The sequence below is a fragment of the Dendrobates tinctorius genome, unplaced genomic scaffold (assembly GCF_039654945.1).
Source record: "Dendrobates tinctorius isolate UK_male_01 unplaced genomic scaffold, ASM3965494v1 ptg000069l, whole genome shotgun sequence".
NCBI classification, from domain to species: Eukaryota; Metazoa; Chordata; class Amphibia; order Anura; family Dendrobatidae; genus Dendrobates; species Dendrobates tinctorius.
In genome coordinates, this window is record NW_027361737.1 from 20,336,182 (window position 1) to 20,480,360 (window position 144,179).

Genomic DNA, 144,179 nt, shown 5'->3' on the forward strand with positions numbered 1-144,179 from the left:
GACCTGGCAACATACAGTTGCACAACCATAATATAGTAATTGCTCAGGCACCTCCCACTGTAGCAGTTGCTCAGGGACCTCCCAACTGGGGAGGGTGCCTTTTATACAAGATGCCTCCCAGATATTTGCTGGGAGACACCTTGCAGTTGTTGACATTAACCAAATGCTTCAGCTGGGGACATTTTACCAAGTGTGCGCTCTGTCCCTTTAAGAACAGGGGAGCGCGTACAACGCACACTGGGCATGCCGCTGAGACATTGTGCACCATGCACACCAGGAAGTGACAGGAAGCAGGAGCAGTCCAGGGACAATGCCGAGAACCAGAGAAGTGAGTAAGCCGGCGTCCCTGCTAGGAGGGAGAAAGGGACACCATGCATGGCCACCGGCAATAGCACTACAACTTGTAGGGTTAACACCAAAATTGTAGATGAAATTTGGAATATTGCCTGAAACAATACACGTTCAACTTGTAGTACAGCGCCCACTGTTGTCTGCTAATGGTTATTCTATTCATGACAATCACGTGCCTTCCATATTGCTGGCAGATAAAGAAACACCATGGTAACACTAAACCTGCATAAACCTTCCAAGGTCACTCTTTTGACGAGCATTGATACTGTCACAGTCACACATACATTGGACTCAATCAATTCTAGAATTCTATTTCTGCTGGTAACATACAAGCCACTGCTTCTATGCTCCGACACTGTAGTAAACCAATGTTCATGCAAAAGAAAGTAAGAGAATCTCATTAACTATAGGAACAAGAACTAAAAAAAATAATATCCAGCGACATATAAAGGCATTTACACCATCTCACTGCTAAAGTTATATGTAGTACATCATGAATTTAAATGGCAGTTACAGTGTAAAGGCTAGAGTCTATTTCTTAGTATCATAGTAAACTTAAAGTCTTAGCTTTCAAATGATAAATTTATTCTAATTGTAATATTACAGCTGCAAAATGTATGGCTGAGGTTCAAAGTCTGGAAGAAGTATGAAAAGTTTTACTTCCTGCTCTGCTTTATGTGGACGAGAACAGGAATATTTCAACGTTATTCCCTTACCAGTGGCAAATAATGATCAACACCGGTCTTGGGTCTTGATGAGAGGATGTGTTGGAGTCAGATGCTCCCATTTCATTAAGAGGCGCATCTGACAAGTAGCATGAGTATCACAGCGGTACAACACTGATTAATTTGAACTAATTGCAGTGAAAAGGAACCGGTCATACCAACTAAAAATATCTTGGTCAGCGTCTGCTATGCATTCCCTAAATACTTATGCAACCTCCTGACTCCCCCTGTATAACCCTGAAAAACCTTTTTTATCTCTCCCATGCTGTATTCTAATGGGGTCTGTAAGGTCTGATGGGTGTGACTTTGGGCCACTCCACCCCTTCCCCCCAGTTGCTGCTTGCAGTCCTGAACATGGATGACTCCTCCTCCTGCGTCATCTTCATCACCGTGAGAAATTTTGCACCTGCGCAGACAAACCATGCCTTGCGCTTGCGTAGTATGCATTGCCCTACTGCGGGCAAAGCCAAAAAGCAAAAGTGCGCATGCGCTGGCAAATGTGTTTCCAGCTGGACTGTTGCTCAGTGGTCCAAGGTGTTATCAGATGAAAGTAAATTTTGCATTTCATTTGGAAGATGGAAGAGTGGAGAGGCACACAGTCCAAACTGCTTGAAGTCTAGTGTGACGTTTCCACAGTCAGTGATGGTTTGGGGAGCCATGTCATCTGCTGGTGTAGGTACACTGTGTTTTATCAAGACCAAAGTCAGCGCAGCCGTCTGCCAGGAAATTTTAGAGCACTTCATGCTTCCCTCTGCTGACAAGCATTTTAGAGATGGAAATTTTATTCTCCAGCAGGACTTGACACCTGTCCACACTGCCAAAAGTACCAATACCTGGTTTAAAAATAACAGTATCATTGTGCTTGATTGGCCAGCAAACTCGCCTGACCTTAACCCCATAGAGAATCTATTGGATATTGTAAAGAGGAAGATGCAGACCCAACAATGCAGACAATCTTAAGGCTGCTATCAAAGCAACCTGGGTTTCCATAACACCTCAGCAGTGCCACAGGCTGATCGCCTCCATGCCACACCATATTGATGCAGTAATTGATGCAAAAGGAGCACCGACCAAGTATTGAGTGCATTTACTGAATATACGTTTCAGTAGGCCAAAACTTCAGATTTTAACATCATTTTTCAAGCTGATGTTATAAAGTATTCTAATTTACTGAGATAATGACTTTTGGGTTTTCATTGGCTGTAAGCTATAATCAGCAACAATGACTGAAATAAACACTTGAAATAGATCACTCTGTTTGTAATGACTATATAATATATGAATCCATGCAAAGAGAAAAGGTCGCACTCATCGAGATGGAAGTTTCACTGATTTATTGACAAATCATGAACATGTCAAGTCGGGGGAGTGACATAAGGAGTGCAAGAAAGGCTGACAACGGCCGTTTCGCGCTGCTCGAGCGCTTCAACGGGTCTGGAAACCAGTGAAACTTCCATCTCGATGAGTGCGACCTTTTCTCTTTGCATGGATTCCCAGGATTGACTGTTTCCAGGTCTGGCACCCGAGATTCCCAGCTGCTGGGCTTCTGTATGCCGCACATCATTTGAAGTTACACGGTAACAGCGGTGCCGTCCGCTTTTTATCTTGAGTTTTGTGATTATATAATATATGAGTTTCACTTTTTGCATTGAAGAACTGAAATAAAATAACTTTTTGATGATATTCTTATTTTGTATGAAGCACCAGTACCTCTGATCATTGTGGCCAAAGAGTTCTATTTTAACCTCACCGGTCTACAGGACTTGTTTCCAAAATGTATCAGACTTGTTTAGATGTTCTTTTGCATACTTTTGACGCTGAATTCTATGGCGAGGATGCAGGAGAGGTTTTCTTCTGATGACTCTTTCATGAAGGCCATATTAGTGCAGATGTCTGACCAGTAGAACAATGTACCACAACTCCAGATTCTGCTAAATCTTTCTGAAAGTCTTTTGCCATAAAGTAGGGGTGCTGATTTGCCTTTCTAGCAATTCAACAAGCAGCTCTCACTGAATTTTTCTTGGTTTTCCAGACCTTATCTTGACCTCCACTGTTCCTGTTAAGAAATGGCAGCTAATTACATTTCAAACTAAGGAAAGGGCAGCTTGAAAACGCTTTGCTATCTTCTTATAGCCTCTTCCTGCTTTGTGGACCTCCACCATTTTCAGAGTGCTAGGCAGCTGCTTAGAAGAACCGTTGGCTTCTGTTTTTTGACAAGATTAGAGGAGGCTGGGTTTTTATAAATCTGGGAAATTTGCATCACTAGGCCTTTCCTAACGATAATAGTGAACAAGATATAACCCTAGCAAGCTAATTAAGGTCTGAAACCTTGGTCAGTTATCTGAGCACACAAATCTCTGAGTGTGCCCGAACTTTTGCCTCCGCCCATTTTCCTTTTTGTCATTTTTTTACATTTTAAAAATTACAATGTATTTTTTTGCCTTAAATTTAAGATGTGTCATCTTTAATTTTAGCCCTTTTAGAGATCATTTCATCTTCAACTGTTCACAATAGCAGTAATTTTGACCAGGAGTGCCCAAACTTTTACATGCTACTGTATGTAAAAAATTGTTCGACAATTCCTTTTAACCATTTCACCACTCAAAGCCATAACATCTACAGCTGCATGGTGAATGCACATAGCTAGGATACACTATCGCTCTATCATTAGTGTGTGTCTGACCATGGAAAAAATAATGAGTTACGAGAGGTGGCGAGTTCTCCTCCAGTGGAAGTCTTCAGACAGATTATGGACATTTATGTCATTTATGTCCTAAATGGTTTAGTGAATCCTGCATTGAGCAGGGTTTGGACACCATGACCTTGGAGGTCCCTTTCATCTCTATTACTCTAGGATTCTATGAGTTAAAACAGCTTTTGGATAACATATTCTTAGTATATCAATAAACTGTCCAAATTCACAAGCTTTGTACTTTGCCATCCTCTCATTTTCACTTGGCGGTTCCTTATTGTCTGCATTATAGGCGCTGGAACTTCCTTTTCCTTACATCCCAGCATGCATTCTTATTTTATTTGTTAAACACCTTGTCTGCCCTGACTAAGACTCTGCCTCTCCGGTTTTACCTGTATGCAGCTTGAAAGACAGGAGAGAAGGAGCAGCAAGAAAGAATCGCCCTCACTTCCTGTAATCCATCTCTGATTTTCTGCTGCTGGAAATGAATTACATTGACAGCGAGTAAGCAAGACAACTAGTAACCTCTATTTGGAGTGATTATTTAGGGGTGAGACAAATAATTTTTAAATAAAAAGACAAATCTGCAGATCATTTTACCAAATGAAATACTGTGACAATCCGTGCAGGGAATTTAAAGAAGCCATCCTATTAAAGTTTTTATCCTCTTAATATATTGCAGTCATCATGAATATACAGCACTGTGTACTTACAATTGCTTATTTTTCCTTTTTACCCAGCTAATTCTTCTCTTTTCTCTGTGCTATGTATGAATGGGAAGTCTCTTGTCCCAGCAAAAATAATTTCCTCTTCAACTCCTGATCCAGGTGCTCTCTCTTCCTCCACTGCCAGTGACTTTTGCAGTGAGTGATGAGTCATACAGGGAAAATTGACCTCCTGTTTCTACATAGAGCTTAGAAGGATTCAGCTGGTTAGTTTTTAATCATATGATGTCATAAACCTAATGGAAAAACAGAGGAATTATCTGGGTAGAAAGGCAAAATGATCAATTGTAAGTACACAGTGCACAATAAGTACACAAGTACACAATAGCTGTCTACAAATATCTCAAGGGCTGTCACATTGTAGAAGGATCATCTTTATTCTCATTTGCACAAGGAAAGACTAGAAGGAATGGGATGAAACTGAATGGGAGGAGACACAGATTAGATATTAGAAAAAACTTTTTGACAGAGTGATCAATGAGTGGAACAGGCTGCCACGAGAAGTGGTGAGTTCTCCTTCAATGGAAGTCTTCAAACAGAGGCTGGACAGACATCTGACTGGGATGATTTAGCGAATCCTGCTTTGAGCAGGGGGTTGGACCAGATGGCCAAGGAGGTCCCTTCCAACTCTATGATTCTATGATTCTGTATAATATGATGACTGCAATATATTAAGAGGATAAAATTGTTGATGGGAGGAGGAGGGTTTTTTTAAAAGAATTGATTCTGCAAATCCTTGCACAGCAACGTGGTGTGAACATTAGGTTCCCACTCTCTATGTCACATTCACAGGTGTCTAGTAGAATATTAGATACAGGAAAGATTTATAGCTTTGTACCGTGTTAGCCAGTAGATAGAAGAATATTTAGAATTGAGAGTCCTCAGTGGTTGATGCCTTTTAATGGCTAACTGAAAAGATGGTAACACATTGCAAGCTTTCGAGACTACGCAGGTCTCTTCATCAGGCTAGACTAATACAACATCTGAAGGATCACATATTTATACAATATCTCAATAGATAAGACAAGTGATGTGAAGCGGAATAGTCATTATGGGATAAGCATAAATATTGGAGCAGTTCATAGATAAGCAGTGTGAAGGCTTTATTGCCCTCTGATAGCCGGTCTGGTTCTGTGTTGTGATGACCCCAGAAGGTCTGAGGAGCAAATTCCTTAATTGATGTAAAAAGACATAAATCCATGCGACACATTAATACCTGCACTGAATGTGTCGAAAGTTTTCATAAATTTGTACTCCGAGATTCTTCTCTCTGAGACTTGAAGTTACCTTTTAATACAAGTAATTTAATGACCATCATGCTATGACCAGGATACAAAAATGTTTTGCCACAGGTAGATCCATCTTTTTTCTCTTATAGTGTGACGATGAGAATTCATCCTTGTTCTCAGTTTTTGCCCGGTCTCCCCCACATACAGACCAATTCAAAACATTTCCTGCCTCAAATTGTAAATGTTGCCAAGAAATATGTTGTCCCTTCTATTATACAATAACTATATTCCATTGTATCCCATCCCACTAGAATTGCAGCAATGATTCATAAATGTATTTACATGGATAATCTCCAATGCGCATTAACTTGTAATATTTCCTATTACGTAAAAGCAAAAAGTCCGTTCCTTACTGCTCCACACTAATGAGTTAAGGCCTTGATAATATTGCTAAGCAACAGGTATCCAAGCACCGAGTCTTCCATGCGTTCCATGATGATCCTTTTCAGTATCCGCAGCAGCCCGTCTGCTCATACATATCGTTATTTGCCGTCTTAAGTGTCTGTGCAGGGAATGATTAGTGAGGATTGGATTCTGCACATTGGACTGACTTCCATATGTTTCTAACTCAAATAAGTGAATTAACTTTCCACTAATTCGGCGCTTACATCAGTAGCGTGACGCGTGCCAGACTAATGATATTATGCAAATCGCTCCAAATGGTGCATATGCCTGGGGTTGTCAACACCTGCGGTGATTATGCTTGAGGCATGAGTGGTATTCACTGACATCTTAGCACTGTCAGTGAATGTGTGATACACATTAAAAAAATAAAGTAAATTTTTATTTAATGTTAACTCTAGAGTTGGAATTACACATGGAGATTTTACTGGAGGTTTTTGATCCAAACACAGCATGGATAAAAAAGTGAGATGCATCAGTCTTGTCAGTATAATTTTCAATATAAATTTCTTATATTTACTCTTACCTTTGTCTTCAAAAATATAATTTAAAAAAATGCAAATGTTTCCAGTCTCACACATTTTTAAAGTGAACCCGTTCATGGATTTTTGTAAATTAAACCGAGTACCTCCTCCAGCTGGTGCTGCTTCACTCATTCTGTAACAGTTTTTCTTTTTCTTCTGTGCCTCTCCGTTCCATAGTTATGTCTCCCAGTGATAAAGATACAAATTTTCCCTTCAACCAAACAGGTCGTATACCACACAACTTTTCTGTGGGCGTTTCCTTTTCCTCTTCCGATGATAGCCAATCAAAAGCTCGGCCACTCCCACAGAGAAGTTCTGTGGTAAACGTCCAGTTGGTTCAAGGGAGATGTTGCACCATTGTTACCGTTGGGCATAACTTTGGAATGTAGGGGCACAGAAGAAAAAGAAAATTTGTTCCAGAATCAGTACAGCAGCTCTCAGCTTAAATTGAAAAATCCAGTGAAAGATCCTCTTTAAGCATGACTATACCTAAAAGTAATGGCAGGGTTTTTTGTTTTATTTACTTTTTTCACAAGTTTTCTTACTTTTAAGCATTTTGTACATGTGTTTGGTTTGACATTTTTCAAGCCCTACAGAGAAACCTATGGAAAATATGCCAGATAAACCAATGAAATAAATGCCACAAACCACATAACTGAAAACACTTTGGTAATTTCATAACGTCTACGTGGAGCATTAAGGCCAAATCCACGATTCCAACATTGACAGTCCAAGTAGGGTCAGCAATGTCCAGACTGGCCATGGATCTCCTGAACCAAACTCAACAGTCTGCATGTCTAGGCGCCTGGTCCAAACAAGTCCTGGCAATGTGCCATGTGAATGAAAACCATATGATTTTACAAACATTATCTGAATTTGTGCAAGTAGTTTTTGTCCAGCATATAATTACAATATAAATAAAAACTTGCATAGAAAATTTGTAGCAAAAGTGAACGCTAATTTGCAATACAGTTTTGTTTTTGTCTATGTGGTACATTACAGTTGTATATATTTGGTCAAAAAGAATTTAAAAAAAAAAAAGACATCTAAGGTAGTCAGTTGGACACAAAAAGATAGATTAAATGAGAAAAATTAATTATTTAACTGGTGGATAGATCATAGCAGACCTTCAAGAAAATCAAGGTATTAGAAGTTCACAGAAAACAGATCAAGGTCCATACAATGAGAGCAACTGTTACCACCCACCTTTCGTGTCTCCCTCTTTCCTCATAGACTGTAAGCTTGCGAGCAGGGCCCTCACTCCTCTTGTTATTTGTTATAATCTACTGTATATGATTATTGTTATGCTGTAATGTCTATTGTCTGTACAAATCCCCTCTGAAATGTAAAGTGCTGCGGAATATGTCGGCGCTATAAAAATAAAATTTATTATATTATAAGATAAGTATTCTTTTCATAAAACATCAACAATACTGAATTATGTGTTGGCATTGACCTTGAAAAATTCATAAAAAACAAACACAGGGAGTGTCCTCTGTACTGCACCATTAGGTCCCATTGTATTTAGGCCCATTATTGTGTCATCGCTTGGGCCAAAAAGGATCCTCAGGAAGTCTGGTGGTTGGTCTGATGCTAATATTGGTCTGTAGTATGGTCTTTGTTCTATCAATTTGGGTCAAGTATTAATCATGGGCTAGTATTACTTAAATGGAACCTGTCACCAGAAAAAAACGCTATTAACCTGCAGATATGAGGTTTAGCTGTTGGTAATAGCGTTAAACTGTCCAGCGCCCGCACTTAGCAAACACTGTGGATGAAAATTAACTTTATTCCCCCTGAAAGCATTTAGCATTATCTACGCCAGGGCTCAAAACACTGATTGAACTGGCGCCACTCCCGTGGCTGAAACCTGAATGCTGCAGGGGGAATAAAGTTCATTTTCTCCCCCACAGCATTTGGCTAAGTGCAGGCACCAATCAGATTAATAACACTATTAACAACATATCTGCAGGTTAATAGCATTTTTTTGTAGTGACAGGTTCCCTTTAAATGGAATCTATCACCAGGTTTTTGCTACCTCATCTGAGATCAGCGTAATGTAGAGAAAGAGACCCTGATTCCAGATATTTATCATTTAGTCTACTGGTTGGAACAGTTGAGACATAGAGTTTTTAGAAGTAGCAGAGCTCAGAAAACTAACCATGGCCCCCACACTACAGCTTTCTGTGTACATTGCCTATTGAATGCAAGCATCTTATCAGTGGTGGGTGTGTGGTCAGACCAAAGCTCAAGTGAGCTGTAGTCCAGGCAGTGATAATATCCTGGTGATAAAACAAACAGAAACCTTGTATGCCTTCAGAGTCCTCCTGGATGGAGAAAGAAAAATGTTGTGAAGAAGTAACGGAGAGTGGTGGTCATGGGGGATTCCCTGTTGAGAGGAACAGAGGCCGCTATCTGCAGACCGGATATAACTTCAAGAGAAATGTGCTGTCTTCCAGGGGCAAAAATTAAAGATGTGTCTGACAGGATATCAGGACTCTTCTGACCTACAGATGACTACTCATTCCTGCTACTACATGTGGGGACAAATGACACCACAAGAAACGACCTGGAAACCATCTGCAGAGACTTTGAAGACTTAGGCAAGAAAGTGAAAGAACTGGGAGCGCAGGTGATCTTCTCTTCCATCCTCCCAGTGGATGGCCATGGAACAAGGAGGTGGAATAAGATTCTGCAGGTGAACAACTGGCTACGTCGATGGTGCCGTCAGCAACGATTTGGATTTATGGATCACGGAGTGAATTACCTTTACGATGGACTACTTTCTAGAGATGGGGTGCACCTTACGAAGACTGGAAAACATGAATTTGGAAGTCGCCTTGTTACACTTGTAAGGAGAGCTTTAAACTAAAACAACATGGGAAGGGAAGCAAAAGACCAGAAAAAGTCATACACCTGACAAATGCTATTGAGAACTCTGCTATTAGAAGTGGAAAGGAAGAACAAAGACAAAAGAATCTAATTAATAAAAATATTGGAGAAAGAGAAGCCAATCACAAACTAAAATGTTTCTATACTAATGCACAAAGTATGGGTAACAAACAAGGAAAATTGGAACTACTAACACAGGAAAAGAAATATGATGTCATTGGAATCACTGAAACTTGGTGGGACGATACACATGATTGGAATACAAGACTAGAAGGATACAACTTATTTGCAAGAAACAGACTTGATAAACGAGGAGGAGGTGTCGCATTGTATGTTAGAAACGAGTATATCTGCACAGAGATTGAAGCTTCAGAGACTGGAAGTTCTGTGGAAACTGTTTGGGTAAGAATACAAGGACAGAACAATGGAAAGAACACCATTGTAGGCATTTACTACAGGCCGCCTGTGCAAGCTGAAGATAGGCATGAACTATTTATGCATCAAATGGCCAAGTTCTCCAAAAAATATGACATAGTTGTCATGGGAGATTTCAACTATCCAGACATTTGTTGGGAATCTCTCTCAGGCAAAACTAACAGGTCAAGGAAATTCTTATCCTCTCTTGCTGACAACTTTATCTTCCAAAAGGTAGGGGAGAAAACAAGGGGAACTGCTACCTTGGATCTAATCCTTATAAACAGGGAGGAAATGGTTGAGGAGGTAAAAGTGGCTGGGACCCTAGGAGGTAGCGACCATGCTATTTTAGAATTTTGGATAACTAGAGGAGGAAGACCCGTGAAGACTCAGACGTCAAGGTTAGATTTCAGAAAGGATTTCAGATTTTAAAGGGATTCGGAAAGAGAATTGGATGGATCCAATGGCTGGATATCCTTAACCCCTTCACCCCCAAGGGTGGTTTGCACGTTCATGACCGGGCCAATTTTTACAATTCTGACCACTGTACCTTTAGGAGGTCATAACTCTGGAACGCTTCCATGGATCCCGGTGATTCTGACAATGTTTTCTCGCGACATATTGTACTTCATGTTAGTGGTAAAATTTCATTCAAATAACTTGCGTTTATTTGTGAAAAAAAAAACGGAAATTTGGCAAAAATTTTGAAAATTTTGCAATTTTCCAACTTTGAATTTTTATGCCCTTAAATCACAGAGATACGGCACACAAAAAACTTGATAACTAACATTTCCCACATGTTTACTTTACATCAGCACAATTTTGGAACCAAAATTTTTTTTTGTTAGGAAGTTATAAGGGTTAAAATTTGACCAGCGATTTCTCATTTTTACAACACCATTTTATTTTTAGGACCACATCACATTTGAAGCCACTTTGAGGGGGTCTATATGATAGAAAATACCCAAAAGTGACACCATTCTAAAAACTGCACCCCTCAAGGTGCTCAAAACCAGATTAAAGAAGTTTATTAACTTTTAAAAAAAATGAACATCTAACTTTTTTTTCACAAAAAAAGTACTTCAGGTTCAATTTTTTTTATTTTACCAAGGGTAACAGGAGAAATTGGACTGCAAAAGTTATTGTGCAATTTGTCCTGAGTAGGCTGATACCTGATTTGTGGGGGGGAACGACTGTTTCGGCGCATGGCAGAGCTCAGAATGGAAGGAGCGCCGTTTGACTTTTTCAATGCAAAATTGGCTGGAATTCAGATCGGACGCCATGTCACATTTGGAGAGTCCCTGATGTACCTAAACAGTGGAAACCCCCTACAAGTGACCCCATTTTGGAAACTAGACCCCCCAAGGAACTTATCTAGATATGTGGTGAGAACTTTGAACCCACAAGGGCTTTACAGAAGTTTATAATGTACAGCGGTACAATTAAAAAATCATATTTTTTCCACAAAAATTATCTTTTCACCCTCAATTCTTATTTTTCCAAGGGTAACAGCACCCTAAAAGTTATTGTGCAATTTGTCCTGAGTACGCTGATACCCCACATGTGGGGGTAAACCACTATTTGGGCGCATGGCAGAGCTCGGAAGGGAAGCAGCGCCATTTGACGTTTTTGGCTGGAATTGAGATCGGGCACCATGTCGCGATTGGAAAACACCCTGATGTACCTAAACAGTGGAAACCCCCCACAAATGACACCATTTTGGAAACTAGACCCCCTAAGGAACTTATCTAGATATGTGGTGAGAACTTTGAACCCCCAAGGGCTTCACAGAAGTTTATAACGCCCGGGCGTGAAAATAAAAAATTCATATTTTTTCCACAAACATGACCTTTTAGTCAACATTTTTTTTATTTTCCCAAGGGTAACAGGAGAAATTGGACCCCAAAAGTTGTTGTCCAATTTGTCCTGAGTATGCTGATACCCCATATGTGGGAGAAAACTACTGTATGGACACACGTCAGGGCTCGGAAGGGAAGTAGTGACATTTTGGAATGCAGACTTTGATGGAATGGTCTGCGGGTGTCATGTTGCCTTTGGAGAGCCCCTAATGTACCTAAACAGTGGAAACACCCCACAAATGACCCCATTTTGAAAACTAGACCCCCTAAGGAACTTATCTAGATGTGAGGTGAGCACTTTGAACCCCCAAGGGCTTCACAGAAGTTTATAATGCCAGGGCATGAAAATAAAAAAATCGTATTTTTTCCACAAACATGATCAATTAGTCCCCAATTTTTTTATTTTCCCAAGGGTAACAGGAGAAATTGGACCCCAAAAGTTGTTGTCCAATTTGTCATGAGTACGCTGACACCCCATATGTGGGAGAAAACTACTGTATGGACACACGTCGGGGCTCGGAAAGGGAAGCAGTGACATTTTGGAATGCAGACTTTGATGGAATGGTCTGTGGGTGTCATGTGCGTTTGGAGAGCCCCTGATGTACCTAAACTATTGAAACTCCCCACAAGTGACCCCATTTTGGACACTAGACTCTCCACGGAACTTATCTAGATGTGTGGTGAGCACTTTGACTTCACAGAAGTTTATAACGCTCGGACGTGAAAATAAAAAAATCATTTTTTTCCACAAAAATGATATTTTTGCCCCCAATTTTTTATTTTCCTAAGGGTAACAGGAGAAATTGGACCCCAAAAATTGTTTTGCAATTTGTCCTGAGTAGGCTGATACCCTACATGTGGGGGTAAATCACTGTTTGGGCGCATGGCAGAGCTTGGAAGGGAAGGAGCACCATATGACTTTTTCAACTCAGAATTGGCTGGAATTGAGATCAGACGCAATGTTGCATTTGGAGAGCCCCTGATGTGCCCAAGCAGTGGAAACCCCCAATTCTAACTCCAACCCGAACCCCAACACACCCCTAACCCTAATCTCAGCCCTAACCCTAACCTTAGCCCTAACCCAAGCCCTAACCCTAATGGAAATAAATACATTTTTTTTATTTTATTATTTTTCCCTAACTAAGGGGGTGATAACGGGGGGTTTGATTTACTATTTATGGCGGTTTTTATGTTTGGCAGCTGTCGCACGCTAAAAGACGCTTTTTATTGTAAAAATAGTTTTTGCATCACCACATATTGAGAGCTATAATTTTTCCGTATTTTGACCCACCGAGTCATGTGAGGTCTTATTTTTTGTGGGACGAGTTGACGTTTTTATCGGTACCATTTTCGGGCACGTGACATTTTTTGATCGCTTTTTATTCCGATTTTTGGGACGCAGAATGAACAAAAACCAGCGTTTCATGAATTTCTTTTGGGGGAGTGCGTTTACACTGTTCCGCGTGCGGTAAAATTGATAAAGCAGTTTTATTCTTCGGGTCAGTACGGTTACAGTGATACCTCATTTAGGTCGTTTTTTTATGTTTTGTCGGTTTTATGCAATGAAAACTATTTTAGATAAAAAATAATTATTTTTGCATCGCTTTATTCTGTGAGCTATAACTTTTTTATTTTTTCGCTGATGATGCTGTGTGGCGGCTCGTTTTTTGTGGGACAAGATGACGTTTTCAGCGGTACCATGGATATTTATATGCATCTTTTTGATCGCGCGTTATTACACTTTTTGTTTGGCGGTATGATAATAAATCATTTTTTGCTTCGTTTTTTATTTTCATTTTTTAAGGGGTTAACTAACGGGACAGTTTTATAGGGCGGGTCGTTACGGACGCGGCAATACCTAATATGTGTACTTTTGTTTTTTTTTTATTATTTTCAAAAAATGAATTTATTGGGGAATGGTTTTTTTTTTTTTTACTAATTTATTTGCCGATTTTTTTAAAATTATTTTTACACTTTTTTTTATTTTTTTTTTACTTTATTACATAGTCCCAGGTGGGACATCACTGTCCTGTGACAGATCGCTGATCTGTCACATCACAGATCACTGTGACAGATCAGCAATCTGTCACAGGCAGTACAGAAGGCATCCTCGTGCCTGTGCTTTGCAGGCACTGAGAAAGCCAGCTTCCTGCAGGCCCCCGAAGGCCCCCGTCGCCATCTTGGATTCGGGCGCCTGGAGGAAAGGAGCCCCCCGCAGCAGCGCTGCACATTGCGCTGCCGTGGGGGGCTCAGGGAAGCACGGAGGGAGCCCCCTCCCTGCCGATGCTTCCCTTTAACCCCCGGTACACCGCGATCATGTTTGATCGCAGTGTGCAAGGGATTAACGTGTCGGGGCGGTCCGTGACAGCCCCTGACACATTGTGCCGGGTGTCAGCTGTGATAATCAGCTGACACCCGGCCGCGATCAGCGGCGCTCACCACGTGGGCGCCGCTGATCGCTGAGACGTACTATCCCGTCCATGGGCATAGGGGCCCAGGTCCCATGGACGGGATAATACGTCGGATGGCAGGAAGGGGTTAAAGACAAAAAAAGTCCAGGAAGGATGGGAAATCTTGAAAAATGAAATTCTCAAAGCACAGTTGTTAACAATTCCGAAAAGAGGGAAGAATAGGAAGCATTTAAGGAAGCCAGGATGGATGAACACAGAACTTAAGCACATGCTAAAAAGGAAGAAAAAAAGTTTATAAAATGGAAAGAGGGAGGCATATCTAAAGAAGAATATAATGCTGTCTGCAGAACCTGCAGGGCACAAATCAGATTAGCTAAAGCTGACAATGAAGTGAGGCTTGCAAGAGATGTCAAAAGCAATAATAAAGGATTTTGGGGATATGTCAAAAGTAAAAGAAAAGTCAAAGATGCTATAGGATTTTTACAGGATGAAAATGATGAAATGGTAAGACAGGATGTTGAGAAGGCCGAACTTTTAAATTCCTATTTTGCATCTGTTTTCTCTCAGAAAGGAAATGTAACATCAACTGTTCTTCACTGTCCTATTAAGGGAATAGAAGAATCCAGGATATCTATAAACAGAAAGATAGTGAGGAAACACTTAGCTAACCTAAATGAATTCAAGTCTCTAGGTCCAGATGAATTACACCCCAGAGTACTGAAGGAGATAGCAGAAGAAATTTTTGAGCCCCGCTCCATAATCTTTGAAAATTCTTGGAGAACAGGAGAAGTCCCAGAAGACTGGAGAAGAGCAAATGTTGTTCCTATCTTCAAAAAGGGGAAGAAGGTGGACCCAGGCAACTATAGGCTGGTGAGTCTGACTTCTATACCAGGAAAGATCTTTGAACAAATTATTAAACAACATGTATGTCAGTACCTGGATAAGAATGAAGTGATTAAACAGAGTCAGCATGGGTTTGTAACTAATAAGTCATGTCAGACTAACTTAATTTCCTTCTATGACGGAATCACTGATTGGGTGGATCAAGGAAATGCTGTAGATATAGTATATCTTGACTTCAGCAAAGCATTTGACAAAGTATCTCATACAATCCTTATTGAAAAAATGACTAAGTATGGAATGGACAAGGCAACTGTTAGGTGGATTCATAACTGGCTTAGTGATCGGACCCAAAGAGTGGTCGTAAATGGCTGCACATCCAGTTGGAAGAATGTCTCAAGTGGGGTACCACAGGGCTCTGTCCTGGGCCCTGTATTGTTCAACATCTTTATCAATGATTTAGATGAAGGAATTGAGGGTAAACTGATTAAATTTGCTGATGACACAAAGCTAGGAGGGATAGCTAATACTAGAGAAGAGAGAGAGAGGATTCAAAAAGATATAAATAAACTGGAGAAGTGGGCAGCAACTAACAGAATAGTTTTTAACAGGGAAAAATGCAAAGTACTACATCTGGGCAATAAAAATGAAAAAAAGCATATACAGAATGGGAGGAATAGGACTAAGCAACAGCACATGTGAAAAAGACTTGGGTATACTAATAGATCACAGACTGAATATGAGTCAACAGTGTGATGCAGCAGCAAAAAAGGCAAATGCAATTCTAGGATGTATTAACAGAAGCATACAGTCTAGATCATGTTTAGTCATTATTTCCCTCTACTCCTCTTTGGTCAGACCTCATCTGGAATATTGTGTCCAGTTTTGGGCACCGCATTTTAAAAAAGACATCAACAAACTGGAGCAAGTTCAGAAAAGAGCGACCAGAATGGTGACCGGTCTGCAAACCCTGTCTTATGAGGAAAGGTTGCAGGATTTGGGAATGTTTAGTTTGCAAAAGAGAAGACTGAGAGGAGACTTAATAGCTGTCTACAAATATCTAAAGGGCTGTCACATTGTAGAAGGATCAACTTTATTCTCATTTGCACAAGAAAAGACTAGAAGCAATGGGATGAAACTGAATGGGAGGAGACACAGATTAGATATTAGAAAAAACTTTTTGACAGAGTGATCAATGAGTGGAACAAGCTGCCACGAGAAGTGGTGAGTTCTCCTTCAATGGAAGTCTTCAAACAGAGGCTGGACAGACATCTGACTGGGATGATTTAGCGAATCCTGCTTTGAGCAGGGGGTTGGACCAGATGGCCCAGGAGGTCCCTTCCAACTCTACAATTCTATGATTCTATGATTCATTCATTGTAATGAAACAAAAGCAAACAGCCTAAAAAGTGACACATCAATGAAATCTGTGTCTCAGCATTTACAATATGTCCTCAGATTACATAGCAAAAACTGAGCTGAGCTTTGATAAAGATCGCAGCAGTGTTTGAAATGCGTAGCTCGACCTCACGTGTGCCTTGATGTTGTCTAAGAATCATGTTTTTATCGTGACAAAATAAAGGAATTTTTTATGGAAGAGCTGGAACAATTAGTCTTCAAATTTCACATGAATGCGTCCCATCAGGACGGAGTTTGTGCACTTTCTGAAGATCAGTGAGCTGGCTTTTTTCCAGTTGTAAACCCCTAGTTAATATAATGAGAAAACAGTTTTTCATTACAGACATTTTTAATCAAAGAGAGAAGCATTGTCTGTGAAAACATAAGAATTATATATATAAACATTTTCTTATTTATGCTGCTAAGATAACTTGTCACTTTAACTGTGATATAGTTAAAGGGTTTAAGTTAAAAGGGTTGTCCACTACTATGACAACCCATTCTCATTCTGAAAATTTGCTCCAGCTAAAATAAAAACAGCTACACTCACCTCCTGTGCTGGCGCCATTTCAGCGGTGTCAGCACTTGCATTCCGGGGGCTCTTATGAGGTTGTTTTGTCATCCGTGAGCCCTGCACCCAATCAGTGCCAGCTCCACTAGCCCCTTCTTTGGCTTTGGACATACAAGTGCTCAAGAAGTAATGATAGCTGCGGCTGGCCACTCACTTTCTCTTGATTACTTACATGTCTGAAGGCAGGGACAGTGGCGCCAGCATCGAATAGGCGCAGGGCTTGCGTGACACAACAACCTCATGTGAGCCCCGAGAGAGCGAGTGCTGGCACTCTTAAAGCAGTGCCGCCCCGAGAGGTAAATTGGAGCGAACATTCAGAGTGATAAATAAGGGGTTGTCCTAGTAGTGGAGAACTTCTTTAATTTATTCCTTTAATATTAGATTATTCAGTTTGATAGATGGTGAGGGTTACATTTCTATATGTGCTGTTATTTGAACATGCTCCCATCTCCAATCTACACTCCTCACAAAAGAGGTTGCTCCTGTAAAATACCACTCTTGTATTCCAAACATATCCCTAACAGGTCACAAGCTTTACTGATACCAGAGATGAGCAACTCAATTTGCAGAATCCTGCTCCAGTGGACATGTCAGTATACCACCTCTCACCTGCCAGCATCCCCAACTCCTGTGTTGATTAGCCAGCCTGGCGCCATGTCATCTGCACATCACGCCACAATGATGCTGTCCAGCTCTTCTTTTGATTGGCCAGCCTGGTGCCATGTCACCTGCACATCACGCAACAATGATGATCTTCAGCTCTTCTGTTGATTAGCCAGCCTGGCGCCATGTCACCTGCGAATCACACCACAATGATGATCTCCAGCTCTTCTGTTGATTAGCCAGCCTGGCGCCATGTCAACTGCGCATCACACCACAATGATGATCTCCAGCTCTGCTTGATTAGCCAGCCTGGTGCCATGTCACCTGCGCATCACACCACAATGATGATGTTGCACCAAGCCGGCTAACCAAAAAAGAGAATCTGTGAATGTTGGCAGGTAATAGGCAGTATATTGAGATGGCCGCTGTCCTGTGAACCAATTCGATCATTTCCACTATCTACATATCTAGGTTATCATGGATATCAGCCCTTCGGCAATCCAATCTGATATCTAGCATGTAGTTAAACAATAATATATCATACTTGCTGGGACAATCTTCTGAGTTAAAAATGGGAGGTTTTTATTGAAAGTGGGCGTTCCCAAGTGGGTTTTGTGTAGTAACAGGGGTAGGGTTAAAATGTACTGACTTTGCTGATCTAAATTTTGACAAATGGATGCTAATTCCACTGGCAAGTGACAGACAGACGGTATTTAACATTATTTTGTGCTCATAAGAACCCAATAAAAATATATATATATATATATTAAATCTAATGTTGCAAAACGCCTTGATTAAATAACCTTTTCCATTTATTTAGGATATTTGCGTAAATTTCAGGATCTACATTAATATTCGTTATTAATATTCATTAGATCATTCTACACCAAGAAAAAAGAGCTGAGAATCATTTATTGAAACTAGATAGTAGAGTTATTGTCCTTGTTCTTCATGGCAACCAATCAAAGCTCAGCTTTCAATATTTAACCTGCTGTGAAAAAAAGAAAGCTGTACTGTGATTGGTTGTTATGGGCCGCACGGCCAGCTTTACCGCTAGATAGCTTTAATAAATGAGGCCCGATTAGCCCGTTTACACCAAACTTATGAAGAAATATTAACATATAAAAATCATTAACTTAAGTCCTTGCTTTGGTTGGCATTTTCCGGCAGTCATTCTGGTATGAGTCAAAATATACATAAAAAAATATTTTTTTTTCTCCTTTAAAAAGCAAGGTTCCTTTTGCAAACATGTATTCACTTCGTATACGTCTAGGTCCATACAGCTGCAAAGGGTTGAATAAGGTAGTCTTGGTAATCATGTCCCACTTGATTTCATGCTGCCCTGTGGTAGGATGGCAGAAGGACCGCCCCGCGGTGCCCTCTGATCCTTAGTGCAGTTGCCATGTCTTCTGTCCAATACAATACAGAGTCTACTTCTGGACCGGTGGACGGATCTTGGAGTCGCTCTCTTAAAATGTTGGTTTGTTCATGTATTCTTCCATTGTCTAAAAAAAAAAAAAAAAAATGCAAACGCAATCTGAAAATATTGCCACATTATTGCATCATTCACATCACAACTTCTTTTTTTTCTCATATCTTATAGTTCTGTAGATCAGTACTATGTTAGAATAAGTGCGCATTTGGGGTTCAATAGTTTAAAAGGGGTTGCCTGCTTTGGACACTTTCCTTTTGTCCCCAAACTATAACTTGATAATAAGGCTTCTCCTTAGCAAGTGTTCAATTCCCTGCAGCGCATCTGCAGGAGAAATGAATGTAATCAAATGAATGGGCTGTTCAGGTCCTCCAGAACTGCTCCCGCTACTACAGGAGGGTCCTGTACAGGAAACACCTACTCACTCAGAACTGAACATTAGTAAACACAGCAAATCCTATAAAAAAATAAAGACAAGCATGAATGTCAGGATTGCACAGTCCTATGCCTTTTGCTCCTTAAAGGGGTTTTCCTGGGACTAATATAAGGAGGACCGAAACCTGGCACCATTCTGAAAATGAGAAATAATCTGCAGTACTCGGCCCCTGCTGCTAAACAATATACAGTTGTGGCCAAAAGTATTGACACCCCTGCAATTTTGTCAGATAATACTCAGTTTCTTCCTGAAAATGATTGCAAACACAAATTCTTTGGTATTATTATCTTCATTTAATTTGTCTTAAATGAAAAAACTCAAAAAGAATTGTCCTAAAGCCAAATTGGATATAATTCCACACCAAACATAAAAAAGAGGGTGGACAAAAGTATTGGCACTGTTCGAAAAATCATGTGATGCTTCTCTAATTTGTGTAATTAACAGCACCTGTAACTTACCTGTGGCACCTAACAGGTGTTGGCAATAACTAAATCACACTTGCAGCCAGTTGACATGGATTAAAGTTGACTCAACCTCTGTCCTCTGTCCTTGTGTGCACCACATTGAGCATGGAGAAAAGAAAGAAGACCAAAGAACTGTCTGAGGACTTGAGAAACCAAATTGTGAGGAAGCATGAGCAATCTCAAGGCTACAAGTCCATCTCCAAAGACTTGAATGTTCCTGTGTCTACCGTGCGCAGTGTCATCAAGAAGTTTAAAGCCCATGGCACTGTGGCTAACCTCCCTAGATGTGGACAGAAAAGAAAAATTGACAAGAGATTTCAACGCAAGATTGTGCGGATGTTGGATAAAGAACCTCGACTAACATCCAAACAAGTTCAAGCTGCCCTGCAGTCCAAGGGTACAACAGTGTCAACCCGTACTATCCGTCGGTATCTGAATGAAAAGGGACTGTATGGTAGGAGACCCAGGAAGAGCCCACTTCTTACCCCGAGACATAAAAAAGCCAGGCTGGAGTTTGCCAAAACTTACCTGAAAAAGCCTAAAACGTTTTGGAAGAATGTTCTCTGGTCAGATGAGACAAAAGTAGAGCTTTTTGGGCAAAGGCATCAACATAGAGTTTACAGGAGGAAAAAAGAGGCATTCAAAGAAAAGAACATGGTCCCTACAGTCAAACATGGCGGAGGTTCCCTGATGTTTTGGGGTTGCTTTGCTGCCTCTGGCACTGGACTGCTTGACCGTGTGCATGGCATTATGAAGTCAGGAGACTACCAACAAATTTTGCAGCATAATGTAGGGCCCAGTGTGAGAAAGCTGGGTCTCCCTCAGAGGTCATGGGTCTTCCAGCAGGACAATGACCCAAAACACACTTCAAAAAGATCTAGAAAATGGTTTGAGAGAAAGCACTGGAGACTTCTAAGGTGGCCAGCAATGAGTCCAGACCTGAATCCCATAGAACACCTGTGGAGAGAGCTAAAAATGGTTGTGCAACCAAGTATTAGGCTGAGGGTGCCAATACTTTTGTCTGGCCCATTTTTTGAGTTTTGTGTGAAATGATCAATGTTTTGCTTTTTGCTTCATTCTCTTTTGTGTTTTTTCATTTAAGACAAATTAAATGAAGATAATAATACCAAAGAATTTGTGATTGCAATCATTTTCAGGAAGAAACTGAGTATTATCTGACAAAATTGCAAGGGTGTCAATACTTTTGGCCACAACTGTACAGAGCTGCAGTGTTCCACTTGGTTCATCTCTTACAGCTGGCTTTCGTTGTGTGTCTGACACCCACCTATCTCATCTTGAGGACCTACACTACGAATAGGTCATCAAAATAGAAGGGGGTTGTTCCCTTTTAGAAAATTAGTGTCCCAGACTGTTGATTATTATAAAGAAACAAAGAGCTGTACTCTTCCACGGGTCCACCGACCAGTCTCTGCCAATGCTCCAAGTGTCTGGTATTAGCTGTAACTCTAAAAGGTGGGGGGGGGGGGTCGTACGGTCTAAACTGGATGAAGCTTTGAGCTTACTGACTGGCCGCCATATGGTCAACATGACATCAGTGCCACAGCCGAGGCCACACACCGGGAGCATTGGCGAAGACTTGCCGGTGAACTGGAGTGGGAGCCGAGGTGGGACGGGTCATGGCAAAGCCTGCCCAACTAAATCAATGAAAAGTTATGGAGTACTTTATTCTAGTTGTCAGATTTGCCTAATCATTAAAGGGGTATTCCCATCTCCAAGATCCTATCCCCAAATGTAGTAGGAATAATAATAATAATAATAATAATAATAATAATAGCAAATACCTCAAATTAAAAATGTATTACCTTTTTTCTGATTCACTATGTTTCTTTCCACATGTGCAGGATCTTAGGTATCCATGGTTATGACTACTAGCAACTAGCTAACTGTCACTATATTAGTGGTCGTAACCATGGATACCTAAAGTCCTGCACATTAGGAAAGGAGGAGACATAGTGAGTCAGAAAAACTATACTGCATTTCTAATTAAAAGGTATTTGCTAATATGATTATTATTACACCTACTACATATAGTATCTTGGAGATGGGAATAGCCCTTTAAGTGGCAAGTGCCTCTTAATGAATTATGCGCATTTTACACGCCCAGCACAAAGACCGGCGACCTCAATGCCAATCAAGAATCGGCCCCCAAATCTTTTATTTGGTTACCATACTCTCAGAAGACTCACGACATTCTTATTTTTCTGTAGACAGAGCTTTGTGAGTGCTCTTCTATTTATACGCTGAACTTCAGTTTTTACTAGTTCCTTTTTCAGGATCATATGATTTAATGATCACCTTTTATTTTGTTCTTAGTGAGGGTTGAACAAAAAAACAACAATTCTGGCATTGATCTATGCCCCTTGTAATGACAGTCTTATAGTACTTCTAACCTACTGAAGCCCATGTTCCTTAGGAAGTTTCATATAACTTTATTCCTCTATATAATGAGAGCAGCAACTTTTCCACCTTTATGGTCTTTTTCAAGCCTACAAATGCCCTTATATAGTCTTATAGTCGATATGTTCAGAGTGATACATAACTGTTTTCAGAGGGAGCAGTTTCCCTCAAACTCCATTGAATACACGAGAATTTTAAATGTTGGGCATAACCCCTTAATAATGGCAACAGAAGCAAAAAAAATTGTCGGCAAATAAAATACATGATCTATCTCGTCTGCCCTTATACTATTTTTTCTTTTATTTCTACTTATTCATTATTTTCTGACATTGCTTCTCATCCTCCACTGAACGGATTTCATCTTGTGCCTCCTTGTTCTTTAAGTCTCTTACGGAAACACTTTGAACCTTATTTAAACCTGTAAGATATTGAAGGTTTTCCATCATGTCCTCCCTTTCCCTTCTTTACTAAAGGCTATAGAAATTAACGAGGGTGAAACCAGATTAACCCGAGTGCGTGATGTCCAAGCCCAAAATATCCACCAAGATAGGATTACATAGGAAAGATTACAGTCCTTACCACAGGAGTACAGATGGTTGGCGTGTTTTTTAGGGAACATTTTTTTTCTCCATAGCTTTCTTAACATGAGTGTGCAGGTAGTACTTCAAGTAAGCGCAAAAGGAAATTACCTCTTGTAACATATCCGAATCCTCAATGGCCCTCACTACAGACTCTTTGGAGGTCTCCTGAATTTCACCCCCCATGAGAAACTCATCCAGTATGAAGTATGCTTTCTCGAAGTTAAAAATTATGTCCAGCTCACAGACCTAGGAAAGCAGAAGAAAACATACAGCAGTTACACAAATTTTACTTACAGAACTAATTTATTAATGTGGGTTTGCATTTTTACTGTTCACTTGCATCCAAATGTTCCAGCTGCGACTGTTATATCGTTAATTTTGCAATCTGGCTGTAATTTAAAGGGATTATACCTAGATTGCGACTTATCTCCTATCCCAACTAATTGTTAAAGGTAACCTGTCAGCAGGATGGTGCTGAGTAGACAGTGTCAGGTCGGCGCCATTATACTGATCAATGATACCTTGGTTGATTAAATCCATCTTGTGGTTGTTGTGTAATCTTTATTTTCAGTTTTGAGTTAATGATCCCTCACTGACCTGCCCCCTATTTTACATAATTGATTATTCTATACACATTGAAAGAAAAAAATCCCTTTCTGCAGGCAGGAGCTGGCAGTTGCGCCTGCGCGCAGCATGATCGCATCTATAATGTGTATTTAATAATTTTTTTTTATGGTATCCATAAATTTAAAAAAAAAAAAAAAAAAAAAAAAAAAATCAGTCTGAAAATGGTGTCGACCGCGCCTGCGCAGTAGTATCCACTGGAGATCCAATAGCTGCTACTGCGCAGGTGGAGCTGGCGCCATTTTCAGACTGATTTTATTTTTTTTTAATTTATGGTGTCGACTGCGCCTGCGCCGTAGTATCCATTGGAGATCCAATAGCTGCTACTGCGCAGGCGCGGCTGGCGCCATTTTCAGACTGATTTTATTATTTTTTTTATTTATGTATACCATAAATAAAAAAATTTTAAAAAAATAATTAAACACAATGATGTGATCATGTTGCTGCGCAGGTGCCACCACGGGTGCCTGTCTGCAGAAGGTGATTTTCTTTTTTAAATATATATAATATTCTTTATGTAAACTAGGGGGCAGGTCAGTGAGGGATCAGTGACCGGTTAGAAGCCATACAGATGAATACTTAATCAGAGCACCACATGAAGACCCCCCACAGTCCGTCCCCCCACTGAAAATACTGATTAAAACAACAAAAACCATAGGATGGATTTCATCAATCAATCATCAATAATGGCACCAACCTGACACTGTGTGTAGGTCACTCAGCACATCCTTGCTGACAGGTTCCCTTAAGGGTCCCACTACTGATAACAAGAGCACATGGCTCAGCTAGAAATGTCAGTCAAATAGCCTTTAACTAAAGCTGTAATGCACATGTTTGGCTGCCACTTCCTTTACCCCATGACGCAGTATCAAATACATGTACGTCAAAGCTTGGGTGATTGCATGGAGAGAGGGTTCAGCAGCCGAGCCCTGTCCACATGTGGCAGATCCCGGCTATATTACATAGCCACCATCTGTGTTTCATAGCAGAGGTCAAAGCGGAGCTCCAATTGATGCTGTTACTCACTTAAAGAGGTTATACAAGATTTTTTATATTTTTGTATATGGGGCCATAAGAGATGATCTGCAGAGATATAGAGATAAATTGCAGCGAATAATATAACTGACAACCAGCACAGATTCTTGAAAGATAGGTTGTGTCTAACCAACATGTTGGGTTTCTATGAGGAGGCAAGTGCAAATCTGGATGTTGGTATTAAAGCTGATGTGATTTATCTGGACTTTGCAAAGGCATTTGAAACTGTTCCACATAACAGCCTTATACTGAAGCTACAAAGGCAAGGACTGTGGGAAACTATATGCAGATTGGCAAGTAATTGGCTAAATGACAGGAAACAGAGTCATCATAAATGGAGAACAGGAGAAGGACAGGGAATTCTGGTCACAAGTAAAGCTGAGCAGCAGTACTCAATGTCAGACAGCAGTCGCAAAAGCAAACAAGATTTTAGGATGTATAAAAAGAGAAAAAATCCCGTGATCCCAATGTATTATTACCTCTTTATAAATCATTTGTAAGCCCACATCTAGAATATGGGATCCAGTTTTGGCTTCACATTTTAAAAAGGATATTCAGAAGTTAGTCAGTTCAAAGGCGGCAACTATATTATTACAAGGGATGGAACTGGAATACTGTGTCCAGTTCTGGGCACTACATTTTAAAAAAGACATTGAAAAATTGGAGCAAGTTCAGAGAACAGCTACCAGGATGGTGAGCGGACTGCAAAATATGTCCTACGAGGAGCAATTAAAGGATCTGTGTTTGTTTAGCTTGCAAAAAAAGAAGGCTAAGGCTACTTTCACACTTGCGTTTTTTGCGCTGCGTTTTTGCGCATACATGCGCATGCGGTTTTTTTCCTATACTTAACATGAGTGCGCATTGTCATGCGTTTGTATGCGCATGCGTTTTTTTGTAGTGTGCGCCCGGGCTCACAAAATGCATCCTGTTGCATTTTGTGTGCGTCCGACCGGTCTCAAAAAAAGCATGCGCACGAAATTCACCCAAAACCCATTAGAGTCTATGGGAGCGCTGACGTGCGCATGGTCATGCGCACGTCAGCGCAAAAAAAAAAAGCATGCGTTTTTAGCAAAAACATGCGCAAAAAACAAGAAAACGCATTAAAACCGCATGATGCGTTTTTATGCGCGTTTGCATTGCGCACGCAGCGCAAAAAAACGCAAGTGTGAAAGTAGCCTAAGAGGAGACTTAATACACACGTGGTCAAAATTGTTAGTACCCCTCGTTTAATGACAGAAAAATCCACAATGGTGACAGAAATACCTTGAATCTGACAAAAGTAATAAATCAAAAATGTATGAAAATGAACAAATGAAAGTCAGACATTGCTTTTCAAATACGTTTCCACAGAATTTTTGAAAAAATAAAACTCATGAAATAGGCCTGGACAGAAATGATGGTATCCCTAACTTAATATTTTGTTGCACAACCTTTTGAGGCAATTACTGAAAACAAACAATTCCTGTAACTGTCAATGAGACTTCTGAACCTCTCGGCAGGTATTTTAGCCCACTCCTCAAGAACAAACTGCTCCAATTTGTCTCGTGTTTGAAGGTTGCCTTTTCCAGATGGCATTTTTCAACTCTTTCTAAAGATGCTCAATAGGAGTTAGGTCAGGGCTCATAGAAGGCCACTCCAGAATAGTCCAATGTTTTTCTGTTAGCCATTCTTGGGTGTTTTTAGCTGTGTGTTTTGGGTCACTAACCTGTTGCAAGACCTATGACCTGCGACTGAGACCAAGCTTTCTGACATTGGGCAGCACATTTCTCTCTAAAATCCCTTGATGATCTTGAGATTTCATTGTACCCTGCACAGATTCTAGACACCCTGTGCCTGATGCAGCAAAGCAGCCCCAGAACATAAAGCCTCCTCCATGTTTCACAGTAGGGACAGTGTTCTTTTCTTGATATGCTTCATTTTTCCGTTTATGAACATAGAGCTGATGTGCCTGGCCAAAAAGTTCCATTTTTGTCTTATCTGTCCATAGGACATTCTCCGAGAAGCTTTGTGGCTTGTCAACATGTAGTTTGGTAAATTCCATTCTGGCTTTTTTATGATTTTTTTTCCCAACAATGGTGTCCTCCTTGGACGTCTCCCATGAAGTCCACTTTGGCTCATATAACGTCAGTTGGTGCGATCTGACACTGATATTCCTTGAGCTTGAAGTTCACCTTTAATCTGTTTAGAAGTTTTTCTGGGCTCTTTTGTTACCATTCGTATTATCCGTCTCTTTGATTTGTCATCAATTTTCCTCCTGTGGCCACGTCCAGTGAGGATGGCTACAGTCCCATGGAGCTTAAATTTCTGAATAATATGTGCAACAGGAACATCAAGCTACTTGGAGATGGTCTTATAACTTTTACCTTTAACATATTTGTCTATAGTTTTCTTTCCAATCTCCTGAGACAATTCTTTCCTTTGCTTCCTCTGGTCCATGTTGAGTGTGATACACACCATGTCACCAAACAGCACAGTGAGTATCTGTAGCCCTCTATACAGGCCCACTCACTGACTCCCAAGATTGTAGACACCTGTGATGCTAATTAGTGGACACACCTTGATTTAACATGTCCCTTTTGTCATATTATTTTCAGGGGTACCATCATTTCTATCCAGGCCTATTTCATGAGTTTTATTTTTTTTTTTTTATTCTGTGGAAGCATGGTTGAAAAGCAATGTCTGACTTTTATTTGTTCATTTTCATAGATTTTTTATTTATTTGAGTTTCTTACTTTTGTCAGATTCAAGTTATTTCTGTCATCATTGTGGGTTTTTCTTTCATTAAACAAGGGGTACCAACAATTTTGACCACGTGTTTAGCGGTCTACAAATATCTGAAGGGATGTCACAGTGTAGAGAGATCATCCTTATTCTCATTTGCACATGGAAACACGAGAAGCAATGGAATTAAACTGAAAGGGAAAAGATACAGATTAGATATTGGAAAACTTTTTGACAGTGAGGGCAATTAATGAGTGGAACAGACTGCCACGAGAGGTGGTGAGGTCTCCTTCAATGGAAGTCTTCAAACAGAGGCTGGATAGACATCTGTCTGAGATGGTTTAGTGAATCCTGCATTGAGCAGGGGGTTGGACACGATGACCCAGGTCTCTTCCAACTCTAACATTCTATGATTCTATGATGGCCTCTCATATGATGAGAGGTTGGAAAAGTTGAGTTTGTTTAGTTTAGAAAAAAGATGCCTCAGAGGAGATCTCACATGTAGAAATATATGTATGTATGGTCAGTACAAAGGACTGGCTCATATCTTATTCCTTTCAAGGACCATAGTTAAGACAAGGGGGCACTCATTACGGGAAGAAAGGCGCTTCCATGAGCTAAATATGAAAGGGTTCTTTACAGTTAGAGCAATCAGAATATGGTATGTCCGACCACAAGAGTTAGTAATGGCAGACACTAACAGCTTTTAAAAAAGGGCTGGACGATTTTCTCGATACACATTACATTGCGGGCTATAGTTAAATTAGTGGAAAAATGTATAATTGGTGGAGAAAGGTTAACTTGATGGACCTAGGTCTATTTTGAACATATGTAACCAACAAGCAGGTAGTTGCTAACTACGTGCCTGTCTTACTTTGTGCGAATCTCTGCCGGCTCAGAGCGGTCAAGGACCACTGCTACAGGTGATTTTGTGATTTCTGCTAATATTTCATCGGCAGAGTAGCTCCTTCTCCGCCATTCTACTCTGTTGATAGGAACGTCTCTGCCAATGTCATGCTTACTGACAACCGGCTCACTACTGCCCAACTGCAAGGAGCCGGTTGTCAATCAGCATTACATTGGCAGTGACATTCCGTCAACAGAGCAGAATAGAAGAGAAGGTGCTGCTTTTGTTGACGAGAGATGAAATGAAGCAGGGATGTCACCGGTAGAGACCGTCTCAATGCAGATCAGGTAGTTAGTAACTACCTGTCTGTTCATTCTTAGCCCTATCCACAAAAAGTCTTGGATAACCCATTTAAAAACCCAGCTGTTAGGATTGCTACTTCCAATAGGTGGCGCTAGAGATCAAGTTGTCTTCCTCCCTGAAGACACAATTTGCATATTTGATTTCCCAGAGGAGCATTGCATGGCTTATAAGTCTCCTTACACTGGCATGTCACTCTCCACAAAAAGAGACTCTACCCCTTATACTTTACACTGCAATTTGTTTCTGAACGTATTCATGTGGGGCCAAGACGTAAGGGAGCATTATAAGCTGGTACAGCACCAAAACAAACCAAAGGGGACAAAGCCTGCAAATAAGAATAGTCTATATCACAACGAAAGTGGTAAGACACATCGATCCATTTCATGATGCAACAAGTTGGTTGTATGCATGCTCCGATATATAAGCCAAGACAGTGACTACAAGAACCATTCCTACAATACATGGAAGAGCCTACACAAGATGTTGTGTCTTCTATGTTTTTAGTAGTCAAACCCACATGTAGCCATTTTATTGTTTCAGATGAAAAGATGGTGAAATAAGATGAAAAAACTTACATTTCCAAAGTATTTATCGAGTAGCTCCACAAGCCTATGAACGATCTCCAACGTCAGCAGCTCATTATCTTGATCTTCTATGGCACAGCAGAAGTACAGGCTGGCATACCTGAAAAGTCAGAAGATAAAAGGCCAAGATTAATAGGGATAATTGCCGCTTCTTCAGCAATCAGGAAGACATCGTGGATTAAAGAACAGCCATGACTCTTATACCACGTGTCTCTGACAACTGGGCATACTACCTGTGAATGCACAATTGCTGCGATTGTTTAAAAAAATGTCATTAAAAGGGATTCTCCACTTTTACAAACAATTTTCTTTTCTTACTCAAATGCATGTATTTTGGAATACAATTTGTTTTTACAATTGGGTTTCATTAAAGGGAACCTGACAGTGTATACATGCCGCCGGACAGCATATATTAGACATTGGCTGTATGATCTCAGCCATTTCTGTGACACAGAAATACTGCAATTTTCAGAAAGAAAAAAAAAAAAACAACTTTAAAAGCCTCCGGGGCCTGAGCCATACATGAGACTTCTCCCAACACCCTGCCCTGGATTGACAGATCTCTGCATACGTTTGTGTGTAAGGGTGAACTGTGATTACACCAGGAGTGCACTAGGACCCTGTGGTGTTTGCCTGCTGCACCTAAGAGCAGGTGCTGCGAGTGCCCAGGATTCTGTGTGTGCTGGGGGGTGGGGCCTAGTGTCAGCTGTCTAGAGCTGTAAGGGAAGCTTCCAGAAGGAGAAGAGAGACTGCCCTGAAAAACACTGTGTGGAGCAGCTTGTGAGAAGCAAAGAGATTGAACGCTGTAAGAGACTGTGCACTGCAACCCTTCATCTTGAGAGCCTGAGACCTTGCTGTGGAATAAAGACTGAGCATTCCTGAGAGTTGTGTGACTGTGGAGCTCTATGGAGTCCCTGTTGTGATGAGCTGAGAAGCAATATTGGACAGACATTTTATATAGAAACAGTTGTATTGCTTCTCGGAGAATTCATGATTACTACAGAAGGAGAGACGGCTTCTTGAGGCTACAGAACTATAAGTCCCCGGCGTTTTGGCTCGGCACCGGCCAACAAGATGAGGAACCTAGTGTTGCTGCAACTGAATGGTGTGGAAGATTTGGGACTGGATGCAGCCTATGTATTCTATATGCCTGAGAGGAGACTCATCTCAGGTTAAAGATACCATAGTCATAGATACCCGGGTATCATTAGTTGAAGCGCTAAAGAACCTTTGTATTCTATTTAGGTGTATTGTTATTGCAGGTTTGTATAGGTTATACTCAGTGTGCCATTCCAGGGGGTCCCTTGATATCACTACATTCGATTTACACCTGTTCTCTGAGTACCTGAATTGACCTTTTTGATAGGTAAATTTATTTCAAATCCATGTGTAATACACTCTTCAGGAAACTTGGATTGGCATAGTGATTTCAGCCCTTGCTGAGTGAGTGAACTGCATAAGGGTATTTCAATCTGTTTCTTTCATACATGGATGTATGTCATCCCCTGAGGAAGAAGTGGTGTACACTTCGAAACGCGTTGGGAAAAGAGAATAAAACATAGTTCATTTAATGCAATAGCAATCGTGTTTTATGTCAAGCAGCGCACGTAACCAAAAAATCTCCGGTTTAGCAGATAACTGCAGAATGAGTTAACTGAGAATCAGTCAGTGACTTTCTCATTCTGATGGTCTGACAAGAGACTTTGTAATTCATATTTCTGCTCTCTTCTTTCTCTCAGTTAAATTTGATCCGTGGTTACAAATGGAGTATGTAGGGAAACAAAGCGCCTGGAAAAGCAAAGCGCGCAAAACTTTTAATTAAACCTAATTGCAAACATGATTTTTAGCCTGAAATACATATACAGTGAAGGAAAGAATTATTTGATCCCTTGCTGATTTTGTAGTTTACCCACGGACAAAGACATGAATAGTCTATAATTTTACGGGTAGGTTAATTTTAACATTGAGAGATAGAATATAAAAACTAAAATCCAGAAAATCAAATTGTATAAATTATATAACGTTATTTGCATTTTGCAGTGAGAAATAAGTATCTGATCCCTCTGGCAAACAAGACTTAAAGGGGTTATCCGGGCTTTTCAAATAATCTTAGTGCATATCTGGGCTGCAGAATGCTGACAATAAGTAATTTACTTTCTGTCACTAGTTTGCAGAGTTTGCGAGATATCATCTCCTGCTTGTAAGAAAAACGTCCAGGGGGGGTGTTCTGGCATTGGAATGAGAACTGGTTGTTTCCTCCTACTCTACTAAAAACCTGCCCTCTATAGTAACAACCCCACCCTCCATAGCAACAGGCCCTCCCCGTCCACATGAACAAGCCCTCCTCACACAGTAACAAATCCTCCCCCACTAGCAGCCTCAGTGCAGAGAGCAGAGAGCTGCTCCTCCCCCAGACACACACTGAGCAGTGATCTATGGAAAGTGAAACTGTTGAGGAGGAAACGACCAGTTCTCATTTCAATGCCAGAACACACACCCCCTGGACGTTTTTCTTACAAGCAAGAGATGATATCTAGCAAACCCTGCAAACTGGTGATAGAAGGTAAATTACTTATTTTCAACATTCTGCAGCACAGATAAGCACTGAGATTATGTGAAAAGCCCGGACAACCCCTTTAATACTTGTTGGCAAAACCCTTGTTGGCAAGAACAGCAGTCAGATGTTTTTTGTAGTTGATCAGGTTTGTGCACATGTCAGGAGAAATTTTGGTCCACTCCTCTTTGCAGATCATCTCTAAATCATTAAGATTTTGAGGCTGTCGCTTGGCAACTCCCTCCATAAGTTTTCTGTGGGATTAAGATCTAGAGACTGGCTAGGCCACTCCATGACCTTAATGTGCTTCTTTTTGAGCCTCTCCTTTGTTACCTTGGCTGTATGTTTTGAGTCATTGTCTTGCTGGAAGAACCAGCCATGACCCATTTTTAATGTACTGGTGGAGGGAAGGAGGTTGTCAGTCAGGATTTTACGGTATATGGCTCCATCCATTCTCTCATTGATGTGGTGAAGTAGTCCTGTGCCCTTAGCAGAGAAACACCCCCAAAACAATGTTTCCACCTCTATGCTTGACAGTGAGGACGGTGTTCTTTGGGCCATAGGCAGCATTTCTCTTCCTCTAAACACGGCGAGTTGAGTTAATGCCAAAAACCTCAATTTTTGTCTCATCTGACCACAGCACCTTCTCCCAATCACTCTCAGAATCTTCCAGGTGTTCATTGGCAAACTTCAGCTGGGTCTGCACATGTGCCTTCTTGAGCAGGGGGACCTTGCGGGCACTGCAGGATTTTAAACCTTTACGGTGTAATGATCATGATCAAGGACACACCACAAGGTGAGATTTTGCATTGTGCCCCAGATCGATGCTGATTGACAGCCATTTTGTACTTTTTCCATTTTCTTACTATTGTACCAACAGTTGTCTCCTCACCCAGCGTCGTACTTATGGTTTTGTTGCCCATTCCAACTTTGTGCAGGTCTGTGATCTTGTCCCTGACATCCTTAGGGTGGTTTCACATTAGCGCTTTTTAAGCGCACGCACGGCCGGGGGTAGCTCCGCCCCCGAGCCGGCTCTCTGCCCGGCGTGCCCGCCCCTTGCTTGTAGCGCCGCCTCCTAGCGCACAGCGGCGCCTGCGATCGGCGCACCCTATCTTTAGCATAGGGTGCGCAGATCGTGCGCAGGCCGTGCGCTAGTTGCGCTTTGACCTGCACTGCGCACTTTTGACGGTGCGCCGTGCGCGCCAAAATCCGAAAAGTTTGATTTTGGCGCGCAAGGGGCGGGCACGCCGGGCAGAGAGCCGGCTCGGGGGCGGAGCTACCCCCGGCCGTGCGTGCGCTTAAAAAGCGCTAATGTGAAACCACCCTTAGAAAGCTCTTTGGTCTTGCCTATATAGGAGGGTGGACTGACCTATATACCTGTCTAATGCAGAAGGAAAATGTGTACAATGCTTTATTCTGACTTAAATGTTTATGTGTGGGACAACAGCTAGAATTAGGAAACTACAGTGTAGTACCGGGTTTTGTCCACAAGATGGAGACAGAGAGTAGTGAGAAAAGGACTCAACAGCAGCTTTAATTAAACAAAAGCGCTATTGACTTGCGGCGGATACCGCGTCCATTTACTATTTACAAGCAACGAGAAACGGCCTTTTGTGCCTCCTCATTTATTGGATTTCTAGATTTATGCCCAGTTATTTTTGAGCTCACAGTACAGTCTCACGTACACTGATGAAGGTCATAGACCGAAACGTCTATTTGTATGTACTGTACTTTATTAAAATCAATCACTTTTCTGCATCAGAATCCACAAGTGTGTGCCAAGTTTTTGTATATCAACAGCAGCTTTAGGCTGGAAAACCGCAGAGTCATAGTGGGCGGAGTCCCAGGACTGGGAAGGGGATTTCCAGGATGAGGAGATAAAAAGGAGAGTCCCAGGGGCAGGACAGACACCCAGGAGGAGATAGAACAGAGAAGAGCTCAGGAGAGGATGGAGGAAGGAAGAGCTCAGGAGAGACAGAGGAGAGAGATGGATACTCAGAGGGGGGTGGCCTGGAGAGGACAGCTGCAGGTCAGAAGGACGCTGACTAAAGGAGGCCCGGGGTACCGGATGGCTGGACACTGAAGGAGCAGTAAGAGTCGCAGTGGGCAGACTCAGCCAGGGGGAAGCGCTGTGGCTGTGGGCCTAACAGCAGCCATGGCGAAGAACCTGGAGGGTTACCGCCGACAGGAGTAGGAGGAGGTGACTGGTACCCGGGCCTAGGAGCAAAAGCTGTCGTGCCTACGGTGGATGTCAAGAGGACACCCAATAAAGTTGGACATGGTTGAACGAGCTTCTGTGTCTGTCGTCAGTCCATTCCGCAGCCAAAAGGGACCATCCCCAGTCGGCACACGTACTACACCCATATTTTAGAGTTTAGAGTGACTGATAGATTCCTGTCCACAGACTCATTCATAAAGAGGACTATGCAAGACAGCTGTCTTTAATGCAGGTAACGAGTTGATTAGGAGCGTGTAACTGGTCTGTAGGAGCCAGAACTCTTAATGGTTGGTAGGGGATCAAATATTTCTCACTGCAAAATGCAAATACATTTATATAATTTATACAATGTGATTTTTTGGATTTTATTTTTGATATTCTATCGCTCAATATTCAAGAAGTATCATGTCTCCTTGCAGAGATTGACATGCTAAGCATGCCGAGATGAGGAGAATTAAAGCCGCAATGCTCCTCTGGGAAATATGCAAATTGTCTCTTCCGAGAGGAAGAGGATTAGAACTCTAGTGCCATCTATTGGAAGTAGCAATCCTGAAAGTCAATGTCTCGACCTTTTAATGAGCCTTGTCACATGGCAAACAATTTGCATATTTCCCAGAGGAGCATTGCGGCTTTAACTCTTCTCAATCTCTGCAAGTAGAAACGAAACTTCTTGGATATCGGTCGGACGCCTCTCACACAGTTAAACCAGATCTAACACTTTGCACTGACAAGGGCTAGTACCTCAAAACACAGTGTCTGCAAATTGAGATTCTAATTTGGCTTTTATCCTGAGTCATGTGACAAGGCTCGCTAAAGGGCCGACATTGACTTTTAGGATTGCTACTTCCAATAGGTGGCTCTAGAGTTCTAGTCTTCTTCTCTGAAGAGACAATTTGCATAAAGTCAGCAAGGGATCAAATTATTATTTCTTTCATTGTATTTACATAGGAAAAAAATACCATAATTAATAGGTGAACAAGTGGTTAAAACAATATCATGATGGCAAATAGCAATGGTCTATCAGCGACATGCAAAATCCATGAAGCTCAAAGACAACTCTAGGAAATTTAAAGAGCACGCAGTATCACAGATCTGGGACTGACCTTTTTATTTAATAAAAGAGTGAGCAACCCAAGATTTGGGAGGTGTCTCAATATAATCCAGTAACAAATCACCTCAAAAGAGTCATTAATGACCAATAAAAAGGCACACCTTTCTAGTAAAGTCGAGTCCGAACTTTAAGGTTGTGAGATCCCAGTATGCAGAGCGAGATCCCACAGCCCTCTGCCGCCTCTTTTGTAGTAAAAGAGCGAAATATCACTTTTTTTTAGCCAACCCAGCAATCCTGCATACTATTTTTTAAAAGGAATCTGTCATCAAGTTTTTGTTTTGTTATCTGAGAGCAGTAGGATGTAGGGGCAGAGACCTAGATTCCAGTGTTGTGTCACTTATTGGGCTGCTTGCTGACATTTTGATAAAATCCCTATTTTATCAGCTGCAAATCTGCCAGTGCTCATCAGAATGATGAGCTCTGTATGACTCCTCCCACACCACTGATTGGCTGCCTTCTGTGTACACTGTGCATAGGCAGAAAGCTGCCAATTAGTGGGGCAGGGTTACACAAAGCAGGAATACTACATGACACAAGACGACTAGTCAGGCAATGATAATCTCCTTCTGATAAGTGGAGATAAGCCAAGTAAGTGACACATCACTGAAAATCAGAGGGTCTGCCCCTCACTTGGGATCCCATGATCTGACAGTCACAATACAATGCTACAACAGGACCCAAGGGTATAACTGGCCGGGGAGCGGTAGCAATGTTCCTCTGTGAGGAGCTAACCAGCTTTTTGCTGCAGCTGCACCCACCGCCATGCCAACAATGCCTAGTGTTGATGCTGCATCAGAGATGCTGGTGTAATGGGGGCAGGCACGCTGAAGAAGGAGAGTATATTGACAATATACCTCTTGTATACGAGCTTTAAATCCTTCCAGTCCACAAAGCTGCTGGTCTTAGGACTCCGGGTAAGAATTATGTGCATCAACTCCCGTGTTATCTTGCGCTTCTCTTTTTCGGTCAGGGTTATATACCATTTCTGCAGTCTCAACTTCCCTTGCCGACTGAACAGAAGGAGGAATCGAATCTGAAAGACAGGCCAGAGCAATGAGAAAAGAAACATACCCAACCTTAAAGGAGTTTTCAGGTATAACATATCAAATGACAATGTGCTCTCTCCCTTTGAAAATAATGAACTCAGCTGTTACTCACCCTCCCCAGCTCCAGTGTAGCTCCTCTGCTGCGGTTCTCACCTTTGTTGACAGGCTGAATTTGTGTCATCACTAGTACTTTGGCATCATCCTCAAGCCTAGTGATTGGCTGCCGTGGTAACATGTGCTGTAGTTGTTGTAGCACCGCTGCAGGCTGTGACTAAAGATAGTAGTAGCAGCAGAGACGCAGTGCTGGAGCCGGTGCTCCCCTCTTAGTTCACAGGTTGCAGCAGTGATAAGCTTATTATTTATTTTCACCGAGAGCAGGGCTGTGAAACATTTAGCCCATGAACCATTTGTGGCCCGCGATGTCCTATTTTCTAGCCCCTGGGCTGATTCTCGGGGACCGCAGTGCTTGGGCTAGTGGCCGCGCATTGCCAGCCACAGGACCTTTGATTGTACTGCGAGTATGTGCACATGGCGCTCACTACTGGATGCTGCGACACCTGCAATGAAGGATTACGTCCTAACACAGGCCAGTGCCAGTGTCTGAATGTATTTTGTGGACGAAGTTAGCGAGTGATGCCCTCCGATCTCACATGCTCCCGCCCCAGTGTCTGCTATGTAGGGGTGCACATGCTCCCGCCCCAGTGTCTGAAATGTGGGTGCACATGCTCCCGCCCCAGTGTCTGATATGTGGGTGCACATGCTCCCACCACAGTGTCTGCTATGTAGGGGTGCACATGCTCCCGCCCAAGTGTCTGATGTTATGATTGAGTCACCGTAGGAGGCAAAAACAGAAATGCTAGCTAAGTCCAGAAAACCAGAGAAGTTGGCAGCTATCGGATTGCAGACCCTTGAACCTATCAACACAACTAGCAGTAGCCGTGGGGGGTTCCTACGATGCCCTAGATCCCTCGATCACAGCCGGAGAATTAAAATAGGCCTAAAGAAAGAAGGAATCTAAACTGCCCCAGAGCAGACCCCAAAGCAATAGGCAGCCCCCAACATATAATGACAGTGAAGCAAGATGAAAATACTAACACAGACAGAAAGATAGACTGAGCAAAGACGGGGCCCAAGCTAACTAGATAGAAAAGGACAGGAAGGCTGCTGTCTGCAATCCGTGAAAAACCCTATGAAAATAAGAGCCAACAGACTGACAGTGAAAAAGGCCCTGAAGACGCTAGGCTTCAAAAAAGCTATGTCAGTACTCAGGAATATTCTGAAGATAGAGCTACAGGCAAAAGGAGATTCAGCTCACCCCAGCAGGGAATGGCAGAATACAGAAAAGCAAGGGAAACAAAAAAACAAAACAAAAATGCTAACAGGCAAAACAGAAAACTTAGCTTTAGAGGAGCAGGAATCAGACTGGTGTCCTAGAAGTCCACAGAGAAATCACCCGCAGGGCAGAAGGGCGTCGGCAGCCTTATATCCAGTCCGTGACTCCACTCAGCCAGTCATCCTCAATAGGCTCAGGTGCCTGATAATCAGGCTCATTACCTTCCGTTACCAGAATAGGGAGTTCACCAGACCTCAGTGACGAAGGGGAAAATGAACTCACAACAGTCTGATATGTGGGTGCACATGCTCCCGCCCCAGCGTCTGCTATGTGGGTGCACATGCTCCCGCCCCAGTGTCTGCTATGTGGGTGCACATGTTCCCACCCCAGTGTCTGCTATGCGGTGCACATGCTCCAGCCCAAGTGTCTACTGTGATGTACATGCTCCAGCCCAAGTGTCTGCTGTGATGTTTATGCTCCATCTCTAATGTTTCCTATGATATATATATATATATATATATATATATATATATATATATATATATATATATATACACACACACACACACTCCAGCCCCAGCGTCTCCTATGTGATGTATACATTAGTCTCAGTGTCTCCTATGTGATGTACATGCTGCAGCCCCAGTGTCTCCTATGTAATGACCGTGTGGATGAGACTGAGAGTGTAATGGTCTTTGCTGATGACACCAAAACTATATAGGATATTAATAACTGACCTTGATAGTACAATATTACAAAAACGATCTGCATTAGATATCTGAATGGGAAACCGCAGTACACATTACATTGTGGGTTATAGATAATTTATTGACAAAATGTAAAACTGGTGAAGAAAGATTGAACTTGATTGACCTAGGACTTTTTTCAACCTATGCAGATATGTTTACAGCAGTCTCAGTGTCTCCTATGTGATGTATACAGCAGACCTCCCGCTGCTTTAGTACTATAAATGTTGTGTGAGCAGAGAAGAATTTCCCAATTTGAGGGGACACGCAGTGTAAAACTTATCACCACATCGAGACCTCTGTGATCCAAACCAACGTATTGCGAGTAGCAACATGATAAATATCACCCAACATCGCACGCCATCACATTAGGGGTGAGAGAATGGTTTGACCAAATGTGGCACATTAATTTTCAAGATGATAATCTTGTACGGTCCCTGAATGATGGTAGAAATATCCAAATGACCCTTGGCAGAAAAAAAAAAAATTGGAGGATCCCCACCCCACACCTGGGGGAAACCTGTAGCCATTAAGTGGAACCTGTCACCTTGAAAATGCAGATTACTCCACATGAACCTTGTTATAGAGCAGGAGGAGCCAAGTGGATTGATCTATAGTTTTGCGAGAAAAAGTCAGTATAACCTGTGTTCTATTAAGATAAACCTCTGCTCTCTCTCGGATTTTTGGTATATTGGGTGGAGAAAGCTGGCAGTCACCGACAGGACCTCCCACTGGGCCGAAAATCCCAGAAAGAGCAGAAGTTTCAATTAATGAAACTCAGGATATACCGAATCTTTACTCACAAAACTACATAGTCATTGTGCTCAGCTTCCCCTGCTCTATAACATAGTACCCGTAGAGTGGTCGGCACTTTCATGGTGACAGGTTCCCTTTAAATATTTATACTAATCAGGCAGTCCAGTAAAACATGGGCAAACAGGGATCCCGGTCTGTACCATGATGGGAAGGAATTTTGGAAGGGGCAGGGGACAGTGAAGAGACAGGGTTGCTTTTCTTGGCCTCCAAGTATGCAGCGGGGAGTCATGGATGTTTTTGCCCAAATCAACAATCCTTGGGGGTGTGGCCTGAGCTGGCGATCGTGTAACACGCATGGCTCAGGATCTCTGAGGAGGCATCTCCTAAAGCGACAAAGCAAAAGAAAATCGCTCTCTTCGATAACCCACGGCAAAACTGTTTTCTCGTTACTCAGAGGTACATTCTGGTACCCCTTGTCTGAGCTTTGGACATTAAAAAAGACATTTTTGAAATCTAAGGCCTTTTCCCGCCATTTTACTGCAAGGTGACACCATTTTGAACCGTGAGTGAAAAAATCCTTTCCCTGCTCCTTCCATTACCCACTGGCTGTCCTTGTCCTCAGAAAAATTATCTCCACGCTTGTCTACCACATTTTAAAGATTTTTATTGTCTTTTGGAGATTTTTTTTACAAAAATCCTGTCATATACCAGCTGATTAGTGGAAGGATACAAAATAGTCCCCACCCTGTGCCTAATCTGACAGAATTTCTCTCGTTGCATAATTAAAAGACATTGACTTTTTTTTGGAATCTCCTCTTGTCTGTTTTAGACCCTTTGGAAGTCCCAGGGTGTCCTAATTTAGCTATATTCCCCTGCTTTGTGCGAGGCTGCGGGAGCTATAACGGCTGCGGAGGGATCTCTTTCATTTCAACGTCCTATCTCAAGTACGCCATTTTCCTGTCATAACAGATCTTTGAGGTGGAAGGATGCAAAATAGTCCGTGATTTGTGCCTATTTCTATGTTACCTCCGCTCCCCACCGCTCCTGTGCGGCTCCACTGGGGTGATCTGCCTTTCTTCAGCGGTGCCGTGTATCAGCTGCCGGCTCCCCTGTTGCATATTTTATGAGCGGGGACTGACGTCACTGAGCCCTGTGTGAAGACTAGCCGCCTGTCACGGCTGTATGTAAAGTCACAGGGAGCGCGTCTATATCGGCACGCAGTTAATAAAGGATTTTACTGTATGCATCTGATTCTGTGGTGTATCTCATTCCTCACGGTCTCTTTTATAAAAAGGCATAGGAAGACACAAGAATTTTCTATATTTTTAACGTTTATTCAGTATAGACATCACCAATAATATCAATTCTCTCTAATATAATCCCTGCAAGGCAGGATTAAAAAAAGGGCACAAGATGAGTCACAAGGCTATTCCAGTGTCCAATTCAACGAAAGTGTCTAATACGACTCCTCAAAAAGCACAAAAATTTCAGGATTCTACAATCCTCACTTTAAAGATCAAGTGGATATCGTTAACCCATTTAAGGCCAGATCTCCTCATAAAGAGGTCATGGATACATCTCTCTCATCAAAAAGGAAAAATCCTGGTAAAACTTCTGAAAAATTGACATCGCCAGCCGACGCTTCAAGTCCAAACTTTTTGCCGGAAAGGTCAAAATTTAAGATAGATAACACCAATCCTTCTCCTTCCCAAAATCTGAATGCTATATCCATATACTCTTACATGGATACTCTCGCCCAGAAAATCACGTCCAGTATGTCACAATCATTTGAAAACCAAAATAAAATTTTACAGTCCACCTTGGATAAATTTAGCAGCAGGTTAGACAACCATGAAAAACGGCTAACTGTAGTGGAAGAACACACTGATGATTTATCAAAAGACACCCATGACCTCAAATCTGAATTTCACAGACTTAAAATTAAAGTTGTGGATATAGAAGACAGGAACAGACGAAACAACTTAAAAATAAGAGGAATACAAGACTCTATCTCACCGGATAAAGTAGAAGACTTCGTGAAGACAATTTTCAAAAAATTACTACCGACACTTACAGACCAAGATCTCATCATAGATAGGATCCACAGACTTCCCAAACCACGGAATATCGATAAAGATCTACCTAGAGATACCATCTTAAGGGTACACTTCTTCAAGATTAAGGAAAAAAATTCAACAATCGGTTAAAGATCTAGGAGGTTTTCCAGAACCCTATGCTCACCTTCAGCTATTTACGGATCTTTCAAAGGAAACGATTGAAGGAAGAAAGTCTTTTAAGCCAGTCACTTCCACCTTGAGGGAAAATAATATCCCCTATAAACGGGGCTTCCCACTTCAACTTTTGATAATCTACAAAGGAAAGACGACCGTCCTATTCTCACCTAAAGAAGGAAGAGATTTCCTGTCCTACTACAGGATACCCGACCGCCATAGAATCTCCAACTCTCAAGACCCTGGGCCCTCGTCAGAGAAGGGATGATCCAACGGAGAGACCTGGCCAATATATTTACTCACCTTGTTATAGGGCTTCTCTACACTTCTTGATTATTTGGTCAATGTATTGTACTGTACTGCTTATTATTCTTCTTTCCACAGGTTTTCTCACTTCTCTACTACTTTATGGACTCGTATATCACATGAGATTATTTTCCTTCTGGGAATATTGTTGTTATGCCAAGGGATGCCTCCAATGGGATCCATACACAAACTTTCCCCACTAAGGAATTAAAGCCTTCTGGATCGGCTCTTCCTGAAGGACAATTTTGTTCTTATTGTTTTTGGTTTCAAATAGGTATATAGTTTGAGGTTTTTGGACAACTAAGTTCTACAAAGGTAGGTGCACTTTGGTTTCTGCATTTCCTCTACCCCACTTCAAACGAACCCAGCCATTCTTGTAACATGAAAATAAAATTCGTATCATACAATGTCAGGGGGCTAAATAGCCCTTGGAAGAGATTTTCCATTGGTAGGGAGATTAACAGGATGCATCCTGAGGTTGTATGCCTTCAAGAAACTAAGTTAAAAAAAGACAACCACCCTTCTATAAATCTCAAAAATGTCCCATTTGTATTTGAATCTTGCGGTCCACAAAAGAAAGCTGGGGTTTTAACCCCGATTAGTAACTCAATTTCCTTTGAATTGCTTTCTGAAGTAAAAGACGAAAAAGGACATTATCATATTCTCCTGTGCAAACTGAACTGCCAAACCTTCACAATAGTTAATACTTATGTTCCCACCATCAGCCAAATTAGCTTCCTGAATAAGCTAATGAAAAAATTAGACACCTTACGATCAGGAACCCTACTTTTGTTAGGGGACTTTAATATGGTGCCAGATGGTGTACTAAACTCCACCTCTCCCAGCAGACAAAAAATGCAATCCTTGAACAGCTGGATTTATAATCACGAGCTATTCGACTCATTCCGCTGTTTGAATACCACATCTAGAGAATTTACTCATTTTTCTGATGGCCATCAGTCGGCATCTAGAATAGATCTGATACTCACAGATGTCTTCTCCTTGCCAAGGTTCTCCTCCAGCTCCATACTTAATAAATCTATTTCAGATCATTCCCCAGTAACTGTAGAACTGATAATAGGGTCCCCAATTCATGTGGAAATTCAACTCCTCTCTGCTTCATAACCCCACCATCAAATCTGAAATCAGCTCAGCCTTACAAAATTATGTTAGTGAAAACGAATCAAACCTCCTCAATCCGTTTACCTATTGGAATGCTCACAAGGCGGTGTTGAGGGGAGTCTTGAACTAGGTGCCTGAATTTCACACTATGCTCGTCAGCACAGGACCTGTGTGAAGTCAGAGACACATGATGCACTGGGCTGCAGCCTAGAGATTGGAGGAAGGAGACAGGAGTCTCTGAAACATGTAGGATAGCTTTTTGGTCCTCACTGCAATCTCTAGGCTGCAGTCCAGTGCATCACGTGTCTCTGACTTCACACAGGTCCTGTGCTGACGAGGTTAGTGTGAAGTTCAGGCACCTAGTTCAGTGTGTTTTCCCACCCAGCCTGCCATTAGAGCGACTGCTGCCACCGGCCGGGGTAGCATCGCTAACAGGATTACTGCAGTTCTTAAGCAAGAAGCATTTAATCAGCAACCCACAGGAGGAGTGTTATTACTTACAGAAGGACTTTTGGGATCTCCAAACACAGAATCAGCCTTCACTTGTGTGACTGACCCCGCCCTCCCCCTCTGTGGCTGTTAACCCCTACTGCTTTACAAGGTAATCTTGGTTTCTTGCTCTACAATTGGCATTAAGCATCCAAAGGGATATACACTCACTGGCCACTTTATTAGGTACACCATGCTAGTAACGGGTTGGACCCCCTTTTGCCTTCAGAACTGCCTCAATTCTTCGTGGCAGAGATTCAACAAGGTGCTGGAAGCATTCCTCAGAGATTTTGGACCATATTGACATGATGGCATCACACAGTTGGCGCAGATTTGTCGGCTGCACATCCCTGATGCGAATCTCCCGTTCCACCACATCCCAAAGATGCTCTATTGGATTGAGATCTTGTGACTGAGGAGGCCATTTGAGTACAGTGAACTCATTGTCATGTTCAAGAAACCAATCTGAGATGATTCGAGCTTTATGACATGGCGCATTATCCTGCTGAAAGTAGCCATCAGATGTTGGGTACATTGTGGTCATAAAGGGATGGACATGGTCAGCAACAATACTCAGGTAGGCTGTGGCATTGCAACGATGCTCAATTGGTACCAAGGGGCCCAAAGAGTGCCAAGAAAAAATTCCCCACACCATGACACCACCACCACCAGCCTGAACCGTTGATACAAGGCTGGATGGATCCATGCTTTCATGTTGTTTACGCCAAATTCTGACCCTACCATCCGAATGTCGCAGCAGAAATCGAGGCTCATCAGACCAGGCAACGTTTTTCCAATCTTCTACTGTCCAATTTCGATGAGCTTGTGCAAATTGTAGCCTCAGTTTCCTGTTCTTAGCTGAGAGGAGTGGTACCCAGTGTGGTCTTCTGCTGCTGTAGCCCATCTGCCTCAAAGTTCGACGCACTGTGCGTTCAGAGATGCTCTTCTGCCTACCTTGGTTGTAACGGGTGGCAATTTGAGTCACTGTTGCCTTTCTATCAGCTCGAACCAGTATGCCCATTCTCCTCTGACCTCTGGCATCAACAAGGCATTTCCGGCCACAGAACTGCCGCTCACTGGATTTTTTTTCTTTTTCGGACCATTCTCTGTAAACCCTAGAGATGGTTGTGCGTGAAAATCCCAGTAGATCAGCAGTTTCTGAAATACTCAGACCAGCCCTTCTGGCACCAACAATCATGCCACGTTCAAAGGCACTCAAATCACCTTTCTTCCCCATACTGATGCTCGGTTTGAACTGCAGGAGATTGTCTTGACCATGTCTACATGCCTAAATGCACTGAGTTGCCGCCATGTGATTGGCTGATTAGAAATTAAGTCTTAACACACAGTTGGACAGGTGTACCTAATAAAGTGGCCAGTGAGTGTATATGACTTTTTTAGTGTTACTTATTGCTGTTCTCTGTCCAAACCTGTTTCTTTTATTGTGCTCTGGACTTTGATTTTTTTTTTTTTTCTCTTCAAATCCATTTAAGTAAGACAATAGATACCAGTGACTCTAAGCGCAGTAGTAATTCATTTATCAATACAGACTTTCCCATCTATGGTGACTGGTGTCTTTCTGCTTTTGCTGCTGGGGGCCCTATGTATACTTGAGCGCCACTGAGGTTTTTATATTATCATTGCTAATACTTGTTTACTTAATCTATTGTTACTCGAAGTCTGTAGCTTTACAATGAACCCTACTCACAGTAATAAAGCTATTATTACACAAGCATGGGGTGAGGTAGAAACCCATTATCATATAATATATCATTACTGCACACAAGAAACCTCCCACCCAAACAAGACATTATGAGCCACAGCAAGATCACCCAGCTCCCCTGTAATCAAGAGACTTTCTTCCTTAGATTACCTGTACAGTCATCATACTGGGCGTTCATGAGCTTCTCAGCGCATTTTAAAGCTACATTTCTTCTCTTAACTCATTAATGAGAAGTCAAAATTCTGCACATGGATAACATTTCCCTTCCGGTGCAATGAAACCAACCCTTGTCAAATTCTCCGGCTGAATAGTTTTATTCCAACAAATGCCATTTTTATTTACCATTTCCCCTTATTTATTAAGGGGAGTAGTATACGGCTCTGTGTGTAATGATCATTTGGGCTATGGTCGCACCAGGGATTGAACTTCCAGTAGAAGTCTGTCAATTTAATTGAAAATAAAAGAGCAGCAGAAATAAGTTATTTTTTTCTTCTGATAATATGACTATGTAAGGCAGCCAGGGTGGTAGTCGTGGCAACTGGCTTTAAGGTTCCCACACCCCGACACCCTACATATGAAATACCATGTCCTTTTTGCTGTGTGATGGGTCTGACTAAGTACTCACTTCCGTTGCTGGAATCCCTTCAATCTCTGTCACTCCAGCTTATGGCTTCCAAGTTCCATGGAACACTGCATAGTCATAGTCCTTTTCCAACAGCTGAACTTTTCTAAACAGTAAGGCATCCAGCACATCAGCAGCACAGTTCACACAGGGCAACGTTTCCCGTATTTTCCCTGCCTTCCAGGCAGACTCTATTCTCTGTATAATCTCTTTCTTTGCTCCTGGCAATCTCTGCCGTCTCTTTGGACAATCCGTGTCCAGCCCATGTTTCTCTTGTACCTGCCATCTGGGCAGCCTCTTTAGACAATCCGTGTACCATCTGTACTTTCCACGTCACCAGCTCCCTGTTAGCCCCTCGTTCGGTTCCATTAAGGAAAGGTGCCGGAATGCCATCTCAGCTGCTCCTGCCCAGGTCTTAGACCCCAAATCCTTCCTGGAGATGATTTCATTGAGCTGGTGCCTGTTTACACTGGTCTCCAGCTTGTGGCCCCTTACTACCATCCGCAGCTTTATCCCCATGGCCTGTAACTGTCTTACTATATGCATCCTGCCCTTGGGCAGACTGCCTGGAGTCTGAATCTAAACAGGAAGTGCCTTTCCTATATCACCCTGCCGTGTGCTGCTCTGTTCTGTGCCCTCCCATATAGTTAACCCCGGTTTGTATCAGACATATCCATAAGGTGGAATCCTTAAATGTGTGATTCTAACCGTAACATGTATCCCAGAAAATCTCCCCAAAGACACGAAAGAAAAAAAAAAAAAAAAGGTATCATTGGCCAAAGACAAAAAAAGTGCCATTTGTAAGAAGTCTGTATAAGGTATGGCATACAAGCAAATGACGAAAGCTAAAGTTTGCAAGTATCGCTAATGTGAATTACACATACAGCTTGTCTAGTTTACGGTTATTGAAAAACAAAATTATACACAATTACTTTATATCTGACAAAAATAAAAAGACTTTGAGTGAGAAATAAAGGAATTTAGTGACCAGCAAAGTGTGTGTTTTAAAAGGGAACCTGTCACCATAAAAAAAAAAAAAAAAACCACACACACACACACCATTAAGTTGCAGGTTAATAGCATTACTAACCTGCCAGGTGCCCGCACTTAACCAAATGCTGCAGGGAGAAAATTATCTTTATTCCTCCTGACAGCAATCCGGTATCAGTCACGGGGGAGGCACCAGCGCTGATTCAGTCATCGCTCTGTGTATAGTGAGGGGCGGTTGTAACCGTGCCCCCAGCACTGACAGCAGCTCGGCATTGGGGCTGGATGACAGTCAGGCGTGGGGGCACGGTTACAGCCATTCCTCACTATACACAGAGCGATGACTAAATCAGCGCTGGCGCCTCCCCCGTGACTGAAACTGGAACACTGTCAGGAGGAATAAAGTTACCATAATTTCCTCCCTCCAGCATTCGCCGGGCAGGTTAGTAATGCTATTAACCTGTAGATTAACAGCGTTTTTTTCTGATGACAGGTTCCCTTTAAAGTGGTTTTCCTCTATAGGATACTGATGGCCTATCATTAGGTTTCCCACTCCTTGAACAAGTGCTGATCTGCAGTACTCGCCACTAAACAATATGTCGGAGCTCAGCAGTTTGTATCCGTACATTGTATACCCCCGGCCGCTGCTGGAGATAACAGCTGATGGTGTGGGAACAAGGTGTCCGTACCTTCATGATGGGATATTGATGACCCATCCTAATCAAAGTTTTATTCAGACATCAGTGTTTGCCAACATTACTGGTTAAGAGGTTAAAAGGGTTTTCCCACGAACAAAGTACATTTTATTCAACAGCTCTAGTAATAAAAATAAGTTCCACAATTGGATGTAATTAAAGAAAAAAAAAAGTTCCTGTGCTGAGATAATCCTCTTGGCCAGGGGAGGAATCAAAAGGGCATACATCTAGGGAAGCATATTATTCTTTTTGTGAGGTAAAACATTTCCTGGCCTGTTTTTAAACAATGTTTTTGTGGCACCCCAGGAGTTTGGTTGACACAGTGGCCCTGCCTCCCTCCGGGGGGGGGGGGGGGAGTGATATCATGCCTGGAAGCAAGGAAGGGAGCCACTTAACAAGTAGTTTCAGCATACAACACAGTTCCTGCTCCAGGCCAGCAGAAGGAGCTCTAAACCCGACTTCAGGGGAGCTGCTCTCTGTCAGAAACAAGAAGTTAGTAGTTAGTTAGTGCCTGAACAGGGTCGAGACAGGACGTGCGGAGAGAAGCTAGGGACAGGAGCTATAGCTGAGCTCACCCCCAGGTTTGAGCGCCAGAGACCGGACCCCGGAGTCCGAGGCTGTGTGGGTACTAAAGCCGCAGCAGCAGAATCCGGAGGACAGAAGACCGCAGATCCTCTGTCCCCAACTGTTATTCGACGACACAGCAGCACGTGTGAGCTTGAGATGCCAAATAGGAGCGATCCCTGAAGCAGGATACAGCTGCCTGCCATGCGTGTGGCATTCTACCTAGGTAGCAGAAAGAGAGAGGAACTTGAATAGAGTTAACAGCAGCAAGTACCTCAGAGAATAGCGATAGAGAGGAGACCTCACAACCCACCTGAATAAGGAGATTCCCAAATTGCTTTCAGGCTGACCTGCTCCAGAACTATCTGTAACCTGAGCCCTGGACTGTACCTACACAGCTAAGTAAAAGGTAAAGGAAACTTCACTCTGTTGTATCCTCTAATTATTCCTGCGTCACCTATCCAACTCTGCTACATCTATCATCATCAAACACAACATCTTTACTACCACAACTGCCCTGGGACAAAGCTCTGCCCGTGGAGAGTTATACCAACTCTGCTGCATCACCATCAGTCCAGAGGACCTGCCCTGCAGCGCTGGTCACCCCACTGACCAGAAACCATGGGTGGTGTCACAAACACTTCACAAACTCTTAATTTTTTTCCCCTGCAAATATTCCCTTTTATTGGACACCCAGGGCCACGGACCGGGTCACTGCCCCTTTAAGAAGTGGCCCGTTACCAAGTATCCCGACTGCCTTGGCGGGCGATCCATTTTACCTCACAGAAAGAATCAGCTGCGATCCCATGCTGTAAAGTCTGTATATTCTTTTCCTTCCTCTCCTGCCCAGGAGCTGTGGTATGATCAGACCATGTTCCTGTACGGTAAGACACGGCCATTACACATTACACAGCAGGGGCACATTTATAAGATTATCTCAGCACAGAAACAGGTTTTTTTAAACACACCCAATTGTCGAAATTATTATTCAAAGATTTATTGATTGAAAGGAACTTTGTGGGACAACCCCCTTTAACCCGTTTCTGTCATGTGACGTACTATCCCGTCCATGTGCCCTGGGACTTAATTCCCAGGGACGGGATAGTACGTCACAGCAATCAGTGGCGCCCACGTGGTGAGCGCCGCTGATCGCGGCCGGGTGTCAGCTAATTATCACAGCTGACACCTGGCACAATGTATCAGGGGCGGTCACGGACACATTAACCCCTTGCACACCGCGATCAAACACGATCGCGGTGTACCGGGGGTTAAAGGGAAGCATCGACAGGGAGGGGGCTCCCTCCGTACTTCCCTGAGCCCCCCACGGCAGCGCAATGTGCAGCGCTGCTGCAGGGGGCTCCATCCCTGCAGGTCCCCGAATCCAAGATGGCGACGGGGACCTTCGGGGGCCTGCAGGGAGCCGGCTTCCTCATGCCTGCAAAGCGCAGGCAAGGAGGAAGCCTTGTGCAGTGCCTGTAACAGATCGCTGATCTGTCACAGTGATCTGTGACGTGACAGATCAGCGATCTGTCACAGTGATCTGTGACGTGACAGATCAGCGATCTGTCACATGACAGGTGTGTCCCCCCTGGGACAATGTAATAAAGTTTAAAAAAAAAAAGTGTAAAAATAATCGCTAAATAAAAAAAAAAAAAACATATAATAAATTCATTTTTTGGAAATAAAAAAAAAAAAACAATAAAAGTACACATATTTGATATCGCCGCGTCCGTAACGACCTGCCCTATAAAACTGTCCCATTAGTTAACCCCTTTAGCGAACCCCTTAAAAAATAAAAAACGAAGCAAAAAATGATTAATTATCATACCGCTGAACAAAAAGTGCAATAACGAGCGATCAAAAAGACGCATATAAATATCCATGGTACCACTGAAAACATCATCTTGTCCTTCAAAAAACGAGCTGCCATACAGCATCATCAGCGAAAAAATAAAAAAGTTATAGCTTGCAGAATAAAGCAATGCAAAAATAATTATTTTTTTTCTAAAATTGTTTTCATTGCATAAAAGCGCCAAAACATTAAAAAATGACCTAAATGAGGCATCGCTGTAACCGTACTGACCCGAAGAATAAAAGCGCTTTATCAATTTTACTGCAGGCGGAAGGGTGTAAACGCACCCCCCAAAAGAAATTCATGAAACGCTGGTTTTTGTTCATTCTGCGTCCCAAAAATCAGAATAAAAAGCGATCAAAAGATGTCACGTGCCTGAAAATGACACCAATAAAAACGCCAACTCGTCCCGCAAAAAATAAGACCTCACATGACTCTGTGCGTCAAAATATGGAAAAATTATAGCTCTCAATATGTGGTGATGCAAAAACTATTTTTACAATAAAAAGCGTCTTTTAGCGTGCGACAGCTGCCAAAAATAAAAACCTGCCATAAATAGTAAATCAAACCCCCGGTTATCACCCCCTTAGGCTAGTTTCACACTTGCTTTTTTTTGCAGCGCGTTTTTCCCGCAAAAAAACGCATTGAAAAAACGCATACAAAAGCATACAACTGCTGCGTTTTTTTCAAGCATTTTTATGAGCATGCATGAAAAAAACGCAGCGTTTTTATGCGTTTGTATGCGTTTTTAGTGTGTTTTTACCGCGTTTGCGTTTTTTTCCAACATTAGGTGGCCCCTCACACTAACCCAAACCATGACTTTACTAACCCTAACCCTGACCCTAACCCTAACCCTAACCCTGACCCTGACCCTTAACCAAACCATACTTAACCCTAACCCAAACCCTAAACCCTAACTAACCCTAACCCTGACCTTAACCCTGACCCTAACCCTTAACCAAACCATACTTAACCCTAACCCTGACCCTAACCCTAACCCTAACCCTTAACCAAACCATACTTAACCCTAACCCAAACCCTAAACCCTAACTAACCCTAACCCTGACCTTAACCCAGACCCTAACCCTTAACCAAACCATACTTAACCCTAACCCTAACCCTAACCCTTAACCAAACCATACTTAACCCTAACCCAAACCCTAAACCCTAACTAACCCTAACCTTAACCCTGACCCTAACCCTTAACCAAACCATACTTAACCCTAACCCTGACCCTAACCCTAACCCTTAACCAAACCATACTTAACCCTAACCCAAACCCTAAACCCTAACTAACCCTAACCCTGACCTTAACCCTGACCCTAACCCTTAACCAAACCATACTTAACCCTAACCCTGACCCTAACCCCAACCCTAACCCTGACCCTAACCCTGACCCTAAACCCCCTTAACTAACCCTAACTCTAACCCAAACCCCTAAATTCCATGGTTAACAAAAAAAAACGCATGTGCAAAAAAAGCATACATGAGCATGCCAGTGCGCACGTATGCGCATCCATAGGCTATAATGGCCATTTTTAGCGCAAAACGTGCCCATACATGCGCATGCGCTTTTTTGCAGGGCCAAAAAATGCAACATGCTGCGTCTGGAAAATACAAACGCACACCCCAAAAAAACGCAGCACATGAAAATCGCATACATGCGCTTACCAGCGCGCAGGTATGCGCACCCATGTTAAATATAGGGGGAAAAAACGCATGCGCACGTATGCGTTTTTTTACAGTGCAAAAAAACGCAAATGTGAAACCAGCCTAAGTTAGGGAAAAATAATAAAAATAAAAGAAAATGTATTTATTTCTATTTTCCCATTAGGGCTAGGGCTAGGGTTAGGGCTGAGATTAGTGTTAGGGGTGTGTTGGGGTTAGGGTTGGAGTTATAATTGGGGGGTTTCCACTGTTTGGGCACATCAGGTGCTCTCCAAATGCAACATGGCGTCTGATCTCAATTCCAGCCAATTCTGCTTTGAAAAAGTCAAATGGTGCTCCTTCCCTTCAAAGCTCTGCCATGCGCCCAGTGTTTTACCCCCATATATAGGGTATCAGCTTACTCAGGACAAATTGCAAAACAACTTTTGGGATCTAATTTCTCCTGTTACCCTTAGGAAAATAAAAAATTGGGGGCAAAAATATCATTTTTGTGGGAAAAAAATGATTTTTTTTATTTTCATGCCCGGGCGTTATAAACTTGTGTGAAGCACTTAGGGGTTCAAAGTGCTCACCACACATCTAGATAAACTCCGTGGAGGGTCTAGTTTCCAAAATGGGGTCACTTGTGGGGAGTTTCAATAGTTTAGGTACATCAGGGGCTTTCCAAACGCACATGACACCCGCAGACCATTCCATCAAAGTCTGCATTCCAAAACGTCACTACTTCCCTTCCGAGCCCCGACGTGTGCCCATACAGTAGTTTTCTCCCACATATGAGGTATCAGCGTACTCAGGACAAACTGGACAACAACTTTTGGGGTCCAATTTCTCCTGTTACCCTTGGGAAAATAAAAAAATTGGGGACTAAATGATCATGTTTGTGGAAAAAATACGATTTTTTTATTTTCATGCCCGGGTATTATAAACTTCTGTGAAGCCCTTGGGGGTTCAAAGTGCTCACTACACATCTAGATAAGTTCCTTGGGGGGTCTAGTTTCCAAAATGGTGTCATTTGTGGGGGGTTTTCACTGTTTTGTTACATCAGGGGCTTTCCAAACGCAACATGGTGTCCGATCTCAATTCCAGCCAAAAAAGTCAAATGGCGCTGCTTCCCTTCTGAAATCTGCCATGCGCCCAAATAGTCGTTTACCCCCACATATGGGGTATCAGCGTACTCAGGACAAATTGCACAATAACTTTTAGGGTCCTGTTACCCTTGGGAAAATAAAAATTGGGGGTGAAAAGATCATTTTTGTGGAAAAAAATATGATTTTTTAATTGTACCGCTGTACGTTATAAACTTCTGTGAAGCCCTTGTGGGTTCAAAGTTCTCACCACATATCTAGATAAGTTCCTTGGGGGGGTCTAGTTTCCAAAATGGGGTCACTTGTGGGAGGTTCCCACTGTTTAGGTACATCAGGGGCTCACCAAACGTGACATGGTGTCCGATCTGAATTCCAGCCAATTTTGCATTGAAAAAGTCAAACGGCGCTCCTTCCCTTCTGAGCTCTGCCATGCGCCGAAACAGTGGTTCCCCCCACATATCAGGTATCAGCGTACTCAGGACAAACTGCACAATAACTTTTGCAGTCCAATTTCTCCTGTTACCCTTGGTAAAATAAAAAAAATTGAACCTGAAGTATTTTTTTTGTGAAAAAAGTTAAATGTTCATTTTTTTTAAATATTCAAAAAATTCCTGTGAAGCACCTGAAGGGTTAATAAACTTCTTGAATGTGGATTTGAGCACCTTAAGGGGTGCAGTTTTTAGAATGGTGTCACTTTTGGGTATTTTCTATCATATAGACCCCTCAAAGTGGCTTCAAATGTGCTGTAGTCCGTAAAAATAAAATGGTGTTGCAAAAATGAGAAATCGCTGGTCAACTTTTAACCCTTATAACTTCCTAACAAAAAAAAAAATTTTGGTTCCAAAATTGTGCTGATGTAAAGTAAACATGTGGTAAATGCTACTTATTAAGTTTTTTGTGTGCTGTATCTCTGTGATTTAAGGGCATAAAAATTCAAAGTTGAAAAAATTGCAACATTTTCGCCAAATTTCCGTTTTTTTCACAAATAAACGCAAGTTATTTGAATGAAATTTTACCACTAACATGAAGTACAATATGTCACGAGAAAACATTGTCAGAATCACCGGGATCCATGGAAGCGTTCCAGAGTTATTAGCTCATAAGGGACAGTGGCCAGAATTGTAAAAATTGACCCGGTCTTGAACGTGCAAACCACCCTTGGGGGTTAAGGGGTTAAGGAATTGAACGCCATAAAATTTCTTAATATTCTAACCAACGTTCCTGAAAATAGGTCAGTAATAGCAAGCACACAAGGCTCAGGAACACGAGTAGCTCAGAGCGACCTTGTCGCAAGTTCATTCCGGTGGAAATTCTCTCCCTAAACAAACACAAATAGAACAATTTTACAAGTGGACGATCGTCTCGTAAGTGTTTAAGGAAAAGGTGAAGTTGGAAGCTTCCAATAACATGTTTCATGTACTAACACGATAATATCGCCTGTATTTAAACACAAACACACCTAAACACGAATCTGCCTTTGGTTAGGTGTGTTGCAAAGGCAGCCTAAAAGAGAAGTGCTCAAGAGTAGCATGTGAAATTCTAATAATAATGTACAAAGGCTCAATAAGTGCTCTCCTATACATTTACCAGTCTCCAAAATCTGTATGAGATGCATAAACACAATCCAAGGTCGTTGTAGGTCCCACCACCTTCCTGACATGTCCAATTTGTTTGGTTTTCTTTGTTTTTTTTTCCCAAGAGCCATAACTTTTATTTTTCTGTCCCCATAGCCATTTGAGGGCTTGTTTTTTTTTTTTGCGGGACAAGTTGAACTTTTGAATGACACCATTCATTTTACCACACAGTGTACTGGAAATGAAGAAAAATGTTCAAAGTGCGGTGAAATAGTGAAAAAAAAATTATAATACAACTCTGACATTGTTTTTTTGGGGGAATTGTTTTTATGGCGTACATTGTGTGGTAAAAAAAAAAATGATCCTGCAATATAAGGCTACGTTCACACGGTCAGTAACCGGCAGCGCTTTAAAGGTAATCTGTCACCCCTTTTTTGAGAGATCATATAATGATATCATTCAATTGTGTGTCACATAAGGATTCTCTTAGTACTTTTGCTTCCCCCTGACCCCGCACCTTTCATGCATAAATACCTTTTTTATATTGGTTCAGATGTATGTAAACTGCCGCTGTCCGGTCCACTGGGCGGGGCTTATTCAACTGTTCCCCCTCCCTGTCTTGCTCTACGCATTTCTTCTTGTGTAGAGCAAGACGGGGGGGGGCAGTTGAATAAGCCCCGCCCATCGGATCGGACAGTGGCAGTTTACATACATCTGAACCGATATAAAAAAGGTATTTATGCATGAAAGGTGCGGAGTCAGGGGGAAGCAAAAGTACTAAGAGAATCCTTATGTGACACACAATTGAATGATATCATTATATGATATCTCAAAAAAGGGGTGACAGATTCCCTTTAAACACAGTACATGTCCGCTGCGTCCAATGCGCTGCCGGCTTTTGTACGTGCGGCGATTCCGCATGTGTTCACTGAACCGTGCGGAATCACCGCGTCCAATATTTATCTTGCGGAGACTCCACAGGGAAGCCGCAGGCGCCAGTAAACACATAGTGGGCATGGGATTTCTTAAAATCCCATCCACTGTGCTGTAACAGCTGGCCACTGCGGGTTGTACACTGCTGATGCACACAGTGTCCAACCCACAGCGTTTACTGGCCGTGGGAACATACTCTCATTCTCCTCATCAGTACAATTCCAGTGATACAAAACTTGTCCGTTTATTATTTTAGTGGTGTGGGGAAAAAAATAAATCAGAAATTTAAAAAAAAAAAAAAATTGATTTGGGGGGGATTGTGTTGCCATTTTCTAAGACCCACCACATTTTCATGAGCTGTGTGAGGGTTTATTTTTTTGTGAGAGGAGACATTTTTATTGATACCATTTTGGGATAGATCAGATATTTTGATCGCTTCTTACAGCATTTTTTTTCTCAATATTGCAGAGACAAAAAAAAAAGCAAAATTTGGTGATTTTAATTTTTTGCTGCTTATGACATTTGCTGATCTGGTTAATTATTTTTAGATAGATCAGACTATTCTTGATGCGGCGATACCACATATGTGCATTTTTTTTTCCTTTATTTTTAATGGAGGTGAAGGGGGGCGATTTGAACTTTTATGGGCTTTTTCATATTTTTTAAACTTTTCACTGTACTTGTTCACATGTTGCGTTTCTGCTATTTTTTAATGCAAATTTTAAGCCGCGTTGGTGCCGTAAGGGAGAGCACCAGAGCTGATTAGCTGATGAACTCCAGTAAACTCTCTCACGGCAGCTCCGTGATCCACGGACAGGAAGTAATCACTCCCGCAGTGCATCGCTGGGGGCAGGGTAGAGCAGTCACATCTCCTGATGTGACTGTTCTACACGTGAGATTGCCATGGGACACTATGGATTACATGGACTACAGCAGACATGTGAGTATTTGGTGGTTTATTATTTTACATTATTTCTAGGAGACGAGGGCATCGGGGATTTTGTGTTAGGTGAGTATAATGGGTTTTTTATTTTTATTTGATTATGTATATCAGTACTTTACTTTTTTCCTTTTAAACTGTGAGCACAGGCATTGGCTGATGAGACTACGTCTCCCATCAGCGGCACCTACTGTCATGGTCATCAGTGACAGCAGATGTAGCTCAATGGGAGCAGTAGTCTCATCAGCCCACACCTGCTGACCCACGGTAAGCTTTTTACCGCAGGTCATCGCTGTGGGTCACAGCTGCAGAGTCACGCTGATGTCTGACAGCATGACCCCGCAACGCTCTGACTGACGGTAACATCTACCGGTTGTAGCATTACCGGGAGTCGCAGTCACAGCTGCGGGGTCATGCTGACATTTGACAGCGTTACCTCGCAGTGCTCTGACCGACAGTCTTACCTGCGGTAGAGTTACCGACGATCAGAATCACTGCGCTGATGTTTCCCACGCTGTCACACAGATGACAGGGTGGGAAACACCATAGGAAGCCGGTAAAAAAATGCAAACAAAAACTCAGCAAATCCGCTAACATTTTTATACCTGCGTTATTGTTGTGGATTTGACTGACTCAATTGAAGTCAATGGGTGAATAACACTGCAGAAACACACAAAGAATTGACATGCTGCAAAAAAAAAAAAATGAATGCAAATACTCAAAGAAAATTTACTTATGTGCAAAACACTCCAGGATTGTCATTAAATAAGCTTGGATATGGATTCCATAGCGTTTTTGGGACATTTCCGCATGGGAAAAAAACTCATCAAAAGCTCACTGTGTGCACACAGCATAAGTTGAATAATTTTGTTTTTGTTGTACTTAACTTTATGAACGTGTACAAGAGACAATAAAAACGCAGCAAAACATGTTTTTTGTAAGCAGTTTCTTTACTGCCAAGAAAGTAGGTTTCGCCTGCAGAAAAACAAACAGAAATGCAACGAGTATAGCCTTAGGGATCTTAAAGCTACGATCGTCTGATCACTTTTGCTATAAACTGCAATACCACAGAATTGTTGCCTATAGTAAAAATCACAGTCTCCTTTGAAACCCAGCTACAGCTATACCTGCCGTGTATGGGGCGAGCTCATTCTGTGAGCCCACTCGAAACCACCGCTACTGACTTGCACCATATCTGCATGACGGATATCGATAAGAGGTTAACAAGGATAGTTTCCACAGTGCTACAACACAGAGGATCTTCCACTGCATTTTTGCTTGTAGAACATAGCTGCCTTTTATATCGCCATTCGCCAGAATAGGGGAAGAAATTTAAAAAAATATATCACGCACATGCTGCCAAAAATATCGGCAGCATAAATTCACAAGAAATGTGGGTTTACGCATGTGCGCTCAGACTTCATGAAATATACCTCTCCCAAATGAAAGCAAATTATGTGTATTAATGGCATATGCTTTTCCAGAGCAAGCAGAAAATGACGACATCATTAGCAAAAAAAATCCCATTTAGCACTTTGTTATTCTTCCTTGGGCTTTCATAACAACCTGCCATGCACTCCACATTAACCTGGTTCTAACTCCTCCAAGTGCAGAGCTCAGCTTTGTATGTTGAAGCTTTGTCATGGACCATTTGATCCTCATGTCGTCAAGTGTTCTGAAAGCTTTTTTTTTTTTTTTTTTTTTTTTAAATTCACTATCATTCTGAAAAGATTACTTAAAGGGAATATGTCAGCAGGTTTTTGCTATGTAATCAGAAGCAGGATGTAGGGGCAAAGACCCCGATTTCAGCGATCTGCAGACGATCATTAGGCGGACTAGTAAACCTGCTGCCAGGTAGTCCTCCATATTAATGAGCTCTGCTTAACTCCACCCCCACCACTGATTGGCAGCTTTCCATGTTTACTGCACAAGGGCAGAAAGCTGCCAATCAGTGGTGTGGGTGGGGTTATGTAGAGCATAAGAGAACTGGGAGATCTGCAGAGAAAACAGAAGAGATTTTATAAAAAACAGCAACTAGCAAAGAAAGTGACACATTGCTGGAATCAGTGTCTCTGCTGTGGTGTAGTGACCACTGTGTCCGCTAGGGGGCGCTGTGTTTATGTCCTAAGAGAGAGGATGAATGGCAGAGTACTGAATGACCATTGTGTATCTCAAGGTAGGTGGCCTTGAGATGGAGACTTATGTGTGTGTTGATCAGCAGTGATACTGCTGAGGTGCTGTTTCAATGTGTCCGGGAGAAGTCTCCAGGTAGCTGGGGAGATGGGCAGAACTAGTTACCTGCAAATCCACCCAGGGGTGTGGTTAAGAACGATAGTGTAAAAGATTGTGAGAATGGTTCAAGGACCTGTGATGAGGTCATAGCCATGTGACCCGGTGGGCATGGCTACGTACCATATAAGGTGGCCAGGGTAGGTCAAATGGGTGAATGCAGGGACCCGGTTGGTCCGTTTGGAAGGTCTTGCTGGGAGATGTGTCTGCCTCCCTGAAGTGCCTGTGTGTAATGGCTGCACGTGTCTGAGAATTCCCAGAGGAGGGAATGGATATCTGCAGCATGAAGAAGCAGCCATGAGGTAAAACCCTGACAGGGTGAGAACTGTGAGGCTAGAAAGCCCACGCAATGGACATTGGTTATCCTGTACTCACACAGGTTATGCAGAGTGGAGCTCTGTCATGGACGCTATGCCGTTTGATATGAACTTTATGTTGCTGGTCATGGTTTATGATGCGTAAATAAACCGCTTGGACAGTGATTGTTTTATGGAAATCCTGTGCCGGATGTGATTTATTGGCTGCCAAGCGAGTATCCCCTACCTGAATGACAGCGCTACCTCACAATTGGTGGAGATTGCAAAGGGCAATGTTGTAGCCTTGTTGCTAAGGGCAACGGAAGAGGACTGCAAAGCTCAGTTGCTCGGTTCCAAAGCACATGGTGCAGTGCTGGCAACGCTGAGCCAGGAGGGCGGACGGTCGGGAAAGCCGTGTAATATGCTGTCCGGCCACGTGTGTGAGCAGAGCCTGTGACGTCCTGCATTTGGGGAAGCCACTGCCCGGCTGTGGTTCTGGAACCATGAGGCAGCCTAGTGAGCAAGGCACTGTCCGGATCGGTGAGCCCAGTGCGGCCGCTTCCCCAGGAGAAAAAGACTGGTGATTGCTAGGGTGCCTCTGCAGAGAAGAGGTACCCGAGGACCTGTGTGGCTGACACAGGTAACGGACAGGTGTTCGTGTGGTACTGACCTGGGTCAGTGAGTAAGGCTGTGTACCTGGAGGGTTAAGTGAGGAAAGGTCCTGGAGGGTCAGTTTTGGGAGATTCTAGGAGAAAGAATCAGATCCCGGGAGCACGTGGTATGACCTTGGACCTGGTGAGGCGCGAGTGTTGGGCAGTCTCAGGCGGAGACGGATGTCCTGAAGAGCACCCGCCGAGCCCCTGGACCTGGTGAGGCCGGTGTGTGGGGAGACCCTGGGAGGAGGGTCGCTCCCTGAATCACACCCGGTGCGCCCTGTGTGTTGGACGGTCTCAGGCGGAGACGGAACGTCCTGAATAGCACGCAGACAGGGCACGTGAGTTTTGTGTGGTGTGTTTTTTTTCTCTTGTCTCAACTCAGCTTGCGGTGGCTCAGTGGGAGTCAAGAAGGTGACAAGCGGCTTCCTGTAACTCGGCGGGGTTACGAAGGGGACAAGCGGCTTCCTGTAACTCGGCGGGGTTACGAAGGGGACAAGCGGCTTCCTGTAACTCGGCGGGGTTACGAAGGGGACAAGCGGCTTCCTGTAACTCAGCGGGGTTACGAAGGTGACGTCAGCAGCTGTGTGTGAACGGCAGCCGGTGGTGTCGAAGATCGGTGACAGCAGGAGCTGTGGTGGTGCCAACAAGGACTTGTGTGGTTTCGTAAGAGACATAAACTGTGTTGTGTGAACTGTGGTCTGAGAAGACCGGTGTAACGGACATGGGGAAATCCCGAAAGGGGGCGGTGGCCCAAATCAGGGAGGTAGCCCAAAAGGGGGTGGAGTCACAGAGGGGGGCGGTGACCCAAATTGGGGTGGAGGTCCAGAAAGGGGCCGGTGTGGCAAAAGAGTAACCGCAGTGTTCGTGTATGTTGTTTCCAGAATGTGGGATATTCTTTCCGGATGATGACTGGCCGCAAGTGTGTACCGTGATGCTGCACCAGGAAGGAATCTCGGGACGGTTGGACTCAAAGAGTCAGGTGACTGACAGGAACTCCTCTCACTTTCTGTCTGACCGAGTGGTCCAGGTTCGCTGTAAACATGGGGTCACGGTGAACTATGCGGTAGACAGAGTAATGTTTGAGGGTAGGGATGGGCGAATCCTGAAATACTCGGAATCGCTAGACTCTAACGAGTCCGACTCGGAAACTCGCTATTCGTTGCAAGTCTAGCGAGTCCAATGTTAATGAATGGGGATGCGAGTATTGCAGCGATTCCTGTGCTGCCATTTTTTTTACTCTTTACTCTTGCAAGTGGCCCCTAGCTTAGCGATTTAGAATTCATCCCTAAAGCACAGAAAATCGTTTCTACATCACGCTAGAAGCTAAACAGGAAGTCGCCTGTGCCAACCGATTTACTGCACAGGCAGATCTGATCTGCACACACAGGGCGATCAGATCTGCACACACAGGGCGATCAGATCTGCACACACAGGCCCACCAAAGATGTGTAGCAGACGTGATACAGAGAGGCTGATCGGCCTGGTTGAAGAGTGGCCCCAGCTGTGGCAGCCCACCCACCCTGGCTATGGTGATGAAAGACAGCGAAATATGGCTTGGAGGTCCATCGCCAGAAGTATGTTCCCGTCATTTGATCACGCTGGAGAAGATGGGCAGGCAAACATGGGTAAGAGTTATGTGATGTCATTTCTTCTATTTTCTTTTACTGTACCCTTTTTTGGATTAGGAGAGAGTGAGATTTCTTGTGTCACCATTGGCGTCTGTGACGCACTGAAACCGTGGTACCCAGCACCGGGCCGGGGTCTGCTTCACTGGGGGATGTGATGTGACCCGTGCTGTAGTCTCAGGGGATGCACAGTGCAAAGGGGATAACTACAGGGGACTGTAATAGGAGGACAATCAAGGCTAGTGATGCGTATTGGCACAGCAGGAAGGTAACGTGCGTGCTATTAGCTGGTAGCAGAGAAGCCCTGCACTCTCCCTGAAAAAATTGTTTAGTGCGCAAAGGCAGTCACCTAGGTGGACTGTGGTGCTGTCTGCGTCACCGCTCTGGGGTGAAGTGCGTGCTGTAACTTAGCAGAGAAGCAACGCACTCTCCCTGAAAAAATTGTTTAGTGCACACAAGCAGGCAGCGTGCGTGCTATTAGCTGGTGGGATAGATAGCAGCAACGCACTGGTCTGCCACAGAAACAATAACGCTGCAGGGGTAAATATGACCCCAATAATATCTGGTGGAAAAAAAAAAGAAAATTTGCTCAGCTATGCTTCTGATTTCAGCTCTGATGGAAGCTGAGTGAGTAAGCTAAGCTCTGAGGATGGTGCTGTATGCACTGTAAGGCTGCTCCTGCCTTTCTCCCTGCCTACAGTCCTCTACAGTACTCCTCCGTCCTGGTAGTTCTGAAAAGAACTTTTGTGTTATATGTGAGGAATCTTGAGGTCCTACACTGACTAACAGTCCCTAGATCTGCTCTATGTCTCCAACTCGCCCTGCACTAGCTCAGATCGTCACAGGAATGTGCCCAAAATGGCGGGGCAGGGTTTATATACAGCCTTGCCTGTGATACATGACATAGGCATCACGATGGACAGCAGCCAATCATAGTAGTGCTCTTCACAGTTTTCTCACCTAACAAACTAGACTGTCTCTGAAAATTAACATATTCTGTATTCTGCGAGTCCCGAATACAGTATATAGGAGTCCTAGACTCGCTAAGACTCGCTGCTGACAGCGGGACACAAAATTGCTAAGAAACTAGGATTGCTTGTATTAAACTCTGAAAAAACTAGGATTGCCATTGATTTGCATTGGACTCGTTACTGTGCGAGTAATCGCTTGGAAACTCGCAGAGTACCGACTCCTGCGAGTCCCCTACTACTCGCAGAGTAACGAGTCCTAACGAGTAGATTCGCCCATCCCTATTTGAGGGGTTCGGAGGCAGTGAGTGCCAAGGTGGCAGTATACCACCAGACTTAGTGTATGCTGTGGAGTGGGGCCGGGACTTTGTCAGGTTTGATGACATATGCCAGGAGGGTGGAGACGGTCCTTCTGTTGGGCTAACCGATAGTAAGACGATGAAGGCTCCTGACGTGGAGAGATCAGAGGTAGAAGTGACCGGGAAAAGGGGTACGTCTGCCCAACGGACGGACCTGGCATCTCGTGACAGGACTGACGTTAACCTGGTTGATAAGACGGCTGAAATATTCACACGGTTAATGGGTAACTGGAGGGATTGCTCGGCAGGTCGGGGTGACTCAGAGCCACAGTCACCCACTCCCAGAGTCTGAGAGGGAAAGTGAGCACAGACTAGAGGAGCTAGAGAAAGAAGTCTCTGAGCTCAAAGGCACATGTAACGTGGCCAGGACTGAATAAGGCCCTCAGAGAAGAGGTGGAAGAACATGTCAAACGAGAAGGAGTCCTGAGACAAACGGCCGAGCACAGGGTCGAGGAGCTCGAGAAAGAAGTCTTGGAGCTCAGAGGTCACCTGTGAACAAGACCCTTAGGGAAGAGATAGAGGAACTCAAAGAAACTGTAAGAGAACTTCAGCGGGAAAGGAAACTGGACGAAGACTTACAGCGGTAGGGCCCAAGTGACAACAAGACAGAACAGCCAGTACCAATCGTGGCAAAGGGTCATGAAGACATAAAATCTTGTGAAGTTGGTGAGAAAAGAGCTGAAGAAGACAGTCATCCGGTCAGCTCATCTGTAGTGAGGGAAGTGTCCGTGGTAAAGCCAGAGCCTTTGGTCCGGGAAGTGAGCAAGACCACGACCTTCAAGTCTGTGATTGATGTACCAGAAGACATGCAAGAAGCCTGCACTGAGGAAGGTGTGCATGAGGCTTTTAAGAAGGCGGTCAAGGCGTGTAAGGTGCACTGGGCACCTGAGACTCGGCAGTTGGTGATAATATCGGCCAGGGAAGATACAGCAAACTGGGTAGCTGTCCTGAAAGAGACGCATTTGCAATGTCTCCACGCCAAACAGTTGGTCAGGCGGAGTAATATGAAAGCTGCTCGACTCCTAGAGTTAGCAAGGGAGGCTATCGATCGGCTGGGTTTGCGGAAAGATGTAGTTCCGGTTCCCAAAGGTCTGATTGGGAGAATCATTGGAAGATCCGGGAACGTAATGCAAGACCTTGTGAATATCTCCGGTGTGGTGAGGGTGAGGATCCCTCCTGATTATGAAGACCAGAGATCCAGTGAAGAGGGTAGGATTCCCATCATGGTGGTTGGCTCCGTGGAAAGCCTGAGAAACTTTTGGATGCTATTGGAGTATCGAGTGGGGTACCTGCAAGAGATTGAGCAGTTGAGGCTTGACCGTTGGCAAATCAATAGAGGTACGGAACACCAGGTGGCGGCCGCCTTCAACCCAAGATGTAAGGACCCGAACGGTTCCTCCAAGAAGTGACATGGCCGAAGAATGTCAGCAAGTGGTAGTTCGACTGGCAGGATGACGTTGAGAGACTGTAGTTCCTGTGAGACTGAATGAGTCAGACTTAGGCCAGACAGTAGGCTTAACTAAGACTTATGACCGTACTGACCGGGGGAGCAGGTCAGGGAACGGAACAAACAGGAAGAGGAATGTGGTGACCAAACAGTGTCTGATGACGCAGACAGGCTGTGACTGGAGGGCCAAAGATCAGGGCCGATATTCTGACCGCTGGGGGCGGGGGAGGCCTAACGTAGGAATGAGGCCGTATGACAGATGGAGACGGTTCTCTCGACCTGGGGGCAAGGTGTAGTGAGTGCCCGGTCTCGAGATCCTGGTGTAATGTTGTGTGTTCAACCCCTTAACTTTGAACAGAGGGGGTAGGTATGTGGTGTAGTGACCACTGTGTCCGCTAGGGGGCGCTGTGTGGATGTCCTAAGAGAGAGGATGAATGGCAGAGTACTGAATGACCGTTGTGTATCTCAAGGTAGGTGGCCTTGAGATGGAGACTTATGTGTGTGTTGATCAGTAGTGATACTGCTGAGGTGCTGTTTCAATGTGTCCGGGAGAAGTTTCCAGGTAGCTGGGGAGACGGGCAGCACTAGTTACCTACAAATCCACCCAGGGGTGTGGTTAAGAACGATAGTGTAAAGAGTGTGAGAATGGTTCAAGGACCTGTGATGAGGTCATAGCCATGTGACCCAGTGGGCGTGGCTACGGACCATATAAGGTGGCCAGGGTAGGTCACATGAGTGAATGCAGGGACCCGGTTGGTCCGTTTGGAAGGTCTTGCTGGGAGATGTGTCTTCCTCCCTGAAGTGCCTGTGTGTAATGGCTGCACGTGTCTGAGAATTCCCAGAGGAGGGAAGGGACGTCTGCAGCATGGAGAAGCAGCCATGAGGTAAAACCCTTACGGGGTGATAACTGTGAGGCTAGAAAGCCTGCGCAATGTACATTGCATAACCTGTGTGAGTACAGGATAATCAGAGTGAAGCTCTGTCATGGCCGCTATGCCGTTTGATATGAACTTTATATTGCTGGTCATGGTTTATGATGCGTAAATAAACCGCTTGGACCATGATTGTTTAATGGAAAACCTGTGCCGGATGTGATTTATTGGCTGCCAAGCGAGTATCCCCTACCCGAATGACAGCACTACCGCACACTGCCCATACATTTAGCTGCACTCAGATAGGGTAGCAAATACCTGGTAACAGATCCCCTTTAATCATCACTAAATCTATATCTAGGAATGAGAAAAGTGTCCAAAATCTCTACGAAAACTTGTGCACAGACTTTATGTACTAAGTGTCACCTTGTATTGTCCTCTAGCTTATTATGTTTCCACACTTTTTTTCCATTTGTTTTGTACTGTACTTTCTATTTTCAAGGCATATTGCGTTGTAATATTTATCCTGACATTTTTACAACTTCATTCCATCTACCCCCAGGGATGTATTTACATAGTTAGTGCTGCCCTAGGTGCTGCCCTAGGCACCAAGATCTCCTCATTTACTGGGACTCCCGTGTGTATTTTGGGAGAATTGGCAAGTATAGTATTAATTTAAAGGGGTTGTCCACCACTGAGACAACCTCTTCTCAATTAATATGCCCCCCCCCCTCAAAAAAAAAAAATAGCTAACGGAAAGTCGATGGCTGGGGGCTGATGTTAATATTCTGGGAGTGTGCCAATGGCTCTAAAGGTACCCAGGGTATTAATATCAGCTCATAGCTGTTCGTTTAGCCTGTACTGGTTATTACAGAAGAGACCCTCCCCTCACCATCCCCCCCCCAAAAAAAAAGTGTAGCCCCCCTATAATCAATAACCAAAGGCTAAACAGACAGCTGAGGGCTTATATTAATAGCCTAGGAAGGGGCCCTGGTTATTGGACTGGAAAAAAAAACAAAAAAATCAGCTCTCAGCAGCCCCAGAAATTGCGCATCCATTAGATGTGCCAATTCTGGCTTTTAGCCTCCCTCTTCCCACTTGCCCAGGTGCGGTGGCAACTGGGAAATATTTGTGGGGTTGAGGTCATCTTTATAATGTCAGCTGACAACAAGCCCACAGGTTAGCAATGGAGAGGCATCTGTAAGTTGTGGCCATTACTAACAACATAGTTTTATTGTAATAACGACACAACCAGAAAAAAGTCCTCGTCGGACAGGTGAGGAATATGATGTTTTTTTATTTCAAATAGTAAATTTTATTCTGGCTGTGTCTTTATTACAATAAGACTGTGGTGTTACTAATGGGGCAACTTGCAGATGCCTCTCCATTACTAACCTGTGGCTTGATGTCAGCTGACATCAACCCCATAACTATTATTACCCCATTTGCCACTGCACTAGGGCAAGTGGAAGGAGCCGGGCAAAGCACCAGAATTGGTACCTCTAATAGAGGCGCCTTTTCTGGGGCGGCTGTGGGCAACTATTTTTAGACTGGGGAGGACCAATATCCATTGCCCCTTCCCAGTTTGAGAATACTAGCCACCAGCTGTCCGCTTTAGCTTGGCTGGTTGTCAAAATGAGGGCAACCCAACGCTTTTCTTTTTTTTAAAACATTTTTTAAATATGTAAATAATATGGCGTGGGGACCTCTCTATTTTTGAAAACCAGCCGATATAGAGCTCACAGCTGGGGGTTCCTGTCCGCAGCTGACAGCTTTACTTGCACTGGTTTTCAAAAATAGAGGGAAATAAAGAGGCTGTCTGGGCGGAAATTAAAAATTCGGCAGTCAGTCAATGTATAGGACTTCAGAATGACTTACTTTATGATCTTTTAAATATTCGTAATAAAATGTTGAGGACCTGACTTGTATATAGTTACCAACATGGCTCAGGAAAGAACAATGGACGATGACGCATGGACTAGTCGTCACCGGGACTATTTTTGAGTTTTGGTAATTTTTCATTTTTGAAATCTTGTAATAGTTATGATTGCTCCCTTGTTAACATGTTATGTTATGTTTCCTCAGTCCGGGAGTACTGAATTTCACAAGGGGGGAATGTGGAACCCCATGAGTCTGGTTGCCACTGTGGCATTGCCTCCCTCAAAGGGGGTGATGTCATGCCTGGAAGCAGGGAGGAGTTCCCTGGTCAGGTAACATCAGCATGCAACACTTTTCCTGGCTCCAGACCAGAATGGGAAGCTCAAAACCCGGTTTTAGGGGAGCTTCCCTATTAGTTCTGGCCTGGAGGTGGGGACTGTAAGAATGAGAAGCTCCTCCCCAGACTAGAGATGCAGAGAGTCAGAGAAGAGTTATAGAGGAAGAGAGAAGTCTAGGAAAAGCTGGGGAGTGGAGTTTAGACCTAGCTCACCCCAGAACAGAGCGCTAAAACCGGACGCTGGAGTCCGTGGTTGCACAGGTACAACAGTCCCAGCAGCTAAATCCGGAGGGCAGGGAACTGCAGGTCCCCTGGCCCATCAAACATTCAGGGCACAGCAGCATATCAGAGCCCAAAGCCGCCACAAAGCAGCGACACCTGCAATAGGGTCAAGCTGCCTGCCATACGGGCAAGTACTAGGACAATAAGGAACAGAGGCTTGAGCATAGCTTTAAGCAGCAAGGACCTCAGAGGACAGTGCAGAAAGGAGGCCTCCAACTCTATCTGGCTTAGGGGACCCTAAATTGCTTCCAGGCTGTCCAGAACTCCATTTCCATCTGTTAGCAGTGCTCCGGTCTGCATTCCAAACCATCAAGTAAAGGTAAAGAAAACTACAGTTCATGTGTCTGCAGTTATTCATTACTCTCTCAGTCCTGCTCCCCAACGTCACTATCCTTTATAAGAACTATAACTGCCCTGGGGCCTAGCTCTACCTGTGGAGAGCTGTAACAACTCTGCTGCATCACCAACGGCCCCAGTGATCTCCTTAGGCCGCGTCGGCCATCCCTTTATTGCCGAATACCATGGGTGGCGTCACAAATTAATGCCCTATAAACTTTGTCACATAGTGACTGGCCCTGTGTGACACGACCCAGCAAGCGGTCGGTCACCAAACAGCAAACAAACAAGGGAACACCGGGGACACACTTACAACGGTGGGCCCTGCAATAGGGAACGGGGAAATAGACACCTCCTGCACTCTCCTGAGGCTGTGCCCTGGTCTATTCTGATGTCCCTATACGGCTTCTTTCAAACTGTCGCCGAGCAGGATACCTTAGCCCTCACTTGCCCTGCACCTATCCCTCAATAGGGAATTGGTAAGTGCGGACACTGGTCCCACTGCTGCACTAATAAACACCAAAGGGAAGATATACAAACGAAGTAAGACAAACACTTAGCTTTGTCTGCTGCAATGCACTGCACAGCAGAGTTAGGCACCAGATCACAGCATTCAGCTGAAGCACTACTGCACTCAGCCAGCTCCTGACTCCAGCTTGGTTGGTCTCCAAAGAGGAAGTGTATCACCAACAGTTAGCTGAAGCATCACGTGAGCTTTTAAAGGAATGTGGGAGTGGTCACTACCTGCATCAGCAAATTGACCAGCCATGTAATTACACCAGCTGTCACCGGGGGGGAAAACACTGATGTTAACCCACAATGGCCTGAAAGGAAAAAAGTTTATATATGAGAATCCTAGATCTGACACAGATCCAAAAATGGATCGTGACAGTACCCCTCCTTCAATGAGGGGCCTCTGGACCTTCAACACTGCACCTCACCAGAAAACAACCTACAATGAGGACGCCTCGATCCACCAGAGTTCACCTCGGCAGTCACCTGACTCTCAGGTTTATGGCAAATGTGGATTGATGGCGGTGACAACGTATGCTCCGGAGGCGCCACAAATCTCCAGAGCGCCAACCTGGGGAATAAGTTGTGTATGGGCATTACTGGGGTAACTCCAGCTGGCAAGTCCCCGGGTTGAGGCTGAGAATGGCCGACACCCGATACGGCCCGATCACCAGAGAACTTCAGACCCCAGCAGCACACTTCCACCGGATGTTTTTGGTGGACACCCTTACGTACTCATTCACACACAGGTCTGGACCTGAATGTTTATTGCTACAAGATGGTGAACTCTTCCCAGAACCGATAACAGAGGCGTCCCCCTGTGTCGTCACCCTCACAATGCTCAGAAAGAACCACCACTCTCCTCTGACCCTCCTCCTAAGAGAACTCTGACACTCAGGGTTAGCTTGTGGTGAGGTTTGATACTTGCCCCTACAGTGAGGGCAGCAGAGGTGCTGCCAGGGAGGAGAAGGGGATGATTGTAGAATGACAGCAGAGACAGTAGCCCCTCGGCAGCAGCCATCACACAACTGACCCCAGCTGACTACTTCCCTAGACAGCCAATCTATGACCGGGTTGTGTCTTTTCAACCAAGGGAGGCCTGAAACCATAGATGGGATTCCCCCCCCCCCCCCCCAAGACGTAGCATGACAGGGACTCCTCAAGATGAGTCCCTATACGCAGATGTATATTTTCCACAACTTGGATTAACCTCCCCTGGCTCAGTGGGACAGAGGCAATGGCCTGGACGCTTAGGGGCTTTGCTAGCATCCTACACCTCAGGCCATGTGTCTGGACAAAGTGAGCATCCACCAGATTGACTCCTGCTCCACTGTCCACAAGCACTGGTATACCCTCAGTTACGCCGCCTACCACCACTTCTGCTGACAAGGTACACTGAGGGGAAATGGAGGAAATATACACTCCCTGGTCGCCTCCCTCCACACGACCAGGGGGACGCGGCTTCTTAGCTGGTACAGATGATTTGGCGCGCGCTGGGTAGACTCTGATGAAATGACCAGTCTGCCCACAGTAAGAACATGCCCCCACACTACGGCAAACCCCTGGCAACCCCGTTTGGGAACCAACTACTCCAACCTGCATGGGTTTGTCCATCTACTCAGGCGTGTCCTCCTCCCTAGCAAGTACTACAGGGGGCATATTTGGTGTATGCCTCTCCCTGAGGCGTCTATCCACCCAGATGGCAAGGGACATGGCGGCCTCCAATGACCTGGGGGCGGCGTACTGCACCAGAGTATCCTGCAACCTTGGGGACAGACCCTGCACGAAATGACTCCTAAGGGAAAGGTCATTCCACTGTGTGTCAGTGGCCCACCTCCTGACTCCAGCTTGGTTGGTCTCCAAAGAGGAAGTGTATCACCAACAGTTAGCTGAAGCATCAGCTGACCTTTTAAAGGAATGTGGGAGTGGTCACCAAAAGCATCAGCAAATTGACCAACCATGTAATTACACCAGCGGCCACCGGGGGGGAAAACTGATGTTAACCCCCGATGGGTTGTCCTGGGTTGCACAGAGACACCTGTTCGGCAGTCTGCAAACTCCAAACTGACCCACCCAACCCTTTGTTGCCGGATTTTAAAATGGGATCTGTGGCCATGGGCCACTTGTAAGACCCGGCTGGAGATTGTGAACCGCCCCACTACGATCCTGTAGTTCACTCCAGAAAATAAAAGCCCCTAAAGGGTTATCCTAAAAATCTGAGTCACTACTTGGACCCAATCCACAGTTTCTTTCATTTTGCTTTGTGATTCATGGGCGTCATGCTGTGAACACAAGGCAGTCCATCGGTTTTAATAAGACTCCGTTCGCATCCTGGGGGACACATATCGACCCTCGCATATGATCCCCCTCACTGCATCACAGTGGACAGAAGCATGCTACTTATCTAATGCTTTTTTTTTTTTTTATTTGCGCATACCTGTAGGCACAGCCAAGAGCTTGTGATAATTTACAATAAAAACCCTTTCAGGTACAGATAGTGCTCTAACCTTGGAGGAACAAAAACCATGACATCAATATTAAAGAATAGCATAAACAGTAACTCTGCTATATTATAATTGTGGGAAGAGAAGGGACAATTTCACATGTCCTGCTCTACTGTCAGATCTCAGCCAATTCCATTAATAAGCATTAAGAAAGTGCTATTCTAAAGCCAGGCTCGCTGTGCGCCCCCCCACCCCCACGCCTACAATGTGCCAGTGATGAAGGAACAAGCAGGCACAGAGCACACTGTGGGTGTAAATGCATCGCCAATGTTTTCTAAAAATTAGATTTTACACTGACAAAAAAAAAACATTTATGATTTATTCATAGCCAATTCTAGTTCTGTGAGAAAATGACTGATCTGTGTATACTGGCTGATTCACAAGGCAAGAGCAATGACCTGGAAATCCCCAGGTAGCTCCAAATCCTATTATTGGATCGGTTCCACATCAGGTTCTCTTCACACGTCTGTCCGTTTTAGAAGACAGACAGAATAAATGTATCTCCCCTACTCTGGAACTCTCCACCCCAACATATCAGTCTCTCACCTACTATGGAAACCTTCAAAAAGAACCTGAAGACCTACCTCTTCTGCCAAGCCTACAACCTGCAGTAACCACCAAACCGCTGCACGACCAGATCCCTTGTAGATTGTGAGCCCCGTGGACGCCATTTTCTCAGTTTTTACAGCGCATAGAGGCAGCTCCTGCTTCAATTTAACTTGTCATATAGTTAGATAGGATCCTGTCCTGAATGAAATCCAGCATCTAACAAGTTTGTACTAATACTGTTGTGCAGGCAGGAGTTCACATTTCCTACTCAAAATCACGGGCTAAGGCTGGTTTCACATTTGCGTTTTTTTGCGCTGGAAAAAAACGCATACGTGCGCATGCGTTTTTTCCCCTATATTTAACATGGGTGCGCATACCTGCGCGCTGGTAAGCGCATGTATGCGATTTTCATGCGCTGCGTTTTTTTGGGGTGTGCGTTTGTATTTTCCAGACGCAGCATGTTGCATTTTTTGGCCCTGCAAAAAAGCGCATGCGCACATATGCGCACGTTTTGCGCTAAAAATGGCCATTATAGCCTATGGATGCGCATACATGCGCACTGGCATGCTCATGTATGCGTTTTTTTGCACATGCGTTTTTTTTTGTTAACCATGGAATTTAGGGGTTTGGGTTAGAGTTAGGGTTAGTTAAGGGGGTTTAGGGTTAGGGTTAGGGTCAGGGTCAGGGTTAGGGTTGGGGTTAGGGTCAGGGTTAGGGTTAAGTATGGTTTGGTTAAGGGTCAGGGTTAGGGTTGGGGTTAGGGTCAGGGTTAGGGTTAAGTATGGTTTGGTTAAGGGTTAGGGTCAGGGTTAGGGTTAGGGTCAGGGTTAGGGTTAAGTATGGTTTGGTTAAGGGTTAGGGTCAGGGTTAGGGTTAGGGTCAGGGTTAGGGTTAAGTATGGTTTGGTTAAGGGTTAGGGTCAGGGTTAGGGTTAGGGTCAGGGTTAGGGTTAAGTATGGTTTGGTTAAGGGTTAGGGTCAGGGTTAGGGTTAAGTATGGTTTGGTTAAGGGTTAGGGTCAGGGTTAGGGTTAGGGTCAGGGTTAGGGTTAAGTATGGTTTGGTTAAGGGTTAGGGTCAGGGTTAGGGTTAAGTATGGTTTGGTTAAGGGTTAGGGTCAGGGTTAGGGTTAGGGTCAGGGTTAGGGTTAAGCATGGTTTGGTTAAGGGTTAGGGTCAGGGTTAGGGTTAAGTATGGTTTGGTTAAGGGTTAGGGTCAGGGTTAGGGTCAGGGTTAGGGTTAAGTATGGTTTGGTTAAGGGTTAGGGTCAGGGTTAGGGTTAGGGTTAGGGTTAAGTATGGTTTGGTTAAGGGTTAGGGTCAAGGTTAGTTAGGGTTTGGGTTAGGGTTAAGTATGGTTTGGTTAAGGGTTAGGGTCAGGGTTAGGGTTAGGGTTAGGGTCAGGGTTAGGGTTAAGTATGGTTTGGTTAAGGGTTAGGGTCAGGGTTAAGGTTAGTTAGGGTTAAGTATGGTTTGGTTAAGGGTTAGGGTCAGGGTTAGGGTTAGGGTTAGGGTCAGGGTTAGTTAGGGTTTAGGGTTTGGGTTAGGGTTAAGTATGGTTTGGTTAAGGGTTAGGGTCAGGGTTAGTAAAGTCATGGTTTGGGTTAGTGTGAGGGGCCACCTAATGTTGGAAAAAAACGCAAACGCGGTAAAAACGCACTAAAAACGCATAAAAACTCTGCGTTTTTTTCATGCATGCTCATAAAAATGCTTGAAAAAAACGCAGCAGTTGTATGCTTTTGTATGCGTTTTTTCAATGCGTTTTTTTGCGGGAAAAACGCGCTGCAAAAAAAAGCAAGTGTGAAACTAGCCTTATACCGTGTTGTAGTCAGGACTCAGGAGGTCCCATTAACTAATCAAAATAGTTAGGGCTAATATTGGGGTGCAGCCAGGAGGTACAATTTGCAAATCAAAATCGTTACGGCTAATATTGTTGTTCAGGCACACCATCTCAGAAAATAAAGACTGATTGTTCATTTAGTGACAGGTGACTGACAGGTCTGGGTAATAGGGTCGTGAAACAGCTGGTTAAAAGAAGGGAAGGGTACATACAACATAAGTAGAAGAAAGCGAGGTCCTCGTGGAAGGGGGAATAGGCTTGGAGTGCAACATGTACATGGGTTAGGTGGTAATGTTACTGAAAGCTCTACTGTCAGACGCCGGTACAGTTCAAAGCAATGATGGAGGAGAGAGTGTCAGCTGACACTCCCTCTCCCATCATTCCCTGCTCTGCCTCTGACACTGCGGGTGCGCGATGACGTCATTGCGCACTCACTGTGTGCCGGCAGTGCAGCCACTGAGACAGGAGCCGGGAGCAACGCGGGCACGAGGAATGGTGAGGAGTGTGGTTTTTTGTTTTTTTTTTATGTCACAGTGAGTACTGGACTGTGGGGCCATTCTCGGGGAGGGGGTGTTAGATGATATGTGGGGCTGTGCTATATACCATGGGGGGTACATTATACATAATATTCTATGGGGGAGGCTGTGTTATATAATATGGGGGGCTGTATTATATTTATATTCTATGGGGGCTAGATTATAATGTATGGCGGCTTCATTATACTTTATGAGGGGCTACATTATACTATATGAAGAGGGCTACATTGTATTCTATGGATGGGCTACATTATATTCTATGGGGGGTTGCATTATACTCTACGAGGGGGCTGCCATATATTCTATGGAGGGGCTGCATTATACTATATGAGGGGGGCTGCATTATATTCTATGGGGGGGTTATATTATATTCTGTGGGGTGGATGCATTATATTGTATGGCGGGGCTGAATTATACTCTGGGGTGACTGCATTATACTGTATCAAGGACTATGGGGAATACATTATACTATATGAAGTGAGTTGTACTACATGGATGACTGGCGGTGTATTATGCTATATGGAGTACTATGAGGAGTGTATTATACTATATGGAGGACTATGAGGAATGTATTATATGGAGGACTATGGGACACATTATATTATATGGAGGACTACGGAGTGTATTGTACTATATGGAGAACTATTGGGAGTGTATTATACTATATGGAGGACTGAGGAGTGTATTATACTATATGGAGGACTATGGGGCACATTCTATTATATGGAGGACTATGGGGTGTGAACTGTAGATGTGCTGCTGATATCATGATACTGTATGGTGATCTGTTAGTGATCCATTAGCAATTGTTCTGTTCCCATCATTCTTTCTCAGTTGGTGTAAAGAGGCCGGGAAACAAGTGTTGAACGACGAATACTGTCGATCATACTCATTTAGCGGCCTGAACTCAGCGCATGTAAATACAATTGTAATGCTTCAGTGTGATCTGCAATATGTTAGCATTTGGGGCCCCATTTTAAACTTTGTCTAGGGCCCCACTTTGCCTAAAACCGGCCCTTACTGGACATATACCATCTCGTCCTATCCCAAGACAACATCTGTTACTAAAACGGGCTACTCGACACCTTTTCTTTGGCAGCCGCACAGCGGTACGCCTTGTAGATGGTGGTCAGAAAGAGCATTTGCTCCAGTGGATGGCAAGCGCTGCATCAAGTTGCGTCTCCTCCTCTTCCTCCATGTCACAACTCGGTTGTCGGGTGACCTGGAGCCAGAGGTTCCTTCCCTGTTCCTAACGCTAGGTGGCGCCCTAGCTCGCTCTCTTCCCCAGGTTACTTCTGAAGGTGAAAATGCCAGGGCAACTTGCCTTGCCTTATCTCCTGTATACGCCCTCCGTCTGTACCCTTACCCCACCCAGGGAAGAGGGGAGCAGCTGTGCACCGCAGTACACCAACCAAACGAACAGGGGCAACTGAAAATACCAGGCATATAAATATTCAGTTACATATAACAGAGGAATGCACCGTGAAGTGGAGGAATGGGGAAAAACCAAATTAGGAGAAGGAAAGGGAATTATCACACTTACAAACCCAAGCAACAGTCACGGATATAAATCCACCAAACGCCTTCTTATATAACCACTAATTCCTATCCTCCCGGCCATATAGCTTAAGCTATCTCTGACAGTGTGTCAGTGAGGAGCCAGATTATATAGGGGATAGGAGTGGCTAACTGTGCTCAGCCGAGACACCAGACAGCCCAGAGCTACCAACATGGATTATTAATCCGTGTACTGCCAAAAATAATTTACACCATTTAAAAAGAAGGTGAAGTGCTAATTTTCAGCGCAGGAGTAGAAGCAATCAGACGCTGCGTTTTTCTGGCTCCTCACTGTCGCGGTTACTCCATGTCACTCCATCTTCACATCACACACAGTGTAATCCTCAGAAGTGGCACCCTAATTAACCTAATTTACCCCCGAGTCACAAATTTTCAACTGCCTAGCTGATTGTGGGGAACCACAGATAGGCGAGTCTGCAGAGCTGTTCACACATTCTATTCCATGGGCATCAGAGGTCTGCTCCAAAGATTGGCAGAATACAGAGGAGGAAACCATCTGTACCGATGTCCAAAATTTTTTCCTGTTGGATCTGGGGCCAGTCGAAGTAGGGTCCGTGGAGAATCCAGACCCTCGTCACCAGATGTTAACCCCCGGGGTGGAGGTGATCCTGATGAGACTCAGATACCTGAGGTGCATGCGGAGTGTACTGTGCTGTAAGGGCAGGAAGAGGAGGAGGGCGACTCTCAGGGTTAGGAGTGGGAGAACAGAGAGGATGACGAGGAGGTTCTAGATCCCACTTGGTGTGAATCCAGAGGCACGCAGTAGATCAGCAGAGGAGGAAGTTATGTTGCAGCTTGCCGCACAGACACGGAATGATGCAACCAAGACAGGCACTGCATCTTCAGCCACAACTGTGGCCAGCACAGGTCACAATTTTTCAGTTGGCAGGGGTGGCAAGGGTTGCTTAGCTTGGGCCTTTTTTGAGACCACAAAGGCTGACCAAACTCACTTTATCTGCCAACTTTTGAAAAAATTATTCTGAGGCAAAAATTGCAATAATTTGACTAGTACAAGAATGAACCGGCACATGCGTGATCAATATGCCCTAGTCTGGGAAATCACACTGTGCTAAAATGCGGACTAGCGGGCCTCATCAGCCATCCCATCAACCACATCTGCTGTCACTTCTTCCTCTGTCACCATGGCAAGTGTTCTCACACAGGTCTGTGGCCACAGAACCTCCATTTGTTTACCCCCTACATTCGCGGTGAGTGAGGACCATCAGCTGTCACAGAAATTTAGATGCCTGCTGTTTTTGCTTCACCGGGCACACCACATCTTTCTCAATCCACTTGCACCTCACTCACAATCCAGCAGTTTATCCTGTTCACCCTACCCCACCTTCTCTCAGCATAGCAGCCAGCCCTTGGTCTCGCAGTTGTAGTTACATAAAAGAATGTTTTCTCCTACACATGCCAAAGCTAAGAGCTTGAACTCCACCATATTCAATCTGTAGGCCACAGAAATGCTGCTTTTCCGCCTGAGGATACAGATGGTTTCCGAACGTTGATGGCAGTCGCAGTCCACCAGTACCAGTTGCCATTACTTCTCTAAGAACACTGTGCCTGCGCTATAAAAAGCATGTTGCAGAAAACATCATCTGTACCCTGAAAAAATCTGTCTGCCAGGGTGCATGTCACCCCTGACATCTGAACGAGCAAACACGGGCAGGGGCATTACATCTTGCCGAGTGGGCAACATTTTGCCAGATGCCTTCCCCTCTGGAAAGGGATGCGTGCATGCTGGTGTATCGACTCATGCTTGTAGACAATCTTAAGAATGGTTTTCACCAAGACAGCAGGGAGGCACACAGTGTGCATCACTCGAGTCGTCAATGCAAAAAACATTAGCAGCAGCAGTGCAAGTGGCAATAGCAATTTCTGGGAGTTGTTTAACACATTTTTTAGACCAGCCTGTGCACCAGCAGAACAGAGTTCAAGTCTGACACGTTGAGAACGACTAGAGAGGATGGTGCAGGAGTATCTCGAGCTCAATAACAATGCAATCAGGTATAATTTGGATCATTTTGCATTTTGGTCTTCAAAAATGGAAGAGTGGCCTGAGCTCGCCTGTCACGCCTTGGAGGTTTTGTCATCCCCATCAGCCAGTGCTCTCTCAGAACTTGTCTTCAGCACTACTGGTGGTGTCCTGACAGATAAGCGCATTCGGCTGTCCACTGAAAGTGTAGACCGCCTAACTTTCATCAAGATGAACAAGTCATAGATCCCCAATGACATTTGCACCCCAGTCCCATTATACTATTTCTACTCAGGGGAAATTGATGCCACTTTAGTGGTGTAGCGCAATAATTTTTTGAAATGTTTGCAATCCAAGTTGGGTCTCCTTCATGTGTGTTGCCTGTAGTAGTAGGGCTCCCACACCGGCAGGCCTGCCCTGCACTTACTTTGTCAACTACCTGTGTTACTATCTTTACATTTTTATAACGTGGTCTAAAAGCTGATATTTGTGCCACTGAGTGTGGCTGAGCAAAAAAGCAGTTTGAGCTGTTGCATGAGGTATCAGGGCTCCCAGCACAGTAGGCTTACAGCGATCACTCACCCACCTCGTCTTAATTTATACTTAAATTCCAACCTCTAAATTTTGGCCCAGACCCAGTTACCTCATGCATGGCCCATGGCTGACTGCTGATGTGCCATTATCAAATTTGTACTGTGGGTCAACTGATGCCACTTTTCCTGGTGTCTGCTCCTAATGTTTGGACTGCAAGTTGGGTCTCCATGTATGTTGCCTGAATTTGTTAGATCTCTCAGAACACCAGGTCTACACCGGTCACTGATCATTGTTTCAGCTACAAATGCTGGTCCAAGCCCTGTCCCACGCATCCATACGCATCCATCCATTTATTCTATTTGCACTCTGGGTCAATTGATGCCACTTTTTCTGGTGTCTGCCCCTGATTTGAGCTGTTTGGGAAGCTTTTCGGCGCCCCTTAAGGTGTAGTCTATGCACTTGGTTTTGCCTCCAATTGAATTCAATGGGGTTAGAGTTCGGTCGACGAACATCGGGACTTTCTCCGGACTGAACCGAACCTTGAAAGATTCGCTCATTTCTAGTCTTGGCACAATCATAATCACATTTATTTGAAAAAGACAGTGGGCAAGGAAGATTACTTACAAAGTCCACTCAATTATTTCATGTAGATTGTAAAGGTGCTTACCCTTCTCAACCTCTCTGCAGCTTTCAACACTGTTGACTACTATCTCCTACTCTCTATGCTCCAATCAATAGGCATAAAGGACATTGCTCTCTCCTGGTTCTCTTCCTATCTTTCTGACCTCTCCTTCAGTGTATCCTTCGCTGGCACTTCTCCTCTTCCTCTCACTATTGGGGTCATTCAGGGTTCAGTCATTGGCCCTCTTCTCTCTCTACATGACCCCAATCAGACCATCAGCAGATAGGGCTTTCAGTACCATCTTTATGCTGATAACACACAACATGTCATCCCCGACCTTACACCTGCTGTACTACTGTCTGTCCGCAGTCTCCAACATCATGTCCGCTCTCTATCTGAAACTCAACCTTTCCAAAGCTGAACTAATTCTGCTCCCGATATCTACTGACCTCCCTAAACCTGAAATCACCCTCTCTGTGTGTGGCACCAAATTAATGCCTAGGCAGCAGGTCCACTGTCTGGGTATTATGTTTGACACCAACCTTTCCTTCATCTCCTACATACAATCTCTTGCCCGCTCTTGTCACTTGTGCCTACAGAACATCTCTAGAATCTGCCCCTTTCTAACCATGGAAACAAAAACCCTCACTATTGCCCTTATCCACTCCCACCTTGACTACTGTAATTCTCTATTAATTGGCATCCCCCTCACTCGACTTTCCCCTCTCCAGTCCATCCTTAATGCAGCTGTCAGGGTCATCTATTTGGCTAATCGTTAGTCGGACACATTTGCTCTGTGCTAGTCATTGTACTGGCTGCCCATACATCATAGGATCCAATTTAAACTGCTTGTTCTCACCCACAAATTTCCCCACAGTGTGGTCCCCCCTATATCTCCTCCCTCATTTCTGTTTACTGCCTACCCGCTCATTACGCTGCACAAGCGACTTTCGACTAACATCCGCACTTATCCCAACCTCCCAATCCCGGCTCCAAGACTTCTCCTGAGTTGCACGAATCCTCTGGAATGCTCTACCAAGAAATTAGGACTAACACAACTTACACAGTTTTAGGCGCTCCCTAAAAACACATCTGCTTAGAGCGGCCTATCCCGTTCCCTAATCAAAGTCCTTTTACATATAGATCATCCAATACGTCTCTGAACATAACTCTCCATCAAAATCAACTGAACCCAAAAGCACCACACATACTGGCTGGCAACTAGCTCATGCAGTCTTTATCTATCCCACATTCCCTCAAGATGGCTGGACCATCATTGTAAATAAGCCCCTATACTTTGTCACCGTCACCTCATTGCAGATTATAAGCTCTTATGGGCAGGGTTGGCATCAATTTTAGCTTTATTTACTGTATTATCTTTAACGTATTACTTATGACTTGTATATGAACTGGTGAATTGTAGAGCGCTGCAGAATATGTTGGCGCCATATAAATAAAGGTTATTATTATGAATGACATAGTCTGATCGCTGAGTCTCACCACTTTTGACACGATTGCCAAGATGGGGGTCCTGAGCACCTAACACTTTTAGCTGCAGTCAGGATAGTATGGAGCGCTATAATCACACATGCCCCTTGCTGATCTGTTCTTGGTGTAGGAGACTGACGGAGTCAGACAGCAGAGTGCATCGCTGGGCTATCTTCCCTCTGTCCCATTGCCCCAATAAATAGAGAGCAATGCACAGGTACAACCATTTATTAATTGTATGGTGACATGACCTGCTGCGGTACAAGTCATCTTTAGTGATCCTACTACACCGGGATGAGAGTGGCTGATCTTCCCACATGCCCTCCCCTGGTCAACAAGACAAAATGAAGGATTATAAATAAAAACGTAGACCCAACAGCAGCCATAAAGCAAAAGGTGAAAAGAAACTAGAAGAAGTGATACATTCAAAGTCAATGGGGCTGACAGAGGACGCAGCACTTGGCCGTTTGGCAGTCCTATAGTCTAAGAACAGAGTCTGACTGCACACTTGACCTGCGGTTCATTTAGTCTCCTGAATGGGGCGAGTATAATGTGGTGGGTCTGGGACATCAATCTATTGGGGGTCCTAGCATCGGGTTCCCCAGTTGATGATTTGGCTATTTTTTTCCATTGAAACCAAAGCTCGAAAACGGTTGTATAATTATTTTTGTTGCCGGATTTGTCTGAGAATTGCTGTCACACAACACATGGTGCTGCATAGCCCTGGGCTTATACTAAGCTGCTGCTCTCTATCACTCATTTCACTAACTGGTCTACAAAGCCTACCACAATGATGGCACTGTAAGGGGGAGAGATTTGAGGTCTTTCTTGCTCCCCTTCCCTCTGATTGTCTCCTGGTTGTTAAGGTTTACAAATTTGTCTATGATAAATGCCTGCGGTACTGCTGCATATAAACTACGTATTATCGCTCATCTTTAATGGTATTGCCACATGTATGTTTTACCATTTTGTAGAAAACTGTAATATATTGTCTTGTATTCTTGTATCATATTATTGCTTAATATAATGTGTCACTGTGTGTCATAGCAGTGGGCCAGTACAGAAACGGAAGAATGTGGCAACCTGTCGCCTGGGCCGATGCTTTTAGGGCAGGAGTCAGGGCTGGACAGCTGAAGTGAAGGGAGCTGGAGCTTCGATAAGTTCGGTACAGATGGGCCGGATGCTTTACCAGAGGCAACCAAACATGGTGGCTGATGATTTTGAGTCTGGGGCGAAACAGGCATAAGGAATTGTCATCATGGCGAGGATAGGCTAGGAAGGAATAGGGGAGCAGTCTAGGACGGTCCGGTCCAGGCGTGTACTGCACAGAAGTGACAGCCAGAAAGGGAACGAGGAGGATACAAGTAAATGTCACCATGTACCAACTGTGGATGTAACATGTGAAGTACTCAGTAAAGTGTTAAAGTTAATCTGGACTGTGTCTCCATTGATGGGAGTCGCCTGAGAGAGGGACCGTTATTGCCTGGGAAGTGCCCAGAGGAAGATGATTCTAGAGATACAGGTATGCAGAAGAGGAGAGTACATTTTCCTGTAGTGGCAAGGACTGGACATGGATATGGCAATTGTTCAGGTCATGACTACAGTCCTGTCCCTCCCTTACAGCACCATCATACATCTCTGCTCTCTTTTTCTTCGCTCACTCCTGTAGCTTTCATCGTCTCGTCTGCAGTCCTTCTCCCATGCTGCACTGATTCCCTAGACCTTACTCTCCTGGAAAATAAGGCTTGCTCCTGACATTCAAAATTATAAGCTTGCCTTAAAAAAAAAATATATTTCTGGAAGGGAACGGTCAATTACCCATTCACAACCTTAACTGGTCTGAGACACCTCCACTCCATTCTGCCTTCAGCCTGCTACACCCCTCTTGTATCAGTGTCGACTCAGTCTCCCTTCAGACATTCTTTTGTCTTTTCTGTTTTAGGAATAGACTGGTGTGAGCAATAAGTGATCTATTACATAAAGCAAATGGAAGAACGGGCGCCATTGATTAATATAGGGTCCAAGTACGATTTTTTGAGCAGAGGACCTTTAAGTTCCAGAAAACGGACCCTACAATAATCCATGGTGCACCTCTGCTTTTATTTACATAATTGATGTAATTGATTGCTTATTCCACTTGTCTGTTCCTGAAATGGAAGATATAAACGGAGAGTGTGAACAGAGTCTTAGATGATGGGATGTCGAGGGCCACAAGCTTTTCATATATGACAGAACAAAGGAATGATCCTTAAAAAAAAAAAAAAAAAAGCACCATGTACCTATTATGTCACTGCTCTCATTTAGATTGGCAACACTATTAGAGATAAACCCCAGCAAACTACAGAAAATCAGTAAATAACCATAATAATTACAGTCATACTAGTTGTAAAGCTGTTCTACGCAAACATATGAAAAAAATCAAAAACAAGAAAAAGCGTATAATAAACGTGCAAAAATCGCAATTTTATTCATAATTAAAAATACATAAAAACACATATTAGTTACAAAACAAGGTGCCAATAGTGCAAAGTCATGAGCCCAAATGAACTACGAAAGCGACACCCACACTGGGCAGGTAGGAAATATTTACAGTATATCATTGTATGTAATTTAATGATAGTAGCAGCCTCCATAAACAATAGTCCTATACATAAAAGTCATCATGATTATGCTGCTAAAGACAACGACTTATATCCAAAACACCCATAATGACCTACCAGACTTCCAGTGATGGTGCCGCCTCCCCAACGCGCGTTTCGGCAGCGTGCCTTCGTCAGGGGGACTGGTAGGTCATTATGGGTGTTTTGGATATAATTCGTTGCCTTTAGCAGCATAATCTTGATGACTTTTATGTATAGGACTATTGTTTATGGAGGCTGCTACTATCATTAAATTACATACAATGATATTAATATTTCCTACCTGCCCAGTGTGGGCGTTGCTTTTGTAGTTCATTTGGGCGCATGACTTTGCACTATTGGCATCTTGCTTTGTAACTAATATATGTGTTTTTATGTATTTTTAATTATGAATAAAATTGAGATTTTTTTGCACGTTTATTACACGCTTTTTCTTGTTTTTGATTTTCTCATTTAGATTGTCAGCTCTTATAATCAGGGAACTGACTTTTTCATCTCATTGTAAAGCGCAGTGGAAAATGCTGGCAATACGTGAATGAGGATTATTAACGTCATCTCCGAATGCAAATGCACCCAGCAGTAACGACTAGGTGATCCCATGGGAGGCAATGATCCAAACCCCGCCTAACAGACAAGACACTACCTCTGAATTTGCTTACATGACGCCTGCCGATCTGGTATAATAGATCACCCAGCACGATGCTATTCCTGACAGTTTTCCTCTCTACCACGAGAAGCTTAGAAGAGGTACAGAACAAAGGCTGCATCTTAAGGGTTTATCTCGATGCCACTCGTCTCAGCTGCAGCTGTAATATTCAGCAAGCTCTCATACAAGAAAAAGAAGAGAACAGAGAGATAAAGAATAATCTGATAAATGCAATCTGTAATCAAATACTGTCACGAGGAAGCACCGAGCTCCTGAAAATAACCGACACGTGCCGATAAGATCCTATATTAAAAGCATAGCAGAAATTTGTATTATAGATGTGTAGGCAATGTGTGCGGCTATACAGTGCCCATATGTGGCTCCATATTCTGCACAAGCAACAATGCCAGTGTGGCTAATGCCTGGATAATACATCATCTGATAAAGTCAGCGGCACAAAGAGGCAGAGTGTGAGCCCATAACAGGCCCTGAATTATGGATCAGTAATAAGTGCGAGTATGAGCCCAGGGCGGGTTCAGATGAGCATATTTACAGTCAGCGTGTGGTCAAGTCCACTCGCTGACCCATGGTATTCAGTGTACAGGCGCACATAAGCAGTTTTCCATGTAAAACATGCAGTATTCTTATCCATAAAAAAAAATGCATGTAATGACAGGCAGCTCCTACACCCGGCCGTGATGCAGATGTGAGGAAATAGACATACTATCCACGTTGTCCCTTGAAGAACAAGCGTATTGTTGTATTGTGTAATGTGAAAAGTGATGTGCGTTAATAATATTGGTATTGTGTCCTGCCCGACAGTAGGGAGAGTTAGGCTGGAGTCACACTTAACGTATAAAAATACAGACCGTATTTTACGGCCGTAATACAGAGAAATGTTCCCTAAATAGTGATCCGTATGTCATCCGTTTTCAAGGTGTGGCTCTGTTTTTTGCGCATGTAAGCATCCGTATGTAATCCGTATGTCGAGAATTTCTCGCCGGCTTGCAAAATGGACATATAATGGAGCCCAATGACAGGTTTTCAAACACAAACGAAAGAATAGATATAGACACAAAGAATGTATAAATATATATACTCACACACGTCATAGAGACACACACACACAACATATATTATATTATATATAACGGGCTAATCGTCACTCTGACTGAAGCCTTTATAGACTGCGCAAGCGCGACGCGCCTGCGCAGTCTGGCTCCAGACAGAATGAGGCATCCAGCGGTGAGGAGTGTGTATGGCACCCGGAGATGGCGGTATGCGTACATACCGCGATCTCGGGCGCCATACTTACCTGACTGGGAGGAGCGTTGCCGCGGCGCTTCTCTTCGGTCGGGGCAGGAGTGCGGCCGGAATCGCGCATACGCATAGCGCGATCTGGCGCCATTTTACTGAAGACACATTTGCAGTGTGTCTTCAGCAATATGGCGCCGGACAGCGCTATGGGCATGCGCGTACTCCGGTGCCAGACTCCTCCCCTGGCCTCCAGCAGAATATTACAGCGCTTGAACACAGGGAAGAAAGGTGAGTATAAATGTTTTTTCTTTTTGTATGTGTGTAGTATAAAAGGGGTGAGGGGACCACGCCTACCACGAAAGGGGGGGGTGAGGGGACCACGCCTACCACAAAAGGGGGGGTGAGGGGACCACGCATACCACAAAAGGGGGGGTGAGGGGACCACGCATACCAGGATTGGAGGAGATTATGGGTAGCAAGCCTACCAGGATTGGGGGGGGGTGAGAAGATCATGCATACCAGGATAGGGGCGGTGAGAGGACCATGCATACCAGGATTGGGGGGTGCGAGGACCATGCATACAAGGATAGGGGGATGCGAGGACCATGCATACAAGGATAGGGATAAGGGGTTACCATGCATACAAGGATTGGGGGGTGAGGGGACCATGCATACCAGGATAGGGATGAGGGGTGCCATGCACACCAGGATAGGAGGGGGAGGAAGCACATACCATGATGGGAGACCATATACCAATAAAAATGCTCGCCACCCGGACGTAGAATGGGTTCATATCATATATATATTTCCACTTAGCAGAATAGCCGCTGAAACATTTGCTGGCTTCATTAAAATCATTCCAAAACCCGACATGAAATGAATGACACATGGTTTACATACAGTAAACCATTTCATTTCATGTTTTTTTTATGTCTTTCACTAGTAATTAGATGAGGGTTTGTGTGTAAAATTTGGGAGGTGTAGGTGTTAATTTAAGGGGTTAATTTTTTGTAAAAAAATTGCGTGGGCTCCCGCGGTAATTTGTCAACCAGAGAGGTAAAGCAGGTGAGGGCAGATTTTAATAGCCTTGAGAGGGACCATTGTTTTTGGCCCTCCCCTGCCTACAAAAATCTGCCCCCAGACACCCCAGAAAAGGCGCATCTATAAGAGGCTGCGCTGAGCTGAACTAAGTCATTCTGAAATAGTTTACAGTGGGGCTGGTTGCATTAGCACCGGTCCTCATTGTAAACTATTTAACCCCTTGTGAAGGATTACAGCGTGGGACATGACTGAACGGCGGCGAGGTAAGTATATTGTTGATTTTTTTTTTTTTTTGCAGATCATGGTTTAATTTTGGAATAGCAGAGTAATAAAAATTGGTCAAAAACTTGGTGTCTTTATTTCATTAAACGACTTTGTAATTAATGTCTGTGTGTGTTTTTAAACCCTTTCATAGTCTAGGGTTAATAATGGAGAGGTGTCTTATTGACACCTCTCCATTATTAATCGGCTTTTTGGAGATGGAAATTTAAGGCTGTGTGCACACGATGCAGATTTGCAGCGGATCCGCAGCGGATTTTACTGCGCAGAAACGTTGCATATCAGCATTGTGATGTACAGTAGCCTTAAAATCAATGAAAAAAAAAAAAATCATGTTTTCAAGCTGGTGTTATTATCTCAGTAAATTAGAATACTTTATGACTTTTAGGTTTTCATTAGCTGTAAGCCATAATACTTTTTGCATTGAAGAACTGAAATTCACTTTTTGAAGATATTCTAAATTTGTGAGAAGCACCTGTATTATTCTGTATCTGTTCTTTGTGACCTGGAGTAATAATGTTATCTGTAAAATCCCTCCCTGCACTTAAACCCCCGAAATACTGCGATCAAACACGATGGTAGCATTCCAGAAGCCGGCACAGGGCTGACAGCCCCTCTGCCTTTGGATCGGAAACCCGCAGCCCGACGCGGGGTCCTGATCATTGCCATGGTGAGTGGATTTCGTCATGATGACATCCGGCTCACCAGAGCTAGGAAACTTGCTGATCATGCGCAGTGCATGATCAGCAAGTCTCTCTGTCAGTGCAGCAATGACAGCTTCTATGGCATGCAGATGCTGCTTCATTTGCCTGCTATAGAAGCGATCAGTCTGCAAAAAATGATTGTCCCATAGTGGGACTAAGTATAAAAAAGTTAGGAAAAAGTAAAAAAAAAAAAAAATAAATAAAAAAATTAAATTGTAAAAATATATTTTTAAAAATATAATAATAAAAAAGCTTATATATTCTATCTCTAAATAAATATTTGAATGAAAAAAATCTAAACAATAAAAGTACACATTTGAAATTGCTGCGTGCCCAATGACCCGACCCACTAGTTAACCCCTTTAGTGAACACCATAAGAAAAAAAACAAAAAAAAACAACAATGCTTTATCATCATACCGAGCAAAAAGTGGAATAACACGCGATCAAAAAGACGGATATAAATAAACGTGGTACCACTGAAAAAGTCATCTTGTCCCTCAAAAAACAAGCCGCCATACAGCTTCATCAGCGGAAAAATAAAAATGTTATAGCTCGCAGAATATAGTGATAGAAAAACAATTATTTTTTCTATAAGATAGCTCCAAAACATAAAAAAAAAAAAAAGGAGGTATAAATGAGGTATTTTGTGCAATAAAGAGCATCTTTTAGCATGTGACAGCTGCCAAACATAAAAACCCTCTGTAAGGGCTCTTTCACATGTCCTGATATTTCTGGTACCGGAAATATCATTGTCCGTGTGTGTAATACATGTGACAACCGTGCCGCATCAGTACCACACGGACGGTGACAGGGAAGAAGCGTTGCAGTAAGCGCTGTTCCCCGGCGTTGGGTGCTGAATACGGCTCTCATCCTTCTCCCCTGCTCTGCCGGCAATCAGCGCGAGCAGGGGAGAATGATGAGAGTTACATTTAAGTGCTAAAATAGACAGCAGGCGGCGGCTGATGGGACCAGGGGCGTATCTACAGAGGTTGTAGAGGTCGCAGCTGCGACGGGGTCCCGAAGTGATTGGGGCCCGCCCAGTCCAGCAAAGAAGCAGCCAGCTTCATGTGGGACCTGGGCTTCCATCACGTCCTGCGCCCCCTCCTCCAGCATGGACTCTGTTATTCCTCCCCCTGAACTCTGCACTCCACCCCCCAATGTCTCACAGTGACCAGTCATGGAGCTCTGTGATGAGGTCACAGGAGGGGAGGAGTCAGGGGGTCACGTGATCAGGGGCCTCAGCGTATGCAGGACAACTATGCTGTGCTGGTTGTCATGGCGCTGGATGAGGTAAGTTTATGTGTGGAGTCAGGAGGGGTTTACAGGGTGTACGGAGCGGAGCCACGCGAGGTGTACGGAGCGGAGCCGCGCGTGTGCGAGGTATACGGAGCCACGTGTATACGAGGTGTGTGGAGCAGAGTCACGCGTGTGTGAGGTTTACGGAGTGGATATGTGCGTGTATTTTGGCATGGGAGAGCCCCATTTGAAAGTTCGCACCTTTGTAGTTACGCCACTGGATGGGACTAATACTCCCATCAGTCTACCACTGCTGCTGCTAATAAAAGTGACAACAGGAGCGGCTGATGGGGGTATTCATTAGCCCCCACCTGCGCTAAAAATAAATGGAAAAAAAATGGCGTGGGTTCCCCTGTATTTTCTATAACCAGCCAGGTAAGACTCACAGCTGGGGGCTGCAATCCTCAGCTGTCAGTGGGTCGCCCTCCCAGGGCCGGTCTCTCAGAGGGGATTGTCACAGCGGCGGTGACCCGGTCCGTGGCCCTGGGCGCCCAATTAACAGGGGAAGTTAAATGGTGGAATGAAGTTAATGGAATAGTTTGTGACGCCACCTGTGGTGTTCGGCAAGTGAGATGTTAAGCCGACGCTGTGTGCAGATCCTCTGGGGCTGGTGGTGTGTTGCAGCCAAGATGGTGAAGCTTCCCACAGGTGAAGCTGTAGCCCCAGGGCAGTGTAGATGTAGGGGTAGAGGAGAGGCACAAGTGGCGCAGTAGCTGGTACCCAGATGTAGCAGTGCTGGGCGTGTTGGCACAAGAATCAATGGAGGACACCAGGGCTTGTAGTTCCAAAGCTTTACTCACAGACTGTAGTACACACAGGTGCCTGCCCCCGTACTGTGTCCTCCGGGTCAGAGGCTCAATCAACCTCCAGGTCAGATGGAATGCTCCCTTCCAACATGTGCCTTTCTGAACGTCTCCTCTTATAGCGCCTTTAAGTGTGAAGTACTCCCAGTACTGAGTTACACTGGAGTGCCTCCTGACAGATGTTCCCAAGAACTCTACTTGTACGGCAGACAGCTGTAGCCTGCTTCGGAGACTCCTTACTCCTGCTTCGGAGACTCCTTACTCCTGAGTCCTGGCTCACTATCCAAGTTGCTGTTGTGCCCCCAAGTCTTAGATGGGTGTAGTGCATTTACAGCTCACTACTCCACCGGTGTCTGCTGCAGGACCATTAGCATCCATACAACCTCGGGGACCTTGCCCCGGCCTTGCGCTTAGAACTTCTAGGCAGGGTTCTCCTCTAACCCACGTCCTCTGTTCCCTTTTACTCCTTCGTTCCGTACTAATCTCTCCTTCTCATGGAAGATCAGGTTTCTGTTCAATGTCTTTCTCCTTCTTTCCTTTCCGGTGCCAGCAGACCCAGGTCACTGAGGTCTGCTGCAGCACCTCCTTCCTCCATCCCTCTCAGGGATCTTCTTTCCTCACTCCTCTCTGAGTGACTCCCTCTGACTGACTGACCCCAAATCCTAAACCTTCCCGCTCTTTTATGTATTCTAACTCCACCCACCTCCCAGTACGTCTCGTGTTCCAAGCAGGGAGCCACCAAAGGTTCTCTGCTACACTCCAAGCAGGGAGCCGCAATGTGGCTGTGCTGAACTACTGTGTTGTGTGGGATGCAGATGTTGGAGCGTGGTCAGGAGCCTCCAACTTACCTGGATGGTGAGGCACCACACCTCAGGAGGAGGTGCAGTACCTCTGTGGCGACTGAGCCTCAGGGACGCCACATCAGCAAGGCTGGTTATCAGGAATAGAGGGGTCCTCACACTGTTTTTTTAAATTATTGATATAACCTGCATCAAACCCCGCCCCCACATTCAACGCTATCCCACGGCGGCGTCTCTCGGCCGGAGCACGCCGTCGCTCATTCACTTAGCTGCACGGCAGCAACGGAGGTTTCCCCCACCGCCCAAGGACGACGCTCCACTACATCTCCACCTCCAGCTGAACTGTGCATCTACTGGCTGCGGACACCTTGTGAAGCGCACTCTGCATACAACCAAGTGTATCCTCTAGTAACCTCTGTACACTCATCAGACTCAAGTAAGTTTTTTGCCTCTTCACACCTGCATTCCTGGCTCAATTATAGCTGCAATTTCATATGAACAACAAACAAATATATTTTCTGCAGGTGGTTTTTGGTTTATGCACCTTATCCTGGCAACCACAGTTGTTGCCTTTGTAGTTCAAATAATTATTTGTAGCGCAGGTGTTTTTTATGTTCTAGTATTGCCTTAACTTCCTAACAAAAAAAATTTTGGTTCGAAAATTGTAAAGTAGACATGTGGGAAATGTTACTTATTAAGTGTTTTGTGTGACATATGTCTGTGATTTAAGGGCATGTAAATTCAAAGTTGGAAAATTGCAAAAAAGCTTTCACAAATAAACGCAAGTCATATCAAAGAAATTTTACCACTATCATGAAGTACAATATGTCACGAGAAAACATTGTCAGAATCACCAGGATTCATGGAAGAATTCCAGAGTTATTACCTCATAAAGGGAGAGTGGTCAGAATTGTAAAAATTGGCCTGGTCATTAACATGCAAACCACCCTTGGGGGTAAAGGGGTTAATAAGTGAATACACTATATACTAAGGGACTGTGCTATGCATAATAAGTGAGTACACTATATACTATGTATAGCAGAGTCCCTTAGTATATAGTATACTCACTGTATAGCACCATCCTTAGGTTAGTTTCCTCTTTTATTAAGTATAAGTGAAACCAGCCTAAGGGACCTTTTTAAAAACTTAGGAAACCTCTGCAGGTGTTTTTAGTTAATTATTCTAATCTACTGAGATAATGACTTTTGAGTTTTCATTGGATGTACGCCATAATCATTAACAGAAATAAACACTTGAAATGGATCACTGTCTGTAATAACTATATAATATGAGTTTCACTTTTTGTATTGAAGAACTGAAATAAATTAACTTTTTGATGAGATTCTAATTTAGTGAGAAGCCCCTGTATAGTTGTACTGTGATCACTTGTAGGTTCTGCAGGAATGAGCGCCGCCATAGTTGTAATCAGAGTTACCAGTTATGTTTCGCCCCTCCTGACCTGAACCCCTAGCTACGCCTCTGGCACATGGCCTAAGAGGTCTGCACCACAGCACATGTCCAGTTTTAGGGCAGTTGCAGAAAGCCTAGATTCTTTACACTAAGAGAATTGGGACAATTATGCCAATGACACATTAATCAGAGTGTGATCCCATCCTCTTTGATGAGAAGAGGGCGAAAAAAATTTTCTCCATTCTGTCAGTCTGTGGTAATCGAACTGAACTCATATGTCATCTGAGTGCAGTCCAATGTTTTCCATGCACTCATTGATTAACATGGCCGAGCGCATTCCAAATATTAGATCAAACTCAGGGTATGCAGCCATATTTCTTTTGGATAGGCTCTGTCCAAGGTAAAAAAAAATTAATATTGGACATGTGCACGGCCCCATAGAATAACAGTGGGGCGAGTGAGATACGTTTTGTCGGATCAAGCTCAGAACTAAAATACCCTCGTCTGTGCAATCCCTTAATCTGCGTCACAGATCAAACTCGCTAAAGCAAGGCTATAGGCCATGGATAAAAAAAAGACAATACTAGTATGTTATTCATCCACCACCTGGATTTCACAGACTGATAGGAGACACTTAGGCCGGGGTCACACTAACCAACGCAAAATACGGTCAGTATTTTACATGCGTAATACGGATCAATGTCCCCTAAACAGTGCTCTATATGTCATCCGTAATCAAGGTGTGGTCGCGTATTTTGCGCATGTAAGCATCCGTATGTAATCCGTAGGGCATCCGTATGTAATCCGAATGGCGAGATTTTCTCGCAGGCTTGCAAAATGGACATATAATGGAGCCCTATGACAGGGTTTATAACAGAAACGAAAGAATAGATATAGACACATAGAATGCGTGTATATATATATATATGTATTCTATGTGTCTATATCTATTCTTTCTTTCTTTATTAAACCTGTCAGTGTGAGTTTACTGTATAGCGCACTGAATTGCCGGCTTTGCTAAAAGACACCTGGTGCGTATTTCTCGCAAGTCACATGTGTGGTCCGTGTGTAATCCGTATTTCTTGCGCACCCATAGACCTGCATTGGCGTATTACGGCCGTAGTACGCTGACAATCGCAGCATGCTGCGAGTGGCACGGAGCGTAGGATACTGAGGAGAAATATACGGCTGGTGCGAGTGACCCCATAGAGAATCATTGGTCCGTGTGTAATGCGTGCTTTTAGCGCCTCTCACTCGGCCGTATTCCTCGCCAGTGTGACCCCGGCCTTACAGTCCTGTGGTCTGGGTAATCAGGCTCCTATAACATCAAAGATGTTGCGGTTCTATAAAGGTAGGGTCACACGAGCATATATTAAAGAAAAAAAAAATTGACATACTGCGGTCTGGAAAGACGTGCTGCATGTCCGTCTCTGTGGGTGATCCGCAGGCATCTGCGGACGCATAAATGGGAACGGGGGATTGCTTGAAATCCCATCCACTCTGCTGTAACATCTGGACGCTGCACAAGTACACAGCGTCCAACCCGCAGCAACTCCGAATCGTGGGCACTTGCCCTTAGGCTATGTGCATACGCTGCGGTTTTTGCTGCGGTTCCGCTGCGATTTTGGCCCTGCAGAAACGCAGCAGATCCGCAGACATGGTACCACGTTAGCCTACGGCATTATAAATCCGCTGTGCTCACGCTGCGGTCTTTTCCATGCGGTTTTGCTGCGGTTTACAAACCGCAGCATGTCAATCGTTTGGGCGGATTCCGCAGCGGTTTCACACCTTTACCATAGCAGAGGTGTGAAACCACAGGGCAAAACCGCAGGCTAATCTGCAGGTCACTTTACCTGCAGTTTTACCTGTGAATCCGCGCAGAAAAACCCGCAGGTGAATCCGCAGCGTGTGCACATAGCCTTAGAGTTTCCTATGTTATAGAACTGTAATGTATCTGTAAATATCGGATGCTATACTGTGTCTCCGTACGGCAGCTGATTTTTTTTTTTTTTGCACACCCATAGACTTGAAAAGGTGAGTCTCATCCAATTTATGGAAGAAACTAGTGTGGCCTGCTGCGGTTCTGTCAGCAGAAACACAAGGTACATCAGACACAGGCATAAAACAGATCTGACAGGTGGGATGTGGGGAAGTGACAGCAGCGGGGCCTTTCCTGCTCTGTGATTGGTGCGCTTATAACAGTTTCTAAAGTTGTTATATTTAATGTGTGATCCCCTGATATGGGATGTGTGCACACTGTGCAGCTGATCTCTGTATATGGGAGGACGCAGCACAGACAGGCACCTGTGCACACTGTGCAGCTGATCTCTGTGTATGGGAGGACGCAGCACAGACAGGCACCTGTGCAGCTGATCTCTGTGTATGGGAGGACGCAGCACAGACAGGCACCTGTGCACACTGTGGAGCTGATCTCTGTGTATGGGAGGACGCAGCACAGACAGGCACCTGTGCAGCTGATCTCTGTGTATGGGAGGACGCAGCACAGACAGGCACCTGTGCACACTGTGGAGCTGATCTCTGTATATGGGAGGATGCAGCACAGACAGGCACCTGTGCAGCTGATCTCTGTGTATGGGAGGACGCAGCACAGACAGGCACCTGTGCAGCTGATCTCTGTGTATGGGAGGACGCAGCACAGACAGGCACCTGTGCAGCTGATCTCTGTGTATGGGAGGACGCAGCACAGACAGGCACCTGTGCAGCTGATCTCTGTGTATGGGAGGACGCAGCACAGACAGGCACCTGTGCACACTGTGGAGCTGATCTCTGTATATGGGAGGATGCAGCACAGACAGGCACCTGTGCAGCTGATCTCTGTGTATGGGAGGACGCAGCACAGACAGGCACCTGTGCAGCTGATCTCTGTGTATGGGAGGACGCAGCACAGACAGGCACCTGTGCAGCTGATCTCTGTGTATGGGAGGACGCAGCACAGACAGGCACCTGTGCACACTGTGCAGCTGATCTCTGTGTATGGGAGGACGCAGCACAGACAGGAACCTGTGCACACTGTGCAGCTGATCTCTGTATATGGGAGGATGCAGCACAGACAGGCACCTGTACAGCTGATCTCTGTGTATGGGAGGACGCAGCACAGACAGGCACCTGTGCACACTGTGCAGCTGATCTCTGTATATGGGAGGACGCAGCACAGACAGGCACCTGTGCAGCTGATCTCTGTGTATGGGAGGACGAAGCACAGACAGGCACCTGTGCACACTGTGCAGCTGATCTCTGTGTATGGGAGGACGCAGCACAGACAGGAACCTGTGCACACTGTGCAGCTGATCTCTGTGTATGGGAGGATGCAGCACAGACAGGCACCTGTGCAGCTGATCTCTGTGTATGGGAGGACGCAGCACAGACAGGCACCTGTGCAGCTGATCTCTGTGTATGGGAGGACGCAGCACAGACAGGCACCTGTGCACACTGTGCAGCTGATCTCTGTCTATGGGAGGACGCAGCACAGACAGGCACCTGTGCACACTGTGCAGCTGATCTCTGTATATGGGAGGACGCAGCACAGACAGGCACCTGTGCAGTTGATCTATGTATATGGGAGGACGCAGCACAGACAGGCACCTGTGCACACTGTGCAGCTGATCTCTGTATATGGGAGGACGCAGCACAGACAGGCACCTGTGCACACTGTGCAGCTGATCTATGTATATGGGAGGACGCAGCACAGACAGGCACCTGTGCAGCTGATCTCTGTGTATGGGAGGACGCAGCACAGACAGGCACCTGTGCACACTGTGCAGCTGATCTCTGTGTATGGGAGGACGCAGCACAGACAGGAACCTGTGCACACTGTGCAGCTGATCTCTGTATATGGGAGGATGCAGCACAGACAGGCACCTGTGCAGCTGATCTCTGTGTATGGGAGGACGCAGCACAGACAGGCACCTGTGCACACTGTGCAGATGATCTCTGTATATGGGAGGACGCAGCACAGACAGGCACCTGTGCAGTTGATCTCTGTATATGGGAGGACGCAGCACAGACAGGCACCTGTGCACACTGTGCAGCTGATCTATGTATATGGGAGGACGCAGCACAGACAGGCACCTGTGCACACTGTGCAGCTGATCTATGTATATGGGAGGACGCAGCACAGACAGGCACCTGTGCACACTGTGCAGCTGATCTATGTATATGGGAGGACGCAGCACAGACAGGCACCTGTGCACACTGTGCAGCTGATCTCTGTATATGGGAGGACGCAGCACAGACAGGCACCTGTGCACACTGTGCAGCTGATCTCTGTGTATGGGAGGACGCAGCACAGACAGGCACCTGTGCAGCTGATCTCTGTGTATGGGAGGACGCAGCACAGACAGGCACCTGTGCACACTGTGGAGCTGATCTCTGTGTATGGGAGGACGCAGCACAGACAGGCACCTGTGCAGCTGATCTCTGTGTATGGGAGGACGCAGCACAGACAGGCACCTGTGCACACTGTGGAGCTGATCTCTGTATATGGGAGGATGCAGCACAGACAGGCACCTGTGCAGCTGATCTCTGTGTATGGGAGGACGCAGCACAGACAGGCACCTGTGCAGCTGATCTCTGTGTATGGGAGGACGCAGCACAGACAGGCACCTGTGCAGCTGATCTCTGTGTATGGGAGGACGCAGCACAGACAGGCACCTGTGCAGCTGATCTCTGTGTATGGGAGGACGCAGCACAGACAGGCACCTGTGCACACTGTGGAGCTGATCTCTGTATATGGGAGGATGCAGCACAGACAGGCACCTGTGCAGCTGATCTCTGTGTATGGGAGGACGCAGCACAGACAGGCACCTGTGCAGCTGATCTCTGTGTATGGGAGGACGCAGCACAGACAGGCACCTGTGCAGCTGATCTCTGTGTATGGGAGGACGCAGCACAGACAGGCACCTGTGCACACTGTGCAGCTGATCTCTGTGTATGGGAGGACGCAGCACAGACAGGAACCTGTGCACACTGTGCAGCTGATCTCTGTATATGGGAGGATGCAGCACAGACAGGCACCTGTACAGCTGATCTCTGTGTATGGGAGGACGCAGCACAGACAGGCACCTGTGCACACTGTGCAGCTGATCTCTGTATATGGGAGGACGCAGCACAGACAGGCACCTGTGCAGCTGATCTCTGTGTATGGGAGGACGAAGCACAGACAGGCACCTGTGCACACTGTGCAGCTGATCTCTGTGTATGGGAGGACGCAGCACAGACAGGAACCTGTGCACACTGTGCAGCTGATCTCTGTGTATGGGAGGATGCAGCACAGACAGGCACCTGTGCAGCTGATCTCTGTGTATGGGAGGACGCAGCACAGACAGGCACCTGTGCAGCTGATCTCTGTGTATGGGAGGACGCAGCACAGACAGGCACCTGTGCACACTGTGCAGCTGATCTCTGTATATGGGAGGACGCAGCACAGACAGGCACCTGTGCACACTGTGCAGCTGATCTCTGTATATGGGAGGACGCAGCACAGACAGGCACCTGTGCAGTTGATCTATGTATATGGGAGGACGCAGCACAGACAGGCACCTGTGCACACTGTGCAGCTGATCTCTGTATATGGGAGGACGCAGCACAGACAGGCACCTGTGCACACTGTGCAGCTGATCTATGTATATGGGAGGACGCAGCACAGACAGGCACCTGTGCAGCTGATCTCTGTGTATGGGAGGACGCAGCACAGACAGGCACCTGTGCACACTGTGCAGCTGATCTCTGTGTATGGGAGGACGCAGCACAGACAGGAACCTGTGCACACTGTGCAGCTGATCTCTGTATATGGGAGGATGCAGCACAGACAGGCACCTGTGCAGCTGATCTCTGTGTATGGGAGGACGCAGCACAGACAGGCACCTGTGCACACTGTGCAGATGATCTCTGTATATGGGAGGACGCAGCACAGACAGGCACCTGTGCAGTTGATCTCTGTATATGGGAGGACGCAGCACAGACAGGCACCTGTGCACACTGTGCAGCTGATCTATGTATATGGGAGGACGCAGCACAGACAGGCACCTGTGCACACTGTGCAGCTGATCTATGTATATGGGAGGACGCAGCACAGACAGGCACCTGTGCACACTGTGCAGCTGATCTATGTATATGGGAGGACGCAGCACAGACAGGCACCTGTGCACACTGTGCAGCTGATCTCTGTATATGGGAGGACGCAGCACAGACAGGCACCTGTGCACACTGTGCAGCTGATCTCTGTATATGGGAGGACGCAGCACAGGCACCTGTGCACACTGTGCAGCTGATCTATGTATATGGGAGGACGCAGCACAGACAGGCACCTGTGCAGCTGATCTCTGTGTATGGGAGGACGCAGCACAGACAGGCACCTGTGCACACTGTGCAGCTGATCTATGTATATGGGAGGACGCAGCACAGACAGGCACCTGTGCACACTGTGCAGCTGATCTCTGTATATGGGAGGACGCAGCACAGACAGGCACCTGTGCAGCTGATCTCTGTATATGGGAGGACGCAGCACAGACAGGCACCTGTGCAGCTGATCTCTGTATATGGGAGGACGCAGCACAGACAGGCACCTGTGCACACTGTGCAGCTGATCTCTGTATATGGGAGGACGCAGCACAGACAGGCACCTGTGCACACTGTGCAGCTGATCTATGTATATGGGAGGACGCAGCACAGACAGGCACCTGTGCAGCTGATCTCTGTGTATGGGAGGACGCAGCACAGACAGGCACCTGTGCAGCTGATCTCTGTGTATGGGAGGACGCAGCACAGACAGGCACCTGTGCACACTGTGCAGCTGATCTCTGTATATGGGAGGACGCAGCACAGACAGGCACCTGTGCACACTGTGCAGCTGATCTCTGTATATGGGAGGACGCAGCACAGACAGGCACCTGTGCACACTGTGCAGCTGATCTCTGTATATGGGAGGACGCAGCACAGACAGGCACCTGTGCACGTCTCACGTAACATCAGAGGGAGGACCGGCAGCAGCTCATAAACGGCGGGTGGGGATGACAGGGTTAAGGATCAGCCCCTGCACTGATCTCCCACCGTCCATGATGACCACCTGTGACAGACATAGCAGAGCACCGAGCTGTCAGCGGGACACCTGTCACGTTGTCACAGAGCAGCCCGTGCACCGCTACGTGCCCTGCTCCCAGCCCCGCCGTCCCGGTGCCTCACCCCCGATCTCCCCTCTTACCATTTCTGTTCCGGCGGAAAAGGAAGACACAGGTGACAACGACAGAGGTGAGAATGGAACCAGCACTTCACCGGCGGCGCCCCGCCCACTCGTAGTACGCCCCGCCCTTCAGTGCACCTGCCGTGTGCTCAGTCACACCCCTTTACGGAAGCCACGCCCATTCATCCTGGGACCCTAGCAACCTCACACGGATTGTGAGCGGCTCCTAGTAACAAGGTGACCCGGCCGCGCCCTCATTCCCCGCCTAACAACACCCACTTCCTTGTACCACGCACGGGTGTACACGGCCTCTCCCTGGGGTCAATGTGAGGACTGGGGCATAAAATCCCAGCTGAGCAGTGCGGCAGGTGTCTGTGCTGAGAGCCTTTGTGTATGGGCAGGTGAGATGCAGTGTCCTGATGTGTACACGATTACATGCCATACATACCACGGAACGGACGGCCATGATAGGAGCAATGTGGGCTGAGAACGCTGCTGCCTTTATGGGAAAAATCACATGGCGCTATTAGGTCGTAGCTTTGTAGTGATTACCGTAATATTGCACCCTACCGTGCGGATACACCGGAGATGGCTCATAGTTAGGTCCAGGCTGGGGATACACCGTGCGATACACTGGAGACGGCACAAAGATCCAGGCTGGGGCCACACCGTGCGATACACCGGAGACGGCACATAGTCAGGTCCAGGCTGGGGCCACACCGTGCTTACACCGGAGACGGCTCATAGTCAGAGGTCTAGGCTGTGGCCACACCGTGCGATACACCGGAGACGGCACATAGGTCCAGGCTGGGGCCACACCGTGCTTCCACCGGAGACGGCTCATAGTCAGGTCCAGGCTGGGGCCACACCGTGCGATACACCAGAGACGGCGCATAGTCAGGTCCAGGCTGGGGCTACTCCATGCGATACACCCGAGACGGCTCATAGTCAGGTCCAGGCTGGGGCCACACCGTGCGATACACCGGAGACGGCTCATAGTCAGGTCCAGGCTGGGGCCACTCCGTGCGATACACCGGAGACGGCTAATAGTCAGGTCCAGGCTGGGGCCACTCCGTGCGATACACCGGAGACGGCTCATAGTCAGGTCCAGGCTGGGGCCACACTGTGCGATACACCGGAGACTGCTCATAGTCAGGTCCAGGCTGGGGCCACTCCGTGCGATACACCGGAGACGGCTCATAGTCAGGTCCAGGCTGGGGCCACTCCGTGCGATACACCGGAGACGGCTCATAGTCAGGTCCAGGCTGGGGCCACTCCGTGCGATACACCGGAGACGGCTCATAGGTCCAGGCTGGGGCCACTCCGTGCGATACACCGGAGACGGCTCATAGTCAGGTCCAGGCTGGGGCCACTCCGTGCGATACACCCGAGACGGCTCATAGTCAGGTCCAGGTTGGGGCCACACTGTGCGATACACCGGAGACTGCTCATAGTCATGTCCAGGCTGGGGCCACACCGTGCGGATACACCAGGAATGGCACACGTCCTGGTCCAAGATAGAACGACACCCTGCGTATACGTCGGGGACGTCACATATTTAGGTCCAGGCTGGGATGACACCATGCGGATACACCGGGGAGGGCACATGTTCAGGTCCAAGCTGGGGCCACACCGTGCTGATACACCAGGGATGACACATATTCAGGTCCAGGCTGGGGACACACCGTGCAGATACAATGGGGACCGCACAAGTCCAGGCTGGGGCGACACCGTGCAAATATATGGGAGAAAGCTCATGTTCAGGTCCAGGCTGGGGCCACATTGTGCGATTACACCGAGGATGTCACATATTCAGGACCAGGCTGGGGCCACACCGTGCGGATACATCGGGGACAGCACAAGTCCAGGCTGGGGCGACACCGTGCAAATATACGGGGAAAGCTCATGTTCAGGTCCAGGCTGGGGCCACATTGTGCGTTTACACCGGGGACGGCACATATTCAGGTCCAGGCTGGGGACACACCGTGCGGATACAATGGGGACCGCACAAGTCCAGGCTGGGGCGACACCGTGCAAATATACGGGGGAAAGCTCATGTTCAGGTCCAGGCTGGGGCCACATTGTGCGTTTACACCGAGGATGTCACATATTCAGGACCAAGCTGGGGCCACACCGTGCGGATACATCGGGTACAGCACATGTTCATGTCCAGGCTGGGGCCACACCGTGCGGATACACCGGAGATGGCACATATTCAGGTCCAGGCTCGCGGACATGTTAGGGGGTTAAGTTAATAATGTTCATTGTTTTAGTCATTACTTTTTGCTAACTGGTATAGCTACATGTTACATGTAGTACCCCATGTATGATATGGTACTGCTACCTCTTCTGGTCTATTAACAGTGCCTTGTCTTCATGTTTTATTGTTCTTACTTGCACATAGTTGTGATAATCTTCACTGCATTTCATGTACAGTATAGGGAAAGTGTAGTGTTCTTGTTTAGACACTAGAGGGGGGCACTCTAGTATACAGAACAGTTAACAGAGAGTATAGGGTTAAGTGTAGGAGGGGCTGCCGAGGGTTAAGGTTAAAGCCGAAAGAAAGTTAGACAGGGCCAGGGTGCCCGAAGTGTCCATATGGGCTATAAGCCCAGGATGGCTCGGCAGCCACGCAACGTTAAGCAGCAACAGCCCACGTTATTTACGGCCACTGGGCATCATTGCACTTGGCCAGAACAGTAGAAGGAAGATGTGGCGACTCATCGCCTGGGCGAAAGCCTTTAGGGCAGAATTCAGTTGGAGTGAGGAAAAGAACGAAGTTGAAGCTTCGCAGGGAACAGTACAGACGTGCCGGATGCTTTTCCAGAGGCAACTAAACCGGGTGACGGACGATTTCAAGTCTGGGGTGAAACAGGCAGAAGGAATTGTCATCATGGCAAGGTTAGGCCAGGAAGAAACTGGGAAGCAGTCTAAGACGGTCTGGTCCGGACGTGTGCCATATGGAAGCGTCCGCACAGTAGGGAGTGCTGATGAAACAAGTGAAGCTGAATGTGTATCCCATGATGTGCCAACTGTGGATATAATGTCTGAAGTTAAAAGTAAAGAAAACGTTCAAGTTACCCTGGACTGTGTCTCCATTACTGGGGTTTACCTCGGAGAGGGCTCCTCGCCGCTTGGGAAGTGCCCAGGGGGGACCCAAACGTGAAGACGCAGGTATGCTGAGCAGGTGGGGACACAGATGCTTCAGTGTCTCTGGCCACGACTATAGTCCTGGCCTCCCCTTACAGATACATCAGGGATGGCTCATATTCAGGTCCCGGTTGGGGCTACACCGTGCGGATGCATTGGGGACAGCACATATTCAGGCTGGGATGACACTGTGCGGATGCATCGGGGACTGCACTGGGCGGATACACCAGGGGCAGAACATATTCAGGTCTAGGCTGGGGCCACACCGTGCGGATACACCTAGGACGACATGTATTCAGGTCCAGGCTGGGATGACACCGTACAGATAGACCCTGGGATGGCACACGTTCAGGTCCAGGCTGGGGTGACATGTTTTGCAGAGCCGAGATCACTGTGTGCCACTGACATATTCCAGCATAGTGGAGGTGAATGCGGTTACATTGTCACTCGAGAGTTGCCATGACGTGCAAGGTGCAAAGAGTTGGTGTCACAGCGCTGTCCGGCACGCTCCTGCCCCTCGGCGCGTCCCCGCGCCCGGCCTTCGGCGCCGGGTTCCTGCCCACAGCGCTCAGCCTCCTGGGTAGCTGACGCGCTAGGCCCCGCCCCCAAGATGGCGGTGCCCACCGCTACATATGCCCGGCGTCAGTCCTGGTAAGACGCCTGAGTATCTCATGCGGTGACGCTGTCCGCAGCTTCGCTCTCTGTGTCCTCAGGCCCCTCTTGTCCTCTGTCACTGCTGCCTGTTTTACCGTGGTTCCACCTGCCTAACCTCGGTCTGCTTTTCTGTGCTCTGCCCTCCCTGTCTCCCTGGTGCTTTCCCTCCTCTGTCCTGCTACCTATTTCCCTCTCCGTCTCGGTTATTTGCTGTACAGCCTGTATTCATTTGTTTGCTTTACATCTACAGCCTCCGTTCCTGTGCGCCCCTGGGTCCCCGGTTCCACACCCACTGGGTTACTGCCTCTCCCTATACGCTGCCTCCTGTTCTCCTACCTCAGTCGTCCCTTTGGTTCCGGCTGTCACGGCTCTATCCCCGGGAGGTCTGTCCCTAACACTCCCTGTATAGGGGGTGGTCCTCACCTGGGCACCCGCCTCTGGGGGCTCTGGAGCCGTGACCCAGAGGGTCCACTTCCAGGTACTCCTTTGCTTTTCCGCCACACCGTAACAGTTGGAACCAGTTGGATTTTTTACGACTTGCGTGACGCGGCCATAATACAACCATGTTCCCCTGCAGTGGTGTTACGCGATGTGGCAGCAGTCTAGCAGCCACACTGTCTGGGCCACGTTTCGCCAGCCTTGTTAGTCAGCATTCACACATATATGGCTACCGTCTGAGAGAAACTGACCAGTCTTTTCTCGGGTGCCATCCTAGCTGTTTCCTAGTTGCATCCGTATTTATTTTCACTGATACAGGTAGACTATCAACTCTTTTCAGCCACTGACTCTTAACAATGAAACAGTTAATGGATGAAACGTAGTGCCTCTGTGCTGTCTCGGAGTCCAGCATTCTCCCACCATTGGTAGGATTTCTCCATGTCAGCCACCTCCATTATCTGTCGATGGTACATCCCATGCAGCTGCTTGTCTTGCCATGGCACTTCATGCTCCTGTTCTTCCTTTCAGATCTGCTGTTGCCGCTGCCTTAGGCTTTCTCTCAGCATCTCATCTTTTGGTGCCATTTTTCTGATGTATTCCTCGATACTCCTTGTTTCTTCCGTGTTTCATTCCTCGATACTCCTTGTCTCAAGCCTCGACCACCCTCCTTTCTGATGGTATACAATCTTTTGATGCTAGACTTAGGCCATGTGCACACGCTGCGGTTTTGCTGCGGTTTTGCTGCGGTTTTGGCCCTGCAGAACTGCAGCAGTTCCGCAGACATGATACAGTACCATGTTAGCCTATGGGTTTTCAAAACCGCAGTGCTCACGCTGCGGTTTTTTACCTGCGGAAAAGCTGCGTTTTTTTTTCCGCAGCATGTCAATTGTTTCTGCGGATTCTGCTGCGGTTTCACACCTTTAACATAGTAGAGGTGTGAAACCGCAGGCCAAACCGCAGCAAAACCGCAGGTCACTTTACCTGCGGTTCCACAGGAAAAAACCCGCAGGTGAATCTGCAATGTGTGCACATACCCTAAGGGTGTAGACCTCCATGCATCGTGAGGAGCTTTCGTGTCTTCACATGTGCAGCTTCCATCTCTTCTTTTGGCCATGGCACCCTATGCCAATAGGGTATCTGATAACTGGCAGGGCATATGTATTGATGGCGCAGATTTTATTCTTCCCTTTGAGCTGGCTCTTCAGGACCTGTCGTACCCTTTGATGGTATTTGGATGTTGCTGCTTTCCTTGCCTCCTCATCATGGTTACCATATCCCTGTGGGATGCTGAGGTACTTGTAGCATATCTGCTATGTGCCCTGATGAAGGCTAATTTTATGTATAGCCGAAACGCGTTGTGTTTTTATGTCTAACAATAAACTGGATATTCCTTGAAATATTCGGAGTGATTACTGAATCAGCCGGAAGCGCTCCTTGACAAACTGGAAATCCTTTTCTGCATGTGCCCTACTGGTAATTCAACTCCATCAGTCTTGACTACCTTGCCTCTCTTTATTACCAGCCGGCCGCACTTCTCCAGTCCGAAGAACATCCCGATGTCTTCACTGTAGATCCTTGTCAGGTGGATCAGTGAATTGATGTCATGTTCGTTTTTCGCGTGCAGCTTGATGTCACCCATGTAGAGGAGGTGACTGATGGTGCTTCCACTCTTGAACTTGTATCCATAGCCAGACTCTGTAATTATCTGACTGAGGGGGTTCAAGCATATGCAGAACAGCATTGGGGACAGGGCATCACCTTGGTGTATGCCAAATTTGATAGCCACTTGTGCTGGTTGTCTTGAGTTGACTTCCAATGTTGTTTTCCATAGCCCCATTGAGTATCTGCTGAAGGTTCTTAATTTCCTGTTGACATTGTATAGAGCCATGCATTCATAGATCCATGTGTGTGGCATTGAGTCATAGGCTTTCTTGTAGTCAATCCGGGTTGTGCAGAGATGGGTCTGTCTGGATCTTGAGTCTTGAGCAACTGCTCTATCTACTAGGAGTTGGTGCTTAGAGCCTTTGGTGTTGGTCCCAATGCCTTTCTGTGCTGGATTCATGTACTGGTCCATATGGTTCTGCAGCTAGGTGGCTATGATGCCTGACAGGAGTTTCCATGTTGTCGTAAGGCAGGTTATTGGGTGGTAGTTGAATGGAACTGTTCCTTAATGAGGCTCCTTCATGATCAGCACTGTTCTAACTTATGTTAGCCAACATGGGTGGTTGGCTGCTTCTAGCAGTTGGTTCATCTGCTTTGGCATGCGTTCATGTACAGCTGTTAGTTTCTTTAGCCAGTAGGAGTGGATCATGTCTGGGCCAGGTGCTGTCCAGCTCTTCATGTTCTTGACCCACTGTTGGACAGCTGCTTCTGTAATGGTGACTGGTACTTGCTCTAGGTGGTTGCTGTGTTTCATTCTCCGATATTGCAGCCACATTGCACTGATGTTGTGTGTTTTTTCCTTGTCCCATATGTCCCTCCAGAATTGTTCAGTCTCTGCTATTGGTGGAGTTGCTGCTTTTGTGCTGATGTTCTGTAGTTGAGAGTACACTTTGGATGGTTCTTTGGAGAACAGGGCATTTATCTTCTTGGCCTCAGCTTCTCTAGTGAATCTCTCTAGTCTTGCAGCGAGGGCTGTGAGCCTTTGCTTAGCAGTCTCTAGAGCTTCAGTTGGGGTCAGGTCTTTGTACTTGTCCAGCTTGGTCTTATTCTGATCTTTACACCTTTCTGTATTTCTGATAGTTGGCTGACTTCCCTTCATGTCACCTTGATCTTTGTCTCCAGCCTTCTTTTCCAAGGGGGGCACATACTTCTGTTCTTGCTGGTTGTATATACAAGCATTTCCATGATTGCTGAGGCAGTAACATAGATCAGCTTATTAGTTTGAGGTATGATGGTGGTAGGTGTTGATGCAAGTGCTCTATTGGCATCTTCTAGCATACTGTCTGGTGGTGTTTCTTTTCTAAGCCTTGACAGTCGATCTCTGGTATTGATGGTATTTAGTTTATCTAATATCGTTTCAGATCAGCTGCAGAGCTCTCTAGTTGCAGGAGTAGATCAGGATTTTCAGGGGATATATATATATATATATATATATATATATATACTATATATATATATATATATATATATTATATATATATAATGTATGAGGGGCGATCCAAAAGTAATGACAATCGGTTATTTCTATTGCACACAGAAATTAAAATAAAATGTTTTCTTCTCTCTTAGGTACCCACTAGTCCAGGAAAAAAAAATCACTTAAATAGGCCACAATTCCGAGGAGCTACATTCATTTGAATATGAACTGCCAAGGAGTGAACATCAAAATGGGAAAAAAACGAGCTCAGAGCTGTCATCAAATACCTCTGCTTGAAAAAAATGTCTACCAAAGACATACACAGCGACTTGGTGGAAACATTGGGGGACTCTTCCCTCCATATTCCACAGTTGCATGCTGGGCCAAGGAATTTAAGCTGGGAAGAACATCGACGGAAGATGAACATCGCGAAGGACGCCCATCCACGTCCCTCAGCAAAGAAAACGTGAACAAAGTTGAAGAAGTTGTGTTGGCAGATCGAAGAGTGACTATCAGGCATGTAGCTGAGGTCACAGGGATCTCATATGGCAGTATTCAAAGAATCCTTGCAAAAGAATTGCATATGAGAAAGGTCTCCGCGCGTTGGGTGCCAAAAATGTTAACCGACGAGCAAAAGAAGAAACGAGTTGACATTTCAATAGCAAATCTCGAAAAGTTCCAAGCAGACAGGGAGAATTTTTTGTCACGTTTTTTGACCATGGAGGAGACCTGGATCCACCACTTTGATCCCGAAACTAAACAACAATCGATGACATGGAAACGAGCCGACGAACCGGCGCCGAAGAAATTCAAAGTGTCAAGCTCAGCAGGGAAGGTTATGGCGTCCGTTTTTTGGGACGCTGAAGGAATTATTATGGTGGACTATTTGGAGAAAGGAGCCACTATTACGGGCTCCTACTACGCAGAACAAATAAGAAGATTGCGGGAGGCTATCAAGGAGAAAAGGCGCGGCAAACTGCGAGCTGGAGTGCTGTTTCACCAAGATAACGCACCGGCTCACAAAGCTGCAGTTGCCATGGCTACCATTCAAGAAGCGGGCTTTGAACTGGTGGAACACCCCCCCCCCCCCCTATTCGCCAGATCTAGTCCCCAGTGACTTCTTTCTCTTTCCTCGGCTCAAGGAACACCTCCGGGGCAAGAAATTTGACTACACTAGCGACATGATAACTGTCGTTGGGGAGTTTTTTGAGGGTCAAGATCAAGAATTTTTTTCGAAGGGAATTCTAAGTTTAGAAAAGAGATGGACTAAATGTATAGACTTGTTAGGAGACTATGTAGAAAAATGAAATTTTTTTTTTTTACTATATTCATTGTGTTTATTATTGATTATCATTACTTTTGGATCGCCCCTCGTATAATCTTGGAAGAAAAATTAATCCTCTTCGTCAGGCAGGCGCCTGCGGTGGCACCTGTGCTGCAGCATGATCGCATATCTAATATGTGTGTAATTCATTTGTTTGCGGTTATCCAGAAATTTATAAAAAAATATTCATTTAAAAATGGCGCCGGCCGCACCTGCGCAGTAGCAGCTATTGGATCACCAATAGATGTTACTATGCAGGTGTGGCCAGCGCCATTTTCAAATGGATTTTTTTTTTTCATGAATTTCAGGATAACCTCAAACAAATGAATTACATACAACTGAAAATAAAGATTAAACGACAACCACAAGACGGATTTCCTCAACCAAGGTATCATTGTAATCAGTATAACGGCGCCAACCTGACACTGTCTGTAGGTTACTGTGCGCAATCCTGCTGACAGGTTCCTTTTAATGGCCGAGTCTGATCCAATGAATGGTTGAGAATAGGACGTGCTGTGAGTCTCACGGACCTGAGATTTGGATACATGTATGGATCAACGTAGCTGTGTGGGTCAGTGTGCTATGTGACATAAAAAATGGGCAGCACTAGGATGTGACACATATAGATAGGTGTGTATATACGAGCCCAATGAACATTTTTCATAGAGAATGATTGACAAGGAAAGGAGTCTTTTACTGGCCCTAGCACTTAGGAGGTTAGTGAGAGGGATATTTTGCAGCTAAGGGGACATGATTTATTAGACCCGCCACCTTCTCCATTGTTCCATGGTCCAGATCTGATGCCCATTGTAGACACTTGGAGGTTGGATGGAGCTCATGACTGGTTAGCAGCTTGATGATTTTTCATATGCATTGTTATCTGTATGTGTATCCGTTTTAACATTTAACAATTTTTTTTATATGAACACTTTAATACATAATACAGGACAAATACAGTTTCCTCAGTATCTTTATTTATAAGGCCAAACTCACACGTTCAGTATTTTACATCAGTATTTGTAAGCCAAAACCAGGAGAGGAACAACCAGAGGAAAAGTAGAAAAAAAGTCACCACTCCTGTATTCATCACCCACTCCTGGTATTGGCTTACAAATACTGATGTAAAATACTGACCAAATACTGAACGTGGCTTTATTGTAATGTATACATACAGATGGTAAGCCATATGTGATTCGTTTTTTACACACCCATTGGCTTTTTATGGGCTCACTGACACCACCATATAAATTGAATGAGTGCTATCTGATGTTTAATGCGTTCATCTGAATGAGCCCTTAAAAGAAACAGACTCAAAGATCAGCCGCTGCCTGAGGGGTTAAATCTTCTCCCAAGGAAACACATTGATCTTTTCTTTTTTATACCTCGGTCTCTCATTGTGTGAATCGGATTCAGAGCTTGGTGATCTGAGATTGTCTTATTTTTAGCCCAAGTAATTTGGCTGCATGGTTTGTGACTGCGCTGATGTCAGCGTGCGTCAGGCTCAGCAAGCTTGTTTATCCTCCTCCATCAATCCTGCCAAACAAGTTCAACACGATCTGTGGAGGCACAAAGTCTCGCTTACACTATGGCCTCTTATTATTACATACAGTACACAGAAGAAAAGAGCCAGGCAGATGGGAAGCCTGAGAAAGTATCCCACCGCCATTAACACCTTCTTCATGAGTGGTGGATGCACCATGTCTACACTCTTTGATTAGCCATGTGTGCTTAACATTATCAACTCCGAATTCTCTTGGTTTCTTCTCTTTAGGGAATAAATGGTGTACAACTCATGGAAATTACTCTCTAATTCAATACCAAGTACAATATTCAACAATCCTAAGCTGCCGGCCACCTTACACATGGGGTGGCAAAGTGGTAAGTTGAGAACCAAAACTGTTGAAAAATATCAACAATCTCAAGGTTACAAGTCCATCTCCAGAGATCTTGATGTTCCTTTTGTCCACGGTGTGCTACATAATAAGTTTACAACCCATGGCACTGTGGCTAATCTCCCTGGACATGGACAGCAGAGAAAAAATTATTAAAGGATGCAATGCAGAATAGTCTACATGTTGGATAAGCAGCCCCAATCAAGTTCCAATGTAATTCAAGCTGTCCTGCAGGCTCAGGGTGCATGAGTGTCAGTGCGAACTATCCGTTGACATTTGAATTAAATGAAACACTATGACAGGAGAACTGGGAGGACCTCGCTGCTGACAGACAGAAAAAAGCAAGACTGCAGTTTGCCAAAATGTACGTGTAGTTAGTGAAAATTCTTCTGGGAAAGCATATTGTGGACAGATGAGACCAAGATAGAGCTGTTTGGTAAGACACATTATTAGACTGTTTACCGAAAATGGAATGAGGCCTACAAGAAAAGAACACCGTACTTACAGTCAAATATGGTGGAAGTTCAAAGATGTTTTTGTGTTGTTTTGCTTCCTCTGACACTGGGGGCCTTGACTATGTGCAAAGTATCATGAAAACTGAACATTCCCAAAGGATTTTGTGTCACAATGCAGTGCCCAGTGTCAGTATGCTGGGTTTGCGTACTAGGTCATGGTTTTTCCAGCAGGACAATGACCCAAATAATACTTCAAGAAACATGCAGAAATAGATGGAAACTAAGCGCTGGAGAGTTCTGAAGTGGCAGCAGTGAGTCTGGATCTAAATTCTATTGAACATCTGTGGAAAGATCTTAACATTGCTGTTGGGAGAAGGCGCCTTCAAATAGGAGAGACCTGGAGCAGTTTGCAAAAGAAGAGTGATCCAAAATTCCAGTTGCGAAGTGTAAGAAGCTTATTGATGGTTATAGGAAGTGATTATTTGCAGTTATTTATACCAAAGATCATGCGACCAAATATTATGCGACCAAATATTAAGTTCAGTGTTCCAACAATTTTGTCCAGCGCATTTTAGGGGATTTTCTGTAAAATTATATCCAATTTGACTTTGTTTCTCTTTTCTTTATTTTGGGCTGATCCAATATGCACAAAGGAAATAAACGTGTATAACAAATCGTGTACTTGCAATAATTATCTGGGAGAAATACTTCATTTTCTGGAACAATTTCAAGGGCCATGACCGTATGTTTAATTAACACAATTCCAAAAGGAAGAAAATTATGGGTATAACAATAAATTATATTGATAAACTCAAAAGAAAATCAATAATTTTAATCCCATAAAAATGATGTTGGACTCACACTGTATACTCCAAATAGATACTAAAAAAAAGAAAAAAACGGAGTTCCATACAAAAATTATAAAAAATACATGTGTTTGTTTATTACATCAAGTGACATGCATGTATGTAATATTTACCAGAACAAAGACCCTAAAAACATGTATATATAAGCCCAAGGCACACAATAGGGTAATATACGCGTAATAATGTAAAAATATTGCACATAAAAGAAAAAAGTAGTAATATAAGATGCTATTTTTCAACCTCATCTATCCACCACATAACCCCTCAAAAACAGACAATTACTTATGCTCATGAGACCTGGAATACCCCCAGTGTGTATAACATCAGAGTGCTGTTTAGAGGAAATGGTCAAAGCCTGTGCAAAAAATACACGAAAAGCAAACGCGAAACGCGCGTCAGGGGCGGCACGTGGCTCCAGGGCACCATAATAGCAGACATTATGGGTAAGCACTGAAAGTATTTTTTATAATTTTTGTATGGAACTCCGTTTTTTTCTTTTTATTATGACCGTATGTTTGTCAGATGTTAGGAGAATTTGCATACTGCAGACACCCTCCGGTAACCGCCTCAGCTACGAGATGAGATGGGGAGGGCCTATGTCATCTCGTTAAGCGTTGTGACACGATTGTGGGAACTTGATGGGTTATTTAATGACAGCAATGGGGCCCCACAGCAAAGGTCTGTTTCCTTTCATTTCTGGGAGAATTTCATTTCGGTGACCTCGCCTCTGCACCGTGCGACTTTTTCACAGTGCTATCCAGGATCTTGCCAAAATCACCGCAGTTCATTTTGGCTGGTAACGGAGCCTCAGTGACGTCACCACTAGTGACTGAGGCTGTGCTCGCAGCTGTTCATTCACCAATGGTTTTCAGCCTGGATGGTCGCCTCTTGGCACCGTTCAGGTCAAAAAACTAATTATCCCCCAGATATAGATTACGGTGTGGGACAGAACGACGGACGGGTATGGTATATTGTTGTTGTTTTTTTTGGCTTATTACAGGAGAACAAGGGCTTCGGTGGAATTAGGCGATGTCGTAAGTATGGTTTAATTGAGATTATTAAAGGAGTCTGTCATTCTTTCAATTAAAGGACTTTATTCTGGGTGTTTGTGTTTTTATACAATGTGACTATCGGATTAGTAATGGGGGCGTCTTATTGATGCCTCTCCATTACTAACCTCGGGACTTGATGTCACCTGACGGTGACATCAACCCCCCCAACTATTACCCCACTTGCCACTGCTACAGGGCAAGTGGGAAGAGCGAGACTGAGTGCCAGAAATGGCACATCTTAGAGATGCAGCTGAACGCTCCTCACACACTACCGTGTACCGGCTGGTATCACGGACAAATACATGCTATATGTGTATGAGTTCGTAAAAAAATACACAGAGATTAACATTTTTCCATACATACACCATATAGAGGTGTCCGATTCTCAAACAGTATCGGATATCTGGTGTTCTTATTACTGTCACATCTACACAGAGTCAGTGTGTGTGTGTGTGACACTCCATAAATACATATACGGACATTTCCATTTCTTTATCCACCGTATTGAGCAGTCCAATTCTCAAAAAGTATCGGATATCTGGTGTTCTTATTACAGTCACATCTACACAGAGTCAGCGTGTGTCTGTGAGACTCTGTAAATACATATACGGACATTTTCATTTCTCCATACACCATATTGAGCTGTCCGATTCTCAAACAGTATCGGATATCTGGTGTTCTTATTACGGTCACATCTACACAGAGTCAGCGTGTGTGTGTGACACTCCGTAACCACATATACGGACATTTCAATTTCTCTATACACCGTATTGAGCTGTCCGATTCTCAAACAGTATCGGATATCTGGTGTTCTTATTACAGTCACGTCTACACAGAGTCAGCGTGTGTGTGACATTCCGTAAATACATATACGGAGATTGACAGTTTCACCAACAACGTATACAGCTGTATACCTCTGTTACAGTACCGTATATCTGCTTGTTGGATTACGGTGAAATACATACTGGGTGAGCGTCTGTGACTCACAAAATATATAGAGAGATTTCACTTCTTACATACACCTTACACAGCTGTACGCTACTAATACAGTACCATTTCTGTGCTGGAATTTTTGGTACATTTTCCCAAACATGAGGAAGTGTGGTGAAAGAGGCAGCGGACGTGGGCGGGGGGGTGCAGCTAGTACGGATGCATCGGCTGGTTCTGGCAAAAGCACAATAGCAGCTAAGGCAGGAGGTGTTGAGCCTGCGTCATCGTATGGCACAAGAAGGCCTTTAAGGTTCCCTTTTCTGGGAGTAGGTAAACTGCTTTTAAAGCCGGAGCATCAGGAACAGGTTTTGGCTTATATTGCCGAAACAGCCTCCAGCTCTATTGCCTCCTCTTCTGAAGTTACAAAACCTGCAAGCATAGAGTTGTCAGTGCAGGCCTCTGGTCAGGAACAACACCTTTCGTTGTGTCCTTCACCCACACCAAAAGTGAAGGATGCTGCAGCACACACTTCAGATTACTCCATGGAGCTCTTTTCACATACCATTCCTGGGTTATCAAGTCAAATCCTGAATTCCCCAGTCCAAGATGAATCTGACATGGAGTTCACTGATGGACAGCCACTGCTAGATGAGTCTGCTGGTACATTCACCCACAGCACTACATTGCCCTGCAGTCTATTGAGCCTGAATAAGACCCTGATGAAACTGAGGTGCCCCTTCCCGCATACTATACCACCTTACACGGTGACACAGAGGAAGGTGCAGATGACATTGAAGATGAGGTCATGGATGACACAATTGTTGACCCGGATTGGCATCCGGATTGGAAGAGGGTGATAGTGACAATAGGTCAGAACAGGAGAAGGATCCACAGCAGGCATCGTCATCGCAGCAGCGGTTATCTGGCAGGCCCATAATAACAAACTATCCAAAGCACAATGTATGATAGAACACCCACTCGACCCATATCAGTGATAGGTAATAGAGGGCTTCCACAGGACACTCCACATTAGAACTTGATAACCAAAGACACCATAAGGAGCACAAAGTCCAAAAAATATAAAATATATATATTTTTATTAGACATAATTGTCACAAACATGAATACATACAAAAGGATCAGGTAATGAAGGCAAGGTCAAAGATTAAATACCATGTAAAAAATGCCAAAGTGCATTATACCACAATGGGAATAGATTATAAAAGTACTGGCCAGTATAAGTGCTTAATCCCCCACTGTTGGAACCGGCCAAAATACAATTAAATATACATCATAAATAAATGCCCCAAGTGCTTACCCATAAGCGATATGAATCAAGACCAAAGCCCCACGCCACCGACGCGCGTTTCGCTGCTCTTTTTCAAGGTGCCGTCTTTATCTGGCAGGCCCGTAGCTGTCAAAAAAACTTGGCAAGAAAACTAAAAGAGTTGCAGGACAGCTTGGCCAGACGGTCAAATTAGCACAGCGTGCAAGCCCTGAAAATTTATACCATAGCAGGAAGAGTGCAATGTGGCACTTTTTTGAACAAAATCCTACTGATGACGCAAAATTTATCTGTAAGAAGTTCCGAAGGACCTTTAGCAGAGGGAAAAATCTAAGAAATTTGAATACCAGTTGCATGCTTAGAAGTTTAACCAACATGCACTTGCAAGCGTGGACGAACTACAAAAGCTCAGGTAGCACATGTGCACCTGCTCCAACTGAAGTTAGCCGGCAACGCTCCATCGCTTCCCCCACTGTAAGGCCACCGCAAAGCACACCACCATCAAGAAATGTTGAGGTGTCGTCGCTAGGCCAAACCAGTCAGGCAATCACAATATTTTCGCGAGGAAACACTGAATCTAGGCTATCAACACCCTCACCATCACCAACCCCTTCTCAGTCCATCATGTCCAAAGCTAGTTCCCCCATATGCAGCTCTCAAGTCCAGCTCACCCTACCAGACACTATTAGTAGGACAAGAAAGTACTCATCCTCTCATCCTTGTACACTGGCTTTGCACACCTACATTGCCAAACTGATCTCATTAGAGATGATGCCCTTCCGTTTGGTAGAAAGCGAAGTTTTCCGAGAGCTCATGGCCTAGGCTGTCCCACGCTATGACCTACCCAGTCGGCACTTTTCTCGAAAAGCCATCCCTGCCCTCCACCGGCATGTGAAAGACCGCATTGTCCATGCACTAAAACAATCAGTGAGTGGAAAGATGCACCTCACAACAGATGCATGGACCAGTAGGCATGGCCAGGGCCGTTACGTGTCCATCACTGCGCACTGGGTTAATGTGGTGGATGCAGGCTCCACAGGGGACAGCGGCGGTGGAACAGTGCTGCCTAGCCCACGGTATAGGAAACAGTTGGCTGTAGGGATTCGACCCTCCTCCTCCAGAAGCGAAAGCTCGTCGACAGAACGCAGTCGCACGAGCACTCCATCCACATCTGTCAGTGTTGCACATGAGGTGTCCCACTATCGAACAGCTAGTGGTAAGCGGCAGCAGGCTGTTTTAAAAATGATGTCTTTGGGCGACAGTAGACACACCGCGAAGGTACTTACTGGCCGGCTACTTGCATCGACAAACTGAGTCATGGCTGGGCAGTCTACATCTTGAGCCAGGCAAGGTATTCAGTGATAATGGAATTTTGTGGCAGCCATAGCCCTTTCAAAACTCACACACATACCTTGCCTGGCTCACACCTTGAACCTGCTGGTGCAGTGCTTCCTAAATAATTATCCGGAGTTAAGTAATAAACAACTTGGCACTCAAATTGTGAAAAAGGTTATTCCATATTTATTGGCATCCAGATAACATATACTCTAAACGTTTTCGGTCCCAACATAGGACCTTCATCAGAGATTGTATCAAGATCTGTAATTCATAAGACATAATAGAAACAGAGTTAAATATAATAGGATGCACATGAATAGAAAAGCAACATCTGTTATCAAATCATATGTCAATTGCATATACTTCATAACTCCGGATAGAAGAGACTGGTCCGTGAAAGTACGCATCATACAATCAATACGTGCAAATATATGTAATACTCGGTGTTAAGGAAAAAAAATGCTTGATGTATACGTTCCGTCACAGGTGAAATAACAAGTGAAATCCCTCTCAGGAAATAAAAGATAAAAGTGCTCCACAGTGCTAGGTGCAATCTGTGCCCTTTATAATGAAGTAACAGGTAGTGCTTGTGCTACAAATAGTCTGAATAGGCTGGTCCTCCTAGGAGGAAAAAGGGGAGAGTGCAGTTAGATTATAATCTATTCAATGATATATCACAGGAAAGAGAAACCACATTAGTAGTACCATAATATATGCAATAAGGCAACCCCTATCTGTGAACAGGGGTGATAAAGAAATGTGCAGCACAATAAAACAAAAGGGATATCCTATGGTTACCTGGATGTGGGAAGAAAGCGCTATAGTATGGGATCGACGCTACTGCAATACAGCAACCCTTTCTTCACTAATTTGCGTTTTAGCTGTATCCACAGTTAAAGTTATTGCGGGTCAGCATTGCCTCTGCGAGTTTTCTCGTGATTACTAATTCAAAAACCTCTAAAATCACTTGACTTTATGTCTGTACTTTTATCCATCTACCTTCCTCTAGCGGAGAGTCTGGACTGGCAGACTGAGACTGAAATATAAACGAAGATTTCAAAGTACTCCAACACTGTATACTGGTGTACATTTCGAATACATTTCCCTTTTTCTCATTTTTATATTCGGGTGTAATCCATACTGAGCCTGTGAGAGTTTGTGTCTTACTCTGGTAAAATATAAGGAGATTTAAAATGACACCAACACTGTATGCAGCTGAACGATTGTAAAACATTACCCTTTTTCAAGTTTTTATATTATTGTATAATCCATACTGAGCCTGTGATTGTCTTTGTCTGAAGCCTGAAGTATAGATGGAGATTTACAATTACCCCTAGACTGGAAACACATGGGATCTGCTGATACAGTACCTTTTTCAAACTTTTTGTATTACGGTCAAATCCATAGTGAGTGAGCGTCTGAGGGTGATGACGGAAATCGATCGCAAGATGTAAAATTTGCCCAACACTGGAAAAAGCTGTACGCTAATGATACAGTACCCTTTTTTGCTATTTAGATTCTGGTGTAATCCGTACTGAGCATGTGAACGTCTGTCTGTAACTCCAGAAATAGATTTGTAGATTTAAGATTAACCCAACACTGTATACAGCTGTACGCTTGTGATACCTTACCCATTTACTGCTTTTTATATAGTGGTCTAATCCATACTGAGCCAATGAGAGTCTGTTTCTGACTCTGGAAATATCCACTGAGATTTACAATTACCCCAACACTGTATGCAGCTGTATGCTTCTGATCCATTACCCTTTTACAGCTTTTTATATTGTGTAATCCATACTGACCCTGAGAGCGTCTGTGTCTGCCTCCTGAAAAAAATAAGGAGATTTATAATGTTTAAACAACACTATATTTATATTATTGGCTAATGCATACTGGGACTGAGAGCGTCTGTGTCTGCCTCATGAAATGTCTACGGAGATTTAGAATGTTTAAACAATACTACCTTGTATCTGGTCATACTGTACCCTTTTTCAACTTGTTACATTATTGTCAAATCCATACTGAGCGTGTGAGCATATGTGTCTGCCTCCTGAAATACTTAGGGATATATTTTTGTATTTTAAGTATACTATCTATATCTTGTATCAGTTGTTCCAGTACCCTTTGTGCCCGAAATTCATCCTCCACCCACCACTCAAAGTGCATAATTGACACCTGGAACATTGGCACACATGTGTGATTATTTCTTGCGGATCTTCTTTTTATAATATGGTGTGATCCATACTGAGCCTGTGAGAGGCTGTGTGTTACTCTTGAAATATATATGTAGATCGCCAGATGACCCCATCACTGTATACAGCAGTACGCTTGGGATCCATTCCCCTTTTACTGCTTTTTATATTGTTGTGTAATCCATACTGGGCCTCAGAGCGTCTGTGTCTGCCTCCTGAAATAAATATGGAGATTTTGAATGTGGAAACTATACTATATATACCTTGGATCTTGTGATGCTGTACCCTTTTTCTACTTTTTAGATTGATGTCGAATCCATACTGGCCATGATAGCGTCTGTGTCTGCCTCCTCAAATATATACGTAGATTTATAATGTTGAAACTATACAATATATCCCTGTTATCTGGTGTTAAAATGAAACGTCACGCAGGGCCGGGGGTTACTCAGTACAAGGCCTTTCAGGCTCTTTTAAGGGGGAAGTATGTCACGGTGGTGATTGGGACCCGGTCCGTGGCCCTGGGTGTCCAATAAAGACGATGACAGTTCAGATGAGGGGGAAGATGGTATGCTAATTAATTTGGAAAAGGGGGATCGTGACGCCACCCGTGGTACTCGGCTAGGGTAGCCGACACTGCAATCCAGATCCTCTGGGCCGGTGTTAAAGCAGCCAAGATGATGAAGCTCTCCACGGGCAGAGCTGTATCCCAGGGCAGTTGAGATGGTGTTTGTGAGCCATTGACGGTGATGGTGAGTGTAGTGTGTGTAGCAGGGGAGTTGTAAAAGGCACCAAGGACACAGTTGGGTGCAGTTTCTGAGTTTTTCCTCAAAAGTTTTGTGCACAAGATGACCCGATTGGTACTGTGTCCGGCAAACTCCAAGGTAGATCAGGAACACCTGTTCAAGACTCCTCCTTGTGTATCCTTTCTAGGCCGTGTCTCTGCACTGATCTCTCCCTTCCTTCCTCCTGTGCGCCTTCGTAAACAGTGTCCCAAGCCGGCAGCCACGGATCACACCGGGCGACGTGCGTCAGGCTCCGGGGTCCTTTATTCCAACTGCTGCCTTTTTGAGTATTGAATGTGGCTGCGACTGAAGCACCTAAAGTTACCTTTGCCTCCGTCTTCCTAGCTGAGCCCTGTATTTCTCCACTACCTTCAGGAGCCACCTTCCCCAACGAGGCCTGGTCCTTCCTTCTCCAGAAACGGGCTTCACAGGTGGCTTATTGCACTTCCCGTGCCCCAAGGACCCCTTCCTTCCAGTCTAGGAGCTTGGACAAGATTTTTCTCTCTTCTCTGACCCTCAGCCCTCTCACAGCAATCCTGCTCTTACTCTGTCCTGTCACCGACTGACAACTCTCTAGAAAGATCCATTTACCTCAGACTAGCTCCACCCATCAACTGTCAGCTTGCTCTCTCTGATTGGATGCCCACAATCACTCCACTACATAAGCTCCTCCCACTGTACCTACCTTCCACACTAACCCCCAACAACCTTTCCTAGTCAGTCTGGGATGAGGTCATCCTCCCGCCGGGTACACCCAGAAAGCACTGACTAACTAGTGTGTATGTAGAGTGCAGGGTTAGGAGTCCTGAGTGGTGATCCCTCCTTACCTGAGGGTGGAATACCACACCTTTGGATGAGGTGCAGTACCTCTGTGGCGACCGTACCCTCAGGGGCGCCATAGTACCCTTTCTCAACTTTCTATATTGTTGTCGGATCCATACTGGGCCTGAGAGCATCTGTGTTTGCCTCCTGAAATGTATACGGAGATTCAGTATGTTTAAACTATACTATATATACCTTGTATCTAGTGATACTGTACACTTTTGCAAATTTTTATATTATTGTCTAATCCATACTGAGCCTGTGACCGTCTGTGTCTGACTCATGAAATATATACAGAGATTTACAATTATCCCAAGACTGTATAGAGCTGTCCGCTTCTGAAACAGTACCATATATCTGCTGGTATTTTTAATCCATTTTCACAAAAATTATTACGTATGGTGGAAGAGGCCGTGGACGTGGTTGTGGGGGGGCCAGCTGGTACTGATGGTGCATCTGCTGGTATTGCCAAAAGCACAATAGCAGCTAAGGCAGGAGGTGTTGAGCCTGCGTCATCAGCTGGCACAAGAAGGCCTTTAAGGCTCCCTTTTCTGGGAGTAGGTAAACTGCTTTTAAAGCCAGAGCATCAGGAACTGGTTTTGCCTTACATTGCCGAAAAAGCCTCCAGCTCTATCACCTCCTCTTCTGAAGTTTAAAAAAATGCAAGCACTGAGTCGTGAGTGCAGGCTTTTGGTCAGGAACCACCCCTTTCCTTGTCTCCTTCACCCCCACTAAAAGTGAAGGATGCGGCAGCCTACACTTCAGATTACTCCATGGAGCTCTTTTCACAGGCCATGCCTGTGTTATCAAGTGAAATTCTGAATTCCTCAGTCCAACATAAATCGGAGATGGAGTGCACTGATGCATAGCCACTGCTGGATGATTCTGCTGGTACATTGACCCACAGCACTACATTCCCCTCGCACTCTACAGTGCCAGAATGTGACACTGATGAAACTCAGGTGCCCATTCCCGCATACTATACCAACTTACATGGTGACACAGAGGAAGGTGCAGATGAAAGTACCGGTTCCATGAGCAGGTGGGGGGGTCCTACTCGTGGGTGTCGGCAGTGGCACAGGGCCCCTCATAGTACACAAAAGTGTCTCTGCCGGTGGGAGGGTCCACTTGCCGTCAGACATACCGTCGTACTATGAGGGGCCATATGCCAGTGCAGTCGCCCACGAGTGGGCCCCCATGCTTCCTCAGGGCCACAGCACTTGCAATACTTCTCTCTCCCTGCTCCACCGCCGTGACGTCTTCCGCCTTTCCTGACAGTGACATTCAGGTTACAGAGCGCGATGACATCACACCTGTATGCCCTCTACCGAAACAGTACAAGTGCAGAGAGCTTTAAAATGGCAATGCTGAGGAGTCCAGAGTAGAGCAGTGCCCAGCGAAAAGAGGTATTTAATTTTTTTAAATGTTGGGAGCATTTTTGGGGAGCAATATACACTGGAGAATGATATAGGAGGCCCATCATACACTGGAGCATCATCCATTTGGCCCCTCATATACTGGATCATTCCAAATGGGGGACATCACACACTGGAGCACCATTTACGGGGCCCATTATACACTGGATGATTAGAAAAGGGGCCCATTATATATGGAGCATAATTTGGGCCCATAACACACTGGAGCATCGTCCATGGGGACCAACATATACTGGAGCATTCCAAATGGGGGACATCAGACACTGGAGCAGCATTTACGGAGCCCATTATACACTGGAGCATTAGAAATTGGGCCTATTATATATGGACTCTATGGAGCATTATTTGGGCCCATAAGGCAGTGGAGCATCATCCATGGGGACCAACATATACTGTAGCATTATGTGGAGCTCATCATATACTGCATGGAACATTATATGGGACCAATTATTCTGTATGAAGAAATATATGGGGCTCATTATTCTGTATGGCACACTAGGTGGTGGCCATAATACTGTATGGAGTAATATACTGTCCGTTTTTTGAGCTATTGTAGAATTTAAAATAGATCAGTCATGTCATGTAAGCAGTGAAGTATTTTTCATTATACTATACCTATATTTCTGTGCCGTATCGGTGCATTATGAATTGTGGTATGTGTTAAAAGGGCGCACTGACATTCTTTGGCCCAGGGCACACGAAAACCTGGTGCTAGCCCTACCCCCCCCACAACTTTAGCCAAATAACCCCCAGTTTTCAATGCGTAACTATTATAAAGTAAATTAAAGTTGCCAAGCTTAAGTAAAAAGAATTGATGTCGTTGGCATTGAAATGGGCCCTGTAGGTGTGTTTACTGTCCTCCACTCCCTGCCGACTTTGCTTCCCCATTGACTTGCATTGGGTTTCGTGTTTCAGTCGGACCCCGACTTTTCCCTATAGTCGGCCGATTTCGTTCGACCCGACTTTTTAGAAAGTCGGGTTTCATGAAACCCGACTCGACCCGAAAGAAGGCAAAGTCGCTCATCTCTAGTAAAGACTAAGTATGCAGCTGTGAGCTGATATTAATAGCCTGGGAAGCTCCATGGGTTTTACTCCCTTCCCAGGCTATAAACATCGGCCCCTAGCCACCAGCTTTCTCTCTGCTAGTAACTAGCAGTAACGAAAAGTACGCTGGAAATCTATGCCATTTTTTTCTGAAAAATAATCTTTTATTAATTAAATACATGTACAGTAATTTGCACACACACTGTACTAATTGTATTTGTCACTGACCTCTATATATCTACCTATTCTATTTGTATTTACTGTATGTAATCTATCTCTTTTATCCTGTCGGGTCCTGCAGTGATTTTACACTACCGCTGCTGCTGAATTACCAGCTTTTCGTCTATCTATCTATGTAATACATATAGTAACGTAGTTAGCAAGACCAAAAAAGACATTTATCCATCCAGTTCAGCCTATACTCCGTCAGAATAAATCCCCAGATCTACATCCTTCTAAAAAATCTAATAACTGTATAGTAACAGCAAGGCCGAAAAGAAGACAATGTAATAAATATATATATATATACACTCACTGGCCACTTTATTAGGTACACCTGTCCAACTGTGTGTTAAGACTTAATTTCTAATCAGCCAATCACATGGCGGCAACTCAGTGCATTTAGGCATGTAGACATGGTCAAGACAATCTCCTGCAGTTCAAACCGAGCATCAGTATGGGGAAGAAAGGTGATTTGAGTGCCTTTGAACGTGGCATGATTGTTGGTGCCAGAAGGGCTGGTCTGAGAATTTCAGAAACTGCTGATCTACTGGGATTTTCACGCACAACCATCTCTAGGGTTTACAGAGAATGGTCCGAAAAAGAAAAAAAATCCAGTGAGCGGCAGTTCTGTGGCCGGAAATGCCATGTTGATGCCAGAGGTCAGAGGAGAATGGGCAGACTGGTTCGAGCTGATAGAAAGGCAACAGTGACTCAAATTGCCACCCGTTACAACCAAGGTAGGCAGAAGAGCATCTCTGAACGCACAGTGCGTCGAACTTTGAGGCAGATGGGCTACAGCAGCAGAAGACCACACTGGGTACCACTCCTCTCAGCTAAGAACAGGAAACTGAGGCTACAATTTGCACAAGCTCATCGAAATTGGACAGTAGAAGATTGGAAAAACGTTGCCTGGTCTGATGAGTCTCGATTTCTGCTGCGACATTCGGATGGTAGGGTCAGAATTTGGCGTAAACAACATGAAAGCATGGATCCATCCTGCCTTGTATCAACGGTTCAGGCTGGTGGTGGTGGTGTCATGGTGTGGGGAATTTTTTCTGGGCACTCTTTGGGCCCCTTGGTACCAATTGAGCATCGTTGCAACACCACAGCCTACCTGAGTATTGTTGCTGACCATGTCCATCCCTTTATGACCACAATGTACCCAACATCTGATGGCTACTTTCAGCAGGATAATGCGCCATGTCATAAAGCTCGAATCATCTCAGATTGGTTTCTTGAACATGACAATGAGTTTACTGTACTCAAATGGCCTCCTCAGTCACCAGATCTCAATCCAATAGAGCATCTTTGGGATGTGGTGGAACGGGAGATTCGCATCAGGGATGTGCAGCCGACAAATCTGCACCAACTGTGTGATGCCATCATGTCAATATGGTCCAAAATCTCTGAGGAATGCTTCCAGCACCTTGTTGAATCTCTGCCACGAAGAATTGAGGCAGTTCTGAAGGCAAAAGGGGGTCCAACCCCTTACTAGCATGGTGTACCTAATAAAGTGGCCAGTGAGTGTATATATATATATGTGTGTGTTACTGACATATATATATACATACTGTATATCTAAAAACCATATATGTTTTTTATATATCAACCTATCATGCTGTCATTTCAGTGAACGCGCCACTTGAATTACCGGCTTTTATTCTATCTTTTACCGAATGTTATTGACTTTTTCCGATTTTAAGAAAAATGCTCGTGTTACTGATCACAAAAATGAATGTACCATATTCATGCCGAATTTATGTTTGGCGATCGTTTTCTGAACATATTCGCTCATCTCTACTCATTAGTCAACAATAATAGCCTATGCTGCACTAAAAAGGCAACAAATAACATAACAATACAACATGTAGAAGAACGTTATGTTTTCAGCATTAAATCGCCCTCCTTTACTGACTTACAAAAGACAATGGTTGGCGTCTGATTTAGTAAATGTTGAACCAAAACATTTGCAATATCAACAATTCTCATCAGAGGACATAGCACAGGATTGTATTTCATCAAGAAGTCTTTCTTTGTTTGATTTGAGGAACTAAACCCGAATTAAGGGTCAGCAAGAGTTGTTCATCATCTTCATTTCTCACAATGCTACCGGCCTCTACAGGCATCAAATTGTAGTTCTGTGGGTTTTTTTTAATATTAGAAGCTCTGAAAGGAAGGTTTCTCATTATTGATAATGAATAGATGACAATGAGATGAAAATGTACTTACAATTCATTCTACCAGTATCCGAAACATTGTAGAGTTTCTTCTAATGTCTCTAACTATTGAGCTACATTCACACTTCTGTGTGAGTCACCACCCTAGAGGAACGGACCAATGTTTTCTAAGGTGTCATCCTTGTTTCTTCCTTTTTTTCTCATCCATTTTTTTTTACACTAACACAGGTAGACGACAAACGTTTTTTATTCATTGACTCTAAACAATGTTTCAATTAAAAATGAGTGAAACTAAGATGGATATCTGAAGTACACAGTCTGTCTTCATTTTGTCATCCGTGGTACACGGATCCCCATAAGCTTTAATAGCTGAGTCTGATCCACAAAACTGCTGAGAATAGGACATGCTCCGAGACTCGTTGACCAGAGAAATGGATCCGTTTTTAAAACTGATGTTTGGAAGGATCAATGAAACTCTGGCTCATTGTGCTGACCCCAAAAAAGTAGGTCGCACATGGATGTAAGAATGTAGCCTAAATGTTATATGAACCTCCATGAGCGCAGACCTTCCTCTCGTACATCAATGACAGCAGATACACCATCAAGAAATGGAAGTACCTCATGTTGGCCAGTGTAAGAGAGTCAAGGGTCTAGCCCTTTAACCCCTTAACGACCAAGCCATTTTGTAGGTTAAAGACCAGGCCTTAATTTTGAAATCGGATCAGTGTCACTTTATGAGGTTATAACTCTGGAACGCTTCAACGTATCCCGCTGATTCTGAGACTGTTTTTTCGTGATATATTGTACTTCATGTTAGTGGTAAAATTTCTTCAATATGACTTGTGTTTATTTATGAAAAAAATGGAAATATGGCAAAAAATTTTAAAATTTTGCAATTTTCAGACTTTTAATTTTTATGCCCTTAAATCAGAGAGATATGTCACAAAAAATAGTTAATAAATAACATTTTCCGCATGTCTACTTTAACCCCTTCCTGACATCCGACGTACTATCCCGTCCACGGTACCCGGGCCCGTATGACCGTGGACGGGATAGTACGTCTACCGCGATCAGCGGCGCCCACGTGGTGAGCGCCGCTGATCGCGGCCGGGTGTCAGCTGATTATCACAGCTGACACCCGGCACAATGTGTCAGGGGCGGTCACGGACCGCCCCCGACACGTTAACCCCTTGCACACCGTGATCAAACACGATCGCGGTGTACCGGGGGTTAAAGGGAAGCATCGGCAGGGAGGGGGCTCCCTCCGTGCTTCCCTGAGCCCCCCACGGCAGCGCAATGTGCAGCGCTGCTGCGGGGGACTCCTTTCCTCCAGGCCCCCGAATCCAAGATGGCGACGGGGGCCTTCGGGGGCCTGAGGAAGCTGGCTTCCTCAGTGCCTGCAAAGCGCAGGCATGAGGAAGCCTTCTGCAGTGCCTGTGTCAGATCGCTGATCTGTCACAGTGATCTGTGATGTGACAGATCAGCGATCTGTCACAGGACAGTGATGTCCCACCTGGGACTATTTAATAAAGTAAAAAAAAAATAAAAAAAGTGTAAAAATAATTTTAAAAAAATCGCCAAATATATTAGAAAAAAAAAAAAAATATTCCCCCAATAAATCCATTTTTTGGAAATAATAAAAAAAAAACAATAAAAGTACACATATTAGGTATCGCCGCGTCCGTAACGACCCGCCCTATAAAACTGTCCCATTAGTTAACCCCTTTAGCGAACCCCTTAAAAAATAAAAATAAAAAACGAAGCAAAAAATAATGATTTATTATCAAACCGCCAAACAAAAAGTGTAATAACGCGCGATCAAAAAGACGCATATAAATATCCATGGTACCGCTGAAAACGTCATCTTGTCCCGCAAAAAACGAGCTGCCACACAGCATCATCAGCGAAAAAATAAAAAAGTTATAGCTCGCTGAATAAAGCGATGCAAAAATAATTATTTTTTTATATAAAATAGTTTTCATTGCATAAAACCGACAAAAACATAAAAAAACGACCTAAATGAGGTATCGCTGTAACCGTACTGACGTGAAGAATAAAACCTCTTTATCAATTTTACCGTACGCGGAACGGTGTAAACGCACTCCCCCAAAAGAAATTCATGAAACGCTGATTTTTGTTCATTCTGCGTCCCAAAAATCGGAATAAAAAGCGATCAAAAAATTCCACGTGCCCGAAAATGGTACCAATAAAAACGTCAACTCGTCCCGCAAAAAATAAGACCTCACATGACTCGGTGGGTCAAAATACGGAAAAATTATAGCTCTCAATATGTGGTGATGCAAAAACTATTTTTACAATAAAAAGCGTCTTTTAGCGTGCGACAGCCGCCAAACATAAAAACCGCCATAAATAGTAAATCAAACCCCCCGTTATCACCCCCTTAGTTAGGGAAAAATAATAAAATAAAAAAAATGTATTTATTTCCATTTTTCCATTAGGGTTAGGGTTAGGGCTAGGGGTGTGTTGGGGTAGGGTTAGGGCTAGGGTTAGGGTAGCGTTAGGGCTAGGGTTAGGGCTAGGGTTAGGGTTAGGGGCGTGTTGGGGTTCGGTTTGGAGTTAGAATTGGGGGTTTCCACTGTTTGGGCACATCAGGGGCTCTCCAAATGCAACATGGCGTCTGATCTCAATTCCAGCCAATTCTGAGTTGAAAAAGTCAAATGGTGCTCCTTCCCTTCCAAGCTCTGCTATGCGCCCAAACAGTGTTTTACCCCCACATGTAGGGTATCAGCCTACTCAGGACAAATTGGACAACAACTTTTGGGGGTCCAATTTCTCCTGTTACCCTTGGGAAAATGAAAAAATTGGGGACTAATTGATCATGTTTGTGGAAAAAATATGATTTTTTTATTTTCATGCCCTGGCATTATAAACTACTGTGAAGCCCTTGGGGGTTCAAAGTGCTCACCACACATCTAGATAAGTTCCTTGGGGGGGTCTAGTTTACAAAATGGTGTCACTTGTGGGGGGTTTCCACTGTTTAGGTACATTAGGGGCTCTCCAAAGGCAACATGATACCCGCAGACCATTCCATCAAAGTCTGCATTCCAAAACGTCACTACTTCCCTTCCGAGCCCCGACTTGTGCCCATACAGTAGTTTTCTCCCACGTATGGGGTATCAGCATACTCAGGACAAATTGGACAACAACTTTTGGGGTCCAATTTCTCCTGGTACCCTTGGGAAAATAAAAAAATGGTGACTAAAAGATCATGTTTGTGGAAAAAATACGAATTTTTTATTTTCACACCCGGGCGTTGTAAACTTCTGTGAAGCACTGGGGGGGTCAAAGTGCTCACCACACATCTAGATAAGTTCCTTGGGGGGTCTAGTTTCCAAAATGGTGTCATTTGTGGGGGGGGTTCCACTGTTTTGGTACATCAGGAGTTTTCCAAACGCGACATGGTGTCCGATCTCAATTCCAGCCAAAAACGTCAAATGGCGCTGCTTCCCTTCCGAGCTCTGCCATGCGCCCAAATAGTGGTTTACCCCCACATGTGGGGTATCAGCGTACTCAGGACAAATTGCACAATAACTTTTAGGGTCCTGTTACCCTTGGAAAAATAAGAATTGAGGGTGAAAAGATCATTTTTGTGGAAAAAATATGATTTTTTAATTGTATGGCTTTATGTTATAAACTTCTGTGAAGCCCATGGGGGTTCAAAGTTCTCACCACACATCTAGATAAGTTCCTTGGGGGGTCTAGTTTCCAAAATGGTGTCATTTGTGGGGGGTTTCCACTGTTTTGGTACATCAGGGGTTTTCCAAACGCGACATGGTGTCCGATCTCAATTCCAGCCAAAAACGTCAAATGGCGCTGCTTCCCTTCCGAGCTCTGCCATGCGCCCAAATAGTGGTTTACCCCCACATGTGGGGTATCAGCGTACTCAGGACAAATTGCACAATAAATTTTAGGGTCCTGTTACCCTTGGGAAAATAAAAATTGGGGTGAAAAGATCATTTTTGTGGAAAAAATATGATTTTTTAATTGTACCGCTGTACGTTATAAACTTCTGTAAAGCCCTTGTGGGTTCAAAGTTCTCACCACACATCTAGATAAGTTCTTTGGGGGGTCTAGTTTCCAAAATGGGGTCACTTGTAGGGGTTTCCACTGTTTAGGTACATCAGGGACTCTCCAAACGTGACATGGCGTCCAATCTGAATTCCAGCCAATTTTGCATTGAAAAAGTCAAACGGCGCTCCTTCCATTCTGAGCTCTGCCATGCGCCGAAACAGTCGTTCCCCCCCACATATCAGGTATCTGCGTACTCAGGACAAATTGCACAATAACTTTTGCAGTTCAATTTCTCCTGTTACCTTTGGTAAAATAAAAAAAATTGAACCTGAAGTATTTTTTTTATGAAAAAAAGTTAGATGTTCATTTTTTTTTAAATATTCAAAAAAATTCCTGTGACGCACCTAAAGGGTTAATAAACTTCTTGAATGTGGTTTTGAGCACCTTAAGGGGTGCAGTTTTTAGAATGGTGTCACTTTTGGGTATTTTCTATCATATAGACCCCTCAAAGTGGCTTCAAATGTGATGTGGTCCTAAAAATAAAATGGTGTTGTAAAAATGAGAAATCGCTGGTCAACTTTTAACCCTTATAACTTCCTAACAAAAAAAAATTTTGGTTCCAAAATTGTGCTGATGTAAAGTAAACATGTGGGAAATGTTAGTTATCAAGTTTTTTGTGTGCCGTATCTCTGTGATTTAAGGGCAAAAAAATTCAAAGTTGGAAAATTGCGAAATTTTCAAAATTTTCGCCAAATTTCCGTTTTTCTCACAAATAAACGCAAGTTATTTGAATGAAATTTTACCACTAACATGAAGTACAATATGTCACGAGAAAACAATGTCAGAATCACCGGGATCCATGGAAGCGTTCCAGAGTTATGACCTCATAAAGGTACAGTGGTCAGAATTGTAAAAATTGGCCCGGTCATGAACGTGCAAACCACCCTTGGGGGTGAAGGGGTTAAATCAGCACAATTTTGGAACCAAAATTTTTTTTTCTTAGGAAGTTATTAGGGTTAGAAGTTGACCAGCGATTTCTCATTTTTCCAACAAAATTTACAAAACCATTTTTTTTAAGGACCACCTCACATTTGAAGTGAGTTTGGGGGGTCAATATAACAGAAAATACCCAAAAGTGACACCATTCTAAAAACTGCACCCCTCAAGGTGTTCAAAACCACATTCAAGAAGTTTATTAACCGTTTAGGCACTTCAAAAGAATTGAAGCAATGTGGAAGGAAAAAATGAACATTTAACTTTTTTCCCAAAAATTTATATTTGGACACAATTTTTTTTATTTTGTCAAGGGTATCAGGAGAAAATGAACCACAATATTTGTTGTGAGATTTCTCCTGCGTACACAGATACCCCATGTGTGGAGGAAGACCAATCTTTAGGCGCACGGCAGTGCTCAGAAGGGAAGGAGCATCATTTGAGATTTTGAATGTCAAATTGGCTGGAATTGAGAGCGGACGCCATGTCGCGTTTGGAGAGCCCCTGATGTACCTAAACAGTGGAAACCCCCCACAAGTGACCCCATTTTGGAAACTAGACCCCCCAAGGAACTTATCTAAATGTGTGTTGAGCACTTTGAACCCCCAAGGGCTTTACAGAAGGTTATAACATAGAGCCGTAAAATTAAAAAATCTAATTTTTTCCACAAAAGATCTTCAATGAGCTATAATTTTTCCATATTTTGGCTGACAGAGTCATATGCAGGCTTGATTTTTGTGGGAAGAGCTGACATTTTTATTGGTACCATTTTCGGGCTCATAACGTTTTTTGATCGCTTTCTATTCTTATTTTTCTGTTCATTTTTTGAATGAACAAAAACCAGCAATTTAGGAATGCTTTTTTTTTTCCCCCTCCGTTCCGCAAGTGGTAAAATTAGTATGGCAGCTTTATTCTTCGGGTCACTACGATCACAGCGATACCTCATTTATATTTTTTTATGTTTTGGTGTTTTTTACACAAAAACTTTTATAGAAAAAATATTTTTGCATCATTTTATTCTGCGAGCTATAACTTTTTTATTTTTTTGCTGATGATGCTGTATGGCGGCTCGTTTTTTGCGGGACAAGATGACGTTTTCAGCGGTACTATGTTTATTTATATTCGTCTTTTTGATCGCTTGTTATTGCATTTTTTTTTATTTTTTAATAATTTTTTTTTACATTTTTAAAAAAAATTTTTTTTTTTTACCTTGTCTCTTTATGGGACTTTCGCTTTCGGTATAATACATTACAATGCTCCAGCATTGTAATGCATTATACCAATGCTGAGAGCTGCTGACACCATGCTATGAGCATGATCTCACCAGCTCTCCGTAGGTAAATGACCCGGAGGTTGTCATGACACCTCCGGGTCATCATGGCACAGGTCGGGCCCCGCGATTACATCGCAGGATTGCCGACCTGAGGCAGAGGGAGCCCCCTACCCTCTGCCTCCCCCTCTGAACGCTGTGATCACTGATCACGCTCGATCGCAGCAGTGAGGGGGTTAACAGCCAGGGGCGGTGGGGACTCCGCTCCTAGCTGTCAGTGCAGGACGCTCAGCCACTGCAGCACTGGGCTCCTACACTGATCAGGCAAGGAGAAGCTCAAATTTCAGCTCCTGCTGATCAATGCTGTGTTTGGTCTGTCAGATTGACCGACCAATCACAGGGTCCCTGCCCCCCTTCCTGTGCCTCTCAGCTGTCATAGACAGCTGTCGGCACTGAACTGAAACTGCGTGTTTACACGCAGTGACAGTTCAAAGGCAGGACGTGCAGAGTCCGTCATGGTGCTGAAAGTTACCTCCTGCCATGACGGACTGTGCATGTCCATAGACATTAAGGGGTTAAATGTTGATGTTGCTATTAACGTGTACATAATTGCCATATTTAAATGTGTCGTATTTACGATGTGTAAGCTGTATATACTGTCATGGCCAAAAGTTTTGAGAATGACACAAATATTATATTTTCACATGATCTGCTGGCCTCTGGTTTTTATGTGTTTTGTCAGATGTTTTTATCACATACAGAAATATAATTGCAATCATATTATGAGTAGCAAAAGGTTATATTGGCAGTTAGAAGGAGTTAATGCAGCAAGTCAATGTTTGCAGTGTTGACCCTTCTTCTTCAGGACCTCAGCAATTCTCCCTGGCATGCTCTCAATCAACTTCTGGATCAAATCCTGACTGATAGCAGTCCATTCTTGCAAAATCAATGCTTTTATTTTGTCTGAATTTGAAGGTTTTTGTTTGTCCACCCGTCTCTTGATGATTGACCACAAGTTCTCAATGGGATTAAGATCTGGGGAGTTTCCAGGCCATGGTCCCAAAATCTCTATGTTTTGTTCCCTGAGCCATTTAGTTATCACCTTTGCTTTATGGCAAGGTGCTCCATCATGTTGAAAAAGGCATTGTTGATCGCCAAACTTCTCTTGGACGGTTGGGAGAAGTTGCTCTTGAAGGACATTCTGGTACCATTCTTTATTCATGGCTGTGTTTTTAGGCAAGACTGAGAGAGAGCCCATTCCCTTGGCTGAGAAGCAACCCCACACATGAATGGTTTCAGGATGCTTGACAGTTGGCATGAGACAAGACTGGTGGTAGCGCTCACCTGGTCTTCTCCGAATAAGCCGTTTTCCAGATGTCCCAAACAAACGAAAAGGGGATTCATCAGAGAAAATGACTTTACCCCAGTCCTCAGCAGTCCACTCCCTGTACCTCTTGCAGAATATCAGTCTGTCCATGATGTTTTTCCTGGAGAGAAGTGGCTTTTTTGCTGCCCTCCTTGAGACCAGGCCTTGCTCCAAGAGTCTCCGCCTCACAGTGCGTGCAGATGCACTCACACCTGCCTGCTGCCATTCCTGAGCAAGCTCTGCACTGCTGGTAGCCCGATCCCGCAGCTGAAACACTTTTAAGAGACGGTTCTGGCGCTTGCTGGTCTTTCTTGGGCGCCCTGGAGCCTTTTTGGCAACAAGGAAACCTCTCTCCTTGAAGTTCTTGATGATGCGATTGTTGACTGAGGTGCAATCTTTCTAGCTGCGATACTCTTCCCTGTTAGGCCATTTTTGTGCAGTGCAATGATGACTGCACGTGTTTCTTTAGAGATAACCATGGTTAACAGAAGAGAAACAATGATGCCAAGCACCAGCCTCCTTTTAAAGTGTCCAGTGGTGTCATTCTTACTTAATCATGACAGATTGATCTCCAGCCCTGTCCTCATCAACACCCACACCTGTGTTAATGGAGCAATCACTGAAACGATGTTAGCTGGTCCTTTTAAGGCAGGGCTGCAATGATGTTGAAATGTGTTTTGGGGGATAAAGTTCATTTTCTAGGCAAATATTGACTTTGCAAGTAATTGCTGTTAAGCTGATCACTCTTTATAACATTCTGGAGTATATGCAAATTGCCATTAGAAAAAATGAAGCAGTAGACTTTGTAAAAATTAATATTTGTGTCATTCTCAAAACTTTTGGCCATGACTGTACGTGTTTATTGCCATATTGTATTATATGTAGGTTAGGGACAGTGCAGTTAGGGAAAAGTCCACTACATGGGGCACTGAGTACACTGCATAGGAAAGCATAGTTGTAGGACACTATAGAGGTTAATTGTAGGAGTGGTAGCTGGGGAATAAGGTAGGCAGATTTCCTGGTTATAGTCAGTCGGGGGGGTAGACCCCTGGTGTGCTCATGTGGCCTTGGGGCCTGAGCAGCTTAGGTACCACACAATGTTCCCAAGCAGAGAATCCCAGCCATCCATATAGAACAGTGGAAGTACTCAGGAAGAAGAGAAGCACGCAGTGCATGGTAGTTGCAGCAGTGTAGTGAAGAAGTTACTGACGAAGTTTGGGTGCTGAAGGAGAAGAGTGGGCCACCAGCGAGTGCACGGGCAGGATAACCAAAAGGGGGTGGGTGACCTAGTAGATGATTATTTCCATGTCTGGGCTCAAGTCGATTCCAGGGAGATAGGTTGAAGTGCCGTTTTCACCCGGCTCCTCGTTCCTGTTATATTTTTGTGGCCTATTCCCATGTAGTAGAAGACGTCAGGGAAAGACGAAGAGTAATGCATTGCTGGTACTGTGACAAGTGTGCTGGGAGTGTTATGGATGTACTGTGTCCTGAAGAGAATAAAACCGTTATATTTAAAGTTGCTTTGGACTCTGCCTCCAGTCCTTTAAGTGAATGGAAGAGCAGGGAGCATAGCAGGAAAGAAGCAGCTGACAGCACAGTGAGTATGGATTGTGCTGACCGGTCCACCACTCGGCCGTGGTTTTACAAGTGGCGTAGTCGGCAGGATCTCACTGCCCCATATGGTGGTGAAACCGCATTGGATGTGAAGAAAGAAGATAAAGTGAAAGTGATTACAGTGACACTTAGCGACCGGGTTGAAGACTGTGACAATGAGCAAATAATACTGGACGTGACTATTACACCGGAATTGATAGAAGAACTGGAGAGCGACTTTGTGGACCCTAAGAAGGCGACCGCCAAGATGGAGAGCTGTGGCACCAAAAAGGACTGTCCCTGTCAACAAGATGCGATTTGTGATCATGACAGCATCTGGATGGTGCCAAAGGAGAGTTATCACCAATGTCGGGTCCGCCCCTGGAGGGAGTGGTATGTACAGATGGACGTTCGCCCTTTCCCACCTAATGCACGAAAATGGGTGGAGAGGCCGGCGAGGGCCCCACCCTGGAACGGTAGTGGCTCTGCAGAAAGTGCTGAGTGCAGCTGTCTGGCGTCATTAAGGCACGGGATGTCGGACACGATGTATCGGTGCGGTTGCAGAGTCGTCGGGCAAACGGAATGGCGGTGGCGGAACAAAGAATCCAAATGCCCCACCTGTAGCTGGGAAGAAAAGCAGAAGCACCTGGCACTTACCCGGAGGGAAGATCCTGGATGGTTGATTGTACCCATGACAGCTGGACCTGCGGAGCTGGAGCCTGATAGCACACCGAAAAGGCGTCCGCCCGCAGCACAGGCCTAACCGGAGCCACGGAGGGACGAAGCACCGCTGACTTCCTCCGAGGAACCAACGAGCCCGGAAGCTGTTCCTGTCGGATCGCCAGAGAAGGAACACAAGTGCACCCCGGGAACAAGTACCAGCAGTGACCGCGAGCTGACAGAGCCCACCCGACCGGAGGACACAGCTGCCATATTCGAGAGTGCTGCTGACATCCGTTAAAAGGAGGAAGTAGAGCCGGAAGAAACGTAATAATTGGTTGGAATCTAGTGCCCCAAAGGGAAATTATATATGTAAAAACTGTTCTTGGTGCCCATTTAAATTAAGTGGCAAAACTGTAAAAATGGGACCTATATTTCACGAAGTCACGGAATTCATTACTTGCAGGACCTCCTTTGTAGTGTATGCATTGTTTTGCCCATGTGGTTTTTTCTACATTGGGAAAACTATCCGGCCTCTCTGTGTAAGATTCAGGGAACATTTCAATTCCATCAGCACAGGAAAGGGTGTCCATAGACTTATAGAACACATGAGGAAGGTACATGGGGGGAATGCGGAAGCATTACGGTTTACTGGCATTGAAAGGGTGTCTGCACCGCAGTATGGAGGGAGTCATAAAAAACATCTTTTACAAATAGAGGCTAAATGGATCCTCCGTACAAAAGCCACAGGTCCTTTGGGTCTAAATGAAAAAGTGGATATGTCCGTATTTCTCTGAAGCGGTTATGATTGCTAGTTTTATTGCATATGGTGTATGTAAATTATGCTTGTTTTTATTTTGGGTTTTTTTAAGACACGTTCAGGTAAAGGGTGGAGTTTCTTTTGTTCACACATGTGGTATAAATTAGTGTTTCCTTGAGCCTGAGCATGGGACCTGTTGAAGTGCATTGTGCACGAAACGGCTGTCGTCCGTCTTTTTGCATTTCTCCCGTGCCATTGCCTGTGCTTTATTAACATGAAATAAAGTGAATCATTTCAAGAGAACGGTGAGTGCCATCCTGCTGTCTTTTTCTACTACGATAGAGCCGGAAGAAAACCCGGCCTCCCGCATGAGGCAGTACCTGCAGGAGATGAGGACCAGCCTGAGCGGGACAGTGAGATCGCTAGCGGTGAATGAGACTTCACCCCAGCGAGCGACGGTTCACACAGCCCCTGCACCATCGTTTTCTCAGGGCAGTACCGATGCTAGGCCCAAGACCTGCGCCACCTCGCCCCCGGCACTGCTGTCAGGGGTCCGTAGAAGATACCGGGCCCCCGTCATGCGCTCACCCATCCGTGTGGATCTCGGACATTATTGCCCAGAAAAAGGCCAGGGAGCATAAGAAATGGGCCCTCCTACACCAGAAGGGAAAGGCTGCCATGTCTGCACGTCGTACTTAGGGTCAGCTCGTTTATACCAACGTCTAGCGGGGCTACGGTTTTATTGAGGATGGTCGACACTCACGACAAAGTGTATATACACTGTGTTCCAAATTATTATGCAAAAAATATTTCCTCATATTTTCTCTAAATTATCTATATGAATTGCAGTCATTGTTATTTTCCAGTCATCTAATATTCTAGTATAATTGCAATGTTTTTGAACAAACTGCCTATGAAGACAGTATATTTTTAAAAATAAGAAACACTCAAAATGCATGTTCCAAATTATTATGCACAGCAGAGTTTTCAACCTTTTTATTTTTATTTTGAAAAAAAAAATGGTCAATTGTGAAATTATAAGCATTATCAGCTTATTACAAAATGAAATCAAACAGTTTTCAAGTCAAAACTTTATTCTAGGTGATGTTACATTTGCACATAGGACCCCTTGTTCGAAAGAAGCTTCTGAACTCTCTCGTCCATTGAATTTGTCAGTTTTTGGATGGTTTGTGCTTCAAGTGTTTTGCATGTGGACAGAATACCCTACCAGAGCTGTTGCTTAGATGTGAACTGCCTCCCGCCATCATAGACACTCCTTTTGATGATGCTCCAGAGGTTCTCAAAGGGGATGAGGTCAGGGGAAGATGGTGGTCACACCATAAGTTTGTCCTCTTTTATGCCCATAGCAGCCAGAGATGCAGATGTGTTATTTGCAGCATGAGACGGTGCATTATCATGCATGGAAATGATCTTGCCGCGAAAAGCACGGTTCTTCCTCTTGAACCATGGCAGGAAGTGCTGTTTTAGAAACTCCACATAGATTATGGAGTTTATCTTTACCCCTTCAGGGATCCTAAAGGGGCCAACAATCTCTCCCCATGATTCCAGCCCAAAACATTACTCCACCTCCTCCTTGTTGGCGCCTTAGCCGTGTTTTCATGGGGTGTCCATCAACCAGCCATCCTCCACTCCATCCATCTGGACCATCGAGCGTTGCACGGCACTCATCGGTGAACAAAACAGTTTGGAAGTCAGTCTTCATGTATCGTTTGGCCCACTGGAGCCGTTTCTGCTTGTGTGCAGTGGATAGAGGTGGTCGACAGGATGGCTTACGCACAGCTGCAAACCTCTGAAGGACCCTGCATCTTGTTGTTCGGGGGACATTGGAGGCAGCAGCAGCTTCAAAAACTTGTCTGCTGCTATGACAAGGCATTTTTGCAGCTGTTCTTTTAACCTGACGCAATTGCCTGTTGGAAAGAGTCCTCAATTTTTCCTTATCAGCACGCACACGTGTGAGTTGGGAATCAGCTACATTCTTCTTGATTGTGTGATGATCACGATGAAGTGTTTTGGCAATGTTGATTGTAGTCATGCCTTGACCTAAATACTTCACAATTTGTTGCTTCTCAGCAGCCGACACATCCTTTTTCTTTCCCATTTTGGCAAAAAATGTAGGCTGCTTAATAATGTGGAACAGCCTTCTTAAGTAGTCTTGCCTTTATTTGGACACACCTGCCAAACTAATTTTTACAGGTATCTGCAATTGCTTTCAGTGATATAAAGAGCCCTGACACACATCACCATCAATGAGTTTAAATGGCAAACAAAAAAATTCTAACCTTATCACTCCTAAACTCTTTTTGCATAATAATTTGGAACACAGTTTAAATGTCACCTCTATAAAACATGGTACATGTGACGACTCCTGGAGTGGACCCTCTGGGTCGTGACACCAACCCTCCCAGGGCGAGCTGACCTAGTGAAGACCACCCCCTATACAGGGAGTGTCAGGGGCAAGCCCCAGGGGGTGAGTCACCACAACTGCTGGCACCAGGCGGCCGGCTCACAGGAGACACGAAAATGTAACTGGCATTTGTTCAGAAATCCTCGACAAAACTTAGGGTCCCCGCTATATCGGGGTGGCTTGCCGAGGCGCGGCATCGGGTGCGGGACCGAGGACTGAGCAGAAACGGATTGTATAGCCGACAAACGGGACTCCATGGATTTCAAAAAGGCCATAATCGTGGTCTGACTCTCCCGTAGGAACACCAGTTCCTTTTGGATGGAGGTGGTGGTACCAGCGGGGTCCATGGCCTGATTATACTGTGACGACTCCTGGAGTGGACCCTCTGGGTCGTGACACCAACCCTCCCAGGGCGAGCTGACCTAGTGAAGACCACCCCCTATACAGGGAGTGTCAGGGGCAAGCCCCAGGGGGTGAGGCACCACGACTGCTGGCACCAGGTGGCCGGCTCACAGGAGACACGAGTGGGTGAGTGTGTCTGCAGGAACGTGTAAAGCGTGGACACGGGAACACGTGGTATACAGAGACTTCGTTCGTCAGGGTGTGAGTGAAGCAGGATGCGTGCAAGGAGCACGTCAAGAGCACTGTGTCAGGCAGCAGGTGTGCCAGGAGGTGTAACAGAGTACAGGAGCAGGGTGTGTGCCAGAGGGCACAACTGAGCATAAGACAGAGTGCAGGATTGGTACGTGTGCCAGGAGGCACAACAGAGTAAGAGACAAAGCACAGGGTCCGAGTGTGTGCCAGGAGGCACAACTGAGTATAAGACAGAGCACGGAATCAGAGTGTGTGCCAGGAGGCACAACTGAGGATGAGACAGTACAGGGTAAGAGCGTGTGCCAGGAGGCACAACAGAGTGCAAGGCAGGGGACCTGAATACAGCGCACAGCCAGGCAGGGACACGGCAGACCAAGCCAGGAAGCACAACAGTAATCAGGCACCTCCCCTAGGGGGAGGTCGTCTGATATAGCACATGACTACTACTGGTTCCGGGTCAGGACCTCCATTACCATAGAGAGGACCGAGCCCTATACTGCACTGACAGGAGCGCGCAAGCGCAAACGTGACATGTAGGAGGAGACCCGGGGACGAGAGCTGCGCGTGCGCACCCGACGGGACCCCCGGATTGACCGCGGCTCCGGAAGTGATGACGTCGGGACCGAGGTCCCGCCCCCAGGTAAGCACGGCGTGACAGTACCCCCCCTTTACGCCCCCTCTTTCTAAAACTGGAGAGGCACTTAGACAAAATCTGGGGTGCGTGGATATTCTCCCTGGGTTCCCATGACCTCTCCTCGGGGCCAAAACCCTTCCAATCGACCAAGAACATGGTTCTCCCTCTTACCTTCTTCATGGCCAAAATGTCATTCACCTCAAACTCATCCCCCAAGCCAACAGGCTGGGGTGTGTGGCCTGGAGAAGGATGAAATCGGTTAAGAACCACAGGTTTTAGGAGAGACACATGGAAGGAATTGCGAATACGGAGTGAAGGAGGCAGCTTCAATTTGTAAGCAACATCATTAATCCGCCTGAGGACCTCAAAAGGACCAATGTAACGGGGACCCAGTTTGTAAGATGGTACCTTAAGGCGGACGTATTTGGTGGAGAGCCACACCTTGTCACCAGGGAGAAATGGAGGAATGTCCAGGCGCCTCTTGTCAGCGTGTAATTTCATTCTGTCCCGTGCTTTCTCGAGAGCGGTTTTGGTCTCCTGCCATACCCTGGAGAACTCCACAGACAGAGAATCGGCAGCAGGTACCCCCGAGACAGGAAGTACCGGTAGAGGCACATGGGGATGCTGTCCAAAGACGATGAAGAAAGGAGACTTGGTAGACGATTCACTGGAGTGATTATTGTAGGCGAACTCAGCCCAAGGAAGTAGACCGACCCAGTCATTCTGATGAGCATTAGAAAAATGCCGGAGGTAGGATGTAAGGATCTGTTTGGTACGTTCCACCTGCCCATTGGTTTGGGGGTGATAGGCGGAAGAGAAATCCAATGACACTTTCATGAGTCTGCATAGAGCTCTCCAGAATCGGGAGGTGAATTGGACCCCTCTGTCTGACACGATGTGCTGGGGGAAGCCGAGAATCATGAAGATGTGGGAAATAAAGATCTTCGCCAAGTCAGGAGCAGAGGGTAGTCCGGGAAGAGGAATGAAGTGGGCCATCTTTGAAAATCGGTCTACAACCACCAAGACCACAGTACAGCCGGAAGAACAAGGCAGATCTGTAATGAAATCCATGGCTATGTGCTGCCATGGAGCCAACGGAATGGGAAGCGGGAACAGAAGACCGGAGGGTGGTTGTCTGGGTATCTTGTTCTGGGCACAGGACGGGCAAGATGCTACAAAGTCTTTAACATCCTGGGAGAGTGAAGGCCACCAATAATGGCGAGAGATTAAGTCCAAAGTCTTTTTGACACCAACGTGGCCGGCAATCTTGGACGAATGTCCCCAATTTAGCACTCGTTTTCAGTTATTCTCAGCCACAAAGGTTCTTCCCGGAGGTAACGTGGTTAACTTGACAGGAGCCACAGTAATTACTTTGGATATATCAATGATATGAGAGGGTTCTTCCTCTGCATCAGACGACAGGAATGATCTTGACAACGCATCCGCTCTAACGTTCTTATCGCCGGGCTCAAAGTCAAAGCGGGCGAAGAATAGGGACCACCTGGCTTGCCGAGGATTGAGCCTCTGTGCGGACTGGATGTACGCCAGGTTCTTATGGTCCGTGAAGATCTTGAATGGATGCATGGCACCTTCCAGTAAGTACCTCCACTCCACCAAGGCCAACTTAATGGCCAATAGCTCTTTGTCGCCAATGGAGTAGTTCTGCTCAGTGGAGGAAAATACTTTAGAAAAGAATCCACAGGTGACAAAACGTCCAGAAGAGGATTTCTGCAGAAGAACTGCGCCAGCCCCAGAAGAGGATGCGTCCACCTCGAGAGTGAAAGGTCTACTAACCTCAGGTCGGTGAAGCGCCGGAGCAGCGGCAAAGGCTTGTTTCAATGACTGGAAGGCCTCTTCAGCCTCAGAGGGCCAAGCCTTTGGGTTAGCTCCCTTGCAGATAAGGGACGAGATGGGGCGAACCAATGAGGAGAAATGAGGAACGAACTGTCGGTAGTAGTTCGCAAAACCAAGAAAGCGTTGGATTGCCTTCACCCCATGGGGCTGTGGCCAATCGAGGACGGCGGACACCTTTGCCGGATCCATGCGTAGACCTAATTCTGAGATAATGTACCCCAAGAATGGCAGGGACGTTTGCTCGAAGGCACATTTCTCGAGCTTGGCATAAAGGCGGTTCTCCCTCAGGCGCTGGAGGACTTGACGCACGTTCTTTCTGTGGGCGGAGAGGTCTGGAAAAAAAATGAGGATGTCATCCAGATAGACTACCACGCAGGAGTACAGCATATCCCGGAAGACATCATTCACGAACTCCTGGAAAACCGCTGGGGCATTGCAGAGGCCGAAGGGCATGACCAAGTACTCGTAGTGACCGTCTCTGGTGTTAAAGGCGGTCTTCCACTCATCCCCGGAACAAATGCGGATCAAGTTGTAGGCCCCACGAAGATCCAGTTTGGTGAAAATTCGAGCTCCTCTAAGTCGGCCAAAGAGCTCCGGGATCAATGGCAATGGGTACTTGTTCTTGACCGTGATATCGTTCAGGCCTCGGTAGTCTATGCAAGGACGGAGGGAGCCGTCCTTTTTTACAAAGAAAAATCCCGCTCCCGCGGGCGAGGAGGACTTACGGATAAAACCTCTCGCAAGGTTCTCCTGGATATAGTCAGACATAGCTTGGGTCTCAGCAGGGGATAGTGGGTATATCCTACCCCTGGGTGGCGTAGAACCAGGAATGAGGTCAATCGGACAGTCATATGGCCGATGGAGGGGCAGAGTCTCAGCCTCCTTCTTGTCGAAGACATCTGCAAAGGACCAGTAAGCCGACGGCAGACCTGTAGGTGCCGGGGATGGACCGGCAGAGTTCATCGGACGGACGGGCAACAGGCACTTCTCCTGACAGAACGGTCCCCACCGGAGTATCTCGCCCGACTGCCAGTCCAGGGTTGGCTCATGAGTCCGTAGCCAAGGGAGGCCTAGAAGAAGCGTGTGAGACATGGTAGACAAGACGAGGAAGGAGATCTTTTCCAGGTGCAGGGCTCCGATCTGCAGCTTGATCTCTTCGGTGGCCTGGGTAACGGTCTCCTGCACGGACGTACCATTGACCGAAACAATCGACCGAGGAGTCTCCAGGGATCTGACAGGAATCCGGTATTTTTTAACCGCCTCGAGTGTGATGAAATTCCCCTCCGCGCCAGAATCCAGAAAAGCCTCCTCAGAATAACGCTTGGCACCGAGATTCAATAATACGGACACGAGCAGGGGAGGAGAGGAATCACGTACACCTAGGGAGGCCTCTCCTATCAACCCTAGACGGAGAAGTTTCCCGGCTTCTTGGAGCAGGAACGGAGGAGGTGAGAGGAGCTCCTCTCTCTGGCTAATTCACGGGCACATTCCTGAAACCGCAGGTCAATGCGTGTTGCCAGAGAGATCAGATCCTCTAAAGAGGTGGGAGTATCCCGACCTGCCAGTACGTCTTTGATCCGACCGGCCAGGCCACGCCAAAAGATCCCTACGAGAGCCTTGTTGTTCCAACCGAGTTCGGAGGTCAAGGTACGAAAACGGATGGCATACTGTCCCACCGGTAGCGTACCCTGATGGAGGTTAAAGAGGGACTCGGTGATAGAGGCCAGCCGACCCGGCTCGTCGAACACCTTGCGGAAGGTGTCCAAAAAGGTGGAAAGCTGAGAGACGAGTGGGTCATTGCGCTCCCAGAGGGGGTTCACCCATGCTAACTCCTCCCCCTCTAAGTGTGAAACAATAAAGGCAATTTGGGCGCGCTCAGTAGGATAGTGCTGTGGCAAAAGCTTAAAATGTAACTGGCATTTGTTCAGAAATCCTCGACAAAACTTAGGGTCCCCGCTATATCGGGGTGGCTTGCCGAGGCGCGGCATCGGGTGCGGGACCGAGGACTGAGCAGAAACGGATTGTATGGCCGACAAACGGGACTCCATGGATTTCAAAAAGGCCATAATCGTGGTCTGACTCTCCCGTAGGAACACCAGTTCCTTTTGGATGGAGGTGGTGGTACCAGCGGGGTCCATGGCCTGATTATACTGTGACGACTCCTGGAGTGGACCCTCTGGGTCGTGACACCAACCCTCCCAGGGCGAGCTGACCTAGTGAAGACCACCCCCTATACAGGGAGTGTCAGGGGCAAGCCCCAGGGGGTGAGGCACCACGACTGCTGGCACCAGGTGGCCGGCTCACAGGAGACACGAGTGGGTGAGTGTGTCTGCAGGAACGTGTAAAGCGTGGACACGGGAACACGTGGTATACAGAGACTTCGTTCGTCCGGGTGTGAGTGAAGCAGGATGCGTGCAAGGAGCACGTCAAGAGCACTGTGTCAGGCAGCAGGTGTGCCAGGTGGTGTAACAGAGTACAGGAGCAGGGTGTGTGCCAGAGGGCACAACTGAGCATAAGACAGAGTGCAGGATTGGTACGTGTGCCAGGAGGCACAACAGAGTAAGAGACAAAGCACAGGGTCCGAGTGTGTGCCAGGAGGCACAACTGAGTATAAGACAGAGCACGGAATCAGAGTGTGTGCCAGGAGGCACAACTGAGTATAAGACAGAGCACGGAATCAGAGTGTGTGCCAGGAGGCACAACTGAGGATGAGACAGAGCACGGAATCAGAGTGTGTGCCAGGAGGCACAACTGAGGATGAGACAGAGTACAGGGTAAGAGCGTGTGCCAGGAGGCACAACAGAGTGCAAGGCAGGGGACCTGAATACAGCGCACAGCCAGGCAGGGACACGGCAGACCAAGCCAGGAAGCACAACAGTAATCAGGCACCTCCCCTAGGGGGAGGTCGTCTGATATAGCACATGACTACTACTGGTTCCGGGTCAGGACCTCCATTACCATAGAGAGGACCAAGCCCTATACAGCACTGACAGGAGCGCGCAAGCGCAAACGTGACATGTAGGAGGAGACCCGGGGACGAGAGCTGTGCGTGCGCACCCGACGGGACCCCTGGATTGACCGCGGCTCCGGAAGAGATGACGTCGGGACCGAGGTCCCGCCCCCAGGTAAGCACGGCGTGACAGTACAGCTTTGCAGGTCGGGGATTGGATCTCCTTCTACAAAGAGGACTGCCCACAAGGCTACTATGCAGTGGCTGTCGTCTTGTGCCTGGAGGAAAATGAACCCACTGGGAAAGAAACGGATCCACATGCAGAGGTAACCGGTGACACCTCTGTCCCTGACCATGCTTATCATCTCGGAGACTCTGCGGCTGCAGAGTCCCTTTTCAGCCGACGCCAGGGGCCGGGCATCAAGTGGAAAGGCCGCGCAGGATGCGCACCACTGAACTGACTGTGCTTAACCCTTCAAGTGCTAGTTGCATATTTCAGGGACTGTTCTGCGTCCCCTCAGGGTAAAGGAACCCTTCAACGCTCTATAAGAGCTGAAGACGGTCCACGAGACCTGCTGCAAATTGATTTTTTTTGTTGCACCCTTTCTGCTAGATGGCAGAACTATGTCTGAAAAGATGGACTGTCTCCAAATTATGAAGTGGAGCTTGTAAATACGTTGTGCTCCCCTCAAAGGAAGGGGGGAGGCACCTTTTTGTAAGAAGTTTTTTATATATGGACACGTGCATTGTCATACTAAAAAGTGGACATTCCTGTTGCAAATTTCTACCTCATAATGAGAAAATGGACATTATTGCTCTCCCTGTGTGCAGTATTCTTGTAAAATAAAGAGTTTGATATATTAATATATATGCTAATTTAAAAGAAAAAAACTGTATATTTATGTGTTACAGGAAAATGTTGGTAGTGTTTTTACTTTGTCAAGGATGACAATGATTTAAGGAAGAGGGGTATGTAAGAGGGTCAAGGGTCTAGCCTTTTAAATGTTGATGTTGCTATTAACGTGTACATAATTTTCATATTTGAAGATTCACAATATGTAAGCTGTATATACGTGTTTATTGCCATATTGTTTTATATGTAGGTTAGGGACAGTGCATTTAGGGAAAATGTCACTGGATGGGGGCAGTTAGTACACTGCATAGGAAAGCATAGTTGTAGAACACTTTAGAGGTTAATTGTAGTAGTAGCTGGGGAATAAGTGAATGGAAGAGCGGGGAACACAGCAGGAAAGAAGCAGCTGACAGCACAGTGAGTATGGATTGTGCTGACCAGTCGACCACTCGGCCGTGGTTTTACACTAGTATTAGGATTTTGTGTGTAATAAATCTAAATATTAGACAAAGATAACACAAGTAAATACAAAATGCAGTTTTTAAATAAAGGTCTTTATTATTAAAGGGAACTTGTCACCTGTTTTGGCCATTATAAGATGTGGCCACCTCCCTTCAGGGCTTATCTGCCCTATTGAGGGCAGAGCAAAGTACTGCAGTGCACAGGCGCCAGGTCAGAGAGGCCCAGCGCCTGCGCACTGCAGGAATTTGCTCTGCCCTCAACAGGGCACAGAAGTACGCTTGCGCAGGAGTGCGATGCCAGGGAGTGATGAAGCAAGCAGAAGGGTGGCGTCGCAAGAAGATGGGAGGTGCCGGACCAGGACCTGCGACATCTATGGGACCAGACCGCACCGGACCACCCCACAGAATGCTGTAGATAAGCCCTGAAAGGCAGTGGCCGCATCTTATAGCGGCTAAAAACAGGTGACAGGTTTCCTTTAAAGGAAAAAGAAATCCAAACCTACAGGGCCCTGCCTAATTATATATATATATATATATATATATATATATATATATATATATGTGTGGGCTGGGCTCTAAATTTGTTTTGGGGATTTCATATGGGGTCTGAATAATCTAATCTTATGGGGCTGATCTAAGGTCTTATTACATTTTATGACTTCTGTTCTTTGGTCCATTTAAAGGAGTGTTCTAATTTTCTGTCTTCATGAGCACATCTCTCCCCTGCTGCCCTACTTTTCAGGTGCGTGAGGTAGTGTGTTCCAGTAGATTGTCCGTTCTTACAAGTGTCCTGACTTCACTGCTTGTCCGAACTGTGTGCTCTCTAATATTGCTTTATGGGGTAGCTTTGCCTCTGAAGAATTGGAGTAGCACAGGGAGACTGGCACTGGTGAGATCCAGCAATCCGGCCAGCTTCAGAGTGGCGCAATCAGACTTTATAGCACCGAGCCTGCAAGTGGCGTGTGCTCCTTACCTAGGTAAAACTACAGCGTGGCTGCTAACCTGGACAATGAACTATAAACTAGAGCCCTTCCTTCTTGTGAAAGGAGAGGAGTTTTAATAAAATGTAAAATTGCAAAGTTGCTTGTTTTCAAAAGAAACGCATTGTTTTTGAACGCTTCTCAATAACATTGTGTCTCAGTTGCGTAAAGGGACATCACTTTTAATTTTGATTCAAGTAACTCTACAAAGTTTGCAGATTATCAATAGAATATATTTTCGGTTTGTGTTCAGCTCACACCTTCATCTGACCGCAGACTCAGGGAAGTGGACTTTTACTAA

General features: G+C 45.1%; 1 protein-coding gene and 1 long non-coding RNA gene across 2 annotated transcripts; one reads left to right on the forward strand and one right to left on the reverse strand.

Moving 5' to 3' along the window:
* Positions 1 to 18,486: 18,486 nt before the first annotated feature.
* On the reverse strand, positions 18,487 to 97,486 carry AP1S3 (adaptor related protein complex 1 subunit sigma 3). Its single transcript, XM_073581144.1, has 5 exons — positions 97,337 to 97,486; positions 35,939 to 36,117; positions 29,193 to 29,301; positions 23,136 to 23,273; positions 18,487 to 19,201 (listed from the first exon to the last, which is right to left on the reverse strand). Exons 1-5 carry the CDS (start codon positions 97,337 to 97,339, stop codon positions 19,166 to 19,168), a joined length of 465 nt encoding a protein of 154 aa, XP_073437245.1. The 5' UTR covers positions 97,340 to 97,486; the 3' UTR covers positions 18,487 to 19,165.
* Positions 97,487 to 97,578: 92 nt separating this feature from the next.
* LOC141095364 (uncharacterized) lies at positions 97,579 to 105,956 on the forward strand. The gene is made up of 2 exons (XR_012233363.1): positions 97,579 to 97,716; positions 104,789 to 105,956. It is a non-coding gene; the product is annotated as an uncharacterized lncRNA (long non-coding RNA).
* The last annotated feature ends 38,223 nt before the right edge of the window (positions 105,957 to 144,179 follow it).

Bases quoted from the DNA above. Each gene is read 5' to 3' on its own strand.
- AP1S3 (XM_073581144.1), bottom strand. The intron at 29,302-35,938 runs GTATATTGTCAA...CTGACTTTTCAG, and splicing joins TTAAAGCTCGTATACAAGAG to GTATGCCAGCCTGTACTTCT. The intron at 19,202-23,135 runs GTAATTTCCTTT...TTTTTTTTTTAG, and splicing joins ATTCGGATATGTTACAAGAG to ACAATGGAAGAATACATGAA.